The sequence below is a fragment of the Balaenoptera borealis genome, assembly GCF_965194805.1.
Source record: "Balaenoptera borealis genome assembly, chromosome: 21".
Lineage (NCBI taxonomy): Eukaryota > Metazoa > Chordata > Mammalia > Artiodactyla > Balaenopteridae > Balaenoptera > Balaenoptera borealis.
In genome coordinates, this window is record NC_138880.1 from 12,655,402 (window position 1) to 12,799,580 (window position 144,179).

The 144,179-nt window shown below is 38.8% G+C and overlaps 2 long non-coding RNA genes across 12 annotated transcripts; both read right to left on the minus strand.

Annotated features, from left to right (window-relative positions):
* Positions 1 to 25,579: 25,579 nt before the first annotated feature.
* On the minus strand, positions 25,580 to 107,587 carry LOC309619666. Of its 11 annotated transcripts, none has more exons than XR_014239116.1 (4): positions 93,144 to 107,587; positions 88,870 to 93,031; positions 87,175 to 88,540; positions 63,638 to 64,707 (listed from the first exon to the last, which is right to left on the minus strand). It is a non-coding gene; the product is annotated as an uncharacterized lncRNA (long non-coding RNA). The 11 variants fall into 11 exon arrangements; XR_014239119.1 differs by lacking the exons at positions 87,175 to 88,540; positions 88,870 to 93,031; positions 93,144 to 107,587 and adding exons at positions 70,444 to 70,512; positions 73,418 to 73,496; positions 74,176 to 74,541; XR_014239123.1 differs by lacking the exons at positions 87,175 to 88,540; positions 88,870 to 93,031; positions 93,144 to 107,587 and adding exons at positions 70,444 to 70,512; positions 73,192 to 73,304; positions 73,418 to 74,541.
* On the minus strand, positions 82,437 to 84,994 carry LOC309619682. Its single transcript, XR_014239155.1, has 2 exons — positions 84,198 to 84,994; positions 82,437 to 82,499 (listed from the first exon to the last, which is right to left on the minus strand). It is a non-coding gene; the product is annotated as an uncharacterized lncRNA (long non-coding RNA).
* Positions 107,588 to 144,179: the final 36,592 nt, after the last annotated feature.

Sequence of the window (144,179 nt, forward strand, 5' to 3'; positions counted from 1 at the left end):
GAGAAGAGACTTACAGGGGATGCTGTTTGGACAGGAGCAGAGCCAGAGAAATATGCTTTGTTGACAATTATTGTATCCCGAATGCTACCCCCATGCCAATGAGTTTCAAGAAATGTTGCCAATAAACGGAAACATTAAATTGAAAAGAAACGTTCAGGAGATACAGTATATACTTGCCCAAAGGCATTATTTATTAATAATAAGGGAAAACATAGCCAGAGCTCTATCCTATCATGAACAATCAATGTTAAAATATTTCATGATAATTTTACTGATCAGACTCTAATAGCTAATATTTCATGAACACATCCTTTGTGCCAGACACTGTGCTAAATGCTTTCACATAGATTATCTTATTTAGCTCTCCCAACAGATCTAGAAAGTGCGTTTCAGCCCTCCCAATAACTTTATTTCACAGTGGAATGACTGATGCCTGGAGACCTTTCGTGACTGCCAAGGTCACACCTGCCAAGGTCACACGGCCAGTGAAGGGGTCAGGGCTGGAAAGTAGTGGTCTGACCCTCGCTGCCCACTGGAACTGCAGCCTAGCGAGCTTTACCCCACGCAGCTAGAGAGGAAGAAAACCAGTCAGCAAGTAAGGTCTGCAGGATTTCTGTGCTGGGAAGACATCTCCAGCTAGAACTAGTCCACAAATGCAGGACAAGGCCATGTGCAGGCCAGGTAAGTTCCATGCCATATTCACTGGCTCCAGCTACATTTCACAATTTTGTATCTGAACAAAACTCTGTGCAGCTAAAGATGTCATTTGGGGATTAATATCTGAGTGCAAACCCAAACTCTGCTTTTTATCAGAATGTAACCTTTGAGGAGTGACAACCCCTCTGAAACTTGTTTATTAACGTGTAAATGGGAGATGGGGCGTCATGATGATCATTAATTTGAGGGATTAATTATGCGAGTAAAATAAAATAATATGATTGAAGCACTCAAGAAAACCCCTGCAGTGTACAGTCAGTGATAAAAGCGGCAGCACATTCTTTCATCATGTACAAATGTTTCTTATCAGAAAATAAAAAGTTGTGTTAATATCAAGTAACTTAAAGCGTTAATTGAAAAGTAAAAAAGTGTTCTACACTGTTTTAATGTAATACATAGCCTCTGATTCTTATCTTTCAAAAACCGAAAATGCTCATATTTGCTTACGTACAAAATACACAATGTTAACAATTTCAATATACTATGATGACAAATATGCACAAAAGTAATGAAAATATAAATGACAGCATAAAGTATAGGCATGAGGAGCAGCCTCCAGCAGCAGAAAGTGAAGAGAACTTGGAAAAGGAAACATGGGTTCAGATCTTTTTCATTTGCTTCCTCTACTCTTTCCATCAATAAAATAATGGATTTACACCAGGTAACCTCAATGGTCCTGTCCAGTGTGAAAACAATCATACAGTTCTATTAATTTTCAAGTATTTTTGATAATCACAGTAGGTAGACCATGGATAAATAGATTATTGCTACACCCAATTTAATGACACATTTCAATCTCTGATTGCCTGCTTTTCATTTCACTACCTTGCCTGTGACTGTCCTTCTAAACTTGGATAGATAACGTAAAGCAGTACAGTACTCAAGAGGCAAGGTACCAGGAATGACAAGAGAGAAAAGAAAAGAAAAGAAAAGAAAAGGGAAGGGAGGGGAGGGGAGGGGAGGGAAGGGAAAAGAAGAAAGGAAGGAAAGGAAGAAGGAGGTAAGGGAGGGGGGAAAGAGGGAGGGAGGAAGGAAAGAAGGAAGCAAGGAAGGAAGGGAGGGAGGGAAGGAGGAATGAAATAAAGTGAAATAAAATAGTCTGAAAACTTCACAAATTGCGTAATCAGGCTTCAGAACAAGAAGTGATCGCTAAACTGTCCCTAGGAATCCCTACTGGGAGATTACACGAATCCAGCAGCTCCCCAAGTGTCCTCTCTGGACCAGCAACCTCAGTATCACCTGGGAACTTGCTAAGAGGACAATTCTCGGGCCCCGCCCAGACTCTATAACTCAAATTCTAGGGGCAAGGCCCAACAGCTGGTGTTCTAAGAAGTTCTTCAGGTGACCTTCATGCATCCTAACCCCTCAAACTGTATTTTTTGGTAGTTATTTCCAAGAGCAAGCTTTCTAAACATCTGCAATCTTGAGTACTCCATATTTAAGCAACTAATCCTACATTCTATCAAGGTTCAAAAATATCCTATAATCCATTATAGAGGCTGAAATTTCACAGCTGTTATATATGGGGTGTATGTGATACTCTAAACCCCACATGTTCTATTTCTGGCTAGGAGATCATGAAGCAATTTTAGATTACAAAGTAGCAGAAATGACCAGAGCTTAGAGAAAGAGCTTTAGGGGCAGAGAAGTATGAGATCTTGCTAATAACTCACAGGTTGAGGTACTTAATTCACTAAAATAGCAAGAAAAACAACAAATCAGTGGGACTATCTAGCAGTCTAATTAACGTGTGTATCATAGCAATACTAAGAACATTCCTATTTATCTTCTGTTAAGTTGCAAAGGGCTCTTCTCTTGATAAACTTGTCCACCCTCAAACCCATTCTAATGATTTTCATAATATTCTGATGAAGGCATGGTCCACACTTTTTATATCCTATCTAAATTATAAGAGGGAATAGAACAACGCTATAAAATAAAATGTGATTGAGATGGCTCTCTAGCTACATTTAGTAAACCACGAAAACAAAACAGAAGACCAATAATATGCCACAGAGCCAGAAGAGAGAGAATTTAAATGGGGGACTGAACATACACATCTATCTCCCCTCCTATCCTAAATCTCAATGAAATTAGGAAAAAAAAAATATGTTATAATAGGTTCGTGCCAACATTGAGGAAATGTTTTACCCATCAGTAGATAAGAAATTTGGGGAAAAAAAATTCTTAAACATATGGGATTAACTAAAGGAGAAACAGAAGTAGAGGAAAACAAAGTGCAAAGTTAGGTAGGAGAAATCTACTCTAAGTAAGATCAGTTCTCTCTAAAAGAAACTCTAAAGAGACACCCCCCCACTCAGAGTCAACCAATATACAGAGTCAAGAAGTAGTAACCAGGATAATTATGAAAGAGCCATGGTGTGAACAGCTGGGGTGGTTTGCTGCCTTCTCCCACGCCTTTGTTTATTCTGTGACTAGCACCCACAGCATTCATCACTAGAATAAAGTCCTGAAACCTACTTTCTAAATAAAGTTAACCATCTGCCTTGGGAAGGCTCTTAGCCAGACTATAGAGAGAAGCAGTAAAGAGCTTGAGATATTCAGAATCTCCACAAAGACAACAGAGGAGACATCAAGAAAAGTATCATCTGATGCCAGCATTCCCAAGAAAGCAAAATCATCATATAGTCCTTTGATCTACTGCCTCATGCAACAAGTATTTCCTCTGTGCCCACTAAGTAACAGATGTGATTTAACACCCTTGGGGGAGACCCTGGTGAAGAAGTGGTCAAGTCCTTACCCTGGTCATGTTTCCATTCTCGTGAGGAAGAATAAAATAAATGAATAAACCTATATTGATCACACCAGGCCGTTTATGCGCTATGAAAAACAACAACAAAAAAGAGGGCAGGAGAGGGGATAAAGAGTGATGGTGGATGCTAATTACATAAGAAGTGCATTTGGTCTGAGACCCAATTAAAGTGGTATCTAGAGAAAGAGCTGAGGCTGAGGAAACAGAAGGTGCAAAGGCCCTGAGGTAGGAACGTACTTCCCAAAACAACAAGAAGGCCAGTATGACTGGAACACGGTGAGTGATGATAGGGAGGATAGAAATGACAGAAAATAAAGCTGGAAGTGAGCAAGAGCTTGACCACCAAGGGTCACTGCAGTCATGCTAAGGACTTTGGATTTTATTATCAGTGTACTGAAAGCCATGAGAAAGTTTGTTGTTATTATTGGGTTTTTTTGTTTTTTGTTTTTTTTCAGGGACTTGATTAATGTTCTAAAAGATTATCTGAGTAGATATTAAGCAGAGAATGGAAAGAATAAAAGCAGGGAGACCATATAGGAGACGACTGCACTAGAACAGGTGAAAGATGCTGGTGACCTGGATTAGAGATGGGATTGGGGAGCGGCGACAGGTGGTCAGATATGGCGTTTGTCTGAAGGCAGGGGTAGAAGTGGCAGCACTTGCTCCTGCATCGGGTATAGAATGTAGGAGAAATGGAGGAGATAAGGATGATTCTAAGGCTGGCATGAGCAATAGGGTCCGAGGTATCACCACCTCCTGATAGGAGAAGCACACCTGCCCTGTGGTGGGTCAGTGTGGTGTCTGTCACAGTTGAGAGGTCTATCAGACAAACAGAGTTGAAGGTATTGAGTAAGTAGTTGGATTCATGAGGCTGTTGTTAAAGGCAGAGGTGGTGGGTGGAGAGCTCTGACTCCAGGAAATGCTGAACAAAAAAAGAGCACTGGGGTCACAAAAGTGGAGCACTGAAGGCCCCCCAAACCCAGAAGGCATGCTTTTTTGTACGTATTACCCGGCTAAATCTCCTGCCCTTTCCCTTCAGCCACAAGAGGCAGCTGCATAAATAGGAACCTTCAAAGAATAAAAAACAAATTGCAATTTAGACCCTTAACGACAAAAAGAGAAAAGCAAATATCAACAAATACATGAGGAATAAAAAGAGCAAGAAAATGAGGCAAGCGGACATATTCATCAGAATAGGATAATTCTTGCATCATGTACATAAAACTATCAATGGCTCAGGAAAGTGTGTTTTTCACATACATCACAGTCCATTGCGGGGTAATGGGAGGTGAGATGAAAAGGGCGATTCTGTCCACCGTCATTCAGGGATCTAGTATCCTATAACGAGTAGCTCTGCCAACACCTATGACTCAGAGTTTGCCACTGGATTCTTTGTATCCTGCCAGCAATCAAGTGATGAGAACACGGAGAATGCATACTGCCTCTTCTTCACCTCCCTCCTGGGGAGTATTTCAGGATCAAGGCCTGGAAGTGACTTTTCTCCTATTCTGCTGGCCAAAATTCAGTACACGGCCCATTTAACCCCAGCGGAGGCTGACGTGGAAAAAATGAAGTGGGATTTCAGGACACATGACTTGTCTCTGACACCCCAACCCAACAAGCAGAAAAACTAGCTCTCAAGAAAATAATAAAGTAGAAGAAAATTTTGAGATAGGAATGATTAACTATCTTAAGGAATTTGATAAGATCTCATATCCATAGGAAAAAGTGGTTCATTAAAATATATATATATATATATATATATATATATATATATAAAATCACTATAAAAAATAAAATTATATTTATGATAAGTAGGAGCTGGTGGCTGGTGAAGACTTTGTGAGCTACAAATTTGATCCTTGGGATTATTCCAGATTATACAACAAACACATAAAGAGATGAAGAGTATGAAAGCAAACTCAAGACACAGAGGATGGAAACAGTAACTCCAACATTTGTCTAATAAGATATTAAAAAGCACAAAACAGATTGGATGAGATAAAATAAACAAAAGAATAGGTATATTTTAGAGCTGAAGGAAATCATGTATCTTTAGATTACTATTCCCTTTGGGTACACAAGACTAATAAATGTGACCTTCACTTACATATATTCTGATGAAATTCCAGAACTCCAAAAATAATGAGCAAATTTTTAAATATTGCAGAGAGAAAAAAACAGGAATATTACTTGCCAATGAACAGGAATTAGATTGGTATTGATATCCCATCTCTAAGGTTAAAACAAATGTAGCAATGTCTTCCCAGGTCCATAGAAAAACATTTAAAATTTTAAAATTCTAAACTTAGCTAAATCATCATTCAAATGTAAGGGCAAAGATATCTGGGGATACCTAACTGTTCATAAATTTATTATTTATAGGCCTGTCCTGAAAAAATTACTCATTCAACAAAACAAAACAAAAAATCACCCAAGAAAGAGAGAAACATGGGTAACATGAAACAGCAGGACGTGACGCAAACAACTTATCTTCACACCTAAAAAATATCTGTGGCAAAATTTAGAAGCAAAATAATGCCAACCTGGATCTAATATGTGCTTATTTAAAAGAAGATGACGCAGAAAGGGAAGTATCCTAAGGATAAAGTCTTGTCCAAGAGAAGGTATTACTGTTGATTGAGTCTAGACACTGACCTAAAACGTGTTTCTGTATACTTCTCAAAACGTTAAAGGAAACCACTAGAAAAATAAGAAGTGAATACTGAAATCTGTTAGAAGAAAAAAAGATGGAACAAGAACAGCACGAAGAACATCAATTTAAAAAATGGTAGTGTGGAAGACCTGGGGGAAAAGCAGCAGTCAAAAAGCATAAAAAAAAAAAAAACTAAAAGGAAAGGAATATATACAAACATCATGAATTACAACAAATGTGAATGGGCCAAATCTATTAAATTTGTTATGTCTTAAAAGTTAGTCTCTTTAAAATTCTAAGTTTGAGTAGTAGGAATGATGCTATATATACACTGTTTGTAAGAAAACTGAAATCAAAGACAAGATGTGAAATTAAAAACTAGGAATATATTTTCCAAACTTGAGCTTACACAAAGAAATAAATAAGCCATTATTAATATCAGAAAAAAATATATAAACACAAGTATATATTTCAATATATACATCCTGATAACAATGAAATACAACTTGAAGTTAATCTCAAAAGGATGACAAAAATAAATCAGAACATTAGAAATAAAATTTCCTAAATAATGCTTGCATTAAGGAGAAAACAAAGCTGAAATTATAGACTGCTAGAAATAAAAGCGATGTTATTTTTATTAAAATCTGTGGAATTTGTCCAAAGAAGTATTTGGAAAAATATAAGTAGCTTTAACTACATGCATAATAAATTAAGACAAGTGAAAATAAGTCAATTAAGTAATCACCTTAAAATTTTTTTAAAAGAAGAATAATGATAAAAGCAGATATTAAAAATTAGAAAGGAAAACAGACTGAATAAAATTAAAAGTTGGTTCTTTGGAAATACCACTAAAATAAACTTCTGGAAAATCTCAAGAACAAAAAGATGCCAAAAAGTAATAGTAAAAGAATTATTTTTAATAAGAGGTGATCATTGTGGACATGGCTTCAACTTGAATGATTCAGGCTCTAAAGAATCATAAATGCTAATTGTGAGGACCAAATAAGTTAATTAATAAATAACTGAGTAAGCATATAAGTTACTAAGTAAATAAAGTTAAGTAATCATTAAGGGAACAAGTGGATAATAAAATAAATTAATAAATGACTGTTAGGACTAAGTAAATTAATATGCATGAAGGGTTTAATCAGCACCTGGCACATAGCAATGCTCTATGTGTTTGCTGTCATTATTAACTCACGTCACTCAGGCTGCTGGGTGGAGTAAATGTTCGTGAGGGAAGAGTGGAAATGGGGAGATTAGTTAGGATGATATTGCAATATTCCAAGGAGAAATGATGATGGCTTTGACTAGAGACAGGAATGGAGGTGATGAGAAGCGGCTAATGTACACATACAGTCTGAAGATAAAGCCAAGAAGATTCACTTAGAAACTATGTGGGATGTGAGAGGATCAAGGACGAGTATGAGTTTTCAGGCTTAAACAGCTGAATGAATGAAACTACTCTTCACTGAGATCAGGAAAATCTAGTGAAAAGCAGTTTCAGGAGGAAATGTAGAGCTGTATCTTAGATATATTAAATTTGAGAATCCTTTGTATTCAAGTCTATGAAAGCTACCTAATTATTTACAAAAAAACAGCTCAGTATATATTAAGTTCACAAAGCTGTTAAATTGAATAGAGACATCTTTTTATGCACACTAATGGGCTGGTCTTATCAGAGAACAAAATCACATAGTTTTAAATGCCATCTTACCACTTAGTTTACTGAATTAAATGCAAATAAAAGTCCCTTACTAATGTATCTCTGACAATCAAAAAAAGGCTTAGTTATTATGTTTTATAATTGATTAAATGTCAATGTATGTTTTGATTAAAATTAAAGAGATTTCTTTTCTCACAGGAATTAGCAAAGCTGAGAGAGTATTAGGTTAGGTAATTTTTTTTTTAACCAATGCAATAAATGCAGATATCTAAATAAATTACATTATCTTACTAGGAGATAAGTAATCTATATTCTCTGAAGCAGAAGTAATAGTTCTACAATTTTTTTTTTACTTTACATTACAATGGAATGAACTCCATATTGATGGGAATGTGAAAAAACTGTGGAACATTAATATATTTATAGCATAATTAATTTGTAAATGATGCTAGAGGTAAGACTATTAACTTGTAAATGGACACTATGTGCCAATAATTTATTTAGCTTAGTAGCAGTTTTCATTTGTAACTCAATTACTCAACATTCGTGTAAATCATTGCTGTTTGCTGTAGAAATTATATTTATAATTAGGCAACAAGTACATTTAAGACATTTAGCAATTCACAGTTTTCCACCTGATAGCATATATGGCCTACCTCTAGATCATTATCATGCATCTCTCCTTTTTGACTATTATAACCAAGATTTGGCAAATTACTGAATCTAAATTACTTAAAGTTAGTAATAATCATATATGATTTCCTCCAGCTAAACTTTCTAATGTTACCATTTATCCTTAATATTTTTTAAAAATTAACTCTGGTTATATGTATTCTAAGAAGGCAATGTTGGCAATGATTGACAGGCATTAGCATGCAAAGGGAATATGTGTATGTCATTTAAATGTTTCCAGCTAAATTTTTAAGCAATATTGTGCAGAAATGCCAACAGTAGAGCCATAATTGCCTATTTTACACTAGGAATAGAGATGGCGTTCACGTCTTAAAGAAAACAAAATAAGGAAGTTTTCTACTTATGAAATAGACGTAATAGGTTTATCTTAAACAAAATGCAATGAATTATGCTGTCTTATCTGTAAAAATTACCTACAGATATCTCATAAGTAAAAGGTAATATTAAAAAACAAAATCTCCAATGCCATGAATACAGTCCTTATAATTTTTCTATTCTTAAATGACTATTATATAGTATTCTGTGATACTACAGGTAATTTAAAGCACCATTAAGAAAATATTCAATTCAATATTATGTACTTTGGTCAGACCTTATCTTCAGGATAAAGAGAGAGAAACCCAGTTGTATTCAATACCTGAAATGTCACCAACACACAAAAATGCAAGTAAATTGGCAACATTTATTTCAAGGCCTTTTGGTAGGAATAAAACAATTTTACATAAAAACTCAGAATCAGAAGTATGACATTCAATCCTTCCTGACAACTCTGCTACAAAACAAACCAAAAAGTCTCGCCTTCAATATTTCCCAGCAATAGCACTCTCCCTAGTAACAATGGGTCTCAGAAGCCGTGTTTCCTGTTTCCAATCCCACAAATGCATGGTGTGATGGGTAGGTTTCTGTGTCAACTTGGCTAGGCTACAGCATCCAGTTATTTAATCAAACAATAATCAAGTGATTTTGTGAAGGTATTTTGTAGATGTGGTTAACATCTACAAGCAACTGACCTCAAGTAAAAGAGATACTTGATAGTATGAGTGGACCTCATCCAATCAGTTGGAAGGCCTTTGGAGCAAAATCAGGCTTCCCAAAGAAGAAATTCTGCCTCAAGACAGTAGTACCAACTCCTACCTGAGTTTCCAGACTGCAGGCTTGCCCTACAGATTTCTGACTTGCCAGTTCCAGTATCACATGAGCCAATTTCTTAAAACAAAGTTTCTTTTATATAGAGATACATAATAGATTCTAAAATACAGAATAGGTTTTCTGTTCCTGTGGCTCCCTGTTTCCTGCAGGGAGAGGGGTTCTGATCAGAACCAGTGGGCGTGAGATGGGCATTTTGACCCAATCTTAGGAGGGGTTTTGTGAAAGACAGGAGACATGCCTACCCCTTTTGAGTATTAAGGGACATAACAGAGTAACAACTACAAAGAATGCCAATTAACGGACTTCCCTGGTGGCGCAGTGGTTAAGAATCCGCCTGCCAATGCAGGGGACACGGGTTCGAGCCCTGGTCCGGGAAGATCTCACATGCCGTGGAGCAACTAAGGTCGTGCACCACAACTACTGAGACTGCGCTCTAGAGCCCGCGAGCCACAACTACTGAAGCCCGCGCGCCTAGAGCCTGTGCTCCGCAACAAGAGAAGCCACCGCAATGAGAAGCCCGCACACCGCCACTAGAGAAAACCCGCCCACAGCAGTGAAGACCCAACCCAGCCATAAATAAATAAATAAATAAATAAATTTAAAAAGAAAAAAAAGAATGCCAATTAGAAGTGATCTCAGACCGCCAAGAGAGCAAAGGTTAGAGCAGGCAAATGGATACGCTTGGAAGTGTTTTTTGTATCTATTCCAAAACTCTAAGTCCAATATTACTGAGCTTATTACTGAGTTTTAGGGTTTTACTTTTCTTCAATCATTCAACAAATACTCATAGATTGTTTGCTCTGTGCAGACCCTCCACTGGTTTCTGGAGATACTACTGTGAACAGGACATCAAGACCTCTCTGTCCTCATGGAGTTTACTATCTAGTTGGGAGAAGGCAGTTAACAGATAAAGATATAATTAAATAGCAGTGCCATGAAGAAAATAAAAGAGCACAATGGAAGGATTGAGGGAAGGAAGCAAGGCTGGGAAACTCTCTGCAGAAGCGCCATAACGGTGGAAAGATGTAAATACCTGGGAGCTTCAGGCAGAGAGAACGGCAAACACCACAGCCCTCAGATGGGAATGTGCTCTCAGTTTGGGGTAAAAAGGAGGCCAAAGTGGCTGCAGCATAGTGCATACAAAACAGAGGTTGGAGATGAAGGTCCAGAGGTTGGAGATGAAGGTCCAGGGGTTGGAGATGAAGGTCCAGAGGCAGGAGACAAAGCACATAGATCCTTTTGGTCGTGGAAAGAAATTTAGGGTTAACTCTGAGTGCAATGGAAGCCACCCTAGGATTTTAAATAGTATAACAACGAGGATCCAGCTAATACTTTTTTTAAAAGATCATTTTGCCTCTTCTATTGCTTGTGGAGGAAGTTATGGAAGCACAGACACCAGTGAGGGGACTATTTCAATGTTCAAAGCATAAGATTTTGTTGGGTAGCAATGTGGCTGGAGAGACATGAATAGATAATAGGGCTCATGTTGGAAGCAGAGTTGGCAGGACCTGCTAATAGATTTGGCAAATCAAAAAGTTATCCAATGTGATGTCTAAGCTTGCCCGAATTAGGATAAACTTCAAGTAAAATTGAGTAGACTGGTAAATAGAGACTGGGGCTCTATATCCAGTTTGCCATCTATGTGGCTTTGAGCAATTATTCTACATTCTGGCCCTCAGTTTTCTCATCCATGAAATGAAAGAGTTGATCAAGATGAATTCTACAGTCTTGCGCCGCCCTGACATCTCATGAATCTGTGCAAAGGTTGTAACTGCAAGCACACTGAACAAAGACCTTTTAAACATCTCAACATCTGGAAAATAGGTTCACTATTCTGGTTCTTTAGTTTCAGAATATTTCTCTCCCTGGCAGATTAGACTAAGTTAAATAAAAAGAAAAAATTCTGTACACCATCTATCATTCTGAATCATCATTCGTGACACTCGTGAGCACTCCCAATTATCATATAGGTGATGTGTGAGCAATGCCAGAATGTTAAGCTAGGGGGACTCTTCTGCATATGGTTCCCACAAAAAGGAACAACAACAGTCATGGATGACTTCCCACAATTGACTCCAAATATCAGAAAGACCATTTATAGTTTATTTCCTTTTATTTAAAAATCTGAATATGAAAAGCAGAACATCTTTGACATTCTACAAAGTCCAGCATTCACTCAAGCATCACAGATATTATGCCCTGCATTTGAAAGTAATCCCAGAAACAGCCTCTTTTATTCAAGCACTCAGATGCTATTTTTTCCCAGAGCCATATGCTCTTCTTGTTCCTGGGTTTACAGGTTGCTGACTTCTCTTAGGGTCCCAAAGGGCAAAATATAAGCACTGAAAATGTAAACTGCTGTAGTGTTCTACCCAGTAGAATGTGGTTTCATAGTTATGGTGTTTATAGACATATTGAGACATATTGAGTGTCTATAGACATATAGACATATGGTGTTTATGACATATGTCATATTGAGACATATTTTTTTTAAGGAGCAAGAACTAAGAAGCATCGGAAATACCAGCATATGAGTAGCTCCAAGTAGAGACCAACTTTTTCCTGTGCTTTTTTGCACGGGGGCACTCTATTACAATAAAATTTTAATCCCTGGCTCTCAATTTCTTAACTGTAGGAACAAATGTAACTCCCAGAACGTGCTTGTGTGCACAGGGGTTAGAAGACCAAGTGTAAGATGTATTTTTAATGGCATATTTCCTCCACTGAGGGGCATCCATTCTTTGAGTAGACAAATTCTTATTCCTACTTGCAGAGGAATGCAGCACGAAGTCAGAAGAAAAATGGAAAATGGAGGTAACTTGCTTGCATTCTTATCTGTGAAGACATGTCTAGCTTTAAAAATCTTTTCTTAAAAGGATACTGGACACAGTCCATGACTAAAAACAAAAGCATTATACACATTTGGAAAATATTAGTGAAGAAGGATTCTAATATGCTATGAATTTGGAGAATAAATTCCTGTTGGCATTAAAGCTTTCAGCAAGGTAGTAAAAATGATGAAAAATGATTAATACAAGTGATCAATTTTGACGCAGGATGTTTCCTGGAAGTTAGTTTTACAGAGAATGGATCATGGATTATGGAGAGCCCACAGACCATGTCTTTCCAGTGAAAACAGCATCTGCAGATTCTCCCCAGCAAATCAAATCTAGGGTGGAAGTTGAGTCTCAGTGCGGAGGGGGGTTAAACCTTTTAGTGCAATGATGGTAACACTACTAAATATGCAAATAACCACTGAAACAACTGATAAATTTCTTTCACTGAGCTCAAAGAATTTTAGAAAATATTTCATCAATTCTTACAATTTCATGTTAGGTTGGTGATAATGATTTCTATCTCTATAAAAGAATACCAAAGGGGTTAAGTTTAGAGACTTTAAAAAGGAGAAGTGAAAGCTCAAAGCCAGAGCTGATCAAATGATTGTGAAATCCTAACCATTGTTTCTGTGTTCCAGCCATAAAATCATGCAATATTCCCTGATGGTTTCAAAAAGAAAAAAAAGTCCCAACCTCTGCATTTTAAAGTTGAGAATTACATGTTACAATAATAAATGAGAAAAACACCTGATAGTGTAAAGATAAAACCAGAAACGACTGAATAATTTTTATCATGTACTAAAAGATAAAATCAAGTCACAATAGAATAGAGGGCAAATAGCCAATAAACAAGGAAAATGTCAGCCTCACTAGTAACCAGCTACTTAAAAATCAAACAAATTGAAACAAGATATGTTTTATCTATAAAACTGGCTGATGTTTTCTAAAATAATTTTGCCAAGTGTTAACTAAAATAGCAAGTTATAAAACAATATGTATGGTTTGATTCCAATTTTATTAATAATTAAACAAAAATTTAGATAAAAAAGACGTGAAAGGAGCTTAGATCAAAATGTTGACCCTGATTTATCTAAGTAGTGGCAGTTCATTTAAATTTTATGTTTTTCTTTGTAGTTTTTCCCCTTTTTCCAAACATCTTGGAATAAGAAGTTTCACAGTGAAAAGAAAAAGTTGTTGCTAAAAATCAGGTTAACTAAAATGCCTATTGTGCTACTGTGAGTCATTTAAATTCATCAGGACTCTTAGAAAACTTTTAATTACAAGAGATATGTATTCCAGGAGGACAATTACCATTAGAATATTTATCTCATTTGGAGAAGATCATCCAATAGAAATCCCCTCAACCTTACTGAAATAAATGCACTAGAAAAGTTTAGTCACTAAAAGACATGCCTTGAAAACATTAAAGCATTTACAACTTAAACTGCTGCAGTTGAATATAATTCCAAAGATACTCAAATTTTAGAAATGCAAGGCTAGCATGATATCACCTGACCAGAGTAAAAATAATGGTTTCCTCCTTGGCTCTTGCATCAGATGCCAATTCCCACCCTTGCCCCACTTCCACCTGCTCTATTTTTTAATCACACTGGTGGATCTCAAAATATTTCCCTATGAAAATAAAAGGTATAGAAAATTATCGTTGGTTTTTGATATGATAATTTAATAGGGCTAACTGGATTAGGCTGAAGATGATCTTAAAATAAAGAAAAAATATTGCTAGGTAAATTAAAGGAGAAAACTAGGAGATATGATTAAATTACTGAGGGATTATTTTAAATTCTTTAAGATACTGTAGGAAAACAGATGAAGTTTTCCAATTAATTATATCTATTCATTAGCACAGGTTCAGCATTACTTCAAATTTCTGTTGGGAAAGCAGCTCCAGTTGCTATATACAATACAAAAAAAACATTTAAAAAATATCTTAGTCACACTGACCTCTTCTTGATTAGTCCTAATATATCAGACTTTAATATGTGCAAAGTCTTCCCAAGAAAATGGGTAAGTCGTGATGTATTAAAAGGAATACAATGCATCTTTTTCTAAAACAAGGAAACTAATTATACATACGTGTATATATACACACACACATATATATATTAAATTATACACAAACATACACCATACACACAAGCAGAGAACCCCAAATTAGATAGAATTGGCCAATAAAGTAGATTATATCTCCTTGGAAGTCACAGAAATGCAAAATAAGACAATGCTATTAATTAAGTAGAAAACTGGAACACAAAATTACATATAAAATTATATAATTATATGTTAAGTTTTGTGTGCATTTGTGTGTGTCAAAAACCGAATGAAACATACTAACATATTAACTGGTTGGGGTTATGGATGTTTAGAGATTAATGTTTTTTCATTTGAAAATTTCCTCATAGAGAATGGTCGTGTATTATTGTGTATTATTTTTATAAGAAGAATTTACTTCGAATTTCTAAAAAGGAATAACAGATATATGCTTGCATAAAATGTCAACAGAGTCTATTCTAATTCTGAAACAAGTTGAAAAAATATTTTCTCAAGACATTCAGCAAGTATCACCTAAAATTAAATAGACAGGTCATCTAACTTTGTGTTCAGCTTGGCTTTCTTCATCTTCTGTAATAACCACATTTTTGGAACAAATTCCTATCAAAGGTTCAGACCTAAACAAAAACTACTGAGTAAAAACACATCTGTTCTGGCTTTTTCTCCGAATAGTTCCCAGTATTTGTTAAAATTGAGATCTTTATATTAAACTAAAAGCACAAATAAACCCTACCAGGACCAAGTGTTACAAAATACAGCATGAGGCAAAGCAAATTTATTTCACGACAATAAACTAGGTACCTTCAGGAACAACTTCATTTCTTTTAAGCCATCACGATAAAACTGCCAATAAAATCATGTCCAGCTTTTTATTCTACAATGTTTTGAATTTCCCTAAAAACATCAAAATATTTCCTATTTCCTCAGTTAATAACCATTTCTATATTCTGACATGGCACTTTATGTGGGCAGTAAAGAAATATTAAAGCAAGCAGAAGAGTGACTAAAAGCAGTGACTAATGTCGGAGAGAGCTGGGTCTGAATCTTCAGTCCTGACTCCTAATTTTATGGTCATTAGAAATTCCTTAACTCCCCCTGAACATTACCTTTCTCACACATAAAATGACAGTAGTAATATTACACCATAGAATTGGAAGGTTAAGTCAGATCACGTATATATAACTCTTAAATTACTATATTAATTATATTAAGCAAGCAAAACTATGCTAACTAAAAGAAAACAGCCAATGGTATTGATTCCCAAGGAAATGGAGGGAAGTAATGAAGGAATCCTTCAGCCTTTGAACAATAGTCAAGTTTTTCGTTTGTTTAACCTATTACCATCTGAATAAGTCAAAGGCGAAAAAGAAATCAATCATGAAGTCCAGTCTGGAGATAATTCAAGAAATCAAGAGATTATATTACAACTAAGTCATGCAACTCAGGTGGAATCAGTAACTAGATTTTAAAACAAACTGGGTCTGGGTAATAAGTAGGAAAACAATACTGTTGCATAGGTCTCTTGGGTCTTTGCTGAGATCCACAAGTTCTCACAACTTCCAGTGACTAAACAAGTGCCTATCACTTCCCTAAGGAATGGGAAATAAAAGCAATAGGAATAATTAAACTTGGTCCATGACCAAAGGTAGAGTAACAATCTCTAGAAAAGAAGCTTACTGGTCAATACTCTTCAACCTCAAATTTGATTTCTCACTGAGATACCAAGAAAAGTGTTTGAGTGTGGCAATCCCAAGAAACTGACATTTTCCAGTCAATTATGATACAGTTTGGACCTTACCAAGTTTCTAAATCTACATGTTGTAAAAAAAAAAAAAAAAAAAAAAGGCATACCACAGAAATAGATGTGGGTAGTGGCAAATCCCTATGTTAGAACACTGAGCCTGATTCCATTTCAGCCAGATACTTTATATTCTGCTGAAATTCAGTCTGTCTCAGATATTTACTGAGAATAACATTAAATTAACACCAGGCTGGGGGTGAAGGGTTTAGCCTTACTGACCCATACAATAACTGGTCTTGAGAACACTAGGAACACTGTTGATTCTGTACCCCTTATACTCACTGAAAGAAACCAACATTTCCAGGGAAGTCAAGACCAATTTGTCTTGCCCGATGCTTAGAACAAGGAATTACAAAAGGACAGTTTAGAATATACTCCACCTTCCTGGGTCATGTGTTGCTGTCATCAAAGAAAAAATTTTTTTCCTCTTTTGGAGGAGAGGGGGTGAACAGGTGGTGGTTGTTTACCTGAATACAGAAAAGACTAGTATGAATAAAATAGAATGAAAAGACGGTTGAGAAAATACATAAATAGAAAAGTCTGAGCTGGAAGTTTCTGGTCCCTTTCTTTCTGGTCAGCCTGTACTTTGGTCCTAATATATATGGCAGTGTCCCAAAATGCTTAGTCTACATGCATCAGGATTATGTGCATGTTCCATCTAGAGCACTTAGAGCAAAATTTTTCTTCAAAGAATTTTACCTTTAGGTTGAAAAGAAATATGTTCCTTGTAACATGGTATAGAAAAATATTCCACAAATGGGACTTCCCTGGTGGTGCAGTGGTTACAAATCCACCTGCCAATGCAGGGGACATGGGTTCGAGCCCTGGTCCAGGAAGATCCCACATGCCGCGGAGCAACTAAGGTCGTGCACCACAACTACTGAGCCTGCGCTCTAGAGCCCACGAGCCACAACTACTGAGCCCAGGTGCCACAACTACTGAAGCCCATGCGCCTAGAGCCCGTGCTCCACAACAAGAGAAGCCACCGCAGTGAGAAGTCCGCACATCACAAGGAAGAGCAGCCCCCGCTCGCCACAACTAGAGAAAGCCTGCACACAGCAACAAAGACCCAATGCAGCCAAAAATAAATACATAAAATAAATTTATTAAAAAAAAAATTCCACAAAATAAATCTGATCATCAGTGGAATAAAATTTCTGCGCTGCCTATTATATGCCAAGGGCTATTCTAAGTACTGTAAACAAAGGTAAACAAATACAACCTTTGGACCAGAAACCAGGTTCTTCAAACGACACTTGAAAACCTGAGATCCTTTAGATATCCCATAAAATTTGTTTCTTTAACCCAAATTTCACAAAAAAGGCAAAAATAATCATATTTAATCTGAGTAATTTAACCATGAGAAAAGTGCCCAACGCAGAGAAGGTTATACCTAAATATTTGTTGAGTGAATAAAAGACACAGGAGATGAACTGCTACAGCTGGCCAAGACTAGAGCAAGAATAATTATCAGAAATATACAGGTTAAAGAATTTCTCTAGTCAAAAAAAAAAAAAAAAAAAGCTAGATATTTTTAAATGTCTGAATGTTTGTTTCGCGGGGTTAGAAGGCAACATAAGGAGAAGTGGTTCAGTACCCTGGATAGCTCCAGGGAGGCACAGTTTCTCAAGTCCCAGATCTACTTAGTTGCTGGTGTCTTCCAGCTGGAATTTCCTTGTTAAAGGGCTCTGTCATTTTTAAGCCAGATTCATGCCCCATAAAAACAGAATAGACTCCTGAACCCCATCCTCACCCCGAAACACATGTAACAAATACGCACACAGAGAAGTCTAGCCTGTTCGTTAAAAAGAGAGTATCTTCTGTCCTGACCAGGGAATAAACCTGTCACTTTAGAAAACTGATCCAGGAAGTCTTATCTCTTGCTGTGTGACAGCTGATCCTGAGACGGCTCACCCCCCAGATCTAGAGTAAGGGTTTACCCACGGGATCGATAAAGTAGCTATCTTCTAGTTGAAATAAAACGTATTACCAAACCATAAGTCAGTGTTATAAACTCAAATCAATAAATCTCTTTCTGAAGAAGACTCTACCGGAAGCATAGTACCTTTCCATAACATTCACATAAGTGAAGCAACTTACACATGAGCTATGACTGCAAAGTCGTGGTAATGATTATAAAGTAACAAGAACTGTAAAGTAAAATGACACCATTTCATATCTCAAAACTATACAGAGCTGAAGTAAAATACTGACAAACAAAAGAGCCTCATCTTTACTCTTCTACTTATTTTGCTTACCTACTGAGTTCCTAAATCTTTGCTTGTTACTATACTGTAGCAGTCATCTTACGGTTGGACATTTATTTGCACAGTTTCTCCCATACTAGATTGCAAATTTCTTGATAGGAGGGATCACATATCATTCACCATGGCCAATGGTATCCTGGACACAGTAAATGTTCAATAACTGTTTATTGAATTAAACTGAGTTGAAGTAACTCATCTCTGGTTTATGAAACTTCTGTTTTCATAGCGATACGAGTGGGAGCTATCCCAGGACACAATCATGTCACCGTAGAGAAAAAGGAAGAGCTGTTGGTTCTTATAGTAAACGTAACAAAGAGATCTGGGGCATCTGGAAATATTTACCCCATAAAGAATCCTATGAGAGAAAGTAATACAAACCATACCTTCCTTTCTGCTGGGAAATCACAGAAGATTCTATTTATGTTGTATTTTTAAATCCCCAAAGACTGTATTATGAGGGAGAGGAATATAAAAACAATTGAACCCTTGAGGAAAACACAGGTCAAAAGAGATTCCTTTTAAAGAAAGAAAAAGGAAGTAGGGAAGAAAAACAAAGGGGGAGAGGAGGAGGGAGGGAGGGAAGGAGAAAGGACGAAAAGAAAGATGACGCTGTTAAAAGTGATGCTGGAGAGTAATGAAAGTTACATCTTGACAGATGGTGAGAAGGTTAGGAAAAGCAGCACCACCCAAAAACTGTACAAGTAGAAGATAAGCTTATTCTTGTTGGTCCATGGATTATATTACACGGAATAGAGGAATGGTGGGTATGTATGTTTGTTCGTTTGTTTGAAGATTACTTGTTGGGCAAATGCTTCCAGGAAATGCTTTGGGAGAGTTCACTTAGATATCTTGCAACAGACACTCAACTTCAATAATCTCAAAAACTGCCCAAGTTTTCCAAGGTAAATCCACACATTGTATGCTCAGTCTCACCAAATTCATGTACGCGGTCAATTTTTATTCTTACATAAAATTTATCTTACATGAAATTATCAAGTGTTTTAAAATAGTTATTAAGAGTTTGGAGCACTCATGTTAGAAAATTAAGTGTTACCAAGTGAGGCTCCTTTTTTTTTTTTTTTTTTTTTGAGGCCCCTTTTTAAGTCAGGACGTTTTCCATTTTACTGGGAATCAATTCTGTCTGGTGTTTCTAATCCAGCATGTTAAAAAATCATCCTACAAGGCCTCTGATCTTTCACAGTACAGATCCAAATTTCCATAAAAGTGACTCTGCTAGTGAATCCGTTTCATTGTCCCCTCCATCTGCAAAGAATAGATTTTTCTTGTCTACCTCAAGAACACCTAATCCTTACATTTTAAGAAACAGTACTTGAGTGCTTTTACTGCCAAAAGTCTCATTGTAATATAGCTAGAATATTCCCCTGTGAGTACTAGTTAGTGCTATTGCTTGTTCACACATGCTTTTTTAATTTCAAATATGATTAGTTATAAGCAAGTCACTGAATATTTAAATTTGGTACAGATAGGTTTTCAAACTACCTGTGAACAGAAGCCTGTAAATTAGAGGGAGTGTGGGAATATGAAATCTGAGCAGAGCTGTTTAAAATCTGGCTGTTGTACGTTATGCTCCCTTCTTGACCTGTAACACCTGCTTTCTGCGGAACCAGAAGTCTGTGTCTCCTGTGGCTTAGGTTTTAGACCGGGGTGAGCGTTGTAACAGCCTCACCATAATGTTTGGCATGTTCCAGACTCCCCTGTGGTTGAGAATATGCATAAGTTGAGACGGAGCTGGGAACAGCAGAATCTTCAAAGCCGAGAGAGAAGTCCAGAGACCACAGGGAGACCTCAATGCCCATTACAGGCTTAAAGAAAATAAAAATAAAACTCTAGAATAGTATTGACTTGCTAAAACCCAAAATGAACATAAGTATTAAATTTTTACTAAACTGTAAATCAAACCTTAACAAAAACCTAAGTCATCAGTTTAAAAGGAAACCAAACTGTTGTAATTCTAAACCCAGAGGCAGTAGTGCGGTGTGAGATAAAATGCGTGAGACCAAAAATTGGCAAGTTCTGGATTCTTTTCCCTATTCTGTTTCTTCTGAAATGTACCACCGAGCATATCACTTAACCCTCCTAGACCCTGGATTTCCATTTTTTCATCTGTAAAACAAAGAATCTGGACTAGAAAATAACTAAACTTGCTTCCAGAAATAAACAGGCATTTCATTCCATTTGAACTCAAATCTGACTTGCACTTGAACAGTTCTAAAAAGAGAGAACACTTTGTGTCTTTTATAAATGTGTTATAAGTTTCCGAAGTTAAACTCTAGTTCCTTATGAGGGTAATATGCGTTTTTCTTTCAAAACAATTCCAGATGATGGGAATGAGGACAAAGGCCTGAAGAACTGAAAATATATATATATATATGAATCTATGTGTGGGTATATGTATCTCCAGTTCCAGAGTATATTCTCATTTTCTTCCAAAATCCTGCAAAGTTATAGAAAGTAGAGCGTAAGGGCCAACATAGCGGCTCCTGGCTTGAGGTATGTCTCCTTCACCACTCCTCTGAGTAAACCAAGGGGCCAGAACATGTCAGCAGCAAGAGAAAGCTTCCTGCAACATCATACGAGAAAAGGCCCATATCAGAGTCTAAAACCAGGCTGCCAAGAATTGCACTTAAGTTGTCGGAACCACAAAGGACAAGGTATCTGCCGCTCCTCTCCTACTGTATTCCATGGTCTTATAATGAGGGACAAAACTACAGCCAGCCTGTACTCAGAGCTGTGGTCCTGCCCTGGCAGCTTGAAACCCTAGTCAGACAGGCCACATGATGCTAACGGAGAAGTCTAAAACATTTAGCAGTGTCAGAAATGAAAAACAGCTCAAGAAAACCCAATGAGGGTCCAAGCACTGAGAATGACGTATTTCCTAATGACCAAATCCAAGTTTGGTCCACTGAGACACAGTCCGTCTCTTAGAGTGAAATACCTTAGACAACATTAATATTGCGAGTGATGGTTGTTAAAAAGCAAGGCAGAAGAAATATTCAAAGTTTAATCTCAAGGAACATGTGTAAAACATAGCTTTGAGAGGAGGTGGCAAACGTATAGGTGACTTCCCTGTTCTGTTTATATAGCAAACAGTCCTAATCAATAACATTAGTCTTTTCTATAGTACTTGGCTCTCAGTTCCACAGTCTTTCTCAACAGCCAGGCCTTACTAATCAACCTGAATTGGCATGAGAAAGAAAACCTATTTACCCCTTTTCCTATAGGAGAAAAGAGCCCTGTGTGTGGAGAACTGTGAAGCCTTGTTAGTCCTTTGGGCTTCACCATTAACCAGTTAGACAAGTCACTTTGTAATTCAAGGCCTCTCCACCCTTAAGAGTAAAATTTCGAGTAGGGGTGGACTATCTCTAAGTTTCCTTTGTGTGTTCAAGCCTCATATATTTATAATCTTAAGGGACGGGGAGTATCTATGACGACTGAAAAAAGCATGACTATCCCATAACTCAAAGAAATAAAGTTACTCATTGAAGTTATCAATTATCATTATTTTTTTTCCTCCTGAAGAGCTGCAGATACTAATTATAAGATTCTTTGTCCAACAGTGGTTATTTAAGCCAGGAAATATATTCTAAACCAACTCCTTCGCAGATGAGGAATTAGATTTTCAGAAAGGTTAACTGATTTGCATAACGTCATGCCAGTAAATCTGAATGCCCAGATTATGATTATCAACACCAAGGTTATTAGCACAATTATTAGTTTTTGTGGAGTTTACAGAGTGGTTTCCAAACTGCAAACCCAAATCTATTGACAAGCCAGTACCTTTCCTCCATCATGGTCTCGTTTGTGGTGATTTCTTTGTACCTGAATACATTTAAGGTGCCTACATTCTTTCGATTCCTTCTGATTCCTTTTGATTCCTTATTCATTGAGCACATTGTACTCATCCATTCATACCTGCAATTTGCCAGTTTCCCCATTTAGCATCTCTGAAATATTTACTAGTGGGGAGTATACTTCTTTACCGCATCATAACTATGCTAAATAAGACCTTATCTAACACAAGCCCTGGGGACCCAAAGGGCAGCCATTTACTGCTACCTTTTTGTCTATTGTCTTTTACCTGCATGTAATTGCTGTTTATGCTTCCTTGAGAGGAAATTATTTAACTCCCTAAAAAATCATCATGATATGCCATAAAATGATCTTAATACGTCACTGTGTCTGTTGTCTAAGCTTGAATCCAATTTTCAAGTGCTTTATGTTGATTTGATAAGCAAAAGAGGCATTTCAGGTTGTACATGAAATAAATGAACATAAATTCACCAAGTGACCATATTCCTGTGGGAGCAAAAGGAGGCATGCTATTTAGCATAAATGAGTGTAAGTGGTGAGTTAGATAAGTAGTCAGGAGACCCGAATTCCATCCTCAACTTTCACACTAAAGGTACAAACTTGCACAACTTTCCTCACTTCCTTGAGCCCCAACTAAAAGTGAGGGAGTTCAACTCGCTTTTCTAGGATTAGATTCATATCTATCATTTTATGACTACCATGGGCAGCCCCGAACACCCCTCCTCTGCATGTATGGCAGCTCTTCTGGGCAGTTATCTAATACTTCACGTGGCAGCGTACACCAGCCCCTGTGCTGTGCTTCGCCACGATGGCCCACTGCCAGACCGGCAGGCACAGCCTCCGGCCCTATGACTAACCCCAAGCATCCCAGGGCAGCAGTCAGTAGCAGCCTACTTCAACAACACCTAAGAAAACAAAACTTCTCATCTTCACCTTCAGTCTTTACTACACGGGACAAATTTAAGACCTTAATGGCTACTTTTTCCTCCAGTGTAAAGTGCCAGGCCAGCTGGCTCTAGAATACTTCATAAAGCATGCAAAAAGCCCCAATTCCATAGGCATGTATCACTGAACTAAGAAGGGACCTTGGAGATTTTTAATATTAAAAACTGGGACCCAGAGAATGGAAATGTTAGGACTAGAACCAAGCATTCTTGATTCCAAACCAGTGTGCTCCCAAGGGGAATTTATCAAAGTATAGAGAGAATTCACAACTTCTTACTTCAGTGGATTTTACTGGGTGTTTCTGGAACACATCATGCAATCTAGTGTTTTCTTAACATTCATGGTGAAAATTTTAGAAGTCTCCACATCTTGATTGTTATAGTGAAGCAGTACAGTAATGAGACAAAGGATTTGTTCTAGAGCTAAAATCACGTCTCCTTCACTTATATTTGGCCAAGTTAACTTCTTTGCACTTCTTTTTGTCGTATGAAAAATGGCATTTAAAATGCTTTCAAATTATTTTTGGAAGTTAAAGACAGATAGCTAATGTAGCATTAGTAGTGCTGTGCCTTCACACATTCCTTAATGGATTCAAAAGACATATGTTGCCTGAGAGTCACAACAAATCTTACAAATTAAAGTTATCTCTTCAATGTGGCCTGATACCCCAGTTGGTCCTTGGGCTAACATCCTAAGATGCACTAGTGATCTTGAGGACATTTCCTGCAATGGTCCTGACTGATACTGTTCTTTGTTTCCAGGACTCTTAGAACCACACTGCATGGAAATATGACTGGGGATTTGAGAAGATATTTTGTTTTTTAAAAACAAGTTTAAATAAACCTAAGTAATGGAAATAAAAGAAAGTTCTTATTATTTTTTTTTTTTAATCTCAAGATGGTACAGGAGAGGCTTCAAATGTACCACTTCCTGGTAATGTAGAAATAATTTCTGAGAACATTAATCTCAACACAGCAGTTTAAACCGACACATGTGTGCATTCATTATAAAAACAAATATCAGCTGCAAGAAGTATTATTCAATGTAGGATCAGACTATTTTTCAAATGTGTCTTAAAGCCCCGCCTCTACAGGAAGCTTCTCCCAGTTTAAACGTACTTGACTGTCCCCAGCTTTTAGTCCACAACGGGGAGCAAGCCGCATCTATCACATTTGCAGAGGTATTTTCATTTGCAAGTTGCAACATTATGGAGCTAAAAGGAACCTTTAAGACCACCCATTGCAAACTTTTCATTTTAGAGAGGAGAAACTGGAGCCTGCGAGGTTATATAGTTTTTTTTTTTTGCTAAAAATAGAAAAGCAAAAAAGAAGCTGAGACTAGGCTAGAACAGAATGCACATCACTAGGTAGGTAATCCGGCCCAGTGCTCTTCCCAGGAGTCATGGGATCCATGAGATCCGACTTTACACTATATAGCAGGCAGAGTTAGTTAGCAAGACTCAGGCTCGGAACAAATCACTCTACCTTTGCCTATACCTATTCTAAATGAATTCCTCATATCTGTCAAGGATTTGTCTTACTTTCGTAAAATTAGAGTAGCTTTTTAAATGTTTCTTTCTTTCACGACTTTTTAAAAAACATTGTTCAACTGCACTCTGTCCCAAGGGTTAGTAAGTGCTAAAAAACAATCGTTTCAGACAGATTATACATTGTTCTTCTCTTCTCCATTGCTAAAGATATTCGTAAAGCATGCTTTTCCCAATAGCTTGGGCTCTAATTTCTATAAGTAGTCTACCTAACCAAGATCCACAGAAGGAAAAATGTGTGATAGCTCTATGTCACCCTGATAAGATGTTGACAGTTTTGTTTCCACCTACAGATCCCTGAAAATATTCTCCTAGGAACTAGCCCAACTATTAAAAGGGTACCACGGAAAAATCAGTTTAGGGATATTGGGGTCAAGCCAGGGAAGAGGACCAGTATTTTTGTTGCTGTGTCAAACCAGAGAAGTAAAATTCTCATTTCAGATCAGTGTGGAATAACCCTGGAATTAGGTCATGATGCTGGCATTGGAGAAACAGTTTCCTCAGTGGAATCTCTTAAAAGATCCATAGAAATATGCTTTTGATGCACTTTGAGCTTATAATTATTGTCAAAACAAAGTTAAGTAACTGCTGATGGTAGGTTCTACATGCATTAATCACACATAAACAATGTAAAGTCTTCTTTACAAACTCTAGGCAAGCTAAATAGTTGTAAAATAAACATTTAAAGTACTTCAAGGAACCTTACAGGAATTCCATTATCTTGTTGTCATTGTTGTTTTTAAAGCTATAACTCATGATTTATCATTCTTTAATACTGCATATAGTAAGTTTCAACCCCTAGTCAATGAATCCTGTATTTTGGTCAATAAGCAACTATTCTGAGAGCACTGCTTAGATTCTGCACATAAAAACTAGTATTCCATATATACTAGAGTGAAATACACTCAATAATGATAATGATGATGATAATACAAACTAATGTTTACAGAAGGCTTACTAGAAATCCGATGTATATATGACTTATTTCATGTAACAACCCCATTTTACAGGTAAGAAACTGAGGTTAAAAAGAGGTTACATAACTCGCTCAAGATTACACAACAAGAAAGTAGCAGATCCAAGCTGTCCTTTCAAGTCCACGTGATTCCAAAATGCCTGTTCTTAAACTACTACTCCATATTTCCCACAATTTAATCTTCTACCAATGAGTTCTATGAAAATATTACTGTAATTCATCATCAAGGACAATCATCATCATTGTGGAGATCTTCAGAATCACTGGATGTAGGGGAGTAGGAATGGTGGACTGATAAATAAACCAAGGGTTGTGGTATCATGTTTTCACAAAGATAACATATCTGTAATAAAAATATGGGAGAAAATTCTGCTCAAGAATAGCATCTCATAGTGAAAACACTGTAGATTCAAAATCTTAATACAACACAAAATAGCATGCCTGGCATCTTCCTAGACGACTAGATATATATTAAATGAAGAGGGCTTTCAGCATCAGCTGAGCCATCTGAGCCATTTTTCAAAGTAGAATCATCCATTGAATCTGACTCAAAATAATGAATACAGTCTCACACTGATTCTCTCTTGTTACCTTCCCGAATCTAAATTATAGTTGTGAGGAGCATGTGAGAAGATATGGCAAAAGTGAAACAAACAAGTCTAAGAGAAAAATCACAAATTAATCAACTGCAGTTGGAGTTACATATATTTTCAATTAAGTGTACATTTATTGTACAGTTTGATGCTATTGCCTATTAATGTTAGGTTTCTATTGAAAACCTTGCTTTCTAAAAGCAAGAGGTAAAAAATAATCTAAATACTCAACAGTGGGGGTCGGTAAAAAAAATACGGAACATCCATATCTTAATGTAGCCATTAAAAATCATACTAAAATAATACGATGGAAAATTTTCAAATAATACAAACAACAAAACTGTTAAAAATTATATGATCCAAATTCTGCATGTGTGCCAAAAGGCACCAAAAATATGTCTTAATGTGTATAGCTCAAAATGTTAATGGAGGTCTCATCTACTGGTAGGAGGATGTTTCCCTGTCTCTCTCTCCCCCCACCCCCTTTGCTTTCTTCATTTCTTCCTTTTACCAATTTTCATAGTCTACAAATATGCTCTAAGTATATTTTACTTGGTTAGTAAACTATATTAATGCAGGATAGAAGAGTACGAGTTTTGCAGTCTATCTGGATCTAAAAACTGACTATCACTAACTTGGTAAGTTACTTAAAATCTCTAAGTTTCACTTAGGAGGATGATATGTTTCCACATAGCAGATCCATTGTGAGAATTACATGAATTAACATATGTAAAGTGATTAAAAGAATGCCTGGCACATGATCGGGACTCAGAACATGCTAGCTATTGCAGTTGCTACTGCTGCTGCTTATTTTATTACTGGAGAATATTCAGCCAACCAATGGCTCCGCTGTAAGAACACAAGACATTCATATTTTAATCAAGATACAATGTTATTAAAAACATACGACTTCCCAGATGAGAGCAGTACATATGTAACACTAGTATATCTGCCAAACATTGAGTTTAAATGGACTATTCTGTGGTTACGAAAATAAATTTGACAATTCTTAGCAATATTAGAATTTTTAAAATGAGTATTGTTACTTATCTGTTTTTCCTCTTCCATCATATATCTATAGATGACCCTTTGTGGACTTCTCTAGGTCTACTTTTCACTCATTCTTTTCTTAGACACAACAAGATGATTTGGGGATTAGGTAAGCAGTTACAGGACAACAGAAATCTGACACCAGGCATGTGGTACATGCAAAGTCCATACAACCCAATAATGTCTACAAGCAAAGGGATAAGAACTTTACCAGGACCAAGATAATCAACATTTGAAGGTCTACCATCATCTCAACAGGAAGTCTAAGCCTAGGTCACTTATTTGGCATCAGTAAGGGTGATCAAACCCATCTTCGAAAATGCAATGGACTTCTTTCCTGGTGTGATAAGAAAACAGTCACATCATAATTTTTTTTTCCTTACTACTAGAATAGAAGCCTCTGTGATACTAAACTTCCCTTCATCAAGCCAGGGCCTAACCCAAACATATGTAGTTACAGCATATACTTTTCCTTGATTATGTCTCTTAAGCAAAAATAAAACAATTCCTTTCAGAAAGTAAGGAGCAAGGCTTACTCATTTGTCTCCCTCCTCCTACCTCAACCCCAAACTCCCAATCATCATGGATGTTCCCTGGCATACAGCAGGCTCTTTTAGGTTAATATTTTCTGAATGAATGAAGCCTTCTGATTTCTCAAAATATGCAGAAATATAAGAACATGCAAACATGTGCTTCATAGTGATAAACCTTGAAGTGGTATTTCTTCCCATCTGAAATATTAGCTCCTGACCTAGTCCTAAAAGAATGACTGGAGGGAGAGGTGAGGTGGCCTTGAGGCAGGAGACAGATGGCCCCCAGGCTGAACAGCTGGAGTCTGTCCCCTCTGGACAGATACTCCAAGATAAAGAAGAGGAGGAGCTGAACCCTGCCCAGATAAGAAACCACCCATTTCTCATTCTCAAGGTCAAGGACACCTTCCTGACTACACATAGAAAGGCTCCTTGGAGGTCAAAAAGGAAGTGATGTCAACCTAGCCATAGGCCTCTTCACTGGAATCCATCTTGGCTAAGAGATGCATGTGCGCACATTAGAGGACCCTGGGACAAACCAAATAATGGACTCAGAACCAGGCAAAGCAAGATGACTGGCCAAAGGAAACCCAGAAGAAACACCCCATGTAAGTGATTTAAACTACTATGAGCACGTGACTCTGAGTCTGCCCATGTGTCTATCCACAAGTACTCCTTTTCCTCCTAATAAACACTTTACTTGTTTCACTACTTTCCATGTCTTTGTAGGAATTCATTTCTACAAAGCCAACGAGCCAAGGGCCTTGTCACCGCCACTGATCCCTGGTGGTCTAGTGTCTGGGATTCAGCACTCTCACTGCCGCGGCATGACTTCAATCTCTGGCCAGGGAACCGAAATCCTGCTTCAAGCCGCTACAGGCCGAGGCCACCCGAGATCAGTCTGACCAGGTCTCACAGTTTGTGGCCAAGCAGGAAACTACCCAGAGGTGTCCAGGTCTGCACTCTGTGTACCTTGCAATTCTATTTCCCAAAATAGAATTCTTAAGGTCATTTCTCCAAATATGTGATTAACTGCATGCAAAGTGGATTTTTTTATATTTAAGTTAGATTAAAATACGTAACTCAAGATTGTTTTAACCACACACAGAAAGTAATTTTCAATTTAATGATGTCAATGAACTTAAACCAAATGAAATGATAGGGATTTGAAAACAAATTTGAAAAGAATAAGGCACATCTCAAATATTGCTGATCTCTTTCAAACTCAGTTTTACATTTGAGAAACTGTATCTTAATGAACCGTCAGTAGAGGCAATCAGTTCTAATATACAGTTGACCCTCGAGCAACTCGGCAGTTAGTCCATGTATAATTCACAGCCGGCCCTGTATATCCAGGGGTCCTCCACATCCAGGGATTCCATCAACCACAGACTCTGTAGTACTATAGTATTTACTACTGGAAGATATCCTTGTATAAGTGAACCCACATACTTCAAACCCATGTTGTTCAAGGATCAACTGTAGTACCTCCTTTAATCTCCATGACACTAAAACAACACAGCTGTCTTCTGAATTCTCTATCTGCTCCTTCTCCATCTCCTTCACAAGTTGGCCTTTCTTTTCTGAACCTGGACTTGGGCATGGCACAGGGGGGTCTTCACGGTTCCATGTTCAGTCTTCTGTCCTGTATGTTGACATCTCTTGCTCAGCAAACATCCATCCTCTGGCCAATACTTCAACTGTCAATCCTTGGAAGGCAACTCCCATATCCAGACCTGGAGCCCTGTGTGGACTCCTGAGCTACAATCCCTCATCTCCATTTGCCCACCGTACGTTCACTTGAATGTCCTACCATCACTCTCAAGTTAAAAATGCTCAACACCAAATGCACCGCATTTGCTCCATCACCTTTTTAATACAGCTTTCACCATTTTCATTAGGCTCAAAAAGTCCCTGATAAGCCTTCTTGTGAACTTAACACAGTGCCATTTTGGAACCTGAATGAACGGAATCCCTGTTTTCAATAAGGAATGAGCAGTCAAGGGAGATACGAGTGAGGGGAAAATGCAATAAAGACAAAGATAGCTTACATTTATCTGACTTTCGCAATCTTGGGGGCTTCCTTGTGGAAGGAAGATGATGACTGCCCAACCACTTTGAACATCTGCCTACGTTTCGGAATTTTCACACATTGTGAATTTCACACAGCAGTTGAAGCCAGAAACTTCAGAGACTACCTTACTCCCGGGCACCAAACCAGGGAGAACCAGTTTTTTGGCTGGAGCATTTAGGGAAGCATTTGGTTATTCAGTTTCGGGAGGCAGATCCCTGGCATGACAGGTGCTGGGAAGCCATATGATCAGAGACAAGTCCTGGGTGTGGCTGTGTAGCCCCAGAAACAGTTTCTCCGGCAACTATCCCGGAGACTCTGGAGGCTAATACCTGTTGATACACTCTTTTGCTTGTTAAACTAGCCTGTGCATATTCTGTCATTTGCAACTAAAAGCCCTGTACAAGACACACATTAAAGTATTGAAATTCCACTAATTCTCAGAAGCACAAATTGAATATTAGGGAAAAGTGGTCCTTTTCTAAAACAACTGCATTTATACTCATCCTAATCCATTTTTGCACACCATAGTATTTTTGCCGTGCTACAAAGCCAGACAAAATCCTCACTTCCATAAAATGGTCATGCTTCAGGGCTGAAGCTCATGTAAGTAAAACTTTTACCATAATTTCTTTAACAAAGAATATTTAATGTTTCTTCTGAAAATAATTTAGAATAGGTAATTGGCTGACAGTAAGTTTATAAAAATCTGTATTTTCTTTACTCATGAGAGTAAATTAAACCAAGAAGCCTTAAAATGTAGTCTGCCAAATAGATATCCCAAAGTCATCAGTCATCAGTGTGTTATGGTTCTGAGTACAGCTTAACAGTTAACAGCAAGAGTTCTGGAATCAGAATATTCAAATCTGAATCCCAATTCTACCATTCAGTAATTTTGTCACCTTGAACAAGATAAATCACATATCTACACATCAGTTTCTTTATCTGCAAAACAAAAATAATTATAACACTTATTTCAAATAAGTTTTGTCAGTATTTCTCATACAGAAAATACATGGAAAGTGCTTAACACACTGGCTAGCATATATTAAGCACTCTCGGTTATTCACTATGATTATTAGTAGCATTATTAGCCACTATGATGGCAACGATGTCATCACAATGCAAGGGTGTCTAGAATTGAACACATTTGACTAAGCACTGCTCTAGATGTTTATTTTGTAGAGCTATTTAATATCTCAGTTCTTCCAAATGACTTCTCTTGTTCTTTCAGGGGATTATTACTTCTGAAACTAAATTGCCCACACTCCTTGGTTGAAAAGAGTACACCTGGGGGTAAGTTGCTTGACTGAAAAGCTATGTAGCTCTTGATGGGCTATTGTTTGCTTTCTATCAGAAAACAGCTTTTCTACACCAGTGCCCCTTCGAGGGTCTTCTGGCCTCAGATTAGGACAGGGAGCTACTGCAATGGCATTTGTAGAGGGCCTCCGAGTTTCCAAACACTCACTTCTAGCCAATGTTTCCAGCTGGGGTCCATTTCCAGTGGCTAGGGAAAAACAAATATTTACCTTGGGATTGTTGGGTTCCAAGCGTTTTGCAAATGATTTCACCTAATACTTCCCTGGGAAAATTATCATCTCTGGTAAATGTTAACTTAAAAAGTTGTTTGTTCAGTTAAAAAAAAAGGGGGGGGGGCAGTAAAAACACAATCTTGCAAAGTATTTGCAAACCTTCGTGTTGATTTTGTCACCATCACAGCAACGTGGTCATAACGTGTTTGGGATTGATATGTAAAGTTCAACATCAGCCAGAAATGATGGTTGTTCCCCTTGTTTGGAGTTGTCATCCCTTTGAGGAACTGATGAATGTTCTCTACTGTTTCCGCAGGAAAAGAAATCCCCATGTACCTATATGTACGTCTGCATACAGATCAACTATGTGTGGTTAACATCTTAAAGCTCTATAAATGAATGCCCAATAAATTATCTGTTTATTGGCAGCCTATTAGTCAGAAATCTCTAAAAACAAGCACTTAGGTTTTTGCTAGAACAATACTGGCTCATAATAATGACCTTGGCTTTATGAACCCCTTGAAGCCCACGTACAGATGCTTCAGAGCCTTGTTACTCAAAGCACAATCCTTGCACCAGCAACAACAGCATCACATGGGAGCAAGCCTGTTAGATACGCAGAACCCCAGACCGTCCAACCCAGACCTGCTGAGTCAGGATTTGCATTTTAATAAGATACCCGGTTGATTCATACGCACACCAAATTTTGTGATGCACTTCTCTGAGTTCATGAACAATTGCTTAAGAACCTCTGATCTCCAAGATGCTTCCAATGCTTGAGTCACAAGGTAAGGGGAGTTCTAATGCTGTCTTCTAGAAGGCCCCAATGCAACATATATGAACAAATACAAATGAAGTGCTAATCATTTATTCATTTTTCAACAAATATTGATTGGGTATCCATTGTGGGCCAGGCATTGCTCTAGTCACGAAGCTCTATCCTCATTCTACAGGGAAAATACAGATAATGAACAAACATGGACGTAAATAGGTAATTTGTCAGATGGTAATTAGTGCAACGAGGTAAAATAGGGGAGGCTGAAGGCTATAGGAAATGCTGGTGGGATGCCGTTTCTTAAAAATAGGGTGGCCAGGGAAGCCTCGTGGATAAGATGGCATCTGAGCAAAGACCTAAAAGAAGTGAGGGAGTGAGATCTATACTGTTGGAAGGAAGAGCTTCCCAGCAGGAAGCTATTTGGTGCATCCAAAGATCAAGAAGGAACCCAGCTTCCCCAGAGTAAAAAGGTTAGAGGAAGAAGGTGAGATCAGGGAGGTAGGATGAGGGTGGTCATGAAAGTTCTAATAATCACTGAGCACAAGTACTAGTTGCTGTAAAAACATTAGGAAAGAGACCACAGTGCTACAAATCTGGTTGGGTTCAGTGGAGGAGAGGACCGAGGACCGCCCTCTCTCTTCCACTCAGTTGGGCAAAGTCTCTCCTAGAGAAGGTGGGGTTTCAAAGGCTGTTTGAAATACGACTTACTCCCATCAGAAAGCAATTTATTCTTCTTTCCCTTTTTTTGGAATTTAGGCTTAAAATATAGTTGCTAAGTACGTCTGGCAAAAACCAGATTTTGTTTCAGAGGGTCTGGCACATACTTGGCAGGGAACACACTCAACTGGAATTAAATAATAATCTCATGACTGGCTATAATTCAGAACCGTATCTTGGCTACCTTTTTAGGCTTATGTTCATAATTATTCTTGACCACATTTCAACAGTACTCTAGCCATCTTGTCTGAACATCTGTTTCAGGAACTCTTCTGCCTTTGGCCAATGTGTACTCTCATTGCAGACAGCATGCCAGATGACCAGTGCCATCTCCTTAATACTGTACATCCACATCCTGTGTTTCTGAGTCTGTGCCAAGTTCCCGCTGGGAGACACAAGGTTTTGGTAACAAGGGACATGCGCTCCTCTCATTGCCACGTGTAAACCGTATGAAAGAAATAATGACTCTATTGCAAAAGAAGTCACGCCAGCAACTGTAAAGATCAGCCCAGCCTACAAATAATGGCTATCAATTTGTACAACCTTTGTACATGGGATAATCTAATCCATGTTAATCTCTCTCCATTATGGCAATGAAGATGCTACAATCACTCCACACACAGAAAAGATTCACTCAAATTAATGTTCCTTGTCAGCTCTATCTTAAAATATTTCCTCTTCTTCATCCAGAATGGAGAATGAATAAATCTGTCTATACTGAATAAGCCTCCCAAGGATTCTCCATCTAATCCAGCCAAAATGAAACAAGTCAAAAAAAGGCTAAATAAAAACAAGGATAATAAATGGATGCCATTATTCACTTACAGATATGTATAATCCACTTTAAGAAAATTAATTTGTAAGAAGAAAAACTGTAGGATTATTATTCACAGAAAGTTCCCTTTTCCCACTCAATTATTCGTACAATAGTGAAGCCAGATAGGAGCAACAGAGGTCATCATTTACACATGAGAAAATGGTGGGTAGAGGAGGCAAAAAGGCCTTGCTCAAAGCTGCACTACTCTGTGGTGGCAGAGAAAATACCAGAATCAAGGTCCTTCATCTCCCAGACAGCCCACCACACCCCACTCCCCCGACCACACACACACCAGGACTGTCTACAGGGTTACAGTACAGAGATGCCCCTAACTTACTCTAATATTTGTTTACATATCATTAACTACTTGGGAGGGCAGGGTAAGGAACTATGAAATTCAGAGTTAAAATGGCAGGAACCATTGCTAATTGAAAATCAATCAGAAATGAAGTTTAAAACATCTCTGAAATTCTAATGCAAGTCAATGGGAAAATTGGATTCAATTTTTAAAAATTTAACCCTCATAACTCTCAGGAACATGTCCACTGTACCCACAAAAGGCACCCTTAGAATGTCAGTGAATAATTCCAAGAATCCACCCACTCCAACCGTTCCATACTTGACCAAGCTTAATTTTGCAGGTGGTTGCTGATACAGAGAATGGAAAATGTTACCACTCAAAATCCAACTTCGTAAAACCTTAAAACTTTTACAAAGACAACTGGCACAAAAACTGGCTTCACAACCACAACTGAAATAGTATGAAGGAACCGAGAGTGCCAAGAAGAAATAAACAAGCTAGCTAACCCAAATTCGTTTTGCTATGTGCAAACTTGGGTTCAACGAGTTTTGTCAACCAATAAATTATTTCTCAAGATGTGTCTGCACAAAGTACACGACAGGACCTCCATAACAAGATAACCATTTAAAAATCCCATCGATGGATCCCAGTAAATCCTCTGTTTATAATGACCCATTATCAGAACACTTTTTTAACTAGCATGACTATGCTTTCCCAGGACATAGCAATGACCCTAGGATATTACAAGATTCCCAGGTGTCTACTTTTGTCTTTATCACTCTGGTGCTGGTGCATTTTCTTGGGTTCTGGTTGTTCATATCGGTATCCTCGCCAAAAAAAGATATATATGTATAGAGAGAGAGAGAGAGCGCGCACTAGCAAGAACACTTTGTTCCCTGATGACCACACACAACACATTCCCTTTTCAGTGATCTGCTTGGTAGAATCTTACGTATGTTGAAAGATCTGTTCACAAACACAGCCCTCTCATTTTACAGACTAGAAAACTGAGATGTTTAATGACTTGCCCAAAGGCTATTACAGCTTATTCATGCAAATCCAGGCCAGAAACGCAGGTCTCCTGGCTCCTTATCAGCTGCTGTTTCCACTATGTCAAGCTACCTGTTCTGTGAGTCATCCCCCACTGCAGGGTAGAATCTTACTTTATCCTCCAAATCCAATTCAAATGGCCTACATTTTAACTCACCCGTAATTGCTAAATTGTACCAGAAGTTTAAAAGCAACTGCTTTTTCGATTACAGTGGAAATTTTGGCTCAATAACTATAAATGTCTTACAAGGTTGTACAAAATGCCAGCCTTTCCAGAATGATGTGTTTTGGGTTTGTTTTTTGTTTGTTTGTTTGTTTTACCGTTCTGGGCTATCTCTGAACAAGCATTTCCACTGTTGTTTGATACAGGGGAAAGCCTGCAATCTAGCAGGAGAATGCTTCACCAGTTCAAGACTTTTGACTCTCATCTCAAACCTACGGCTTATTTAGGATTTTCAGGTAATGCCAGCACCCAGTAACAACCAATGTTTACTGAGTGGGGACCCCAAGCCATCCTCACAGGATGTCCAAGGATGGTTTGGGGTCCATAAAGGATGGACCCCAAGCCATCCTTTGCACACAGAGCATCTCATTTAATCTTCATCACAACCCTGAGAGGTGGCTACAATGAACCCCACTCAACAGATGAGCAATCTGCAAAGATCAGAGGGTAGATAGAAAAGTCAACACTGGATTTTCTCTGCTCTGCTAAAATGTTCCTGAAGAGTATCAACAAGAAATAGCCCCCATTTTTCAGCAGAGCATGCATTATTCAGGCCCTGTCCTTTTCCAGGATCTAAAGCAAAAACAGTAAGTGGAAGATAATGATAAAGCTAAGAAGCAGAATACTTCAGTTACCTATGTCTGCTACATCAACCTCCAACCCAAAGAGCTAGAATCCTGTTTCCTCAGCCCCAGCCATTCCAAAGCACAGCAAAGCAACTTCTGCACATTCTGTTTTTAGGGTAGTGAAACTAGGCCTTCTGCATATTCCCCAGAAAGCAATCGTTTCCCCATGGAAAAATGAAGTTCGTAATAGTAGTGCTCAGGGCTGTTGAGAGGATTAAATCGGTTACTGCAAGTAAAGCCCTTGAACGATGCCACATAGTAAATTCTCTGCAAATATCAGCTACTACTCTCATTACTATCCCTATCTTTAGAAAACTGACCAGTCAGGCAGCAACGCATTTCTTTATCTTGGGATGATCATTCAGCTTAATAGCAATTATTTAGCCGTGACGAGGTGTAGAGATCTACAACAGGAAGTGAGGAAGCAGTAGTAAAGGGGAAAACAGATCCACTCCTAGTCCTGCAGGGCAACTCACTTGAGGGAAAGAAGACAGAAGCACATGAGAGCGAGAACAACAAGTTAACACACATTTCCATGCACGGTATGTCTAATGAACAGTGTGCTGGTGGTGACCAGAGAGAGACCAACCGACTTCACAGAGACAGCAGGATCCCCCTGGACCAGAGGAGGGCTGTGCCCTCAGAGAGAGCAAGGGCGACAGCACTGCAGACGAACAGAGGGGCAGTGCAAAGACTCAGCGGTGGTGCTGGACGATGCAAGGAGAGCACGTGCATTTCTGGGAACATGAATAAGTACTTTGTGAACCACAAAAGTGCTGAAGTTTTAGATGTTATGACTTCCACCATGCATGGCTCTGATAAAGTTTTAACCAATCCAGCATTCACAACCCTTCATAGGACCAAGGCCTGCATGAATCTCTCTCCTGGAGTTTCACCCCTTGGAGCAACAGGGCCTGGATGTTTGGGGATACAGGCTGGTGGGGCCTCACCTCCATCACAAGGCACCTGGGATCCAGACTACCTGAGCTGGGGCTCTGCTCTACCATCGACGGACTCTGTGACCTTGGGCGTTTACCCTCTGGGTCTCAGGGTTTCCTCATCTGTAAGAGGGAGTTAATAATATCTATTTTCCTAATAGGGTTGTTGTGAAGACTCAATAAATTAACAGATGAACAGTTCTTGGAAGGGTACCTGGCACCTCATAAGTATTATATTAGTGTTTACATCATCTTAATGACTATTATATGTATGCTGTTCTGTTTTGCTCTAGCTCTGATTATTTTGTCTGAGACCAGACATCCAGTAGGCAAACCTTTAATACTGCATCCACCTGGCAGGACTCCAGGGATTTAGAAGTGGTTTCATAACAGAAATGAAACTAAAGTGGGGTATTGGGCTTTGACCTCAAAAAATGGGCCTGACCAGAACAAGGGGAGGAGGGAGACAGCTTCTTCGTTTCTTCCCATGCTCTAATGTTCACTCAAGCAGGGAAGCTAGTATTTGTTTTTCCCCATCCTTCCCAGCACAGAGGCCTCGGCATCCAAATGCAAGTAGTGCACACTTGGTGGCCTCCCACAGAACCCACAGGACTCTTCTCGGATTGCAGACAAGATCACCCAGCTGGGAATTAGGAGGCATAAGGACATCTGTTGTTCCATTTATCCATTTTTCATTTTGCATGGACACAGCCCAGTGGTTCTCAAACTCACGGCCTACAACCCTCCAAGGGCTTCAGCCAGCCCCTGGAGCTCCACATCACCCTGTCACAAAAAGATAAAACCAATAAGAAAAAAAAAAAGAACCCCTGAGTTTCTAGTCCATTTTACAGGCAGTGCCCACAAACAGCTGTGTGGAGTCAGACCGAGGGAATGTTTGTGGGTCACCCACTCTGTGGCAGGCTTTATCTACGGCTTCTTTTAGTTCTAATAACCTAGGGAAAAGCTGGCATCAGACACATTTTAAAACATGCAGACTAAAGCTTAGCAAGTTGAAGAGAGATGCTTCGTATTCCAATAAATGGCAACTTGATAAGGTTTAGACTTGACATCAGGCATATCTGACCCTCAGTGTAACTCCTTTCTCGGTTCGCTCATTTAAACAAATACTCATCACAAACCTACTCTGGGTCAGATGTCATTATAGGCATGGGGATACAGCAAGAAAAGGACCATGTCTCTGATCTCAAGGAGTTTATGTTCTAGAAAGGAAGAAAGGAAATAAACCAAGAAATATAACATGATCCCAGGTGACTACGAGTCAGGAAGAAAAATAAAGCACGATTGGGGATAGAGAGTGAGTAGAGTGAGGGACCAGGGAAGGCCTCTCTGGGGAGTAGCATTTGAGAAGATGCTTAAAGGAAGTGAGAGAGTCAGTCAGGTAAAGATCTGTGGGAAAGGGGTGTGGCCAGCAGAGGTACCAGCAAGTGCAAAGGCCCTGAGACATGTCCAAAGAAAAGTAAGAAAGCCAGTATGATTAGAATGAATCAAGAAAAGGAGACAGTAGTAGGTAGGACATGACTTCGAAGAGGCTGATGCAGGCCCGATCACACTGAGCTCTGCTAGGCCATGGGAAGGCTGCATTTGCATTGCATCTGATTGTAAGAGAAAAACCAATGGAGGGTTTTGCAATGAGAATTATATTTTTGAAGAAATTATATTTTTAGAAGATCATTCTGGCTGCTTTGCGGAGAGCTGACTATAGAGGGACAAGAGTCAATGCAGGGTGCTAGTCAGGAAGCCAATTCAGTAGTTTCGATGAGAGATTCTGACGGAAAGCACTAGGCTTGTAGTTGGACTCCTGCTGTATTTTGAAGGTGTCCTTCCTGCTATGGCATCAGGGTAGTCCTTAAGGAATTCTTTCGGGAGAATTCTTTTGAAACACAGTTTGAGGAATGTTGACACCAAGACTCCTGAGACACTTTCAGTCTGTCACAGCCGTGACTTAAACACAATGTCATCACCCATGTGACAGTGTATCAAGCATGTAATCTACCAGCAGGACAGCAGTGAACATTAAGCCACAATGACAATGTCACTTTAACCTTTTCAAAGGGTGAAAGGGCTCACTTTCCTTTTAGTCATCCATCAGCCAATTCCAGTTTACCTTGCTACACAAATAGGTTCTGAAATTCTCAACTTTTAAAAGAATCATAGGCTTCCCACATTTCTGCATCATAGCAATCAGCTCAGCCTGAACAAGGACACTGAGAGATGGACATATCACCTACGCAATCTGTGCCTTCTCTCAGACAAAACACTTTTTGAAGTACCCAAGTGCTGTCGTTACTACCTTTTTGCATATGAGAAGATTAAATTTTAGAGAGATTAAAAATATGTGGTTGAACAGCATCATCAGACTTACAATTTTGTGCTGCAAACCACAGGTGGCTTCTCGGTGCACCTGGAATGGACAGTGATATGACCCCCACATCTTGTCTAGAATCTCCCTTTGTCATCACAAAACTCCAGTTGGCTACATAGGCTTTTGTATTCACCTGATTTTGGTGATGAGAAAGCAGAAAGCATCCTCATGATCGTGTAGGGAGTTAGAGGCAAATAAAGTACCAAATTCCAGATCTTCTGGTAAGAAGGGCTCGTTTGCTCAGACCAACCTAATTTCCAACCTGACACCTAGTTTCCCAGAGGATCAGAAAAACCCAAAGCAATTTTATTCCTTAAAAAAAAGTTACTATAAGAAAATAGAGGGACTTCCCTGGTGGCGCAGTGGTTAAGAATCTGCCTGCCAATGCAGGGGACACGGGTTCAAGCCCTGGTCCGGGAAGATCCCACATGCCGCGGAGCAACTAAGCCTGCAAGCCACAACTACTGAGGCCGTGTGCCACAACTACTGAAGCCCATGCACCTAGAGCCCATGCTCCGCAACAACAGAAGCCACCGCAATGAGAAGCCCCCTCTCGCTGCAACTAGAGAAAACCCACGCACAGCAACGAAGACCCAACACAGCCAAAAATAAAAATAAATAAATAAAAGAAAATAGATACTATTAGCAGATGCAACAATGGTTGAGAAAAACTCGAGAAACAATCCTGGGTTAACTCCTCAAACCCATGTTAAACTTGTCCCCAGAGGTAGACATATGTCCCCTTCCATGAGTCAAATGCAATACAGGTCAAGCCCTTACTATGTAGAGTCCTGATGATGAAGAAATGGAGGAGGTGACTTTCCATGAGAGGCTGGATGAACAAACATAAACACATATCAGGAGCTCAAATGTGGAGGTGTAGAAACATGAACAGAAATACCTGAATCTTTACAGAAAACTTCTTAGGGAAGATAAAAGTTCAGCAGTTTTGAAAGAGGAAGGAGAAGATGGAAAATAGCTTTTCCCCATGTGAAGAGAAAGTAACCCAAGAAGAGTGAATTGTGGGTACCAAGACTCACAAACGGGGTTAACAACTCTATGTGCTCAAGAAATTACATCAAATAATGAGTCTGGAATTCATTACTTGATTGGAACATGATCTGGAAACCATGTGCTACAATCAAGAATAATTGCTTTGGGTTAACTATTTTGGACAGACTTGAGATGGGTACCATCCAATGTTAATACCCTTAAATAAGCAGAGGAACTACTGAAACACACTAGCACCTGAATCAACGGAAATGTTCACACCCATTTTTGCACCAAGCTTGCATTTTTTCTGTCCAATACAGTGAGAAAGGAACCTTGGTGGAGGAAGGTCAAGTATAGGAGAAAGTCTAAGTGAGAAGCAAGAGGTTTGAGATCCACCCTCTGATACAAAGGGCTCTGGCAGCACCTAATAAAAGAAGTCAAAAACTGTAGCCATGGACCATTCTTCTAAGAACTTTGTGAGTTTTTTTTAGAATTTGGACATTCCTCCTATATTATAATGATAATTGCCTGTCTACTTCCCTAGAATTATTAGCATATTCTTGACATATACAAAAATGTGGGACCTTCCCTGGTGGTCCAGTGGTTAAGACTCTGCGTTCCCAATGCAGGGGGCCCGGGTTTGATCCCTGGGGTCAGGGCACTAGTTCCCACATGCTGCAACTAAAGATCCCGCGTGCCACGACAAAGACCCGGCACAGCCAAACAAATAAATAAATAAAAATATTTTTAAAAAATGAATTGATATACATATTTTATTCAGCTAAAAACGAATCATCCTAGTGCTTATCCCACATGGAGTTAAGTCCTAAAAGATATACTGTCAGAATTCATATAATTGGGGAAAACAGTAAAAATGTAAGCTCAGTAATTACAATTGGACAAAAAAAAAACAAACCCCAATGTCCTTCAAGGAGTAAATGGATAAACTGTGTTATATGCATACAATACTTCAACAACTGAAACACACAACTTAGCATAATACCCTGAGATCCATCTAAGTGGAAAAAAGCCAATCTCAAATGGTTGCAAAGGTGTTATTCTATTTACGTAATATTCTTGAAATGACACAGTTTTAGTGACGGAGCTTCGTGGTTGATACGATTATAAAGCAGTAGCAGGAGGGAGTTTCTTTGGCATAACGGAAGAGTTCTGTATCCTGAACGTGGTGATGGTTAACGTGATAAAGTGCCACAGAACTATACACCCCTCCAAAGAAAAGAGTACCTGTAAAATCTAAAACTCTCTAGTTTAATTAACAGTATTTTATCAATGTCAGTTTCCTGGTTTTGACCACGGTGGTACATTTCTGTAATTTGTTTTCACTGAGGGAAGCGGGGTAAAGGGTACATGGGAATGTTCTGGCATTTTTACAACACCTGAGTCAAAAATTATTTCAAAAAAACTTTTTTAAGTTTTCAAAAAATATAACCTCATTGATCGCCTTTCCTCAGGTCATTCCAGTATCACCTCCAAAAGCTGCAGAAATTTGACTTTTATCCAGATAAGTAACAGAACAGGAAGAATATTTTTGCTACAGATATTTTGAATTCCGGGTTTTTTTTTTTTTTACTAGACTTTTAACTATAAATAATTTCCTACTGAGAGCTGTTTTAGCTAACAAATCTTTTTTGTGTGGACCTTTCTAACTTAAGGCACAGAGAGGCATCATGTAAAAGAGGCAACAAAATGTCCCCTGGAGTGCCAGGGCCCTTACATGCACAACCCCGACTTCCCTGCGAAGCCTCAAGGGCGGTTCTCTGTTCCCAAGATGATTTCTCATGTTCCACTTTATTTTTAACCTTAAGGCTCTAGAATACAGCCTGCCTTCCTCTCCTTTAAACAGATGCCAACAGCTATTTCTTGGGGATTCTCTCTCCCCATCGCTCCTTAATGTGTCTGAATAAGGCACATCTCTGGAGCTTTGATGCCCTGGAAAGGAACATACCAGAGATCTTCCCTAAGGGTTCGCTGCCTCTCACTAAAGATAAGTTATAAGGATACCAAGTACTCATAAATTTTTCAGTATGGTTGTCCTTGGCCTATTTTCTTATTTCCCTTTCTAAATAGCCATAAAACATTGATGCCTCTGAACTTTTTAGTGGTGATCCCCATCCTTAGCTTTCTGTCATAGGAAAATCCGGTTATAAATCAGTTCACCACTGGTGCCCTTAGTAAGTAGTTTACAAATGAGGAGACCCCCACCTCTGTACACCCCTACTTTGAGGGGCACTTGTCCTCAACATTGGTGCCTCCTTTCCCTTAGCCTTCAATATGAGCTTTTGGCATATTCGATGACTTCTATTTCCTTAGCGCCTACTCTTGACTCTTTGCCTGATGCTACCTTCCTTTTTTCCGACCCCAATGAAAAATCCTATCTCAGTGTGGGCAGCTATGGTGCTAACAGTTGACAAGCCGAAGAAAGTGGACAAGCTGTGGCAGAGACCTGGAAGCCATGCCCTCTTAAAGTGGCCTTCTGTATATTCAGAACACGTGGCCGCATGGTTGATAAAAAACAGGTGATCATGCTACTCACTACCAAACGTAAAATACATAGCTAGTGGGAAGCAGCCGCATAGCACAGGGAGATCAGCTCGGTGCTTTGTGACCACCTAGAGGGGTGGGATAGGGAGGGTGGGAGGGAGGGAGACGCAAGAGGGAAGAGATATGGGAACATATGTATATGTATAACTGATTCACTTTGTTATAAAGCAGAAACTAACACACCATTGTAAAGCAATTATACTCCAATAAAGATGTTAAAAACAAAAACAAAAAAAACAGGTGATCAGCTTTAGCTAGAGCTGTCTGACAATGGGATAGGTGTCCTTGCAAGACCTTGAACTCTTTGCTTACGGAAAAGTTCAAGTTCAAGAAGTTAGACAGTATAGCTTTCTCCAGTGTCATTATCAACTGAACTCTCAGCCATGGATGGAGGCTTGACTGGACTTCCTCTAGGAATCCTTCTACTCAGTTATAGGTGTAAGTTTATCTCTAAATCTAAATTTTTGATATTTCTTCCATATTACTTTCCAATTTGAGTTTGTTTTCCTTCTTTTGAAATTGAAGACCAGATCCTAACTACTAGACTGAATGCCTACTATCACACGGCCACCAAAAAACAGCGATTCAATCAAATGATTATCAACTCAAAACCATTCTAATGCTTTGCACATAACAGACACTCCATAAACATCTTGTGAAAAAATGTTGCGTGACTACACATTTCATACATCAAAAACTATTCCTGTAAGAAGAGCACGGCAACCATGGTAGAAAGGAAAAATTTCTGTAAATGAGTTTTAAGTACAATGACAGGTTTTTTCTGAACCAAAAACTGAGGCATGTACTATAATAATGGAATGAAACATTTAAAATTGAGATCACGCAAAAACTCAGGAATTATGGTTGCTGTTATTATAATATATTGTGTGTACTGCACACTGTGCTGTGTATTATAATAGTATAACAAGAGCCATAAATATATATATACACACATACACATACATAAGCTTAATTATATTCATTTAATTATATTAATATAATGAAATAAAATTTAATTAGTAATATTAATTATATAAACGTATATATTATGCATATATACAGTTATATTTATACATATACACATATACATAACAATTATAGTAATATAATTACATAAACTTAATTGTATTTCAATATAACTACTACTGATTTATATATATAATCTCTGATGTAACTGATTTATATATAAATACATGCAACTCTGACTTACATATATACATATATACATAAAACATATAAAATCTCAAGGTTCACATTACCAAGAACTTGCTTGTGAGTACACAATTCAGTTTCACAAGATCTGCTGATCTTTATAATCTCAGAAAACAAACTGGAAACATTTCTGAACATTATGGCCTTATCAGAAAAACCTTTTTGTCCTAGATCTCAACACTTTCACTGAAGAAATGGTTACCATTGGTTCCCAACCTTGATTGCATAATAGAATTATCTGGGGAGCTTAAACAAACTGATGCCTGGGTTCCACTCCCCAGAAATTCTCATTTCATTGGCCTGTGGTTTATTCTTTTTGTTTTTGGCCATATTTTGAAAACCCACAGAATATGACTTCATCGCACAGCTTCAGAGATTATCAAATTTTGACAGTCTTGTTTCATCAAAGCCCCTGCTTTTGTTTTTTGCCTGGAGTATTTTTTTTTAACATTTTTATTAGAGTATAATTGCTTTACAATGGTGTGTTAGTTTCTGCTTTATAACAAAGTGAATCAGTTATACATATACATATGTTCCCGTATCTCTTCCCTCTTGCGTCTGTCTCCCTCCCTCCCTTCTAGCTGGTCACAAAGCACCGAGCTGATCTCCCTGTGCTATGCAGCTGCTTCCCACTAGCTATCTATTTTACATTTGGTAGTGTATATATGTCCATGCCACTCTCTCACTTTGTCTCAGCTTACCCTTCCCCCTCCCTCTGTCCTCAAGTCCATTCTCTAGCAGGTCTGTGTCTTTATTCCCGTCTTGCCCCTATTGCCTGGAGTATTTTAAAGACAATCCCACACATCATGTTAATTCATCCCCAAGTACTTCTGTTTGCAATTCTGATTTTTTTTTTATATAACCACCAGGCTTAACAAAACTTTAAAGGCTTAAAAATTTTAAAAGCTCCTTAATATGATGTAATATCCATTCCCTATTCAAACTTCCCCAAATTGTTTCTAAGATATATTTTTAAATTTAGTCTGCTTGAATTATCATCAAAAAAGATTTACATGTTGCTTTTGGTTATCACTTGATTTTCTTTATTCTACAATAGCCCCTTCCTTTCCACCCCCATACCATAATTTACTGAATAATCCAGGGCATATTTCCTGTCTAGTTATATCCTGTGGTGTCATTTAACATACACCTCTAGCCTCAGTTTTCCTTGAAAACCACCAGAAGCTCAATGAGATTCAGGTGCGATTTTTCGGGCACGCATGTTTCATTGAGCAGGTTACTTCCTGTTGTGACAGCGTGAGACTCACAATGTCTGATAGGTCCACCAGGTGGTGCTATTAAGACCAACCCCTTGGTTTAGGGTTTCCAGCCTGAACCTTTTGTTACAAAGTCCTCCATCAACAGTTCACCTAATGGTTTTAGCCAGTGATGATCACTGCCTAGGTTGAGGTGTTGTTTTAAAAGTATCAGTCCTCAATACCAGCAGCATTAGAAGCTCTCCAGGTGATCCTACTGTGTAGCCAGGGTTGAAAACCACTGGTTTTCACCTGAAAATGGCACCCTTGGAGAAATAATTTAGCTATCAGAAATGGGAAAAGCCACTTTAGGTACATGGAGCTGTGCACACCAGAATGAATATAGTCATTTAATTGTTTTTGCATTGGGAAAAAAAGGGTCACTCCTGCAGAAGAACTAATGTGTGTCCGAAACTCAATGGTACGGAATACACACAATCTGATGTGTAGGCGTCTGCCGGGTCGGCCCTGCCCTTCTACAGCTGATCCACACGTAACATTCCTGCTGCCGCCCAAGCCTGATCCTTGATCAGGTCTACCCCAGTGGGAGAATTTAACAAAATGAAAAACTGTCCCTGTCTCTTACCCCTCATACCTTCCAGTGATTAGAACGGCACAGAAAGTCACTCCACAGGAATATACTTGCTCAACTCCCAGAGAAGTATTTCATCTTACTATGGAGCTTGCTTAGAAGATCCCTCTGAGACCAGATCAACTTAAATAAAATGTAGTTTGCTCCCTACTGCCATCTTGCCCCTCCCCTCTTCCCTCTCCCCACTGGTAACCACTAGTTTGTTCTCCTTATCTGTGGGATTATATGATATCATGTGTGTCAAACTGTTGAAAGTTGCAAGGCACCATAGAATTTTTTTTAATGAAAATTAAAAGAGAAAAAATGTACTTTGAAAACCAACAATGTTGGTCACAAAAAAAAGTGACAGGCTTAAGAATGTGTCTTCCACATCCTCTCTCTTTCTGGAACCCAAAATCACTTAATCACTGCTCCTCCTCGCTCATCCCCAACGCCAATCTCCCGGGACCCATCCTACTCCTTTCTCTAATGAAATTCATATTCTCTATACCTCATTCTTTATCATCTCTACAGTGTTCATCTGTTTGCCTGATCAAACGTATCAACTTACTAAACCGATCTGCTAATCCATGCACATGGGAAAGCTGTAAAGGGCCACTTCAGGGCAGGGTAACAATGTGCATTTTAAGACAACCTTCCACAAACTAGAGCACTGTATTTGCTGACAAACGCCTTAGTGTTTTAGTTAGACAGCACAGTACAAGGGAAAATATTCTGAGATCATGATCTCTGAATTTAATTCATTGTCTCTACCAGTTATTTTATTTGTGAAAGACATGCTACTTCTCTGAGCCTCAATTTTCTCTTATTAAATAGCACATTTGGTTGAGACACAATTTAACTCTAAACTGTTATAATTTGATGAATGGTCAGTCCAAACCAGAGAGATGATTGCTATTACAGAAGGTCATGTAAGATGTATTTTCTTTAATAAGAATATGAGACACAGTACTCATAATGAGCTGAGCTGCCACATCAGGTATTAAAGACACTTAAAAAAAAAAAAAACCTCAAGGGGCTTCCCTGGTGGCATAGTGGTTGAGAATCTGCCTGCTAATGCAGGGGACACGGGTTCGAGCCCTGGTCTGGGAAGATCCCACATGCCGCGGAGCAACTGGGCCCGTGAGCCACAACTACTGAGCCTGCGCGTCTCGAGCCTGTGCTCCGCAACAAGAGAGGCCACGACAGTGAGAGGCCTGCGCACCGCGATGAAGAGTGGCCCCCGCTCGCCGCAACTAGAGAAAGCCCTCGCACAGAAACGAAGACCCAACACAGCCAAAAATAAATTAATTTTTTTTTAAAAACCCTCAAAAGAAACGACTAGTAATTAAAAACTTATATAAATTATTTAAATATTCATAGGTGAAATGACATGATGTCTGGGAATACTTTAAAATTTTTCAACAAAAAATATTATGAATGAGAGAGTAGATGAAACAAAATTAGCAAAGTACCAAAAACTGTTAAAGAGGATGGTGAATACTAATTTTTTCTAATTTTTGCATATTTGAAATATTTTATAATATGAAGTTTAAAAATCTCATACAATTGTAGCGATCTCCATCAGTCTAACTGTGGAACACATCCCATGGTTAGACACTGAAGCACAGTCCTCGATCTGGAGTTACTGAAGGCAGCTGGAGTCCAGAGGAAGTAAAACAGAAAGTCTATAGATAACTATGTGGATTCCAGGATATTCCATAAATGTTGAGTCTTCTCATGCCAGCGTCTTTCTCTTCACTGAGATACTATCTGTGCTCAGGAAAGGAGCTAATTCTACTGAAGAACACAAGTTCACTATCATTACCAGACAAGATCATCAAGGCTCTAAGTAAGAAGGAGAAATTGCACTTCAGTTTCCCAAAATGCAATATCTTGAAGAGTATTCTAACCCTCAAGGACTCCCATGAGAAAGCATAACAGGAAAAAAAAAAAAAAAAAGAAAAAGAAAGCATAATATGAGAATCTATGGTTAATATGTGTTGGGTCAGATTTTCCAGAAGTTTAAACTGCTCCCTAAGGACTGAGCACCAGTGGATCATTTATTCACTCTTTTGTCCCATGAACAATGTTCAGCAAGTCACCACTGCAGTGGGCTAACACTCCAGTGTTAATGCTAATGGATAATGCTCCAATCACTATCCAGAGTGCTTAAATGGTAAAGTAATTCAGCTGGTCACCACAGCAACTCAAGATAAGGTGGATATTTTTCTATTCACCTGAAGAGCTTGGTAAACAAAATTATTCTAAACCGTGTGTTAACTGCAGGTCTGCTTCACTATAAGCACAGATATGCTCTTTTCAAGACTATAAATAAGCTAAATTAATACCTTATGCATGAGGAAAGTCAGCTACCTAAAGTGGTTATTAAAGTGAGTAATTTTGCAAGGTGCATTCATTTCAAGCACGGAAATTCCCACCAGCTTATTGAGATGAAGACATCAGATGGGGTAAAGAAGTAACTGTTTTCGCCTCCTCAGTTGCTTTCAATTTCTGATGCAGTGGGTTATCTGATGTGATAGAAATGTATTCCAGGAAGATACACTCCAGCCCTGCCATATCTTAAATATGATAGGGAAGATAAGGGTGGACCTCTGTTTTGTTTCAGTTGTTGTTATTGTTGTATTATTTTTGAATAAGAATTGGGGAATTTGGCCCACGTTGGACAAATAGAGAAAATTTCTAAGTACAATAATTTGTATTTCAGCTTACACCACTTACTTATGAAGATTCCTTAAAGGCTTTCTTTTATTGCCACTTACCTTCATGAAATTGCACAAACATGAAGAATATAGGATATATCCAAAGTGGGGGAATGTTCAATGTTTTTTGTTAAACCAAGAGCATAAATGAACAGAAATACAACACTGGGGCATTAAAAAAAAAGCACAGAAAATCTGAAATTCCCATGGTACAAAAGCACGGGATTCTCGTTTCCTCAAAATGGGTGCTTGGTACCTAAACAATCCGCCACAAATTTTAACAAACTAATCAACAAAAAGTATTCACTGTTTGTTCTAGTAAAAGAAATCAACTAACTTTGATCAAACATTCTGTTCCTGGACTCTCTAAACCAAGCCAAAGCCTGCTATGAAGGCTACTGAAAATTTTTCTTTTCTCCATCTTAAGTCCAACTTAGAGCAAGCCCCTGAAATAAAAAGAAAGACCTGCTACTTTCTCCCTTTAGGATACAAATCTAATAAGTGTTTGAAAACATTTATGGAACAGTCCTTCTTGGTCCATGGAAACGAGAAATAAAACTTCCTGGTAGGATGTAAGTGCTCCATTGGGTATCAGATGACTGTTTAGAGCAAAGTATGATGCTTTCGCCAAAGGGAAGTAAGCACATATGAGATGTTATGTTCTACTCCAAGGTACAAAATGATAACAAGTGGTAATTTAATAACCAGTAATCCTCCCTTCAAATAAGAATTTATCTGAATTATTTAGTTAACTGAAAAAAAAACTCAACTTGAGAAAGTCTAGAGTATTGCTCAAGGTAGAAAAATCATTAAAGGTAAACACAGAATTACTTGGGTTAATATGAAAAGCCTTTAGCAGGTTTCCATACTACTATTCCTTTCCCTCTATTTTGCTTCTAGAATAAAGTTTCTCAACATGGAGTGGGGGCAGCTACAAAGGGCTGCTGTGCCTCAGAGTGTGCTCCCAATTTAGTGTGGATCCAGCTTGTGGATGCAACAGGTAAACCGTCACAAAAACATAAGCCGCATTGCCAAAATGTTGGGTTTCGGGAAAGTGATTTTTCCTAACTAAAATGAGGTCATAATATAATAATGGCTTCCAGGATGCTCGCAAAATGTTCTTTTATTAATAGCATATACAAGTAAGAGCAATACCTGATCTTATAAAGGAAAATATTTTACTATTTCATCACTAAGTATGATGTTAGCCATAGATTTTCTTTTATAGATTCTCTTTATCAAATGAGGAACTTCCTTTACATTTCAAGTTTGCTGAGAGATTTAATCATGAACCTATATTACAGTTTTTTCAAATGTTTTTCAGCATCTCCTGAGGTGATAATATGATCTTTCTCCTCTGTTCTGTCAAATATGATAGACTGCACTGACTGATTTTCAGATATTAAACCAACCTTTCATTCCTTGGTCAAGACATGTTATTCTTTATACATATTGTTGGGTTCAATTTTCTAAAGTTTTATTAAGAATTGTTGTACCCATGCTCATAAGGTTATTGGTTTCTAATTTTATTTTCTTATATTGTCCTTTTCACGTCTTGGTATCAGGTAATACTAGCTTCAAAAATAAGTTGGGAAGTGTTCCCTTCTGTTATTTCCTTAAAGAAATTAAGATTGGTATCATTTTCTTTCTTAAAATTTTAGAGAATTAACTAGTGAAGTTATCTGGCCCAAGAATTTTCTCTGGGACAAAGTTTTGATAATAACTACAATATGTGATAGCATCACTTCTATCCAATATTGTAATTAGAAGTTCTAGCCAGAGCAATTAGCCAAGGTAAAAAGTAAAGGCATTAAAAATTGTCAAAGAAGAAACAAAACTGTCTTTATTCACAAAGGATATAATTGTATACAAAGAAATTCCTAGGAAATGTACAAGGACCAACTAGCTCTAAATAAAATGAGAGATATATTTATGGGTTGGAAAACTCAGTATAGTAAAGATATTAATTTTGCCTATATTTATCTAAAGAATCAAAGTGATTCCATCAAAACGTCAGCAGGCTTTGTGAAAACCTAATAAACTGTTAAAATTTATATGGGGGGCTTCCCTGGTGGCGCAGTGGTTGAGAATCTGCCTGCCAATGCAGGAGACACGGGTTCGAGCCCTGGTCTGGGAAGATCCCACATGCCGCGGAGCAAATGGGCCCGTGAGCCACAACTACTGAGCCTGCGTGTTTGGAGCTTGTGCTCCGCAACAAGAGAGGCCGCGATAGTGAGAGGCCCGCGCACCGCGATGAAGAGTGGCCCCCGCTTGCCACAACCAGAGAAAGCCCTCGCACAGGAACGAAGATCCAACACAGCCATAAATAAACAAATAAATAAATAAATTAAAAAAAAAAAAATTTAATATGGGGATTTAAAGGACCTGAAATTGCTAAAACATCTTGAAAAAGAACAACAAGGTTGGAGAACTTAAACTATTTGATTTCTTGATTTAATTAAGAGTGTAGTATTGGCATAAGCATAGACAAATAGACCACAAAATAGAGATCCAGAAATAGACTCCTGCTTACATGGACATTTGAATTTTTACAAAGACACAAATGCAATTCATTGGGTAGAGAATCAGGGACTTCCCTGGTGGCACAGTGGTTAAGAATCTGCCTGCCAATGCAGGGGACACAGGTTCGAGCCCTGGTCCAGGAAGATCCCACACGCTGCGGAGCAGCTAAGCTGGTGAGCCACAACTACTGAGCCCGCGTGCCACAACTACTGAAGCCTGCGCACCTAGAGCCCGTGCTCCACAACAAGAGAAGCCACTGCAATGAGAAGCCCACGCACCGCAACAAAGAGCAGCCCCCGCTTGCCGCAACTAGAGAACGTCTGCATACAGCAATGAAGACCCAACACAGCCAAAATTAAATAAATAAATATTTTTAAAAAATGGGTAGAGAGGGCTTCCCTCGTGGCGCAGTGGTTGAGAATCTGCCTGCCAATGCAGGGGACACGGGTTCGAGCCCTGGTCTGGGAAGATCCCACATGCTGCGGAGCAACTGGGCCCGTGAGCCACAGCTACTGAGCCTGCGCGTCTGGAGCCTGTGCTCCGCAACAGGAGAGGCCGCGATAGTGAAGGGGCCCCGCGCACCGCGATGATGAGTGGCCCCCGCTTGCCGCAACTGCAGAAAGCCCTCGCACAGAAACGAAGACCCGACACAGCCAAAAATAAATATAAAAATAAATAAATAAATAAGACCCGGTGCAACCAAATTAATAAAAATATTTTTTAAAAAAATGGGTAGAGAAACATTTTCACTAAACTAAATGTGCTTAGTGGACATCTGCATGGAGAAAAATTAATCTTGACCCATACCTCATAATATACATGAAAATTAACTAAAGACGTATTGCAAACCTAAATGTATGTTAAAACTTTAAAGATCCAAGAAGAAAACGTAGGAGATTATGTTCATGACCTCGGGGTAGGCAAAGACTTCTTAGACAGCATTCAAAAAGCACTACCCATAAAAGAAAATATTGATAAAATGGCATCATCAGTATTTAAGACTTCTGCTCTTCAATCAACAACCTTTAAGGAACTGAAAGGGCAAGCTACATTCTGGGAGAATATATTTGCAACACATATATTAGACTCATAGCCATAGCACGTAAAGAACTATGAATTAATAACAAGGAGACACACTAACAGAAAGTGCATGAAAGACTTGAACAGACACTTCATAAAAGAAGATATGAGTGGCCAATAAGCAGAGACAACGATGCTCAACATCATTAGGCATCAGAGAAATGCAAATTAAAACCACTGTGAGTTACTACTACATCCCCTCTACTAAAAAGACTAATCATATCAAACCATTGGCTAGGATACAGAACAGCTGGAACTCTCATTCACGGGGAAAGGGATGTTGCAAAATGGTACAACCAGTGTAGAAAACTGGACACTTCTGAAAAAGTTAAATATGCACATGGCTTATGATCCAGCAATCCCATTCCTAAGTACTGTCCCATGAGAAATTACAACAGAGGTTGACCAAAAAAATTGAATATGAATGTTCATAGCATCTTCATTCATAATATTCCCAAACTGGAAACAACCCAATATCCATTGTGTGACACATCCATACTGTAGAACACAAAGAGAAATGAACTACTCATACACGCAACAATTTAGACTAATCTCAAGAGCATTATGTTGAGCTCAAGAATCTAGGCACAAAACAGTACCTACTCTACGATTCCATTTATGTGAAATTCAAGACTAGGCAACACTAAGTGACAGTGACACGGATCAGTGGTTGCATCTAAGTGGGATACGAGGAAGAAGTGTGAGGGGCCGGAGGAATTTTCTGGAGTGATGGAATTGGTCTGTATCTTAATGGAGGGTGTGTTCACAAGTGTATACATCTGTCAAAACTTACTGAATAACTGTATTTTATTGTTTGTAAATTATACCTGTAAATTATAGTGTCAAAAGATCATGTGTTGGTAATATCTGATACTATCTCTTTCCTCCCCTAATTGACCCCCTCTTTCTCCCATACAGAGTCCTCCTACAGGACACAAACTGAGGGAAGGATGACTTAAAGTTTCTTCAATCCCTCTCTTCATGCAGAATTCCAAATTTGCTTTCTTGAGTCTTGCTATGGTATTTTTCTAGGCTGCTCATAGGAAATCCAGCGAAATTGTATATTATTCTCTTTTTTAAAATCATCCTCAGCATAAATGATCATTTTCGTTGTGAATATAGCACAGTGGAATATAAGACAAATGTCCTGATTTAGCGGAGTTGTTTTTCTAGCCAATGTGACAAAACCTAAATTATTTGAAACAATAAGAGAATTGGGACTAAGATTTGTGAAAACCAAGAGTAACTCTAAACTGAATGATGAAAATACATTTCAACCCTCCTCCTATACCAGGCTTAAAAGAGAGCTGCCAAAGAGAAGCTTAAGCAGCAATTTTTTTTTTCACTCTCCTTATCTTTAACTACCTTTTGGTAAAAAGTACTAGCAAAACAGGCAGAAAGCACATGAAAAAAGCAAGAACAAATTTCCATTACTGAGACAGCCTGAAAATGATACCAAATCTAAAACATCTCAAGATATGTATGTCTCAGAGACATAGCTTTGTTCATTCCTTTTCTCTAAAAGAAGCACTACAAAAATCCAAATGATGCTTTATAACTTTGAAAATGCATGAGAGCGGTGATATTTAATGATGATCACACCTTTAGAATATGCCTGGCCCCCCTTCAAAGGTTCAGCAAATGCATTACTGAGATCCTGGCCCTACTGCAACCTCAGTGTTTGCTTAAAGAAGATTGCTAAGATGATGAAACGGAACTATATTTACAAGCAAAGTCAAAAGAAAGCAGGGAGGCTGAGTGGGCTCCTCAAATCTATTAAGCATGACAGTTCTTCCCTCAGAAACTCTTAAGTATATGGGCATAAGCCAAATAGGTAACACATTTTTTTTTAACATCTTTATTGGAGTATAATTGCTTTACAATGGTTAGTTTCTGCTTTATAACAAAGTGAATCAGTCATACATATACATATGTTCCCATATCTCTTCCCTCTTGCATCTCCCTCCCTCCCACTCTCCCTATCCCACCCCTCTAGGTGATCACAAAGCACAGAGCTGATCTCCCTGTGCCATGCGGCTGCTTCCCACTAGCTATCTATTTTACCTTTGGTAGTGTATATATGTCCATGCCACTCTCTCACTTTGTCACATCTTACCCTTCCCCCTCCCCATATCCTCAAGTCCATTCTCTAGTAGGTCTTTGTCTTTATTCCCGTCTTGCCACTAGGTTCTTCATGACCTTTTTTCCCCCAGATTCCATATATATGTGTTAGCATACTGTATTTGTTTTTCTCTTTCTGACTTACTTCACTCTGTATGACAGATGTGGCACATATATACAATGGAATATTACTCAGCCATAAAAAGAAACGAAATTGAGTTATTTGTAGTGAGGTAGATGGAGTTAGAGTCTGTCATTTTGTTATTTTTGAAGCCGTAAGATTTTTGATTAATCCTCTGTTTCTAATAGATGCAAAGGGGAAATAAAATAGACCCTAAGGTAATGCAGAAGGGCCCAGATGTAGAGATGCTATAAGGACAATGGACACTGATATTCTTTCATCTCAGTCTGGAAGGAGGCATGGTTGTCCTCAGGGAGTTTATTACCGCTCCCCGCACACGTATAGCTCGAAGCCCTCCACGCGGGCGGCCAGTGTCCATCAGTAACACGACTGGCACTCCTGGGTCAATAAGATCAGCTTGGGGAAAACAGGTGTGCCCAGGAGCTTGCTCGCTTCAATGGCCTCTTCCCTCTTTTTTCAGCACATTTCTGCCTTCCCTGCTTCCTCCTTCTCCTTTCCTGTTAAGAGACCTGTTTTCTACTCATCACCTGGGAAGACTCTCAATCAATTTCACCAAGATACTGGGGATACGGTCTTATGTGTGTGTCTTCAAAGATACTTGTATTTCTCGAGGACAATCAATAGTACGTTTGTAATGAATAAATGATATTAAAGACTGACACTCTTCGTATGAAACGTGAGACATGAACTGAGGCTTCAATTGCCTCATCAACATTGTAAACCTGGGCAAAGGCAGGGAGATGAAAATATTATGCCAGCAAGGATCTTGAAGACTGTGCTATATAAATGATCATTTGCATGGATTTAGATTCTTAGCTCTCCAAACAGAGGGCTATTTACAAATAAAGTGGTGATGTAAATAATTTAAGCTTTCCTCTTGAGTTGGCTTTGTCCTAACAGGTCTTTTTTTTTCTCCTCTTGGCCTTCCAAACCACCATGCATAGCCTTGATCCTAGAGGAAAATGCTCTCGTAGCATCAAATAAACAACTGAGATGACTCTTTTGGAACAAATGCATCAGGAATTGAGGAGCTAATGGTGATTATCTCTTCACATTTCAGGACTAGAGTTGGTAAGGTCGGGCAGGAGTAAGGTAGGAATTCCCTCTCTCTCTGAACAGCAGACTCCCCTGGGAGAAAGTGAATTCTCACCTCTGCAATGCAATGGAACCCCATGCCCCACATTTGGTATTTGGCCAGCTTTTCAAATGGACAGCCAGGTATATTGGCTGATTATACATAAACCCGTAGGAAGCAGAGCAAACATTCATTAAGTCCCAGGCAAGGTTAAATAAAGTACTTCCTGAAAACAGTGAGGTTCAAGAAACATTATTCACCTGCTCGAAGAGTTTAACATGTACGCGCAATCTGAACACTTGCCAGTCATTCATACAAGTAAGAGCAGCTACAATTCAGAATGAGTGACGTATAAGTGGATGGATACAGCACAGCGAAGAGACTGTGGATCTGAATTCACGCTCAAACACCAGCTAGATGACCTTTAGCAAGTACGCTTCTCAGTGTCCAGTTTCTCAGCTATAATATATCTTCTTAGAGGGTGATGTGAGGTGATTAGCAGGAAGCTATATGGTGGGATGTCAAGACTGGGATTGCAGGTATAGACATCTTTATAAAAATCGGGGCTGCAGCTCAGGGCAGTTAAGAAAATCTATGGTTTAGATAAGGCCACGCAGGTCAGTCCTCCCTGCTGAGACTTTGGAGGAAGTGAGCTAATAACTAGCCTTTAGTTGGCAGAATTCCCAGAGCAGCCCAAATCTGTCCAGGGCAGGAGCCGGCGAAGTAGTTACAGGGAGTGAGGATGACCAGGCAGAGCGTAAGGGCAGGAAGGACAGAACCAACCGGCAGCGCCTGCTGGCGTCACAGTGAGAGCTGACGCTCTAGGAAGGAGCCTCACCTTCTACCTAAACACCTTGTAGGTGGACGGGGGGAAACCAAGTCAGTCAGCCCCGTATCGGCACAACAGCAGGTGTTCAACAAAGATAGTTAGAACCATTTTTAGGCAACTTTGCACTAAAAGGGCTACTTTTTAAAAAAATTTATTAATTAATTTATTTTTGGCTGGGTTGGGTCTTCGTTGCTGCGCGCAGGCTTCTCATTACAGTGGCTTCTCTTTGCTGAGGAGCATGGGCTCTAGGCGCGCAGGTTTCAGTAGTTGTGGCTCGCGAGCTCTAGAGCACAGGCTCAGTAGTTGTGGCTCATAGGCTTAGTTGCTCCGTGGCATGTGGGATCTTCCCGGGTCAGGGCTGGAACCCGTGTCCCCTGCATTGGCAGGCGGATTCTTAACCACGGCGCCACCAGGGAAGTCCCTAAAAGGGCTACTTTTATAACGACATTGTGCCTTCATTTTCCCAATCGAATAGATAAGAGCAACTTGTCCCTACAATTTTAGTACTTGTTACAGAGGGCCCTGAGAGCCTGTATGTGGAGTGGCTTTAGCCACTTGGAAGGAATGGATCAGAACATGGGCATACCTCAGAGATACCGCCACTTGGGTTCCAGACCATCGAAATAAAGTGAACACCACAATAAAATGAGACACACATTTTTTGGTTTCCCAGTGCGTATAAAAGTTATGCTTACACTATGCTGTAGTCTCTTAAGTATGCAAGACCATTGTCTTAAAAAAAAAATGGATGTACCGTAATTAAAAAATACTTCATTGCTAAAAAATGGTAACCATCATCCGAGCCTTCAGCAAGTAATGATCTTTTTGCTGGCGGGAGGGTCCTGCCTCAATGTCGATGGCTCCTGACTGATCAGGGAGGTGACTGATGAAGGCTGTGACAATTTCTTAAATAGACAGCGATGAAGTTTGTCCCACTGATTGACTCTTCCTTCCACAAACAACTTCTCCAGAGCAGGCAGTGCTGTTTTACAGCATTTTACCCACAGTAGAACTTCTATCAAAATTGGAGTCAGTCCTCTCAAACCCTGCCACTAATTTTAATTAAGTTTATTAAATATTCTAGATCCTTTGTTGTCATTTCCACAATCTTCATACAATCTTCACCAGGAGTTGATTCCATCTGAAGAAACTACTTTCCTTGCTCATCCATACGAAGCAACTCTTCATCCATTCAAGTGTTATTGAGAGATTGCAGCAATTCAGTCACATCTTCAGGCTCCACTTCCAATTATAGTTCTCTTGCTATTTCCACCACATCTGTAGTTACTTCCTCCTCTGAAGCCTTGAACCCCTCAAACTCATCCATGAGGGTTAGAATCAACTTTTTCCAGACTCAGTTTAACGCTGGTATTTGACCTCTTCCCATGAATCATGAATGTTCTTAAGGGCATCTAGAATGGTTAATCTTTTCCAGGTTTTCAACTGACTTTGCCGAGATCCATCAGAAGAATCACTATCTATGGTGGCTATAACCTTACAAAATGTATTTCTTAAATAATTAATGACTTTAAAGTCAAAATCACTCTTTGATCCACAGGCTACAGAGTAGATGTTATGTTACCAGGCATAAAAACAACATTAATGTCACTGTACATCTCCAGAGCTCATGGGTGACCAAGTGTACTGTCAATGAGCAATAATATTTTGAAAGGAGTCTTTTTTTCTGAGCAGTAGGTCTCAACAGTGGGCTTAAAATATTCAATAAACCATGTTGTAGAGATGTGATCCAGGCTTTGTTGTTCCATTTACATAGCACAAGCCAAGTAGACTTAGCATCATTCTTAAGGGCCCTAGGATTTTCAGAATAGTAAATGAGCACTGGCTTCAACTTCAAGTCACCAGCTGCATTAGCTCCTAACAAGAGAGTCAGCCTGTCCTTTGAAGCCAGACACTGACTTCTCCTCTCTAGCTATGAAAGTCCTATTTGGCATCTCCTTCCCATATAAGACTGTTTCATCTACATTGCAAATCTGATGTTTAGTGTAGCCACCTTCATTAATTAGCTTAGCTAGATGTTCTAGATGACTTGCTGCAGCGTCTACATCAGCACTTGCTGCTTCACTTTGCACTTTTTATGTTGTGAAGATGGCTTCTTTCCTTAAACCTCAAGAACCAATCTCTGCCAGCTTCAGACTTCTCTTCTGCAGTCTCCTCACCTCTCTCAACCTTCACAGAATTGAAGAGCATTAGGATCTTGCTCTGGATTAGGTTTTGGCTTAAAGAAGTGTTGTGGCTGGTTTGATCTTCTATCCAGACTACTCGAACTTTCTCCACATCAACAATAAGGCTGTTTTGCTTTCTTGTCATTTGTGTGTTCACCAGAGTATCACTTTTAATTTCCTTCAAGAATTTTTTTCTTTGTATTCACAACTTGGCTAACTATTTGGCACAAGAGGCCAGGCTTTTGGCCTGTCTCAGCTTTCTATCTCAGCTTTCTACATGCCTTCCTCATTAAGCTTAATTATATCTAGCTTTTGATTTACAGTGAGATGGGACTCTTCCTTTGCCTTCAACACTTAGAGGCCATTTTAAGATTTTCTACTGGCTTAATTTCAGTATTGTTGTGTCTCAGGGAATAGGGAGGGCCTAAGAGAGGGAGAGAAATGGGGGAACGGCCAGCTGGTGGAAGTCAGAACACACGTAATATTTGTCGATTAAAGTTTGCTATCTTATATGTGCGTGGTTCATGCCTCAAAACAACTACAATAGTAACATCAAAGATCACTGATCACAGATCACCATAACAAATATAATAATAATGAAAAGGTTTGAAATAGTGCAAGAATCACAAAAATGTGACAGAGACACAAAGTGAGCCAACACTGTTGGAAAAATGGTGCAGACAGACTTGCCTGATGCAGGATTGTCACAGACCTTCAGAATGTAAAAAAATAAACAGTATCTTTAAGCAGCACCATAAAGCAAAGCGCGATACAACAAGGTCTGCCTGTATAAGGGTTATCTTTCCAGGGATTAGGAGTGAGAACGTATCATCCATCAACAGCATCCACAGTGATACCACAAGACTTCATCCTCAGAACCTTCCAGCACAAGGTAAAAGTATGTCATTAGCAGCAGTAGCAGGTTAACGTCACTCAAAGAAACTTTAAGCCCTCTCAACTGCCTACTTTCACATTAGGAATGTTGCCTCTGCTACTTACAATAAGGCAGATGTTAATAGCATACTATAAATTTAACATCATTAAGTTGGTAGACACAAAATAAAATAGGTACCGGAGGGATGTGTTTCATTTTAACCTCTCTTTGGAACAAGTATTCTCCAACCTTTGACATCACCAGAACCATGTGATGTATTAATAATTTAGATCCTAAGAATAACTAATAGGTGCTGATACTGCTACAAAATCCTAAGGATAAAACCTTGAGACAGGGAGGTCAGAAGAGCAAACACAATTTTTTTTTAAATCCTGATGTACTAGAAAAAGTAGAGATAGAATAGTTTTTGAGTCTTTCTTTGCCGCTATTATATTTATGATAGTGATTGGCTCGATTTGGCAGTATAAATAATTAAAATGGCAGGGCCTGTCCAAGTGAGTACTGCAGTCTCCGCTGATATTTTATTGCGTGATTCAGTTAATTTAATAACAGAAGACAAATCATGGCTCCTTAACTGACTCAAGTTTACTTTTTTAAAAGAAGTAATTAAATCTCAAAATTCCCCAGGCTCTCCTCTCGACAGTCCTGCAAGTTTCCCTCTAACTTTCTATAACCTTACAATCGAGACCAAAGATTTAACTTCAAAATAGCTGAGTACATATCAGGGGGGATAAGTGATATATTTCCTCACCTCTAGGGAGGTGATGGGCCTTCCAACAGCCCATGAAAATTCACAAAGTTTGTAAAAAAAAAAAAAAAAAAAAAAAAAAAATACTAAATCTACTTTTGAAAGTGGCTTGTTTATAAAAGAAAAATATCTGCATCAAGGAAGTAAAAAGAGCACTGAGATATAACATTTCCAATCCTAGGCTGTCACCACTGCCTGGGATCTTACAGATCTTCCTGTCAATTTCTCATCAGATACTCACCTTGGAAAATTTCGGAGATGAAGAGGATGAGATTGAATAAATAAATTGGTCAGAGTCACAGAGCAAGTTAGTGACAAAGCCAATAAAATACAGTTCATGTGCCCACCAAATCAGCAGAGTGGCTTTCAATATTGTCCATTCTAATAATAATAACTATAATCATTTGATAAGGTGTTTACTGTTCTTTGCAAAGCCCTTAACATGTATTACGTCTTTACCCTCATAAGAATCTGTAAATAAAAATTATCGTGTCCTTAAAAACTCTAGAACTGAACTCCTGCTGCTCCAACTCTTCTAATCTGCTCCCTCGGCTTCTCCCAACCGCAGTCCCACCAGCATTCACTCGATGGCTCAAGCCAAAAACCCTGAAATCACCCTCGACTGACCTCTTCCTCTCATAGCCATGCTCAATCCACCAGCAAATCCCACCAGCTCTACCTTCAAAATAGACAAGGGAAAAGTGGTCAGATTTGAGATCTAAGTCCAAGGGACCAAATTCTCTAGCCTACACTACACACATCTGGCATAGAGTAGATGTTGAATACACATCGGCCTCATGTTGACTGCACAGTCTCCTTGTTGGTCCCATCCTCCAGCCCTTCCATTCCTGCCTGCTTTCCAGTCTACCCTCTGCAGGGCCAACTGATCTGGAGTCCAGTGAAAGTGTGACAAAGAAGTCATGTCACCTCTTCACTCTAAAGTTCCCAATGCATCCTCATCACATGTAGAATAAAATGTAAAACCTAATAACCTCACTCAACTCAGCGCCAGTCACTGGCCTTGCTCTTCTTCAAGCATCCGCAAGCATTCTCTTGCCTTCACTGTCTCTTCTCTCTGCCCAGAACATTCCTCCCTTCCTTCCTTCATCTTTCCTCCAGCCCTGACCTCCTGACCTACACTAACTGTCTCTCTCTCCTTCCATTCAAAGCTGAAAAGTTGTCTGCTCTTCTCTATATTCTTCACCTATCCTTATTCTTCAATCCCTTCCCATCTAGCTTCCACGCCTGAACTGACTCTTGCCAGGATGACACGTAACTTCCGGTTACTAAAAACCAATACGAATGTTTTCTTCCCCATCTCAGTTAATCTGTCACAGCATTTGACACCACTTAGCCCTCGCTGTATTTTGAAACATCAATCTCCTTGCCTTCTACAAAGCACTCATCTTCTCGTTTCCCTCCTATCTGGTCCTTCGGTTCCTCCTTGTAGGCTCACTCTCCTAAATGTAGTTATTCATGTCACAGCTCTTCACCCTAGGTGTTCCCATCATGCCCATCCCCAAATGTGCACACCTAGATTTCTCTTCTGGAGTCCAGAGTCATACATATCCAACTGCCTTTGCACATTTCTAAGTTCCGCAGGTGGTAAATACATGTCAAAAATCAAGTACATGATCCATACCCCTAATGCAGCACTAATAAAAAACAAACGAACCAATTTTTAAGAGTCAGGTCTTCTTGGATGTTCCCCATCTCTATAAATGGCACCACTATCCATCTTATTATGCCAGGCAGAGCTCCGTGTCACCTTAAAACCCTCCTCTTCCTCACCTCCTCCTATCCTTCTATCAATGAATTCTATTAATTCTACCCTCATCCCCAAGCTATCTATGGATCTCCATCTTTACCTGAACCACCCCATCTAAACTACCACTGCATTTCACCCAGATGACTGAACTAAGTCTAATCTGTTTCAACTGGTTCTCCACACTGCAACTATAGTCTTGTATTGAAAAAGCACATCTGTTCACATTAAAGCCCTTGATGAAAGCTTCTCAGTAGCTTTCCATTACTTTTAGGTTGAAGCAAAATTCCTTCAAAGGGTCAGAAGAGCACTACCTGGTCTGGGTAGGGACTCACCATCCTCAGCCTCAGCTTATGTGGCACTGACTGCTGTGCTCCCGCTGTCATTCAGCCATTCTTCTCCTAGTTTTCAGTTCCCTCCTACTGCGGACTCTTGGCAAATGCTGCTCCCTCCCCATCTTTACTGAAGTAACTCACACCATCTTTTAGTTAATATCCCAGTGACCAATTCATTAAAGAATTGGTTACTGGGAGCTTCCCTGGTGGCGCAGTGGTTAAGAATCCTCCTGCCAATACAGGACACATGGGTTCAATCCCTGGTCCGGGAAGATCCCACATGTCATGGAGCAACTAAGCCCATGCGCCACAGCTACTGAGCCTGAGAGCCACAACTACTGAGCCCACCTGCCACAACTACTGAAGCCCACACGCGTACAGCCTGTGCTCCGCAACAAGAGAAGCCACCGCAATGAGAAGCCCACGTACTGCACCGCAATGAAGACCTGACACAGCCAAAAATAAATAAATAAAATAAATTTATTAAAAAAAAAAGAATTGGTCACTGGGATAGTCTTCCTTCGCTCTTCCAACCCCCCACCTGGGATTTGTGGCTAATTACTTAATTTAAAATTTTACACACTTTTTTTTTCAAGTGTAACATTTGTAGAGAACCAACTGGCTCAGGGTTGTAAAGAGGATTAAATTAAACTGTTTCTAAAATGTCTTGTCTATAGTTAGCATTGGACAAATACTATTTCCTTCTCTCTTGCAATTCTCCCTACCCCCATGATTGTATACGACCTGTAATACTGCTGCTGTAAACTATTCTTTGGGAATTGAAATAAAAAGAGAATGACCCTTTCTTTCCACCTCTATAAGAAAATAATTTGATTAGTAATTGGGAGGCCATAATTCTTCCATGAATTCCACTTCTGAATTATTATGCCAGTTTCTAGTAGAACTCATAAATTCCAGTGACCTGAGGTTCATATATTCAAATTGCTCCAAGAGGTATTGTCAAGTTACGTAAGCACTCAGGGAACAAGAGAAGGAGAGAACAGAAATACCACTAAACTAGAAGAAAGCTAGGAGAGGTCAAATCCCCACCTGCAAATATCACTGCATGATCAAGAAAAAACACACACTATTAGGCAATGCTCATTAAGTAGAGTAGCATTCATTTCGGCATAAAAATTTAGAGAGTCACTTGTGGTTTGTTGTGACAAGACCTGATCTATACAGCAGTTCATTCTTAATAAAACACCATTCTGAGTTTACTTACAGGTGAGGCCACCATCAGCATTCTAAGGATCTTAGGTCTCTCTACTGATCACTTCTACTTTTAAATGTACTTGAGGTTTATAATTTATTTTCTCATCATTTAGTTCTTATATTTCACCTCTCTTTTACACATCAGCATCCTAGACAGAAAAGTAAAGAGTGTGGGTGTACGTAACAGCGCTTGACATAAGATTTAGACGTTCAGTCCTGCATTTGCGTATTTGTACGGCAAAAACATTCACACGCATGTGTGCTATCCTCTGATATAAAAATAATAATTGTTAAATTGAGAGCATGGTCTTCTTGCTTTCCCACAGAGCTCACTCTGCTAGCACAGCCCGGTGTGGAAAAAATTCACACGAGGTTAATCCATGGGACACTGAGGATTGGATTAGGAAAATGGCTCCCCACTCCTACTAATTACCTGCTTTCTCCTTTTCCTGTAATCAGTTGATGTTCATGAGATGGAATGTCATGCTCTGGGGAGCTCTATTTGAAATCAAAGTAACCAGGGTCCTCTTCTACTCTCTGGATGTAAATTGTCTTTCAGGAAAGAAAACAGCTTCTCCTGGTGGAAGGTGGTAGTGAGAGAATGCAATCATCCATCCCATTTTCCAGAAAGAGACGATCAGAAGTGAAGTGAAGTGGAGAGGCTAAATGTCCCTAAGAGTAACCCCACTGAAAGCTCATTTATGTAGTGTTCATGTATTATGCAGAGGCATGAAAGTCAGGTCACTGCTGACTTGGCCTCCAAAAATGAACAGATTAAGAAATGTTGCTTGCAAAAGAATATAAGCAACCCCTAATTTGCAAGCACTAAATTATATCGGATATCTATTTATAATCCTCACCATGCATGCAGATGTATATTGCCTACACTTATCTTTGCCCTAAATCTTTTCTCCTTTTTCCAGCACCAGAGTCCTTGCTTTCACTGTGAAAAACAAAATAGAAAAACAAAACATGAACTTGTAAATAGAAAGTTCAAATTTTTTAAAAAAATTTTAAAGGATAAAAGTTGTGCAAAGCAAGAAAAGCTTAGTGGGCTCTCTCTAAGAACTCAATTGCAGGTGTTCTGTTTCAAATCACCACCCTCTACACTTCCTTAATCTTTTGCTTCATTTTCTTGTACTGCCTGGCATCCTACTAATTAAAGATACACTGGGAATGGCAAGTATCATTTTTGAAAATGGCAACACACCTAAGAGGATTAAGAATAAATCAGGTAATTTATTATGAATCAAGCTTGTTTTTAATTGAAAATCACCTATTTTCTGGGTTATAAAACCAATCCATTAGAAAACAGAGAAAACTATAATCACTTTAGAATCCCACCATCCCAATCTATATACATTTAATATTTGAGGTGTTTATTTCCTATTTTATATGCATTAGTTTCTACGGTTGATATCAATGCTTTTATCTTGAATTTCCTCCTTAACCTTTAAACTTATGCATTTTCCCCTATCATTAAGAGTCTTCATAAACATAGCTTTAATGATTACATAACGCCCCACTGCATGTGTTTAGCATAGTTTACTTAACCATTCATCCAGTGTTGCACATTTAGGCTGTTTCCAATTTTTTATTATTGAAAAGAAAGCTGTGATTAACATCTTTATGCAAAAATCTTTGCATTTCAGAATATTGTTTTAGGATGGATTCTAGGAGGAATTACAGGGTCAGGAGGAGGGTAGATGGTTTTCATTTTAACATGTACTTGAGGTAGGCTCACTGAAAGCTTGGGACTCTCTTAGGGACTGGACAGGCTAGAAGTACTGAAAATGGGGCAAAAAATAGCATGAAAGTGAAAAAGAGGAGTGCCCAAATGTGAGAGAGAAAGGTGAAAAGATGCCAAAGATATACTTCACCTATTACACAAGTTTGCCTTGGGCTGGTCCTGCATAAGATAAAAGGGCCTTTATTCTGTTTTCTCTTCATACAATCTCCTGCTTCCAGGATCTAGGTCTTGGGCTAAAAATGTGACTGCTCAAGGTCAGCTACAATATTACAAGTTAAAAAATAAAAATTTGTGTTGGCTTGTGTGGTTATACGCATTCCAAATTCAGAAGAAGGAACTAGAAACTAACTTAAGGAGACAATATGTGAAATGGTTAAAGGCACAGATTGCAGAGAGGGAGTGCACGAATAGGTTCAAACACTGGCTCCGTGACCTTAAACAAGATAGTAAGCTTCCCTATCCCTCAATTTCCTCACCTATGAAATGGGTACAATTAACAGTACTCAAGAGTTGTTGTGAGGATTAAATGAGTTAATGATATCAAGTGTTTAGAATAGTGCCTGGCACATACTAGTGTGTGTAACAGCATTATAAAAATAGTTGTTATTATTATTAAGTTTGGAAAACAAGAAAAGCTGAGAGCAACCTTTTTAGAATGCAAAGAATGTTAAAAGAGAATGAACCAGAATAGTAGGAAAGCAATTTCATTTCTTACAATAGTGTTAAATATGGTGGAAGGGTAGACTATTTTATGTGAGGTTTTGCAAAGAACAATAAAAATAGGGTGAAAGTTGACCTTGCCAAGTACTGCAGGGACATGACATTAAAGTCAGGACAATAAATTCAACAAAAAAAGACTAGGTGATCTTTGTCTTGATTACGCACCAAAGTCAGTCATCTTTAAGCCTAAGAATATACCTGTAGTCAACATAGTAACTATACATCAGCAGCTGATAAGCCTGGGATATATCTGAACCCTAAATATCCAGACAACCTCGTGTCAAGAGTCCACATGTATTTGAAACAAGTTTATATTTCTGGGTTCCTCTTAAACAAAATAACCAGATATTCCAATGAGGCCAGTAATAATCCAGTTTACAGCTTGTGAAATGGAACCTGTAATTAAAGGTAATCAACATGGCCAAGATCACCCCCCAGAAATGCAGGCAAGGCGAAAAATATCTCTATGACTACCGAGGCATCTCTATCTGGCAGAGGTATCTAAACTTCAGAGAAAAAAAAGAGTGGAAAAGATAGGAGAGAAGATTGTGTTTACACAGAACAGGTATCCTCAGGAAATGCTGGTTGATGGGTGGGAGGCACTCTTGCTTGAACTAATTAAGGAACTGGAGAAGAATTTTCATCTCCAAACGTGGCACGCCCCCCGAGACTGTGTGGTCCCTTACTCATGTGATGAGAGTGGTATAGTGCGCAGAGCAAGGACACAGACCCACGTAGTGCTTGTCTGAAATCCATGGTGACAGCACTTTCCTCATTTCAGCAGTCCTACTCGTGCAAGAGAATCATCTTAACCTAGTTCTTCTGATAAAACACCTGGAGGGGTAACGTCTCTACTTTGCATCACTATCAACATTGAGCAGTGACTTGCATATGGCAGACACTCAATAAGAACTAACTGAACACTGCCTCTAATTCTGAACTCTTTGGTCTGCTTGACTAATTCCATCCCATTCATTCATTTTAATACATTTAATGAAGAAAATCAGGTTGCTCACCTATTCTCAGTGAAAAGCAAAAGCACAGCAGGTATGCCCAGGCTTTAGCCATTTCGGTGTTTTTCCCATGAAAGTGTGTACTGATTGCTCCTGGTTGGTGGACATGCATTTAAACATTATCCTAGGGCTGTTTTTGTTCTCCCCAAACCAAAAAAAAAATCTCCTGCAGGATCTAACCAAGTTTACGCTGATTTGTCAAAGCACATAGAACACAGAATTTCAAATAAAATGATTACTGTCCAGAGAGGCAGCACACGGTACTCTTCTGTGATCACATTTCCAGACTAGCTATCTGTTGTAACTCCTGATGCTACATCAGTTGATGGAAATTTACCCTTCAAATAGTCTCCAGGTCCCAGGATGGTTTACTATCCCTCTCTCTCTTCTTTTGACTTCTTTTCCTTTATCTGGTAGTAGTAGTAGCAGTAATAATAACAAAGATACCATTTACTAAGTACCTACCATACGCTAAGTAAATATATGAGATCATTCCTGTGCACAGGCGGCATGAGATAAAGGTATTACCACAGAGTCTCAAATGATACATGAAGAAATGGAGGCTCAGTAAGATCGATACTCCAAAGGATCTCAACTAGTAAACAACAGAGCCAAGACTCCAGCCTGGACTCAAATTCAAGACTATGATGTTTCCATCATGTTAAAGAGTGTCACATTTTTGGTAAATCAGTCTGTTCTACTATCAGCTCAGGCTGAGCTTAGGAAATAGAAGAATGTCTCCTCTAAGTCCAACTATTACCTAAACGTGTCCAATATAATGGTTTATATAGGTTTGTAATTATATTTGCAAATCACATCACCCACATCTGAACTACGGAGTTTCATACCCTGCCACCGCCCCTCCTACATCCTGCCCTTCAGCATGCTAAGTATTTAAAGAACTTTGATTTCATCAGGTTTCCCCAAATCAAAGATGCTGGCTCAGGCTCTTCCCTGTATTGGGGGTAAAAACATGTCCATTGGTCTATTCATCCAGCTTTGCTCAATCACCAGCTGCTCAGAAACTTCCAAACATCTCTAACAGTCATCACATAAAATCATGATTGTATATTTAGCTTCTTCTTTCTCTTAAAAATAAACTACTCGGAGGTAGAGTTTTCTTATCTTCATCATTTCCTCCCTAATTTCTGGAAAAGTCTGATAAGTAATAACTGCAGATAACATTTATTCAATTCATCAAAAAATCAAGTTAGTTATGCTATAATCTGTTCCTCTTCTAACTGTAAAACCTCAAATTTATCTTTCAAACAATATGTTGTTTCAGGTTTCTTATTTTTAGAACTTAAAAAATTCCAGAGTATTTGCTAAGCCATGACATCACAGAGCCAGAAAGGGAGCCTGATTTACAACACTACTCAATAAATAAAAGCACCTCAGTTCAGAAGTTTTTGCTCTTATCTTTTGTTTTACAAAGGAAAGACCACATAAAATACCAAAAAGACTGCTTAGATATTCACAGTGTGGAATAATAAAGTTGTGCAAAGCAAGGACCCAGTTTTGATATGTGTGAGTTTAGGTTAACACAGGACAACTGTGCGGACCACTTTACGCAATATTCAAAATGCACGGGCTTGGAAGGGGTCCATGTAAGTGCGAGGGGCCCTGAAGCTTAAATTTTATTAACTTCATGGCATGCTCACCTCTGGGGACAAGAGGAACAAAGATAAGTCCCCAGGAAATGGAGCTGACAGGAGCAAGCTGAAAGTAAACCTCTCTGCTATGCGGTTGGCTGCAGGATAGGGCTGTGCCACTGTGATCCACTACACTAGTGAAGAGAGAAAAACCAGGAGAAGCCAAGAGATTAAGAACAGGCGGTCAGGATATTTTAGAGGAAGAAATAAATTCCACAAAATGTCTACGAAAGTGACTGGCCCAGTGTCTTACAAAGAAAAGACATCCAATTGTTTCTTGCCCCTACCCGCAGACATTGGACTGGAGATGGAGGGTCTCCTCATTAGTTCTGGAACAGGTCAGGACAAGGAACACAGAGCTGGCTGCACATTCTTCACGTCTGGGATGGAGCTCTGGGCAGACTCAATACCAACGGCATTAAACAGCATCTGACGATACCTGCACAGGTGTATTATTCCACACTTGAATATCTGGCCTTTCTAGCCAGAGTCAGACCCATCAACACAAACCTGGGGTTAGCTACCACGAAATACCCACAGCTTAAAGGAATCTTGGCAAAATCTTTTAACAATTTCTAAAACGTAGCCTGTCTCCTCTATTTAGTTCACATGTTCACATTGTAAAGACCTAAGGGTTTAAGGCTATGTATGTAGCAGTCTTCTTTCCTATGCCTGCACTCCAAAACAAAGCCTTTTCCCAAGGCGATTTTACAAAGCTTACATTGTTCCTATGAAAGCTTAAAGTTTAGAAATCATGTCAAGAATAATTCTCAGTGCTTTTGATAACAATTTTATTATTCTGGGAAGATGAAAATCTACATAGTTTTTGTGTTGTACGTACAGAAAGTGCCTGCTGGGGGTTTAAATCAAGATTTCTCAACATGTTCAAGATGCAGACCCCTTAAATTCCTCCCATATTTACCCTATAAATTGTTATTTACAATAAAATGTATTTATTAAGCGATAAGTTTTCCTAGATGCACACATACACATGTAGCAAACAATAAATAGATAGGAAAAAACTACCACTTACAGCTTATATCACAATAATGACTAGTCTCCACACGCTAAGTTCCTATAATTTCAGCCGAACCCAAAGAAACTTGGCACCTAAGTTTGCTGTGATATTATTATTATTAACAACAACGGCAGCAGCAACTATTATGTAGCTCTTACTATGTGCAGGACTTAATGCATCATTAATTTAACTCTAGGACAGACGGCAGTCACACAATAGGCACAATTTGGGGCACTAGGAATACACAGCATGGAACCCAGGAGAACAATCATACAGGAGACCCCACCCTCCAGCACGATATTATTATTATTATATAGTATTCCTGCCATGCACCAGTGAATGCCGTATGTCTCCCACTCTTCCCTTTTCCAAATGGGCATTTTTATTGAAGTCACCCCATCCCTCTTTCCCCATTGCATATTGACGATGGGAGAAGATGTGGGAGGGAAACAGCTTCTTTGTAATTCAGAAGTTGCAAGATTATAAGGAGCCACATCCAATACTAATGGGGAGGACTGCCCATTACCTGGAGACACCTCTCCTATAGCTCAATGTCCTGATGGGATTTCAGATGGTCTCCCTTGGTGAATGGGTTCTATGTATAAGAGGAAGGAGTATACTGATATCTAAATAGATGATTTAACTAGATGGATAAAAGGCAGCAGGGACTGACGGGCTAGCTATTCATAAATGCTATCTCTTTCTCTTTTGCACACACAGCTAGGTGATCCTTGCCAGCCTCATTACCACTTAGGAGGGGCCATAGTACTGAGTTCTGGCCAATGGCACTAGGCTAAAGTATAAGCCTTGCCCACGGAAATCTCCCACATAAGCAATGCCCCACGTTCTTTCTCCTCTCAGAGACCTGAAGCCACTTGAAGATGGCAGACCCACCAGATGCAAGGCTCCAGGACACCTGAAATACCGCTTGATGATGAATGAGATGCTGCCCATAGATATTCTCATCTTTCCCCTTCCTTGAGCATCTTACATATACTGTGTTACTCTACTAACACCAGGGAAAGGGCAGTACCTGTTACTGTAGCTAGCACTCACTTAACTAATACAAGGTATGACAGGGGAAGCTTCATCACACTGTAGAAAGAGAAGGAGAACCTAACCCAACATTAATAGGGAAGAAAGCATTTTCCATAGGAGGTGATACCTTTTACAGTGAAATTCCTCAAAAGAGCGGTCTACACTTGCTGGCTCCACATCATTCCCACTTTCCTCTTTTTATGTATTCTTTTTTTTTTTTTTTTTGCTTTATTTATTCAGCTTTCTGTCACCATGCTTACAAAATAATATATTGAAATTTATGTATAACTTAAAGAACAATCATGTTTCTACCATCATCAAATACGTTTCTACCATCACTCGGACTAAGAAATGGAAGCATCCAAGTATATGGGAAGATACCTAGCATGGGTGTCCCCAGTCGTATCCCCTTCCCTCCCTCCATAGTGACCATGATTCTGAATCTGTTTTAATCGCTCTCCTGATATTCTCTGAAGTTTCACCACATGACTGCGTGCACGCACATTTGTTTTTTCCAGTTTTGTTTTTGTTTTTTGCATTACAATCATTCTAGGAACATTCTTGTACATGTTTCCTGGTGTACATATGCAGGAATTTCTCTACATACATATATATATATATATATAATTGCAAATCTGTAAACAGGTATATCTTCAAATTGTATAGCTTATGCCGAATTATCTCCAAAATGGATATATACTCCCAAAGCAGTGTTGCTTCTCACCCTGTCAAAATTATCATAATTTTATACTTCGGCTAATACTGAGTGAAGTAATATCTCAGGAAGGTTTTTTTTTTCATCTTCCTGATTACTAACATTGAATTTTCCATGTTTATTGGCCAGTAGAATACATTTCCTGAACAATGTCGTAATCATTTTTGCATTTTGCTACTATGTTACACTTTGTTATTGATTTTTAGAAGTTCCTTTTTCATTCTGGATAGTAATCCTTGGGAGGTTAAATGTACTCCACATTTCTCCTTTTTCTTGTGGCTGTCTTCTCAGTTGCTTTGAGTCTTTTCATTAAAAAAAGTTAATAAACTTTATGTATTCAAAGGACTCCCTCTTCTTCTTTATGATTTACACTTTCGATACCTCGTTTCTCATTTCTGACCACACACACAAAAAAAGTGTCCATTCAGTGCTAAGCAGTCTTTCAGGTGTTTAAGAGAGAGCAACAAATAAAATAGACAAATTCTGACAGTCTAGTAGGGGAATCTAGAAACTACTAAGAAGAATCAATGACTTGTATACCTAGAGAACAAGGCTGCAGACTCGTTTAGGGGCAAGGAGAGCAGACAGTGAGGACCAGGAGACGGCGGTAGCAGAAAGTGGAGGCTTTCAAGCATGGTAGGGGATGTCTTTTCTTAAGAAAGTGACATCCAAACAGAGTTCTGATGGAATTGAGAAAGGGACCAAGTGGAAATCTGAGTCAACAACTTTCCAGGCCTACGGAGGAGAAAATGCAAAGCCCCTAAAGTGGGAGCATGCCTAGTGTGTTCTAGCAAAAGTAAATAGTACAGCTGGAGAAAAGTAGGCAAGGAAAGAGTAGGAAATTCCCCCAAACCTGACCCTCCTCCAGGCTTCCCCTGTCTATAGAGGGAAAGTCTCCTCCTCCAGGTGTACAAGCCAAAATCCTTGAAGCCTTTCTCTCACATCCTCCATCAACTGAAATCTGACCATTTTTCAATCCCTCCACTGCCATCACTGTAGCCCAAGTCAACATCAGGCAACTGAACTTGTGCAACAGCTTTCTCACTGGTCTCCCTATTTCCATGTTTGTCCCCCTAGTGTCTATTCCTCCCATAACAGCCTCAGTGTTGTTTAATTATACACTCAAAACACTTCACATCTCACTCAGAGTAACGTCCAGATTCTTACCTTGACCTTCAAGACCTTCTACCAGACCTGGTGCTCATCAGTCCCCTGACCTCACCTACCATTCTCCCCATTACACTCACTAACCGCAGGGCCTTTGCTCAGCCTTTCCTTCCCTCCCTTCCTTCCCTCCCCGCTCCCTCTCTCACACACTCAAATACACACACATTCCAAGTTACCCTCATGGAGAAAGAACAGTTATTTGCAAATTGACAACCATAGGAATTTTTTTTGTCAGCAATTTTTTTTGTCAGCAATGAAAAAGGCCCCTGGCAATTTAAGCATTGTCTTTTCTTTCTCGTCTTTTTTTTTCTATTTAAAAATAGTAAGAATTATAGCAAACATCACTGAACCCACCTTTTAGCTCTGGTCTGAGTATCAACCAAGCAATTTTCCAATTATTGTAACACAAGACCACAGAAGTCTTACTTGATAAATCCCTGTAGAAAGTCAAACCAGGATACTGTCCGCTACAGATGGAATTAAAATTGGGACTCCAAAATAAAATAAAATATGTAAAACCAAAAATAACCTTAAGGCATATACTTTTCATAAAACTAAAGCATCTCAAGTACTTCCTTACTTCTCTCTTCAGTCCTGTGTGTGGGTTTGGTCTGCTCATCTAAACACCTTGATGGCTCAGTTAAGTTGGTTTGCATTGCCTAATACATAAAAGAATCAAGAGAACAGAAAACAAAACACTTAACAGGAAAGAGTCTCATTCTTTTCCCCCACATGGCAAATGATTTCAGCTGCAACAGCCTTAAACATTTATAGCTAGCTAAATATTTTATGAGATGCTACTAAAAAGGTTCAATCCATTTCTTAAGAATGATAGCCTGGTCACAGAGAGTCTCTTAGAAAGCCAGTGTCCAAGTCTTTGCATTCTGAATTGGAATTTTCATAGAAATGTTAAGGAAAGCTGAGTAACGACTCTGCCCTACCCAATACCAAGTCTTTTATTCAAAATACTAGTTAGTTTCTCTTCTATCTTATAAAAGAACAAAATAGCTATAAAAAATAAAGTGCAAATTGAAAAACACTCTCATGCAAGTGGCAATATTAGCATCGAAGAAGAGAAATTCTTATTCTTAGTAAACAGTGTACAATATTAACATTTATATATTATGCTCCCCCAAATGTCATTGCCCCATTTTCCTACTATTCTAGGTCTGCATGAAATTATAAAATGGCTTTCTTGTACAATCTCCACAATGTTTTAGCACACAGCAGCATAGTAACATTATTAATATTTATGAACCCCAGAGAAATCAGTACAGCTTGGTTTTCAGAAAGGCCACCCTGCCTAGCCTTCCACCATCAAAAAAGTAATAAAATTACCTCTGAACAGCTTAGTGAAAGAACCTGAAAGAAAATGTATGTAGATCAGAACAAGGGGAGGGAAACTGAAGCATAAAATATAAAGAAACGCCAGACCAAGAAGAACACATTAATCAGAATCACCTTTTAAAATTAGTGTTGCATTACAAACTCCAATGTGAGACAACGTGTTATGAATGAAAACACCTGGGTGGCCAAATAATTGGTTTGTAGGATGAAGAGTGACCGTGACAAATTCTACTGCCTTAGCAGATCTGGCTTTGTCCATTATTTGTAGAGAAAGGCTAAACGTAATTTCATGGAAGCAGAAAACTACTAGTAAAATTGGGAAGACTAACTTCTTTGCATATATGTTGAAAGGTATTAAACACAACACACACACACACACACACACACACACACACACACACACACACACACAAACAGTTACGGGTTAAGATGTGTCCCCAAAAGAGAAGTTGAGGTCCTAACCCCTAGGACCTCAGAATGTGACCTGACCTTATATGGAAATGGGGTCATTGCAGATGTAACCAGTTAAGATGAGGTCATACTGAAGGACAATGGATCCTTAATCCAATATGACTAAAGTTCTTATAAAAAGAGCGGAATTTAAACACAGAGACAGAGACACACAGGGAGAACACCATGTGAGGATGAAGGCAGAGACTGGAGGGATGCATCTACAAGCCAAGGAATGCCAAGACTTGATGGCCACGACCAGAAGCTCGGGAGAGGGGAGCAAGGACTCCATCCAGAGTCTCAGAGGGAGCACAGCCCTGATGACACCTTGATTTCAGATTCTAGCCTCCGGAACTGTGAAAGAATAAATTTTGGTTGTTTTAAGCCACCCAGTTTCTGGTTGTTTGTTACAGCAGCCTGAGAAGATGAATATAGTTGACCCTTGAGCAACGTGGGTTTGAACTGCGACGGTACACTTACATGCAGATTTTTTTTTTTTCCCAATAAATACATGCTACGGTCCTACAGGGACCACAGTTGTTGAACTCCTGGATTTGGAACCGCATATACAGAGGGCCAACTGTCAAGTAACACACAGATTTTTGACTGCACGTTGCAGCGGTGGGGAGTGGGCCTCACCTCTAGTCCCCCTATTGTTCAAGCATCAACTGTACGTGTGCGCGCGCGCGCACGCACACACACACACACACACACACACACACACACACCAGGGAAAGACCTGGAAGGAGAGGCCTAGTAATAGGCATTTGTACATTATCATAGTTCAAAAATAAACCTAGCTATCTATGTCTGTGAGTCTGTTTCTGTTTTGTGAACAAGTTCATCTGTATCATTTTTTAGATTCCACATATAAGAGATATTACATGATATTTGTCTTTGTCTGACTTACTTCACTTAGTAGGATCATCTCTAGGTCCATCCATGTTACTGCAAATGGCATTATTTCAGTCTTTTTATGGCTGAGTGATATTCCATTGCATATAGGTACCACATCTTCTTTATCCATTCATCTGTCGATGGACATTTGGGTTGCTTCCATGTCTTGGCTGTTGTGAATAGTGCTGCTATGAACATTGGGGTGCATGTATCTTTTACTCACAGACATAGAAAACAAACTCATGGTTATCAAAGGGAAAAGGTGGGGGGGATGGATAAATCAGGAATGTGGGAGTAACATGTACACGCTACTATATATAAAATAAACAACAAGGACCTACTGTATAGCACAGGGAACTATACTCAATATTTTGTAATAAACTATATGGGAAAAGAATCTGAAAAAGAATATATATATAATATATACATATAACTGAATCACTTTGCTGTATACCTGAAACTAACACAACATTGTAAATCAACTATACTTCAATAAAAAAATTTTTTTTAATTTAAAAATTTAAGAAATATAGAAACAAAAAACCTAGTTAAAAAAAAAATCAATGCATACTTTGGAGTAGTAAGTTATGGCTGGCTGAAATACCTTGAGTTTTAACATGAATATAAGTACAGCGAGGTATCATACACACATTGAATAGTGATAGACGCTTGGCTATTTAAGGAACCATGCTGGCTTGAAAATGAAGTCCAGCTCTTCCCCTTAAACTGCACAAGGAATAAAAGCACCACAAAGACCTGATTCCCTCACCACCTCAGTTACTCTCATAAGAGGCCATTCAGTAATGAGATCAATTTCCTACACAAATATTTTCATCCCTCATTGCCATTATGAGATCTTTGGTTATAGACCTCATCCTCTTCCATCCCGATTCTGCAACAGCCTCTCTACTCATTTCCCCCCTTTCATATCCATCCTGCTCCCCACCACAGGGCAGTTACTCTCTAATTTAAAGCTAGTCAAGGCCCATATTTGCACACAGCTGTATTTCCTAAACTGTGTCCCATGGAACACTAGTTCAGTGGGATGTTTATACATAGGGAGTTGAATAATATTCTTAAGTCAAAAAGGATTGAGAAATTCTAGCTTAAAAAAAATAAAGTTCTTTACTGAAAGACTCAGTGTCTCTAATATACTAACATCTGTGGCAAATTTCCCAGGGCAAAGGATAATGAACAGTGTTTTCCAAACAATGAACCATGGAACCCTTTTAAATCAACTCTCAGGGGACTAGATTTCATAGAACAGACTTGAAGGGAGTATTTCCCCAAGGCATTAGAAGGTAATCTACAAATTGACTTAAATCACACAATCCTAATACCCAAGTTATTTACATTATTCTAAAAGAGTGACTTAACATCAAAATTCTGATTGTTGCCCTATTATGTGATCTAGCCAAGAGAAAGAGACATTTTTATCATATATGGAAGATAATCTATCCCAAGAGAGACATGCTAGATAAGCCAGTACTGCCAAGGATTCTGTCCCGGAAGTCGTTTATTCATTCACTTATCATTCATTAGGCAAATATTTATTGTGTCCCTAGTAAATGTCAGGCCCCGTTCTCAGCTCTAGAAGTGCAATGGAGAGCAGGGGAGACATAGTTCAACCTCTAGAGAGCATAGTCAGGTGGGTAATGCAGGCAAGTTAAAATAAAAAAAATTACAACATAAGTACAATAATTGAGGAAAACAGGGTCCTATGTAATCACATAAGAGGAGGCACCTAACAGTCTTGTGTTAAGAGAAAATTCCTAGGAGAAGTGGCATCTACACTGAGCTTGGAAGGATGAATGGGAAGGAACCAAGAAAAAAGTTGGGGAAAGTATCAAATCCCCTTTGCCCCATCCCACTTCCAAGCTCATAGAGACCCTAAAACTGGGATAAAAGCAAATTATACCTCCAGTTTCAAGTCTAATCAATTTATTATTTTTTCTAGAAGACTGCGAGGATTCTTTGGAACAGACCTAGCTTAGAGGGAAAGTGTTTTATAATCAATCAGTAATATGTGCCACAGAAGAAGGCAGAACCAAAACCATGTATTTATCCAACCTAAGTGTTTTCCATGTTATTCACAATGAGTCTAAGAGGTAAGGCTCTAACCTAACCAAAACTAGGATTAGGGATTGTGTAACAGGGTGATATTGTGGGACAGGAATTAGTGTACGTATGACAAAGGGTGACCGCTGCCCATCTACCTGAGTCGTATTAATGAGAAATGGCCTGGTATTAAAAAATATACAACAAATATGTAAAGGGGATTACAAGTGTTTACTTCACATAGCGTATTGTTTTAAAACAAGAGGAGCCTTTGAAATTATCTAATTCAATCTACTATACTCAAGGAATCTGAGACTAGGCAAGTTAAGCACCCGCAAAGGGAAACATATCTAGGTAGCAGCAGATCTACACGGGAACTAAGCTTTCTTGGCTGCCTCTTCAAGGTTTGGTCTACTACCCCATGACAGAAAATTAAAGATTAATTCTTTCAAAATATCATGAAGCAGCTACTACGTGGCAGTCACATAGTAGGTACTGGGGATATATTTAGGTATCGGGGATCAAAATCTCTCTACTAAGAAGGAGCTTAACAGGAGAGCGCAAGACGGGAAGTTGGGACTGCCGAGTGTGCCGCACCGGATTCTAGTTCATGAAGGGTAGTCAAGCCTTGCTGAGAAGGTGGCATTTGAACAGCAACCTAAAGAAAGCAAGGGACTAAGCCACGCAGCTACGCAAAGGAAGCTCACTGCTGGCACAGGAAGCAACTAGCACAAGAGCCTTGAGGTACCTCAGGAAAGGCAAGGAGGTCCCGGTGTCTGGAGCAGAGTGAGCTGGGAAGAGTGGAAGGAAACGAGGCCAGAGGGTAACAAGAGACCAGATGATAAAGGGCATTATCGGTCACGCTAAGAACCTTGGGAATTGACACTGAGTGAGGTCGGCAGTCATTAGAAGGTTCAAGTAGGAGTTACATGATTTGACTGTGGTTTGAAAAGGTCAGTCTGGCTAATGAGTGTAGTGTGTAAAGGTGCATAATGATCAGATATGAGGTTATTGTAGTAATTCGGGCAAAAGTTGGCGGGTGGTAGCAATTAAGGTGGTAAGAAGTAGTAAGAAATTCTGGAACTATCCAGCTAATTGGTTGTGAATTGGATGTGAGGTGTGAGAGAAGGAGACAAGTAGAAATGACCCCAAAGTTCTGATTCTGACCTATTGGGGAACTGGAGGTGCCATTTTGGGGGTTGAGGGATACTGGGTGGGAGACCAGTTCCTGCATAATGCTAAGAAGTTACAGAAGTTAAAAAGATGATCATCTATACATGTTTGCAAATGGACAGATTTACATCATTTAATTGTTAACTACAGGTTGTACTGCAAAGAACAAAAAGCAATCAACAGAAACAAAGCACAGGACACGGGCAGGGGGAAGGGTGAGCTGGGACAAAGTGAGAGAGTGGCATGGACATATATACACTACCAAATGTAAAATGGATAGCTAGTGGGAAGCAGCCGCATAGCACAGGGAGATCAGCTCCGTGCTTTGTGACCACCTAGAGGGGTGGGATAGGGAGGGTGGGAGGGAGACGCAAGAGGGAGGAGATATGGGGATGTATGTATATGCATAGCTGATTCACTTTGTTACAAAGCAGAAGCTAACACACCATTAAAAAAAAAAAAAAAAAAAGCACAAAGCATGATTATCTTGTTTCAACGGCTACAAAATACTGCACTGAGGTCCCATTTAGAGATGAAAGTATAACTTTCTTTGTTAACTGTTCACATGTGTAATCATATTGTCCAGATATAAAAATAGGAATGTATATTACTTCAAATTCTGACCATTTAATATCAAGAGAAGCCAGTGGGTTTTGTTGTTCTTGTTGTTATAAAGGTAAAGCGCTAATTTAAGTTCCAGTTGGCATAGTAAGTATAGCTTTCACCACCACTACATATGCCTCTCAAATAAATCTCTCTTTAGACTCCAAACCTGCAGACATACAATTTGTCATAAACCACTTTGGAGTCGAAAAACGTGTTTTAGGAGCAAGCAGTGGGTGTGTGGAGCATAGGGGTGGACAGAGCACACTGAATACTGTGAGTTTAAAGTCTGTCTAAACCCTGTTGTCCTTCTACACCATTCTCAGTCCCTAGAAGTTGACTTGAAAAATTCCCCCACTAGAGTTTAGTAATAGGTTGGTTCAGTGCACTGTCTACAGAAGGCCATTACCAACTTGCTCAAGAAGCATTTAGCCTGTGTCCAAGTGTCCAGCACTGCATACATATGTGGTGGAGCTCTCCAGACCTCTGCCAACATCACACATCAGCTAACATTCATTGGATCCTTAGGGCGATAATAAGGTTGGGCAGAAGCAGGAAAAAGGGAGCGTAATACAAAGAAATGGAAACCAGTGGATCAGGGAGGCTTACAATGAAAGAACAGAAGGGGAGGGTGTGTGTATCTAAGGCAGGATTCTTTCCTACATTGCAAGGTCAGTTCTGGTGCAGCACCTGTCAACGGACAATTTATCAGCCTCTATGATCCCAATGAAAGTGAGTAAATTTGCAGTAATAATCAGAGAAAACTGGACTGAATAGCATTTTGAATATGTGATCACTTTTTTAGCAGGTAAAGTTTTAGACTGAAGAAGACTCTATTAATTCCTAAGATTTATAATGCAGTTTAAAAACAGCGCTTCCATTTTTTAAAGAAATAACATCTATTATCTATTCTATAATCAAATCCTTTAAAATATAATATCAAAATGATTTCCTATAGGTCAGTCCTATGATTAAAAAAAACTTAAAGAGTTAAAATAATGGCAAAGATATTCACTATATCTCAAATGACCAAGGGAGGATAGGATCCTGACTCACTACTGCCAGCAATTAATTCATCCTGTGACAGAATATAAACTATGCTTCAGTATTTTAATTTTAAAATCTCTTGCTCCAGGAGCCAATCATCACATGTATGCTGAAATCCCTTTTCTCTTTCCTGCTGTCACTGAACACCTTTTCCTTTTGACATCTAGCCTCTGGGGAGTAACAGAATTTTCTTGTTTGAATTCTTCAAAAATGCTTAAGTCCAAATAAGCCTACTCAGTTTGGTCCGACAAGTCAGTCAACTGTTCATGAGCTCCAGCACAAAATGGTAACCCCCAAGAGAAATTTCCATCTTTTTTCCATTTTATCTAAAATGATGGTTAAACATGGGACACAGGTAGGGTTGGGGAAAGGTTAGAGAAACAGGAAATGACAGGTTCTCATTGTGTAAGAGGATCTTGAAGGTCACCTACCCCACATCGAATGACGCAAACAAGTGATTCTGTAGCCTCTGCAGGAATGTATGTCTGAACGAGAAATTCATATCTGCCAAAGGCAGCTGTTCTCTCTCAGGGGAGCTCTTATTATTTACAGGAGGGCTGACAGTGGGGTCAGGTGGGTTCACTCCTAGAAGCGGGACACAGGGACGAGTATGACAGGGTGGCAACTGGATTTGCCATGTACCAGACAAAGGCTTCACATCCATCTGTTGGCCATTAACTCTGCCCAAGAGAATAACCGCGCTTATCTAGAGATGGGAGGGGGAAGGAAGTGAGCAAGCGCTGCAACTCTTCAAAATCTTCCCAAGTGTCAGGAATCAAATGGTAAAGTTAAGTCCAGTTTTCAGAGGCACATCGAGTTCACACCCAAAACCACAGTCTCGGGGCAAGAGCGTGGCCAGATTTCAAAAGTACACATTCTCAGGATGCATCAGTCTTGTTCAAGGTTAGATGGGGCAGTGTTTTTACCTGCAGTCACTGGAATTCATAAAGATTCTTAGAGGACTTAAAGAAGTAGATTAAATAGAGGCAACTGATATACTTATTCTCCATTTGTGTAGATTTCCAGAATCTGGGATGGCTGTTAGAACACAGGGTAACTAGGATAACTGGCCCAAGATTTGAGGTGCTGAAGCTGTATTATACCTACTGATTTGCCTCTGCCAATCTGATTAAATTTCAAGGAGTGAAGTATCTAAACCAGACTTAGAAGCAGGGGTTATATTAAAAACTGGCATGGCAAGGGTATCGGCCAATCACAGCAGGGTCAGCTGTGAGCAACCAATGACCTGAAGCGAACACACTGGACTTCGTCCTGGAGAGGAGTGAGGAAGGGCTCATGTGTGATTTTCTCTCCAACTGCCTCACCCTGCCCTCATCAGCAAGGACAGTGCACTGGTTTTATGTAGGAAAACTTCCGATAACTTAAAAGTACTAGGAAGAAAACAACTGTTTTTACATGTGGTCTCTGTGTTTAGAGAAAAAGGCATGAGGAGCTAAATTACTGAGCAGCCACCGTGTGCCAGATGTCTGACTAAATCACACTGACTTCACAACAGTCCTACAATGGAGATGCCATGTCATAAATGCAATGAAATTCCAGTTCAGACCTTCATTTTATTTAAGGTTGCAACTGCATTTCAATTAAGAGTCTGAAAAGTTTCAAACTGCATTTTAGGTCAGAATTTCCATAAACATGTTTATGCTTTTCTCTCACTGGAAAATATGATGTTTATTTACTCTATGTAAATTAACTGCATTATGTTTTGCTGAAATATTTTTCCAACTATACTCTTGAAAAATACTTATTGTTGAAATTTTAAAATTATTTTAATATATTTACAAAGTAGAGATCCTGTATGATTCAAATATTAATTTGTGTTTATGATTTGTATATTTACATCTCCCTGGGCGTATGCTGTGCGTATAAAATATATATATCACACTTTTGGTTTTGGAAAATATATGTATTATGTAATTTTGTATCCTTTTTCATTTTACTTTATGGCATGGATTTTCCTATGTCATCAGTCTTTGAAAACACAATTTTAATAGCTTCACAGTATCTTCATGAGTTATTAAATCATCATTGTTTAACCACTGCTCTTCAGTTGGACTGGTGGATTTTTCCTGGAAGTTTGGTATAAGGATAATGGTAAAACAAACAAACAAAAAAGAATAATGTTTCAGTAAACATCCTTTGAATATACGTCTTTGCTTTTTATCTCTGGTATATTTTTAGGTATGATTTCTATATGAAATTTAGATTTCATTTTCTAGATCACAATGTATGTAACATTAAAGTTTCATCATACATAGTCAGTTTACAGATATTTCTTTTGTCTGTTACATATTTAAAATATATTTTCCAGGTTTGTCACTTCACTTTTAAATTTATAATGACTTTTAAATATTACTACAAATTAAAACGTGTTACTAAATGTGCCTTAGCGAAGATTGTTTCATTATTTCTTCATGTTTTTGTACAAATATTTCAAATTTTTCTTTTTTTTGGTATCTGGATTTCATGCTTGCTTTAAGAATCTTTCCTCTTTGCAAGTTTATAAAAAAAGTCTATATTTTCTTCTGAACTTTTATAGTTTTATTATGTGAATTTTTAATCCACCCACATTTTGTTTATCTTGGAAGACAGGAATCTAACTTTATTTCTAGCCAAATTTATAGCAAATTGCCTCAAGCCCATCTATTGACCGATCATTCCCCACTGATTTGAGATACCAGATTTATCAAATTCTAAATATACATATATGTGTATATAAATGCATATAAGTACAATCATCTATTACTACCTCATCTATAATTATCATATAATTATCTAATGAGTCTCTCACAGTCTCAGAGACACAGTGAGTGGCCCTCATTAGACTTTCCAACTGTCATTACTGTCCCCAGTTTATCAAATGACAAAGACACATGGGTCCAAACTCTGATGTACTCCAGGCATTTGTCTGGAAGTACAGGGAGCATAAACTTCATTTCACTACCCCTCGACAATTATCAGAATCTTAAAGAAATGATAATTACTGGTATTTGCCTAAAGTCCATGGAGATCTCCATTCCTGGATAATCTGAAATCCAGTTTTGGATTAATCAGACCACAGGAATGTTGTTCCTGGACTGATTGCTTTCTCCTTCCAGTTAAATTGTTTCGACTATACTTGCTCTCTGGCCTGAAATCATCTGACTACTCAAGAGATACTAAAAGATATGGCTTTTAAAGACTTCCCATTGCACCTTATACTCTACAGGGTCTCTTTCTGATAAAGGGAAAATACTCTGGCCTCACTTAGAGAAAGAATTAGGCTCCGCCAGGGTTAACTGGCTCGATTTTGCTTTAATACTGTGAACACTGAAATAACTATATTTTTCTCTTAGAGTTGGATATCAGAATATTTAGATACATTTGTGGCCCTTCAACAAATGAACAGAAACGCGAACACTTCTTGTACTAACTTCACTCCAAGCTCTTTCTTCATTTTCAAAACCTTACTTCCTTTTTATGGAATTTATTAGCATAAAGTTATTAGCATAAATTTCCTATTTATGCTAATCTTCTTACATGGTATGTATCAATATTATGGTAAAGTGCCTTAAATATACTTTAGAAAATGATGGGGCATAAATAAATATAAAAAAAATCTCTAAGAAAAAACCTTTTTTTTCTGGACCTCAATGATTAGAAGTGAGGACTGGAAAAGACCAAATTTTCCAATCCTGTCTAAACTAGAGACCAGCAAAAAAAGCCTCCTTACATTCAGTGGTATATTTAGAGAAAAAAATCTGGCTCTAGGCACTTTTAAAAATTACCGGTTATTTTCTAAAGGTAAATTTTTGTGATGCTATTTTGTCTGATATCATCATGTTCTTCTCTTTCCAAATTACACTCTCGTCTGTAAGTATTTGCCAAAGCAAATAAGACCTATATGTGAATGTGTATAATACATGTTACTTTCCAAAGGTAAATAACATAATATACTTATTTTTAACATGACCTTCTTACAAAGCAGCAAAAAAATGGAAAAAGAACTTTGTTTCAAAATGTTAAATTCCTGCTTTCTATCCTAGTATTTACTTATGTCAGTGCTGTTATTCCCAACATTTACCTAAAATAGATGCTCAGAGCCAACTGCTTCAACACCATTCAGCATATGTATTTAAGTGTATAAATAAGTATATACACACAATTAAACCTTTACCACTTTACCAATGTTCCTTTTTTAAATGAAAACTTTATTACCTCAAAATAAAAGCCCCAGAAACAGATGAACCCTAAAGCCTCCTCCAATTCTGAGTCTCCATGGAATTTAGAGGTAAAACAAAATATTACCATCTCTCCTAGTTCTCTCTTGCTCACCAACAAATCCCAGTACGTTTTCTGAGACCTTGGAATATGCTAACAGGTTTTTAAGTAACTCATTTCTTTGTGACCCTAGGGTTCTACGAATTAAGGATCATAAATAAAATTCACTCACTGGAACTTCTGAAAAATTAGTCTAAAACAGTACACTGAGGTACTGGTGGTCCAGCAGCTAAGACTCCACGCTCCCAATGCAGGCGGCCCAGGTTCCATCCCTGGTCAGGCAACTAGATTCCACATGCCGCAACTTAAAAGATCCCACGTGCCGCAACTAAAAGATCCCGCCTGCCGCAACTAAGACCTGGCTCAGCCAAACAAATAAATTAAACAAATAAACATTTACCAAAAAAAGTACATTGACATTTACCTTTTAACTTTTTGATAACTTGGTGGGCAAGCCTAAAGACTGTGACTCATAATAGTAATTTTTATGAGGCATAAATGTAAATTGCCTAAGTTATAAACTTAGCTAGCATGAAGCAGTGAATCCCTTAACTAATTACAATAACGAACCTCCCAGTTTTCTCACATTGATGCACTTTTTTTTTTTTTTGCTTGTCATCATATTCGTATAATACTGCAGAAGTTCCCTGAAAATTACTAAAACTTGGGACAAAAGTGAAAAGCAAATATGATGTGGTCAAAGAAATTAATATTTGGGGGTAGAAAGTAGGAATACTAATGAGTTATAGGCTCCTCCAGGGTGTCAAGAATAATAGATGTTTGGGTTATACTTTGATGCATTTCATAGAGGAAAATATATGCTGTAATTGTAGTCATTCATTTGGAAGACTTGAGAGGGGAGCAGTACCTATGCATTGTCTATTCTATTTGGCACTTCATACTTAGGGTTTAATTATCAGTAACTGGTTTGACTGTAGGAGAGCAGAGTATGATTTTTAAAGACTCTGGTTGCCTCATCACAGTATGATAAGAAATTAGAGGAAACATCTGTGAAGGGAAAGAAATCTAAATTGACTCAGATTTGGAAGCTGTCATCTACCAAATAAAAATAAGCAGCATGAATAGAACTTTTTTTGTGAACTAATGCTTTTTTAAAAATCTTTCAACTGGCACATACATAATTGCTATTTGAGCAATTATGCCTTAATTGTTTCTTTACATCTGCTTGCAACTAGGCGGTAAACTTGAAGGTAGGGAATATGTATTGGGTTGAACAAAATGTTCATCCAGTTAGTGAATACATTGTTCAATAAATTCTTGGAGAAAATGAAAAAGGTTTTATTTTTACCTAAAACTGAACAAACTTTTTGGCCAAGCCAATATCTCTGTTTTTATCTCGAGTACCTGACACTCAGTACATCTTTTAGAAATAGATAAATGCTTGTTGCCTGCCCTGCAGTCCAAACACTTGTTCCCAGTAAGCCCTTAGACAAACGTTTTCCAATCATAAGTACCATCTGTTGTAGTGGATGCTGTCGTGTGCTGTCCGGAAACACCTTTGGGACTAAAATGCTCAGACTTTTGGCTACTGGGAGTGTTGAGCATCGATGATGCATAACTAGACCCTCTCTGGGAACTACTCTCAGTTGAGGACAGCTGCCTCACTCACGTTCCCACCCCCCATCCCTGGGGCAGCCTGCATCCAATGTTTGGTCGATGCAAAGGTACAAAGTCCTACTTGCCTCATTTCAGGACAATTCGCACAGGTCACCTCAGCTCCAGGGCTCCTTAGGATCTATTGCAACTGCTCTGAAGTTCAGCTTTTCCTCCTCTCCAAGCACGCTTCTCCCTCCCACTGGTGTTATTCCCTGGAGAACTGCCCAATAAGCCTCCTGCATAATACTATCTGCCTCAAATTCTGTGTCCTGGAACTTAAAAGACACCAGGGAAGGTTTATAAAAAATACAGATTTCCGAACCTCATTCTAGATCTACTAAAATCAAAAAGTTTTAAAACACGTAAATTTTTTAGTTTCGTAAGTTATATGTCAAAAGTTGTCCTTAAAATTTTTCTATTCCCAACAAAATAGCAGCCAGTACTTCTGCTTCTGATGAACTTCTAGGTCTCAAGACTAGTTGCTGTCTGGTTGTTGACCTTTTTAAAAAATCCATGTCTTCTGACACTTCTCAGCTAATGGCTTCTTTTAGTATCTCTCATCTAAACTGGGTACTTAAAAGTTTGTTATTTCTTGTATTTACTTAGGCAGACATCTATTAATAGGTGATTACAAAGCTGTGCCCTCCAATTTGTATGAACCAGACCTTTTTTTAAAGCAAATAATTCATCAGAAGCATTAGAAATGGAATTCAGGCTAGACAAACAGTGTTCTGTGACCTACCATGAAGGAGGATGCAGATCGCATTAAAGATTTAAATATTTAGTAATTCCTAAACCCTGTTTCAGACTTTGCCACTATTATCTTTCATATAAAGGCAATAAAATAGGTGTGATCATCAACGTTGCCATTTAGTGATTCTCCGTAGTAGTTGGTTCCTCTCTTTAAAAAAAAAGTTAGGGTGACCACGCTTTTCATCTGTCTGATAAGACATTTTATAAAACCATTCTGTGATGGAAATCTCTTCATTTCAAGTGTAATAACTGTATAAAGCACAAAGTCCAAGGGCACACTTTTGAAAATTGCAAAAATTCTTTAAAAGTAAACTTACTGGGCGAACAGTTGCAAACAAAAATATTATAATGAGCACACTTTTTTCCTTTAGCTGTTTTGATTTCAATAAGCTTTCCCTCCTTAGTCCCTTTCTATCATTTAAAGATTGGCTCTAGCATAGAACTAGCCAAAGATGAGCCTTTTCTCTTGAGGCTGGGAGTTTGTATGCCAAGTTCAGTCTGCTGTTCTTGGAAGAGTGTTGAGATGTTAGAACTTTGAAAAATGTGTTTCTGAACAGAAATGCCGACACCAGGTATCTGTACCAATTCAACTCTGTGTGTTGTGTAGGTGCAGTGTGCTACTTTCCCTGCATTACACATTCTGCCCAACTCTGAGGCAGGCAAATAACACAGAAAATCACTTCTCCTATGTGAGTATTCTCCTATTTACCTGGGAATGTATGAAAAAACAAAACAAAACAAAAAACATGTTCCCATGTCTTCCATCTAAATGTCAATCATCCAAATGGCTTAATAAAGGTGGTCCCCCAAAACCACCACCATACCCTGATCCTTCCAAATTTGGAGCTGTTTTAGAGCTGGGCAATCACCTGGAGAAAGACTGGCAAATGGCAAACCCTGGGCCAAATCAACATGTTTTTATACAGCCTGCAGGTTAAGAGTGGTTTTTTTATTTTAAATGTAAATATAAATGGTTGGGAATCAAAAGAAGAATATTTCATGTCATATAAGTATTACATAAAATTCCATTTGTGTGTCCATAAAGTTGTATTAGAATACAGTCACGCTAATTTGTTTGTGTGCTGTCTAGGGCTGCTTTCACACTGCAATGGCAGAGTTGAGTAATGGCGGCAGAGAACTCTGTCTTACAAAGCATGAAATATTTACTATCTGGCTCTTTACAGAAAACGTTTTCCAACCAGCGACCTAGAGCATCGCAACTTACAAGGCATATGCATCAAATTTAATCCTGTGAAGTGGAGGGTATTGTGTCTATTCTACAGGAAAAAAAAAAAAAAAGACTTTTCCAAGGTCATATAACCAGTATGAAGTAGAGTTACTCACATTCTTTCACTCTGTCAAAAAGTTTTTCTACAAATAAGTGTTGTAAGTGTTTAGTAACACTAATTAGTATTTGGTTTGTAAAAACGCTGTCATCCATTCACTTCAATACTGCAATCAAAAGTGGTTTGCTTAGGGGCTTCCCTGGTGGCGCAGTGGTTGAGAATCTGCCTGCCAATGCAGGGGACACGGGTTCGAGCCCTGGTCTGGGAAGATCCCACATGCCACGGAGCAACTGGGCCCGTGAGCCACAACTACTGAGCCTGCGCGTCTGGAGCCTGTGCTCCGCAATGGGAGAGGCCACGACAGTGAGAGGCCCGCGCACCGCGATGAAGAGTGGCCCCCGCTTGCCGCAACTAGAGAAAGCCCTCGCACAGAAACGAAGACCCAACACAGCCAAAAATAATAAATAAATAAATAAATAAAAATTAAAAAAAAAAAAAAAAAAAAAAGTGGTTTGCTTAAAACCTAGCACTTAAGAGTATTTTGGATGGTGAAGGGCCAAGATCAAACTCTTGGAAAGCACGTTTTGCCTAACAATATTAACCAACAGACTTGTCACTCAAAGGACAAATGGAAGTTTCTCCCTTCAGCTCCTCAGATACTATAAGGTTGTGGAGAATCCTGAACACGTCACCTTTCTCCCGGACGCCTTAATATTTCTCATGCAGATACAGCCCATCTTTCTGACAAGGTCAAACTCTTCTGAAATTGAGTTACTAAAGCAATTTTATACGTTTGCTCTCAACATGCCATTGGCCTTGGCCTGAAGATAATACTCAAGCAGAAAAAACAAAGTTTCATCTTTTCCACTAAGTTTTCTCTCAACATTTTACACTTGAGTAGCTACAGAATTTATGTTTAACCTTTATACCATTCCTCTATTTATATATATCAAGAGAGGATATATAATGATTATCAATTCATTTATTAAATGTGCTATAAATACAAGGAGTAGGTAAAGTTCTACTAAATATAATGACCCAGCAAATACTCGACTACAACCCAGGAAAAATGAGATTTAGCCCCTGCTTGACCAATAACTATGTGACTTTGGGAAAGTCCCTGAATCTTCCTAGGTTTGTTTCCTCAACTATATGGGCTATTCTTGTTTAAAATTATCTCTACTTCTTAATATTTGATGAATGTTCATTGTATCCAAGTCTGTTTCGTCATCTCTAATTTAGAGATGAGACCTATGATACAGGTGGTTAATTAAAGTGAGAAAATGCACTTAAAGGACATGCACAGTGCTCCAATGAGGATGGTAATAGGGTTGTGTATGTAGATTGTTTCACCTGTGATAAGCAGTTGAAGAAGAGGCTAGAGAAAGGAACCACACACAGAGTGAAAATGATGGTTCTTCTTTTTAAAGTTACACAAATCCATGGCAAACATTCTCTTGGTACCCAAGATTATTCTCACCCTGCTTCCATGAGGCAAGTAAGACCCAAGTCCTTGCCAGGGGTACTCTCTCTTCTTCACTTCTCCTTGGCTAACACAGACCAAGAGGGTGAACTGTGGTCCTTTCAGGCTCAAAGTAATGAGAAAGGCACTCAGATCCACAACCGCTTTTCACAGTGAAAGATCCCAGCAGCTTGAAAGCTTAAAATATAAAATACACTCTCTTTCTATTACATCTTATTTTATAAACAAGGTGTTTCTAAGCAGTTTCACTAAAACAAGCTCTGCCTTGAGACTGAAATTTATAATCTCAAAGATCATCAACATAAAGGTAATTTTATAATCTCAAAGGTAATCAATATAAGATTTCTCAATCATTGTGAATATTTTCATATTTCCATAGTTTTTTTAAAAAGAGCTTAACTACTGTTGAAATTTTTTCAACACTATGACTTTATATATCACAGTCATCAAATGAGTTTACATTTAAATTGATCAATCACCCCTCCCCCCCCCACCCCATAGAGGGCTTAGAGCCATCACATTAACCTTTAAAAAGTTAACATTTCTTAACCAACAATAAAAAAAATAGGGATATACAGCAGAACCACCTGATATTTGAGCCAAGAGCTCCCTGGATCTTTTCTAATCTCTTTCCGTGAGGTCATGTAGTGATGGGTTACATCTTTCACTCTGTGTGTCTGGTTATGTTTCTGAGTAATAGGAGCAACAAAATCCTATGTTCTTGGTAATATTCTAAGAATCAACATTTAAGGTTACAATTGCTTAAATTTGATACTCTCATCAAGATTTAAATGTAATTCAATGAGGCCAAGGCTTGAAAATACAGAAACTACTTAAGAACAATTAGAATATTTTTTCGGCTCATTTATCCATAATAGACATTTGCAAGCAATACCACCATAGATTCTAGAGATGCTATGCCCACTATCAAGGGATAGTGAACTATTTCTAGAGGATGCTGAGTGCTGGGAAGGAGATGTGCCCATGTCTATGGGGTACAGATGAGAGGCATTCAAATTCAGCATTAGGGAGGTGACAATAGCAGCCAGGGTCGAAGAGCCCGTTGGAAATTAGTTATGTGAAGAGGCAGGGAGTAAAGAGAAACTTCAGGAGAGAGTAAGCGCACGTGGAGAAGCACAGTGCTACACCCAGTCTAGGGCACTAAAACTAGTTAGTTGTGGTCTGATTATGCAGTATTTTGGGAAAGTGGCCAAAGTTGAAAATGCCAGGTCATGAAGAGCCATGGATGTCATACTAATGAGCTTGAACTTCAGCCCCGAAAGCTCTGGGAACCCAGTGGAGGGTTTTAAGCAGGAGAATGACTAATCAGCTTCGACATTAAGGAAGATGTAAAGAAAAGTGTGAAAAGATAGAGGTGTGAGTGGTGAAGGGGCAGAAATTTGAGGAAGGTGGACAACTTAGGAGTCTATTGCAGTAATGCAGATAATACTGTGAGTTCATGCAGGAGGAACTGTGGTGAGAAGTAAAGGGATGCAACAAGGAACACTTAGTAAGATTTGGAGCTTTATCAGAAACAGAGGGTGAGTGAGTGAAAATTTACAACAACTCCTGGATTTATGCCTTGGACAACTATGTGAATTGTGGCACTCATCATTATAAAGGGAAGCATAGAAGATACATCATTGATGACATTATTTTTTTTAATTAATTAATTTTTAAAAATTTTTGGTTGCATTGGGTCTTTGTTGCTGTGCACGGGCTTTCTCTGGTTGCAGTGAGCGGGGGCTACTATTTGTTGTGGTACCCGGACTTCTCATTGCAGTGGCTTCTCTTGTTGTGGAGCACGGGCTCTAGGTGCATGGGCTTCAGGACTTGTGGCACGCGGGCTTCAGGAGGTGTGGCTCATGGGCTCTAGAGCGCAGGCTCAGTAGTTGTGGCGCACAGGCTTAGTTGCTCCGCGGCATGTGGGATCTTCCCAGACCAGGGCTCGAACCCGTGTCCCCTGCATTGGCAGGCAGATTCTCAACCACTGCGCCACCAGGGAAGTCCAATGACATTATTTTTGACATTTATGACATATAAAGAATTTCACTTATAGGAAAGATTTGTTGAAATTAACTTTCAAAAGAAGTTCTGCAGAGCAAGAATATTAGGCAATAAACACAGAAAGGACAGGGAGAGATGGAATTAAGACAAATTTTCACACATGCCCAAACAGAACAAACAGCATCAGGGGTTGTGGTAAAAGTGAGAAAAAAAGTAAGAAGGGAAATTCAATGCTTGAATTTCAATGTTCCAACCAAAATAAAGAGGAGTGAAGCAAGGTCTAATACAGCTCCTGGAAAGAAAGACGTGAAATCTGCCAGAAGGAGAGGGTCAAGGGAACAGCATGACTTCATAAGAGGTGGTACTCTCACACAAGAGAATATTTCAAAGGATAAAAGAAAAAGATGATAATTTTTAAAAATTACTTAATAGAAACTACCAGGATTTGACTACTTAAATGCATGTCTAAGGAGGAGGGCAGATAATTTAGGAATTACGCCTATATTTAGATCTGAAAGCTAGCAAAATGAAAAATGTTAACATGACTTTGTCAAAAGCAGCAGCCACTGTTCACACACGCATCACAGTATCCCATGGAAAGAAGACCTTAGAGCTAATGCTTTTGGAATAATAATCAAATTTGCAATTAGAAGACATTTTTATTCTCATACAAGTATGCAGAAACAAAGCCAGAAACCATTTTTTCAAGAAAAAAAAAAACTGGCAAAGTTTCCTGAACAGAAGCCCTACTTACACCAAATCTGCTACCGTTGGGTGCCAGACACCCACAGCAGGCACAGACGGCGGGGCTCCGATTGCCTGCTTCACAGATTGCTGTCTGGTTGCCACTTCTCATCATATGTGATTTGGTGGAGCAGAGAAAAGCCCCTGGCTTTCCCCTATCGGTCCTGCAGCCAGAGCTCCAGCCATCAAAATAAACCTAACTACCCACAAAGATTATCCCCAAGTATTGTCTCTGTTTACCCAGAAAGCATTCCTTTACTCCTATGCAAAGTTCAAGGAATAATTTAATTTACAAACTGTCAAGAAGCACAGACTAAGAGTGATGAGAAAACAAGCATCCTTAGCTGTCATCCCTGCATCTAACTTCCCTAAGCTCTGCATCTCTCCTTCCTTCCTTGATACCCACCCTCCTTTCATTTCTTGAATTGAGGTAGAAGCCATTTTCATAGCACTGCCTTTATTTAAAAAAAAAGAAAAGAAAAGAAAAAGGAGGAGGGGTTGGTAAAGGAGGTCATCAATTAATCACCCACACACCCACTCAAACATTTATACCAGGTACCAACCATGTGTCAGGCATCCACCATCACTAGCAATTGAAGAATGAGGCATGTTTGAAAGCTAGTAGGAGCATCTAATATGGAAAAACAGTTATAGCTTTAAAATACAGTTTTATAGATGCTATAATAGAAACAAAAACAAGTGTTAAAGAAAAATCCAGAAGGAAAAAAGTAGAAATGTTGGTCTTTTGTTAAACATGTATTTTTTAAAAGCCCTTTCTTCCGTCACACTCACACAGAAACAAAGACATCTCAGATGGCCTTTTCATAATGCAATGTCTACCATCCCCACAACTTTTAATTTTGCACAAGATTTGAGAAAAGCGAAGCCAATACTGAGACCCTTTTTCTCCCACTAAATCATGCTAAAAATCAGAACCTAAAAAATACTGCATTCACTTAAAAATCATAACCCCAGAGACTGGACATTCATATACACACCATATGGCAGTCTCTGCAGATAAACTTCCATTTGTTCTCATCTTGACAAATGTCATGCAGGACTACGGTTCATCTTCAAGTGTTCATGCCCAAGAAGAAGGTGTGCCTTCTTTTATATCAATACTTACTTAAAATAAACCTCAATTTACCTTAAAATAGGAAAACGTAGTGAAAGCACTATAAAATGGACTGTTCTAAAAAGAAATTGTGGCAATTTTATACGTTCAAAAATCAGTATTTGGGAGTTCTAAGATATTAGAATTGACCAACAAAACATCACTCTTTCTCACCCCTAACTTCAAGACTTCATTATTTCTTTTCCATATCTCAATCCTGAGAACTTCTTTGGCAGTTACGAACATCTAAATGATAAAACAGATGGAAACACAGTTGTAGACCAAAAAAAGTAGAACTAGCAGTTACCTTCTATACCTAGTTTAATTTTCTGAGTACAGTTGGCCCTTGAACAACATGGGTTTGAACTGCATGGGACCACTTATATGCAGATTTTTTTTTTTCAATAAATACATGCTACAGTCTTACATGACTCTCAGGTTGATTGAATCCGTGGCTGCAGAACCACAGATACAGAGGAACCATATACAAGGAGGGCAAACTGTAAAGTTACAGGCAGATTTTCAACTGAGCATGTGTTGGGGACAGGGGTGGCCCTAACCCCAGCACCGTTCAAGGGTTAACTATTTCTCTCCTCACTTAAAATGATCCTTCAAAGTAAATGACAGTAAGATTAAAGAAGGTAAACAATCTGGTTTTAAGACACTAGAGACATTTTTATCTCTCCGATAGGAAAAGATCTAACATGTCAAACAAATAAGAATATTTAAAGAATGAATGTCTGAAACACAGTCGCAGTAGACAGATACCTTTGACCAACTTTCAGATTTAGAGGGGAACATGGACCAGTAAAAATGAAATAGCCACCTACCAGATACTCAGAGGAAACAAACCAAACCAGGTTATCGACTGGTATGATAGATGTTTTAGCCAGATCACATTCACATACATATTTTTAAGACAACCATGTGGGCATTAACCAAGGGCATTAGGTACCACTGATAGGAATATCCAAATGATACTCACACATACACACACACACACACACACACACACAAACGTGGCATTTTTTCCCCTAACAACTAGTGCTTTCTAAACTTAGTGCAGGACGTAACAAGAATCTACAACGAAAACAAGTACTTTCAGTCCTCATATGCAAGTGTGTATGTGTGTATATATAAACGAATATATACATATAAAACACTAAAAAACTACGTATATCTAAGAAAATCTCACTGTAGAAATACGTTTCCTTGTTAGAGATAGTTTTGCTTTGGCTATTTCTCACTGACTCTCTTTTTCTTAATCTAACCATTCCAGAATATTCTGAATGTACATCACTTCAATAGGAAAAGTTTCAATTCTTGAAATTTAATGGCTCTCTATAAAAAGGGTTCCAGTTGGATATTTCTTAAGTTTGTATCTTCACTGGCTTGATCTGTGAATGTCAAGATATAAAAACAATCAAACCACTGTGTACAAAGACTTTATCACAGAAAAAGGAGAGTTGGGGACAGAGCACAAATCCTGCTGCAAATATTCTGGGTTGACCTGGGAGAGCACAGTATATGTGGAGGGGAGTTTTCTGCTGTAAAGCATGAAGCAGCTTGGGCCTCTTACGGCTCTGGGTGACTGTGGGTGTATTAAAGGATTAGCGTAAGAAGCATGCCTGACGCGGATGAAACCACATTTCCCGCACCAGACACTCCAGCTGCGCACACTATTTGAAGCAGGTACTGAGGAAAAGACAGGCTGGAGAATTCTCATTCCTAAAACATACATTGTTTTTCCATACCAAATGACAAAAGAAAGTAAATGCAAACACGATTTCAGATAAGAAACGCAGAACTAGAACTTCCCTTCTCTAACAAGTTTAATTTTCTGAGTATTTCACTGTTTACAAAAAATTGATTCTGTGCAAATATCCATTAGATTAAAGAATGTAAACGATGTTGTTTTTAAGACACTGGAGAAATTTTTGCTTCTCTGATAGAAAAAGATTTAACATGTTAACAAACTGGAACGTAGAAAGATGTCTAAGCGCACACACATATACACACACACACACACACACACACACACCACACACACACAAGCAACTCAAAGAAGCATTCATCAGAGCACTGAGCACAGTAACCATGGAAATCTGTTTCCAAAGTTGTAATTCCCAGATAGCTAGTGGGAAGCAGCTGCATAGCACAGGGAGATCAGCTTGGTGCTTTGTGACCACCTAGAGGGGTGGGATAGGGAGGGTGGGAGGGAGATGAAGGAAAGAGGAGATATGGGGATATATGTATATGTATAGCTGATTCACTTTGTTATAAAGCAGAAACTAACACACCATTGTAAAGCAATTATACTCCAATAAAGATGTTAAAAAAAACAACAACAAAGTAGTAATTCCCAACCATGATAATTTAGGGTATTCCCGGGTATCTCAAGGATTACTATAAAAATGTCATCACCACCACCAACAACAAAAATGTCATTTAATTTTCATTATGCTGTGCTACAGCACTTTGTGGAGGGGGAGGGACAGCATTAAAATGATGAAAAAAGGCATCACAAAAAAATTAATTGTTCTAAACTTTCAAAGATTATAAACCACATATTTTAGGGGAATAAAGATAAAGCTATGGATTCTTTTCAAAGAGCATTGGATGGAGTGGCTTGTTCTCATGGAGGTGAATGTGTCCAAGGAACACAAAGGATGTTGCTACTTTGTAAGATTAGAGCAGGGATATTCAAAGCGGAAGGCGCTGAGCATGGGTGCCCTTCATACGTGACCTCCTGTAAGGTTTTTCTTTCCTCCCAGGCCCCCATGTTAACCCACTCCCATATCTACCCTAGAAAGTAAACAAAATACAAAGGCAAACGATCGACCACCACCCAAGGGGATTAGTGAGCGGTTCTCAAAGTAGCTATCTAGCACTGACACGTGCCCTAAGGAGAATCTCTCCTGGAAATCCAGGCTTGGCACACACTCCTGTCACTGGGGTTTGAGTATTTCTGAAATCATCCATCAGGTGATGAAGATATAACTGAAAGTATTCATGCAGATTTCATCCGTGCTGACTACATCAGGTCACAGGGAAGCTTCCACTAGCTTTGGGAAAAATAAATGGCACATATTTTCTGAGAAAATTACAACTATCTACTTGTCAATTATCCCCCAAAGTTTTAAGAAAAAGTACAATCCTAAATATCTATGACTTTGAAACTATATTTATATAAAATATCTCAGATGTCAGCTAGAACCTACCTATCATTTAAGATCTAGAAAAGATCTCAAGGATTACCTTGAACCTCTCAGTGCATGCCTTATACTAGTTAACAATAAACACTTCCCATCCTGTCATACTGAACAACTTAATCTTTTGCAGGGATTACTATTTTCAGGTCTCTCACATTTCATCCCAAATGGTTTACCAAGCTTTTTTCCCAAAAACATGGTTCCTTCCCCAAAAGTAATTATGGTGCCAGTTGGTTACAATAATGGTTTTTTAAATCTTGACAAAAATAATTAAATTTATAGCAAAAAAGTTAAGAAATTACACTTATGAATTTAAATACAAGGCTATTATATGCCTTAATTATTTCCTTGATTCAATTATATTAAAATTGTTTCAGAGGTTTATATTAGTTTATTGTTACTTACACTTCTGTTAGGAAGCTGCTGTGTACTTTTACAAAGAACTTGACAAGAGTCCAAGTGACCAAGTGAACTCTGAATAGTTAGACTTTCTCTTAACCTAATCACAGATCATTTATCTCAATTAGACTGATTCACCTTTTTTTTTTTTTTTTTTAGCACTTGTCAATCTCTGGCCTAGATCTGTGTACATGCACTTTTGTCCGTGAAGTCTCACCTTGTTTCTGTAGCTAACATTACATATTTTATAGGCCTTTACTCTGTAATTTTATCATACTTAATAAATTCAGCAAATATCTGTGATTCAAGATTTTATCATGGTCTTAATATTAAGCTTTATATTAAATGAGTCTCCTGAATTAATTCTTATATATTTATCCTTACATAAACATAGCAGGGGGGCTTCCCTGGTGGCACAGTGGTTGGGAATCTGCCTGCCAATGCAGGGGACACGGGTTCGAGCCCTGGTCTGGGAAGATCCCACATGCCGCGGAGCAACTGGGCCCGTGAGCCACAATTGCTGAGCCTGCGCGTCTGGAGCCTGTGCTCCGCAACAAGAGAGGCCGCGATAGTGAGAGGCCCGCGCACCGCGATGAAGAGTGGTCCCCACTTGCCGCAACTAGAGAAAGCCCTCGCACAGAAACGAAGACCCAACACAGCCAAAAATTAAAAAATTAATAAATTGAAAAAAAAAAAAAAAGTGACCACTTTAAAAAAAAAAAAATAGCAGGAACACTTTGTTTTTGTTTCTGTTGTAAGGGAGATGTCACCTGTAAAAGGAAAATGCAGAGACAAAAACATTCCAAAAAAATATATTTTTACTTATAAAACTTAAAAGTTTTTAAGGATCCTTAACAAAAGGACGTAGCAGGTATTTTTAAAAAAACAAAACCCTACAAGGCTACCAAGGTTATAAATATTCTGTTCATGGTGGAACCAGTGGTTTCCTCTTTGGTTCATCATATCTGCAAGGAACACCACGTATCTGCGACTGTAGTTTTGCAAAATTCATCAAATGAGTTGTTTCCATTAGAAAGTTAGCGACATAAGAAAGAGCTCAACATTTTCTTGATTTGGGGAACAAAGTGGTTTGGTAGATATAGATAAAATTTATGTATGTCTAATCTATCTCAGGATGCAAAGTGATTCTTATTTCCTAACTGTGGTACATGAAAAGCTTAGTCACAATGACAACACACCAAAAGACCATTAACTCACACAGAAGTCTACGTGAAGCATTATATGGTCACACAGTAACTGAACAATCCTTAAATATAGAAAACAACAAAAATGATAAACAGATAACAATCAGCAAAATTCAAAGGGAAAAAGGGGAAAAGGTATGAATATGCTCCCCCACACACACCATTCTAAACCCTGGCTAATTTTACACCCTACAAGGATGCACATCTCATTTTGAATTTACATATGTGGCCATCAACTTTAAAAAGCTAAAATGAACAATATCAACAAATAAAACGTCAGTTTTCATCTTTTGGCATGAAGATGGCAGCAGAAGAGAGAATATTCCACTTCCTGGATATTACATAAAAGTAACAGGATAAAAAAATTAAAACAAACTATTTTCAGCAAACTTGGAAGGATATAACCTGTACATTTCACAAACTCATATAAGCTGCCAAAGCAACTAAGATTGGATGGAAATATTAGAGAAATAATTGTAAAGAAACTCAGAAGAGTAAAATGGCCCTTCAATGACAGATTTCCAAAGATAGCAGCAGAAATATTCTTTCAACTTGTGTGGTGCCCTGAAGTGCTAAAACTATACTTTTCATAGCTGAACAATACTGTCAATAGAATAGAGGTCTCAGAAATGGTAATAAAAGAGAAAATCACCTTAGGGTAAACAAATCTATGGAAAACAAGGGACATAAGAGCTAAGAAATTAAGAAGTAGAATAAAATTAAGTGGAAATAAAGACTTGAAAAGAATTAGAGAGCAGAAGACAGATAAAGTATATAGATACAATGAACATATTTGGAGTGCTTAAAAAGAAAAAGCAGTGGAACAGAAAGCTAATTTAAAGATACAAGTTTTTTAAATTTCCTTGAAATAAAAGAAAACCTTATGAATATGGAAAGGTACACTGTGGGCCAGGAAAAACCCAGGATAGACAACCCAGAGAGACTGCCTCACCATGCTATTGAACTTTAAATGATAAACAAAGAATCATTAAGACAGCCCAGCAAAAAAAACACATTATTTTTTAGCGGAAAATTCAGATTTGCCAGTTCCATTCAATGCCATAAAATAGTATAGCAACATCTACAAGATGCTAAAAAAAATATTTCAGCTTGTCCTTCAAGAATAAAAGCAGCAATGTACAGCATGGTAACTATAGTTATTAATACTGTATCACAGACCTGAAATTTGTGGAGAGTAAATCACACACACAAAATGGTAACTATGTAAGGTGATGGATGTGTTAGTAACTTGACTATGATAATCATTTCATATCTTTCTTAAAAACAGTGACTAGACGGACTTCAGCCAATAAAATGACTTGGGAAAACCATGGAAAAAAAAGATTTGAGGATTGAGATGAACTAAAAAAGAAAGTTAATATACTATCTGCTCTGACAAGTAGAAATGGTACAATTAATAAAAATGAAAGGGGAAAAGAAATTTAAAAGTTGAAAAAGTTTACTGATTGCCTTACAGTCATACCTGGAAATCAAGTAATATCATTAAAGCAAACCAAAAAAATAAAATAAATGGAAGTATAAATATATTTTACATAAGGTAAGCACAAAGTAAACACAAAGACAATATTGGAGAGAAAGGAGAGAAAACGATGAAGATACTCATGCTTATCACTGAACTTAGTAGAAAACTGATACACTTTAAAGAAAAGGAAATCTAAGGGAATAACATAAAAGCACAATGTTAAAGATAAACACTGGAATAAATATGGAATTTTCCTGAATCAGAAAAAGTGGATACTTAAAACAAAAGATACAAGCAACATTATGAAAGACTAAGTACAAAAGCAACCTAAGTGTCCATCAACAAATGAGTGGATAAGGAAGATGTGGTGTGTGTGTGTGTGTGTGTATATATATATATATACACACACACACACACACAATGGAATACTACTCAGCCACAAAAAAGAATGAAATTTTGCCATTTGCAGCAACATGGATGGACTTGGAGGGCATTATGCTAAGTGAAATAAATCAGAGAAAGACAAATACTGTATTACATCACTTATACATGGAATCTAAAAAATACAACAAACCAGTGACTATAACAAAAAAGAAGCAGACTCACAGATATAGAGAACAAATTAGTGGTTACCAGTGGGGAGCGGGGGTAGGGGCAATATGGGGGGGGGGAGTGGGAGGTACAAACTGTTGGGTGTAAGACAGGCTCAAGGATGTATTGTACAACATGCGGAATAAAGCCAATACTTTGTAATAACTGTAAGTGGAAAATAATCTTTAAAAATTGTATAAAATTAAAAAAAATAAAATCAAAATTAAAGAAATAGCATTCACCAAAAGGCTATTAAAGAACAAAATAAAGCAAATATGAAAACATAATATTTAACATGACAGCACTTAGAACAAATATATCTACTATATCAATATCAATAGGTTTAACTTGTTAAAAGAGATTTTAAGATTGAATCAGAAAGTGAAACCTAGTTCAATGTTTAAAAGAACACCTAACACAAAGTGATTCACAAAAGTTACAATTAAAATGTAGGCAAAGATATACCAGCCAAATGGAAACCAAAAAAATGTAGATGGTGTTGATCGGCCTATCAACCAAGGTATAATTCAAGTCCAAAATGATGTCAAGAAATTGTGTAACTCTACACAATGCAATTCACAATTTTAACTATACACAGCAAAACATTCATAAAACTGAAATTACAGGAAAAGACAGAAATACACTAGTTATAGGAGACTAGTTCTCTTCTCTCAAGTGAGAAAACAGTATCAGATCTGTACTGCAAAATGATCACCAAATAGGCCTAGCTAACATCCATCACCACACAGTTATATTTTTTTCTTGCGATGAGAAGTTTTAACATCTACTCTTAGAAACTTTCAAACAAACAACACAGCGTTATTAACTACAGTCACCATGCTGTACGTTACATCCCCAGGAGGACTTATTTATCTTGTAACTGAAAGTCTGTACCTTTTAACCCCCTTCACCCATTTCACCTACTCCCCACCCCCGCAAACACCAATCTGTTCTCTGTATCTATGAGTTTGGGTTTATTGTAGGGTTTTTTTTGGGGGGGGGGATTCATGGTTTTTATAGATTCTACATATAAATGAGATCATTGACTTTCTGTCTTTGCGGGGATGGAGATTGTTAAGGGAACTGGGGATACAGGATTTAGTATATATTCATTTACTCTTTCAGATTTTTGAAACGTGTCAAAGTATTACCTATGCAAAACACTCAAGCTTAAAGGTAAAAATTTAATTTTAATTTACTGCTCTTGTTCTAAGGAACTGGAAATAATGTAAGAAATTATAAATTGAATTTAGCCTCTAAGATGTTCCTGAACCCAGTCATCACACATGCAACGAGCAATTGCCTTTCTTTTGGACACTGTTCTTTGGCACTCATAAAAATGTTTTAAGTTTGTTTTTATTTGGGCATTTGACTACCCCCTCATTAAGTAGGGATCACAGAAGTATGGGGTTTTCTTCCTGAAAGCACAGAAGATTAGTACACATAGAATTAGCAAATGGAAACATGGGTGGTAAGTATTTTTATTGTTCACAAGGTAGGTCAAAAATCCTATCTCCCTAATTATCACTCCTTGGTAAAGACTAATTGGGGAGAAAGCCAAGAATACAAATGGAGAATAAAGAGAAAGTAATTCTCTCTGCAGAGGAACAGTGGAGCTTGATAGCTTTTCAATGATTTTATTCATCAAAATAGAATCATCTTGTCACATTAATTTTCTACAATTTACTTTCATAAAGCATGGAACACAGGCTCTCTCCACAAAATTACTGTTTTCCAACTTTCATCACATCTCCTGTCCTTCAGTGGCAAGATGGGGTAAGGAGTGTGGCGGGGCAAGAGAAGAGAGAGCAAAAGAGACATTTTCAGAGTTGAGACACCCTTTGGAAAACTACTCTCCTCTTGTAGCTATGTGCTCTATGAAATGTGTGGAATTTTATCTTAACACACTTAAGGCTTTATCTTAAAACAATGAATCAGAAATATGTATCTACTTATGGTTTGTTAGGGATAAGTAACTAGAGTCATATTTAAGATATGGAATCATATTAATTTTTCTAACCAATCAAAAAGAGTCGTGAATGTTAACAGTAAGCTTTCAAGTCTGATCCTAACTTTGGTTACAAGGCCGATACATCAACATTTGAATAGGTTTCGCTTGGTAGTAGCAATTCACTCTTGCCACACCCTTACCATTCAAATAACAGTAACGTTCCACTTATTTGGAGAGTATTCAATAATATTCTGTACTATCCAGATCATAGATAAGAATTCATAAGTAAGCAAATAATAAAGGTATCCAACACAAAAAAACAGTACCACCAACTCATGCATTTAATTCATAAGCTGTTTCTTTAAATGTTATTCAAAGTCTGTTTTTTCTTAAATTAAAATTTGGGGGAAGTTTTACCAACCTACAACAAATTTAAAAATTATGGGCTTCCCTGGTGGCGCAGTGGTTAAGAATCCACCTGCCAAATGCAGGGGACACAGGTTCGAGCCCAGGTCTGGGAAGATCCTACATGCCACGGAGCAACTAAGCCCATGCGCCACAACTACTGAGCCTGTGCTCTAGAGTCCGTGAGCCACAACTACTGAGCCCGCATGCCACAGCTACTGAAGCCCGTGCTCCTAGAGCCCGTGATTGGCAACAAGAGAAGCCACCACAATGAGAAGCCCCACTCGCTGCAACTAGAGAAAGCCCACGCACAGCAACGAAGACCCAACACAGCCAAAAATAAATAAATAAAATAAATTTAAAAAAATTATATCAGAAACGAAAGTACTTCTATTTAGAGACAGATTCAGCAGTAAGGACAGATACTGAGAGCAACAGAGAAAAAACAAAACAAAAAAAACATTAAAAATTAGAGAGTACGAAACAATGAGAAAGACACAGCCTAGGTTCATTTAATACAGGGACAACTAGTCCTTAATACCTTACCTGTCTAGTAGAAATCACTACAATGCAACTTATTTTTACTGTGTATAATGTCACTCTAATTTATCTGGAAAGGATTAAATTGTGTTCAGCATTTTCTTTTTAAGAAGCATGAACTCGTTAAATTTAAAAGTTTTTTAGTTAAAATGTTTATAACATAGAATCCTAAAATAGTTTTCTCCTGATAGTCTGCCTTCCTCTATATGTACAAGCAGTCATATGTGATGATCTGACTGGACCTGTTTAGAAAGAAAAAGCAACTTAGCCCAAGAAGCTACTTTGCATGAACCTGAGATGTGGTGGAAGAAGGAAAATCACTGGACTGACTGAAGCAGAGGAGTGATGATTAGGGATCAATGAAAATAGAACAGTAAACTGAGGGCCATGAATCCTGGCACAGCAAACAGGAGTAAATGAAAGTTTTCGGGAAAATAGTTATGTGGGATGCATATACAGTCAACTAACCTTTGGCAATGGTGCCCAGAACACAAAATGGGGAAAGGATAGTCTATTCAATAACTGGTGTTAGGAAAATTGATAACCACATGCGAAAGAATACCATAGACAAAAATTATCTTGAAATGGATTAAGGACTTAAATGTAAGACCTGAAACCATAAAACTTCTACAAGAAAACATAGGTGGTAAGCTATTTGACATAGGTCTTGGCCATATCTTTCTGGATTTGACACCAAAAGCACAGGCAATAAAAGCAAAAATAAACAAGTAGAACTATAGCAAACTAAACAGTTTCTGCACAGCAAAGGAAACAAGCAACAAAATGAAAAGGCAACCTATAGAATGTGAGAAAACATTTGCAAACTACCTATCAGATAAGGGATTAATATCCAAAGCATGCAAATAACTCATACGCCTCAATAGCAAAATTTTTAATAAAATCCAATTAAAAAGTGGGCAGAGGACCTGAATAGACAGTTCCCCAAAGAAGACATACAAATGACCAACAGATATATGAAAAGGTGCTCAACATCACTAATCATCAGGGAAATGCAAATCAAAACCACAATGAGATATGACATCACTACCTATTATAATGTTTATTATGAAAAAAGACAAGAGATAACAAATCTTGGTGAGGATATGAATAAAGGGAACCCTTGTACACTGTTGGTGAGAATGTGAATTTGTGCAGTCACTATGGAAAACAGTATGGTGGTTACTCAAAAAGTTAAACATAGAACTACCGAATGATCCAGCAATCCCACTTCTGGATACATATCCAAAGGAAATGAAATCAGTATCCCAAAAAGATATCTGCATTCCCATGTTCACTGCAGCATTATTGACAATAGCCAAGATAAGGAAACCTGTGTCCATCAATGAATGAAGAAAGAATATGTGGTATATATATTCAATGGAATATTATTTAGCTATAAAAAAGAAGGAAATCCTGTCATTTGTGACAACATGAATGAACTTGGAGGGCATTACGTTAAATGTAAAAAGTCACACTGAGAAAGACAAAAGCTATATGGTATCACTTATATGTGCAATCTTAAAAAAAAAAAAAGTTGAACTAATAGAAACAGAATAGAAGGGACCTTGCCAGGGTCTGGGAGATGAGGGAAACAGGAAAACGTTGGTCAAACGTACAAACTTTCAGTTTTAAGAAGAATATGAATAAGTTCTGAGGATCCAATGGACAACATAGTTACAGTAGTTAATAATACTGTCTTGTATACTTGAAATTTGCTGAGATAGACTTTAGGCATTCTCACCACCAAAAAAAACAAAAAACAAAAAAACAAGGGTATGGGGGTAGAGGGGAACTATGTGAGGTGATAAAAATGTTAATTAACTTGATCAGGACCAGTATTTCCCAACGTCTAGGTGTATCAAATCAGTTTGTACACTTTAAATATATATACAATTTTATTTGTCAATTATACCTCAAGAAAGCTGGGAAAATAAGAACTAAATAAATACTTAGTAAATGAAAAAAAGTTGTGAGGTAGGTGTTTAGGAAATATTAATTAGGAAACACTGTACAGACAGGACTAGAGCAGACAGGTACTGCAAACAAGGAAGTAATCTCTCTCTTCTTCTATGGCAATAAACTAAGAGTACCCATGCCTGACAGCAATTCATCAGCAATGTCCCAAAATTCAGATTCCCAAGAGAAAGAACAAACGAATAGAAGAGAAGAGATGCTACGTATATCCTCGGCCCATAGCTTTATCTATTTTCAGTCTACAAACCAGTTTCTTACAGTCCCCTGGGAATAGGAACATGAAACTGCAGGAGGATAATGGTTGCTTTAACATCTCTCTCTAAGCTCATCAACAATGTGCTAATAGTTCATACATTTAAGCCAGACACTCGTAACTCATTTTCAGTGGTGCAATTGTCTAATAAATTGTTTGAAACTTTAAAAAATCTTCAGTGTTCCATAAAAATGGAAGCCTTTTCAGAATAATTGAAACCAGTAATGCAAAACAAATGTATTTCCTTGATAAATTTAGTTTTAAGTAAGCTTTAATTTATATGCTAAATTTTTTAATTTAGTTCAAGTTTTGGCAGAGACATGTTTATTTTAATTGTTGGCCTTCAAAACTCTAGCTTAGGAATAAGCATCTGCTTCTTTTCAATTTTCCGCATAAACTGGGTAAATTTCTTCAAGTTGCAAATGAGGGGTGAACATACAATGTATTGCTTCTGGAAAGGTTACAAAATTGCAGCACTTTTTGTGAATCCTTTATGAGAGATCTTACAGCATTACCCTTAAATCTTAACTAGGGTTCTTATATGTACTTATATTTAAGCTGTTTTCAAAGAACATAATACATTAGCATCTAGACGTTGTGCCCAAATACCCCTCTTTGGAGCGCTTGTCGAATACTCTAATAAATTTTGAACTCCTCTCATTGCTTTATAGAGATTCACAAAACACATGGATCCATTCTCTAAGATGAAAAACCTCCCAGAGGAAAAGCACAAACACAGCCTCAGCCCACCTATATTGGAGACCCTGTAAACAATCTGACAAATAATAACATACAGTGTGTATTTCTCCAGCTATAGCCTTTGGAGGAAATCAATAAAACTTTCAGAAAATTAAAGTTAGAGCTCTTGAAACATTGTAGGAGGTAACATTCATCCTTTGCAAATACCTTAAGAAAACTGACTTCTGAGACAATCCAATCCCTATTATAAAATATTCTTCCTTCACCAGTAATGGCAACACTGGTAAAGGCACTGCTAAGCATGTTTGCGCCCATCTGAACCAAGCAGGCATAGAATCTAGGTAACAAGGCCCACTGGCTATTAATATGATTGAAACTATCTGTGAATTGGGACTCAGTTGATATTAAGACGTAAAACCCCTGAAAATCTACAAGAGCATTTTCTTCTGGGGTGTTTTATTTCGTCGGTTTCTTTTTCAGTCTACCTTTTAAGGTATTACCCAATCGCCATGTTATGTATGGTGTCTAGCCATGGTACTGATGTTCATGATTCCATGAAGTGGCATCTTTGCTTTACAAAGTATCAGGGTTATAACAGAGAGAGTGGTGAAGGACTAAGAAACATACTTTAATAGAGCCAGTTAACTTGCTGGACACTAACAGCCAATCAGGAGCCTCAAGTAAAATCTCTGCCCAAAAGTTTCAATTGCTAAATACCAAGGGAATAATACCAAGGCCCAATCACAGAGTAGCAAATACCAGAGGCCTGGGAAAATCCCAAGAGAATAGCTTCACTGGCAGTGATTCTCAAATGTTCAAGGTACACAAGAATCACCTGGTGAATGTGTAAAAACAGTTTCTGAGGCCGATCCTCTGAGATTTTAATTCAGCAGGTCAGGCGAGGTCCATGAATTTATAGTTCTAACACGGCTGGCGGAACCAGAGCTGCTGCTCTGAGGAACACACTTTGAGAACCACTGCCCCACCACTATTAAATCAGAGTCGGCAGTCTTGTAAAATGCAAGGTGATTTGCACGTTCAATAAAGTTTGAGAATCACTGCTTTAGGGAATGAGGCAACAGGTTTGTTTGGTTTTTTCCTTCCTCCTGTGATATCAGGATAGGGAGATGGTGAAAAGAGATGTTTTCAAAAGAAAGTAAGTGCTTAAATCACACTCTTTGTCATGACCTTCCTCAATGAAGCATCACTCACTCCTTCCTTTATCCACCTCTCCATCCTCACTGTACCTTACCTAGGGCTCACGAGGAGACAGAGGTCCCATGTGAACTTCAGATCTGCATGTTATGGATTTCCCGGGAAAATCTAGAATTCATATAATTTTGTTTCTAGTCAATAAAAATTACACTGGCATTAAACAAAGAATCAAGTTTGAATTACATAGGTTTATAAAACTTTTCATGTAAATAACTTCACAAGAAATTCACAGAAAAATATTTTTTCAAACTGATTGGCAACAGGGCCATGACAAGAGCAAGAAATAAACAGAGTGGCCTCCTATGGTCACCCATGTCTCAGAGATGAAGGAAGGAAATATTGCCTCTTGACTGATTTGCACCGTATGTAATTTTACATTACATGTAATTACATGGACTAAACCAAGTGTAACACAGAAGACTAAACATGCTATCATTCCATGTGATGAGCCTCTACAAAGAGGAAAAAATAGAAGATGTGAAAAAAAACCACTTTTTTTCTACTTTAATATTGTACCTATATGAGATGATGAATGGTCACTAAACTTACTGTGATAATCATTTCATGATGTATGTAAGTCAAAGCACTACGCTATATACCTTAAACTTTTACAGTGCTGTATGTCAATTATATCTCAGTAAAACCGGAAGGAAAAAAGAAAGTGGAAGATGTGAATATATCAAGCCTTGGCAATGGGAAAGGCCTAAGTCCACGTGACTAATTACACCTCCTTCTTGCTGATTCATGCTATTGTAGATTCAGCAGCTCCAGCAGCGAAACAGCTTATCTGTTAATAAGCTACAGAAAGAAGAGCCCCAAGTCCCATCACGCACTGCAGAAATGTGATTGGAACTGGCAAACATCTCCCAATCCACCACAATAACCCCTTGCCTCGCTTACCTGAAACTTTCACACATACCACATCTCCCCAGTTATTTCCATAATCAGTGAGCCTATTGCTGATCTAAAACCTGACACATACATGAGTAGATTCCAGGTCTGTTAAGTAACAGGAGCAAAGGAGGACACAGAAAAACACCGCATTTAGTCTCATTTTCTCTGAGAAATTCAGTGCACTGCAAGACAGCACTGGACTGAGAACACGGAACCAAGCTTCTAACACCAGTTTTTCTACCAGATACCTTGAAGCAAGTCACTTGGCCTCTTTCATTTCATTTCTTTCGAAATTAGACTATATTATCACTCAGATACTTCCATATCTAGGAGTCTGTGATTATGCTGAGTAACCATGCTATTAGAAAGCCAAAGAAACAGCTACTCAGAAGCACATGGAAAATAACCATCTTGGATGAGACTTAAGAGCTGCAGTGGCACTAGCTCCGCACAAGGCATCCTAATCCCAGGTCAGAACTCGGTACTGCAGGCTGCCCAGAAACTGGGGCATATAATAAGGTTTATTCATATGGGCATCCTTCCTAACTTATTCAACCAGAAGTCTTTCATGAATACCACCCAGATGCTGAAATGAGGATCGCCATCCTTAGGTATCAGGGATTAAAGTATGATCCAGAGCGTTCAAGTTGCCTCCAAAATGTCTGCAACTGCATGGAAGTTGAAGGCCTCACTCAGCTCATTCCCACCACATCCTGCAAATCCTTTTCTTAGAAGGAAATCAGAAACCCCCTTTTTTGAAGACAGACGGGTAATTCATGTACAACCATCTATGAGACTGCCTGCATGGGGCCTCCTTGTTTGAAGACTACAGAGATTTTAAATTAAAAGAACCATCTATGTCAACTCTGTCTAGATGATGTGTTCAAAGGGAAGACTCAAGGCAGCAAACTGGAGGGAAATTTTCGTTTACTTATTTCTAAAAAGCCAAATAAACCCTCTAGGAATGGTTAGCTGTCATTTGCTTTCTCAGCACCCACTTTTCCTTCTTCTGGCTGCAGTCACAATTTTTATTTGCAAACCATGACTACCGCTCTCAGTGGACCCATGTCTTCAGTCCCAGGGTCCCTTTTCCTCTAAGAATTTTATGATCTGCATGAATCACTTTACATAGATAACTAAAATTGATCATTAAAATCTGAAATTAAAAAAAAAAAAAAAAAGCATGAAACACCCTGTTCTTATTTTGCTTCAAGGATACTCCTACTGAGCTCATCGAGTTGCAAGCTGCAAAAACTTGAAGGATCCTCCTCTCAGGTTGAAAGACTAGGACATGAAGTACCCAAGTATGCCACACAGAGTTCAAGAAAAGGAATACAGCCAGATCTTCCATCTAAGTATCAGGAAGAAATCGGAGGTAGGGAAAAGAATTGGGGTAGCTCAGCAGTAGCCTTTTTCTTAATGTCAGAACCCTGATTTTTATTCCGAAATAAGACTATAAAACAACATTTCCCAGACATTCTCGCATGGAGGTGTAATCATGTGACTGTGTCTGGGCCAATGACCTGCAAGAACAAGTGTTATGCTGGCTTCCAAAAGGCTCTGGAAAAAGTCCAACTTAATGAAATGAAAATGTCTGATTAGACCTTGACTTGTCCTGACAACTCTGGTCACAGGGAAAGAAGTCTTATTAACTCATCATGTCATTTCGGTCAACTATTAATGCAAGGAGTATCATGAGGAAGAAAGAACTGCTTGCAAATGTACAAAATAAGCAACAAATACCCCTGTCAACAGTATTAAATTATTTATCAATCACACACTACAGGTTATATCACAGTAGTTACAATGATGGAGGCCACTGGGTCCTCACCAACAAAAAGACTGGTTCTTCCACTTTTAGGACAGCTATTTAGAGCAGGGGTCCCCAACCCCCCAGGAACCTGGCCGCACAGCAAGAGGTGAGTGGTGGGGAGCGAGCGAAGCTTCATCTGCTGCTTCCCATCACTCACATTACCACCTGAACCATACCCCCAACCCCCCGTCCGTGGAAAAATTGTCTTCCACGAAACTGGTCCCTGGTGCCAAAAAGGTTAGGGACCGCTGATCTAGAGGACTACAGGGCACTCAGCGTTTATCTCCTGTGCTTTCATAGAATCTACTCTTCAGTAAGTCTACAAATCTTTTATCCTTGGCCCTAAAAGCCAAAATCAGGGTTGTACTTTATTATAATCAAGGTGTTTAGGAATTTCTGGTGAAAATAAAAGTTTACACTCATATTAAAAGTGAATAAATGTTTCTCAATCTACCTTTCATCTTTGGTTAATACGTTTCTTGCTAAACAAGCCAAATTCATAAAGGAAAAGACAGGTTACCTCATAACACTTTCTTTTCAACTAAAGCAGTAAAGACCCACACTAACACTGCATTTTTTTACTTCCCAATTCTATACATCAGGCTTCTCACAGAAACTTTCACTTCAGCCAGTGTAATACCTTACAGGAGGCAGGCACTCAAGAAATATTTGTTAAGGTGACTTGAACATAGTAACACATTAGGTGAACATTATAGGAAGTTAGCCTAAGGGCTCGTCACTGAGAAGAAAACAGCTTTTTACCATGTTCTTTATTGCCAAGTGAAAGGATATACATATATAGCCTTGTACCCTCTCCACATCACTGACATCCTGTAAATGGCCATAAATCACAACTGGTCCTTGTCATGAGAAAAACTGTGTGTCAACTTGAGTTTGTCTGCCTTAAAAGACAGGTGCAAGGGTAAAATCAAACATATTTAAGTGCTTGGGAAAGAAACACTGCTCTACAGAAGCAAGGTAATATTAGGGGCAGGAATTATAAACATATACACCTTTTATAGCAGTAGACTCCAGACAGGAAATCAGGATGAGACTGGTCTATCCTGGCATTCATTTCATAGAGTTTAGTTTTGTCTGATGAATATTTAAACCCAAAGCACTGCAGTGGTAGTGCCAATATCTGTCATATTTTCAGTTGCATCTCCTTTCTGGACTAGGAGCGCCCCTAACTATTCATAAGCCTTAAAATCCTAATTATTGGGTAGACCAGCGGCAGACTGGAGTGACACGAAATTAAGGTTGACTTTTAAGAAAACAGGCACATGTCTTGTACTGCTCTATTAGATACACTTTGGCATTTTGCAGAGCCCAAATGAATTACAGAAGAGACACAGGTACTGTTAATACATCACATGCCTTCTAAAAATTCTGGAAGATGTGGGGAGTCCCACATCATTTCTTTGGGACTAGAGACGTTGCCAAGGACTAAAATTGATGACGCATAGAAGGAGAACCCTCCAAAACTAACTCCTCTGCTTTGCTGACCCAAAGGAAGCCAAAGGAAAGAGACTCTCTCACTCCAAGTAACTCCCTAAACTAACAATGTTTAGAAAAAACAAGTATTTTCAAGATGGTTCAGAGTTGGAGGATAGAAGGCAGAGAGTAGAAAGTGACTTGGATTTGATTATGGGGTCACGAGAAAGGATCAGAAATGTTCATTTTTAGTTATTACTGAAGTTTTTATAAAATCCCAAGACATTCATTAGAACTTTACTAATTAAGACACGTAACCCACACACAACTAGACTACAAATACTTATAATACATGTTTTTGTTTTTTGTTTTTTGAGAAAGAAATCTCAACTACCAAAGGTTCACCAGCTGCAGGATTTCAAAGGCAGTAATAGGAGCAATGGTCTCCAATGACTCAATTTGGAAAGAAAAATCTCTCACACAACCCACCCATTAGACAAGATGACATATACATCTACTTCAGGACACCTTACGTTTTGGATGAATAGCCTTGAATTTACTTCACAGCCAATAGCTTGCCAGAGAAAACTTAGAGCTGGATCCTATTACTTAATACACTAAATCCACAGCTCAAAGTCCATCTCACTGGATAACTGAATATAACTAGCGATGGGAATTAAAACTGAGGATGCCAGCAGCCCTGATTTCACTGTTATTATTTGTACTGTGAGAAATGATTTTCATATTGGCAAGTATGGGATCTCTGAAACTGTGCACTCTTCCTATCTACCATGGTACATACGATTATTTGCCCATGCACTCTCTGAGGGGCAATGTGGGACAATGAAAGGAGCCCTGAGCGTGAGTCAAAACCAGTTCTAGTGCCAGCTCTGCCACTATCCGGCTGAAGACCTTGGGCCACACTTTAGGTCTAAGTTTACTCATTAATTGATTTAATAACCATGATTTGATCACAGACCTAAAAGAACACAACATTGCTCAGCTGTAAAAGGGGGGAAACTAGACCTAGTTTATAGAACTGGTGTTAGATTTAAATGAGATAATGGGTGTACTTTGCCTCCAAGACACACTGGTGCTAGTCTTCTTCTACCGCAACTATCAGGCACTGTGTTCAGTCTAAAACACCATTGCAGGGAGCACACTGGAAGCCCTCATCACGTTTGTCATCACTGGGTAAAGCCTCTTGCCTCTTAGTCAGTAAAATCCATGAAGGCCAGGATTTTTTTCTTTCTAATACACAGACACATCCTCTGAACCTGCATGTGCCTCAGCACCTAGTAAGCACTTAATAATTGTTGAATGAATAAATTCTCTTTTATTCCTTAAAATAACTCTGGATCAACTAATATTTTTACCATTTTACAGTGAGGAGGTTGAATTATGAGATAAACTGTCTATAAAATCAGGTGATAAGTCCCTTCCAATTCCACAATGCTATCTATAGTTTTTATATTTTCCAATAGTTCATCATTGTATCATTTTTCCTAAATAATTGCTACTTACTCACATTTATTGGTTATTGCTTAAATAATAGCAAGAGTCTCAGACTATAAAATCTACCCCTATCTTTAAGGAAAATAAAATATTTGAACTCTAAAAAAAATCAAATCATTTGTTTATAAGAAAACTTTATTCTCACATCTACACACAAACTATCTAATGAGGTTATTATTCTTAAGAAACTCTTCCAAGTAATTTTCCCAACCTAAACTTCCATATAGTTTTCCCCAAATAAGAAGCGAAATAAACAGTCAAGAGTGATATTAAAACCATGGGGGCAATCCTGTCCCTAAAACATTTCTTCACCAAAATTTGGATTCTTTCACTTTAAGAGCAGCAAGATCATCTTTTTTACTATCTTTCAGAAGATAAGTGTAGCTTCCCTAGTCTGGGGCCCTAAATGAGAAAGACCTGGGTTAGATGCAGCCAATGTCACAGGGTCTCGTGACTCTGAATCAGTATTTTCACACACTCCCAATCATAAATGCCCCAGAGACCTCCTATCCCCAAAACTGACACTGCTGTATCTCAAGTTCAGGTTTACAGAATGATGGCCTCCTCCAAGGCCTTCCTTAGAAAACGTATTCCCAAATTTGCCATCTCACCTCACGCTTCCTTCTCCAAAAGCAGCCTATTCTTTACCACTTGTAAGTCTTCTCCTCTAAAGGGCTGAATGTATATTGGGGCACTCAGCAGATATTACACTCTACTCCATCAAAAGGATCTCAGAAATTTGTTTTAATTTAGTAATTAACATTCCTCTAGACTCGCAGAAGTGTTGAGGGCAAAGTCATAACGCTTTTAATGGCAAAATCAAAATGTAAGCCCAGGTCAGACTTCACATCTAATGCTGTTGCTGGTAGACCCAGTGATTTTGAGACCGAGCAAGATGATTTTATCATTAAGGCATCACCACTGCTGTGCAGGGAATTTCTCTTTCATTACACCTCAGCTCCCTCCCACCTCAAAACGCTGCGTAGAGTTCTAACGTACTCTGAAACCACAGTAACTTATGACAGAGCAGCCATCATGATGACCTGTAAGTCATCAAGATACATATCAACCATTGGCTATGTTATTAATACTTGAAGTATCAAATTTGCTAAGGAAGCAAAAAGGAGCTTCATTCTTCCTCAAGGGGAATCAGAAACCAGTATGTTCAAGAGAGGATTTCCATAGGAAAACCGCCCCTGCCCCAGACAGCACCTACCATCAACATGTTTATGGGCACACACAGCATCAGAAAAACATGCTGTGAGTCTTGGAAACAGCATATGCCTCATTTCATAGGGGCTGCCATGGTGCCAGGCATTGTTTTTTGTTTTTTGGGTTTTTTACTGCATTTCAGAGAAATAACCGTAAAATGAAGGTCTATAACCAGCATATAACACAATAAACAACAGCATCAACTTCTGCACCCTTTTTGTGAATGGTTTCCCTATGCTTTAATTGAAAATGTAAATTTTAATATGCTTTGTGTTTTCTCTCAAAATAGTTTGGGACCAATTCTATTCTAAGACTTCTGTATTTACCATCTCCATCCAAGGTCCAAAGATTACAGAATTTACAAATGAAGGACACCCCCTACACACACACACACACACACACACACACACACACACACACACACACACACACAAGTCAGTAATAGAGGAGCTATGACAACAAAATTCCTGAATGACAGAAAGAAACACAGAGGAAAGTGGCTTGAAACAGCAATGGTGGTCACCGCAAGCTTTGTCCTAGAGTTCAGCTCAAGTCTTTCTGAAAGCCTGGACCTAAAATTCACAAAAACAAGCAGCAGTAACACAGTTCACATAACTTTCCTGAGCTTAAATATGTAACAGATCTGGGTAACTGTCCAACCTAGGTTGTATCTTCAGGGAATCTCAAACTCTCATAAAAAACCAAGGTTTCTGGCTCAAGAAAAGGCTTAAAGTTAGAGATGAGCATTGTTAAATCACTGGTTCCTATTCACATTTCAACCCTTGAAATAACGTTTCACTACTTGTCTCAGTCACCAGCGACTCTAGTCTGTCTTGAGAAAGCTCACACGCCTCCCTGGACTCAGCCATCTCCTTCTCATTGACAGGTCAGGTCCAATACAACCAAAGCTTAATTCACTTTAAAAGATATGCGAACTATTATTCAAGGACAGCAGCTGTCTGTTCACAGAAGCTTCATCCACATCAAGGCAGCTGAGTTTGTGAGCTTGATTTTTGTATTCTTCTTTCATTCTGTCAAAGTTCAAGTTTACAGATATTTCTACTTTCAGTCTGTTCTTTAATAAATGTCCCGCTCAGTGTAAGACAGGACTCAGAGTTTCAATGACATAACTGTATATTTTCCCAACAAAATTGTTTATGTACCTTTCCATAAATGTTTTAACTTTTTCACCTAGAATATAAAATCCTTGAAGAAAATGCCTGTCTTCTATAGTTTAGCAAGATACATGCTCAACACAATTTCCAAATCACCTTTAGTACCAATTTTAACCATGAAGAACACTGAAAATTCTACTGTAAATTATCAAATATATGGAAGCAAATATATAAATGAAATTCTTCTGTAATTTAGTACAAAGACTAGAGATACAAATATAGGATAATTTCTCAAATGAGTTTCAACTACTTAATTTGCTACTTTAAAGCATATTCACAAACAATAGAAATAATCAATCTGAAGAACTGGATTCATCTCTATACACAAGGGACATTTTTATACAGTTTCTCGAAGAATTAGCCACACAAGCACAATAGGTACCATAAAGATTAAAAGAAAGTAACTGCATTACAAATACTTCAGTTTATTAAAAGGAACAGTTCTTCTTTTATATGTATACACATATATTTTTATAGAAAAGAACACATCTATTTTTATTCTAATTTCCATGACTCACTCCCCACCCATTCACCGATGAGATAGATAACAGTTGATCCTATTTTTCACCTTTTAATTTATTCTACCTGGAGAAATAAATTCATCATTGTCCTATGTTATTTTCCCTCCCCTTCAGACATTTATCCACTAAATAAACATCTACTACCCACTGCTGTTAAGCAGTGTGCTGGGTCCTGGGGCTCCATCCCAGTCTCCTCCGCTGGTTTTCCCTATTTGCCCCAATTTCTAAGCGCTGAAGTGTCCCAGGACTCAGCCCTGTCTCATTCTCAAGTCAGTCTACACCTGCTCACTTGGTGGTCTCAGCTAGTCTCCTGGTCTAATTAGCATCTATCCTATGCTGACCACCCCCATATTTATATATACTGCAGACCTCTTTCCTGGGCTCCAGTTTCACATATGGAATCACCAACTCATCCTCTGCCATTAGATGTTTTACAGATCTCGAACGTTTAACAGGCCCAACTAACTCCAGATCTTCTCCACCAAACCTCCTTTCAAAGGATGAAGTTGATGACAACTTCGTCCTTCTAGTTAGTTAGGCTGAAATCCTTGAAATCATCCTGACACCTCTTTCTGTCATACCCCACATCCAAGCTATCAACAAACCTCTCTTGGAAGGCTGGCCAAGGAGACACTTTGACGTAAGCTTCTGCCCAATCCTGACGCCTCTGCCTCCCTCCCACTATGTTGTTCCCAAGGGCACATGCTTACAAGTATTCTACACACTAAACCCTGTCTGAGTCTACTTCCCAAATGATCCAAATGCTTCAAGTCTTCACTACAAACATCCATTACAATATTGTGCATAGAAAAGTTTATCCCTACTAGAAATAAAACAAAGGATGATTTTAGCTGATCTATGTGTAGAATCATATAGTTATATATTCAGAGATTAAGGATATTTCTTGTCTTCTTTACAAGGACACTGAATGCCTCATGCTGCCTTACTACTCTTTTTGTTTATCCTTAATGCAGCAATGAAAGGCTTTAAATAAATCTTATCCATTCAAGTCCAACTGGTATTTTTTTCTTTCTCTTCCCTGAGGAGCATCTTTTTTCTATACTATCACTTCTCTATTACTTCAGTTATTCATTGCATTTAGTTGTTTATCTTATTTTTTTCAGAAATATTCCTTTATAACAAGAAAGTGCTAAAAACCTCATTTCACAAGTAGGTATGAAAAAGAAATATCTTGAACACCTTTCCTAAAAAGAAATCTAAAGGTAGGTAATTTAGTACATAAGCCTTTAGGAAAGCATTAGAAGAAAGTAAGACAAAGTCAAATATTAACAATTTACTGAACATAAATTCTCACTACACAAAAAAGTATCTCTTCTTCTAACTTCAAAATATTAATAGGGCAGCACAGCAAAATATAAAGTGTCAGATGCAGCTAGACTCCAAAATGTTATGTTTTTATTTTAGAAGAATGTTTTTTATTATTGCTGAAACGAGAACTTCAGAAAAAAAACTACCATCAGTTTCTTAACATATAATTTATTTGTAAAAGTCAACCAAAACAATCTGAATTCAATCATCAGCTCAGGAAGCAGATTCCATGACATTTTTTTCCCCTAAATGCTAAATGACACAGGCAGCGATAAAATATGCAGAGAAAGAACCATGTCACAGAAGATGTGACAATTTTGATAAATGATGATAAATTGTGATGTAGAATAGCAGTTTGTAAGCTGCTGTTTTCAAAAACATGTATTTTAATGATGATTTTTGCCAAACATCATTTTAGAGAGATATTTTGTAATAAAACCATTGACACACAAAATTGGTACCTTATTATAAATTAGAACAGAAATGTATTTAAGTTTTCAGCAAACTTGTAATTTTGCTTTGAATGAGAATGCATTTTAGATCCAGTCAGTTCCTTACAATGTTAAACAGTTATCATCTGACCCAGAAATCCCACTCCTAGGTATAAAACAGAAATTAAAACATACTTTCACACAAAAACTTGTACATGAATGTTCATACATGCAACATTATTCATAAAAGACAAGAAGTGCAAACAACCCAAATGTCCATCAAGTGACATATAATATCAATAGAACAGAATATTATTCAGCAATAAGAAGGAATAAAGTACTGATACATGCTACAATATGGATGAACCTTGAAGATATTATATTAAGGAAGCCAGTCACAAGAGGCTACATATCATTATGTTTATATGAAATATAAATTCTATTTATATGAAATGCCCAGAATAGGCAAATCCATAAAAATAAGATGTAGATAAGTGGTTGCCTAGGGTTGAGAGTGTAGAGGGAATGGAGAATAATTGCTAATGGATATAGGGTTGCTTTTTGGGGTAATGAAATGTTCTAGAATTGTGCACAGTGATGGCTGCACAACTCTCTGGCTATACATAACCTCTGAATTGTACACTTCAAGTGGGTGAACTGTATGTGAACTACATCTCCAAAAAGCTATTTAAAATGCCAGTTAAAAAGGCCAGTCATGGGCTTTCCTGGTGGCGCAGTGGTATAGAATCCACTTGCCAATGCAGGGGACACGGGTTCGAGCCCTGGTCCAGGAAGATCTCACATGCTGTGGAGCAACTAAGCCCACGAGCCACAACTACTGAGCCCACGTGCCACAACTACTGAAGCCCGCGCGCCTAGAGCCCACGCACCGCAATGAAGAGTAGTCCCCGCTCGCCGCAACTAGAGAAAGCCCACACACAGCAACAAAGACCCAACGCAGCCAAAAATGAATAAATAAATAAATTTACTTTTTAACAAAAGGGCCAGTCATGTTGTAGCTGTTTATAACTTGTATAGACTTTTCGAAGTCTAAATCCCTAATTATCAAAATATGTTTCTTACTGTCCACAAATCTCATTTCATTTCCTTACATAAAACCATCTGCCTATTCCACTATAAATACTACAAGTAGTGAAAGGAAGAAAGTGCTTCTAAAATTAAATCATGTTTTCAAAACAGATTTCTCCTTAATATATTTAATTTTAATGATTTGCATGTGAATTATCCACACTTTCCATTAGCTATGGTTAAATTTTCAATCTCAGATAAGTATCCCCCAATACAAAAGCACATTAACAGGCCATTCCTCTCCCAACACAAGCTGTGTGGACTAAATTTTTAACGTATTAGCTTGAATTTTAAAAAGCAAAATTAAGGAGGCAGATCTGTAAGAAAAGCAAGCATATGAAGTCTCAGACTTTTAGAATGGAAAATATTTTCAAGATTGATCGTCTTCAGGACTACTGAAACTTTAATATCTAAGAACTAACCCCAGGAATTTTGTGATCCTCTCACACCACCTTACTTTTTAAATTTTTATTGGAGTATAATCGATTTACAATGTTGTGTTACTTTCTGCTATACATACCTTACTATTTTGCCTTATTATTTATATTTACATTAAGTTGATTCCTTTCCTTTCCTTTCTTTTTTTTTTTTAAACTTAGCAATGTATGACACAACATCAGTGAACTTATGGGTTTGGTAAGCTATCTGTACTAGTCTAACAAACATTACAATAAATAAAATTTTAAATGGTGATGTGTCTATCACTTAAAAACATCTTGCACATGACCAGTACTACATATACCACACTTTGGGAAACACTGATCTAGTTTTATCTTCTAATTTTATGGGTGAGAAAGTTGAACTTCCTGGTGACTCTCAAAAGTCTGTGCACATCAGAATCTCCTGGAGGGTTTGTGTTAAAATAGACAGTGCTGGGCTCTTCCCCAAGAGCGCAGGTCTGGGGTAAGGTCTGAGAATTTACTTTTCTAACAAATATCCAAGTGGTACTAATGCTGCTGGCCCAGGGACCACCCTTCAAAAACCACTGACCAAAATCTACTAACCCCAAATTAGAGTCAGACCAGAATTTAAACTAGAACCCAATCTTCTCTTAGATGCTCTTATAATTATATGCTCTATCAAACATGTTTAATGTTGCTGAATTTTATTCACGTTTCACTTAATTTTATTCTTTTCAATAAAGGTGATTATTAAATGCTAAAGATCAGGTTTATACATTTTTAAGACTTAAGAGTTGTTATAAAATAGTGATTAATGAAAATTTAAGGAAAAGAACATTACAATCACCTTTGAGGACCCTGAATCCCTTTTCTTGGTCACATACCCTCTGTTAGTCCTTTGAGATAAACATTATCTTCAAGTTTGTGTCTTATCATTCACTTGCTTTTCTTGTTAATTTTCTCATAGCTGTGCCTCTAAATAATATATTGTTTAGGTTGTATGTTCTGAGCTTTATACTATATCTTTCTATACTAATTGCTATTGTACTCAATATGATGTTTTTGAGATGTAGCCCTCAGTTTTTATCAGTAATTCATTGCTTTCATGGTGGGATAGTATTTCATCTGCAAGAAAATAGCTCTAAAACTGTTGACTTTTTTTTTTAATTTTGAAAAAAATCAGAGGTAAAAAAGAAGTTGCAAAAATAGTACAGAGAAGTCCTATGTATGCTTCATCCAGTTTCCTCCAATGGTTACATCTTACCTAACTATACTACAGCATCAAAACCAGCAAACTGGTTTTGGGACAATGCTTGTGTACAGTTTTATGCCATTTTATTATATATGCAACTCTCAATTTTTAAGATCATTCTATTGATATTAATGAATATCTGAGTTACTTCCTTTGTTCCCCCCCACCAATTAAAGACAATGCTCCTACCTATTAGAAAAATGAAAATCCAAACACTGACAGCCCCAAATACTTGCAAGAATGTGAAGTAACAGGAACGCTCATTCATTGCTGGTGGGAATGCAAAATAGTACAGCCATTCTGGAAGAGAGTTTGGCAGTGTCTTACAAAACTAAACACACTCTTACTATACGATCCAGCAATCGGACTCCTTGGTATTTACACAAAGGAGTTGAAAAATTATGTCCACGTAAAAAACCTGGACACAGATGTTTCACAGCAGCTTTATTCATAACTGCCAAAACTTGGAAGCCACCAAGATGCCTTTCGGTAGATGAATGGATAAACAAACTGGTGCATCCAGATAATGGAATATTATTCAGCACTAAAAAGAAATAAGCCATCAACCCATGAAAAGATATGCAAGAACTTTAAATGCTTATTACTAAGTGAAAGAAGCCAATCTGAAAGGCTACATACTCTTTGATTCCAACTAAGTGATACCATAATGGTGGATAATGTCATTAGTCAAAACCCATAGAACATACAACACCAAGCGTGAATCCTAATGTAAACTATGGACTTTGGGTGCTAATGAAGTGTAAATGTAGATTCATCAACTGTAACAAATATACTTCTCTGGTGAGTAGTTGATAATGGTGGAGGCTATACATATGTGGGAACAGGGAAATCTCTGTACCTTTCACTCAATTTTGTTGTGAACATAAAACTGCTCTAAAAAAATAAAGTCTACAAACTTTAAGCTATAAGATGAATAAGTTCTGAGGCTCTAATGTATAGCATGGTGACTAGTTGATAACACTGCAATGTATAACTAAAATTTGCTAAGAGAATAGAACTTAAAGGTTGACCCCAAAACATATACATATATATTTATATATTCCTCTTTACCATAAATGTACGGCTGTGCTCCTGGCTTCTCTAATCTCTTCCAATCAACTATTTTTATTTCTGCTCAGTACCATGCTATCTTAATTGGTAGAGTTTTATAATAGCGAGTCTTAATATCTAGTAGGTCAAAAATCCCCATTCACTCTTCCATTTGCTGTTAAGAATCAGCTTGCATGTTCTATGTGGGGGAGGGAGGTGAAGGAAATTCATTTTAGTTTCATAAAATCTCTAAAACAATTTGGGGAGAATCACATCTTCTGTAGATTGAAATTTTCTATTGAAATAAGATTTATTTCTCCATTCCTTTAGTTTTTCTTAAGTGTCTTTGTTTTATAATTTTCTCCATATAGTTGTTGCCTATTTTTGCTAGAGTCATTCCTAGGTACTTTATAATTGTGATAATATTATAAATGGTATCTCATTGCCTTTTCTAAATAGTTGTAGCAGAGTACAGAAATGCAATTGATTTTGTATATTGATTTTGTTTGCAGTATACTTGCTAACCACTTTTATTCATTCGAATACTTCATCTGTAGATTCTTTTGGTTTTTCTACAGGGACAAGATATCCCCAATGACTAGTGATAGCAGTTTCTTCTTCTCCAATGCTAAGAATTCTTCTTTTTCTTCCTGTATAAGACTTCCTATATAATGCTGCAAAGAAGGATTATCTTATCCTGTTGGTGAAAGGTGTCTTATCTTGTTTCCAATATTAAAAAAGAATGTTTTCAATGTTTCACCATTAAATATCACATCTGCTGAATATTTATACCTTCTAATCATAGTCTGTTGATTCTGTATCATGAATAGATACTGAATGTTATGGAATGCATTTTCTACATCTCCTGAGATTAAATTTTTTTTTAATCAAGAATTCATTGGGGGACGGATGGATTGAGAGTTTGGGGTTACCAGACGCAAACTATTATATATAGGATGGATAAACAACAAGGTCCTACTATACAGCACAGGGAACTAAATTCAATATCCTGTGATAAACCATAATGGAAAAGTATGAGAAAGAATGCATATATATGTAACTGAGTCACTTTGCTGTACAGCAGAAATTAACATTGTAAATCCACTGTACTTCAATAAAAAACTTACTCTGCACCCATAATGTGTCACACTGTTCTAGACAGTAGAGGTAAAGCAGTGACCAAACAGATAAAAACACTTGCCCTCAGGGAGTTTACCTTGTATTAAAGGAGAACAAACACAATGAATAAATAAAATGCATAGTTTGTTACATATTGATCAATACAAAAGACAAAAATGAAGTAGAGAGGGGAACAGGTAGTGTGGGGAAGGAGGTCTGCAACTTCAAATGCAGTGGTAGGAATGGGTGTCATTGAGAAAATGACGTTTGGCAAGAGCCTGCAAGCAGAAACAAGAGCATAGCTTGTATGCAGTAAGCACTGCAAGGCAATATGAAGTTCTGTTACAAATTCTGCGAAGGGAAAGTGAATTTCTGAGTAGGTTCACTGGAAAATATAAATGTTAACATACTATTTTAGTTGCTTATTCCCTATCACAAGCAATGAAGCTTAAAAATCTTATATCAACTATTAAGTAAATTAAAAAAACAGCTGAAACCATTATAACCACCAGTAGTACCAAAATAGCATTCTTGTTAAAAGTATGAAAATAGGGCTTCCCTGGTGGCGCGGTGGCTGAGAATCTGCCTGCCAATGCAGGGGACACGGGTTCCAGCCCTGGTCTGGGAAGACCCCACATGCCGCGGAGCAACTAGGCCCGTGAGCCACAATTACTGAGCCTGCGTGTCTGGAGCCTGTGCTCCGCAACAAGAGAGGCCGCGATAGTGAGAGGCCCGCGCACCGCGATGAAGAGTGGCCCCCGCTCGCCGCAACTAGAGAAAGCCCTCGCACAGAAACGAAGACCCAACACAGCCATAAATAAATAAATAAATAAATTTAAAAATGGTCCACATCAAGAATGCAATTAAAAAAAAAAAAAGTATGAAAATAACCATTTAATATAGAATATAGAAAGATAACAAAAATTATTCTGTTGTTCAAAGTAAATTATTATAAAATTTCAACTTGGGTCACAGAAGGCTATCAAAAAAATAAGTATGGGAAAAGCATAAATGGGAAAAACAAATATTCACAAGTACAAGACCTAAAACTCATTTTAAGTACTCCCCATAAGTCATCTGACCCAATCCAGGGCTAACACTCTAAAGAAACATGAAAACAAAAAGACAATCACTCAGAGACCAGATGACAGAAAGAGGAAAGGAATCGTTTCAAAGATGTGTTACAGAAAGTTCAAGTACAAAATTTTCAAATTAATATTGAGAATGCAAAAGGAAAAAAGACCCAGCAAGTCTAACTAGCAATGAAATAAATAAGCAAAGACAAAAAGAGAAGTACATCTAAAAACACAAAGATTGACCAAAAGAGAATAAGGAAACTCCTAGATCAAAAGGTCACAGAGGTGTCCTACCCAACATTAGCTCATGGGATAATGATAGGTGTTTATGGGGGTGGGGGAATGAATAGGTCAAAGTTAATCTATTAGATTCTTTATGCAGTACATCTCAGAATCTTTCAAAATGCCACTGTGAATTATGAATCACTAACCTACTTCAGGGGTAGGGTATGGGGGGCACAGAGTAAGTACGCATAAGAATGTAGTCTTTCCCATGCCAGCTCACCACAGAACCCTTTATTTTGTCCAAAAACAAAAGCCTGTGAGAAAAATGCTGTCCTAAAGGATGGTAAGACCGATGAAATTCATAAATCACTTTGAAGAGTTAAAGGAATGCTAAAAAAAAAAAAATTTAAGGACTTTCTGGTTGTTGGGTTTTTTTCTTTTATTATTGGTAGAAAGCCAGCCAAGAATCAGTTGGACTTACAAACATGAGTACATGGATGAATAAAAGATAGAAAAGAGAATAAATCAAAATTCTGATATATTTTACTGAAGAGGATATTTGGATACAAATGTTGTTATGAAGCAGTCCAACTATGCTAAAGTAAAGAAAGAAAAATGCAAGGGTTGTACTCGTCCTAACTGACAAAAGTGAAATAAATCACCAGGATGGAATGGTATCCAACCAGAGTTCTGGATGCTCTTGAGGACGACTATGAATTTGTAGGCAAAGTTAGATAGAATCATCCAAATAGCCCAAAATTCGGCTCCTACAAAGGCTCTGGAGAAGACCCAATAAAATAAGATTCATTGTGGATTTGTTGGAAGTATAGGGTAGGTTGATGGAATTTTTAATTAAGAATAGACTCAGACACTGAAACAAAAATAACCTAATAGAAGAAACACCGTAAAGTTATAAATCTATAGGTATCTGTATTAATTCTATATCTATAGGTAGATTCTGTATCTATTAAGAGAGATAGATATAAAACACCTGAAATTTTTTGAAGTGGTAAATAAACTGAGGCAGGAAATAATGTTTATTTAGACTTTCGACACATCTTAGACAACATTCTTCAACAAAGGCTTAAAATATTAAATCACTATCAAAAGAAATATTCTGCCCCAGATAGGAAAGTGGCTTGGTGGCAGAAAACAAAAGGAAGTAATAAGCAAAATTTTAAATATAGTTTATCTCGGGATTTTAGTGAAAACTAGTCTCATTTGTATAATACTGAAAAATGGAGCACACGGCAAATGTTCAGGTTTAGAAATGAGCAGTGAAATGCCAAGCGCCAGAGATAACCGATGGAGAGTTATTTATTTATTTAGTACAGTCCTGGCAATGACAAGGGTCATAGCCAGCATGAGCCATGACCTTCAAGGAAGCTCTCCACGTGCCAAACACCACCTGAGTCACTGTATGTGCATTACTTTGTTTAGTCTTCACAACTTCCTACAGAAGTAATTGCCATTTTATTCCATGAGTTTACAAGCTAGACAGTAAAGGCTCAGAGAGGAAAGTAACTTCCCCAAAGATCACTAAGGTAAGTAGGTGGCAGTAATAGTAGCTACTAAATGATAGAGCTAAAATTTGAAACCTGGCAACTGACCCCAGAATCCTTACCTACTTTGGGGGTAGGGTATGGGGGGCACAGAGTAAGTATGCATAAGAATGTAGTCTTTCCCATGCCAGCTGACCACGGAACCCTTTATTTTGGCCAAAAACAAAGCACTGCGAGAAAAATGCTGTCCTAAAGGGTGGTAAGTCAGATGAAATTCATAAATCACTTTGAAAGGTTAAAGGAATGCTAAAAAAAAAAAAAAAAAATTAACTACTGCACCAATGGTTCTCAAACTTGAGCATGCATCAGAATCACCTGGAAGGTGTGTCAAAGACAGACTGCTGGGCCCCATCCCCTCGAGTTTCTGACTAAGCAGATTTTGTGGGTTCCGAATTTCTATTTCTAACTAACTGATGTTTCTGCTCAAGGGCCCACACTTGGAGAACTATGGTCCTAAGCCACAGGTGGTGAAACAAAGAAAGCAAGAGACCACGATAAGAATGGTCTCGGGAAAAGGAGAAAACCTAGGTGAAGAAAGTTGGAATGGAATTAAGGAAAGGAGGGATGAATCATCCAGTAAATGGGGTCAAGCTAAAATCACATGGAAATTTTCTTGGGGCTTTTGCTCCCTGGGTGGGCAAAGAGTCTTCCTGGGACCTCAAACAGCCTAAAACTATTCAAACCAGCTTCGGGTACAGTATAAATTTAATGGCAAAAGGATGTCCCCACGTTCAGGATCTCTGTACTCTGGCTACCACCACAAACCTTCCCCACTGACAATGCCTAGAACTCCTTTAACAGGAAACAAAACGTTTTACTTTGTAGCAAGAAATAGAAGCTTGAGAAGGAAACAAGTCCTAAAAAGTGAATATATCGCTGTCTACAGATTTCTTTCAAAATGTAAATGACTGCTTATAGATTAACCGTAGGTCTAATATAACATGGCATGTCTAATATTCTTAAAATTACAAAAATTCAGTTTTATTACTTTGGAGAGGAAGCATGATGCTACATGAAAGGCATCAAATTTGGTGTTAGAAATCCTATATCTGGGGATAAATGACTTCTGACGAGTCTTTTTTTGTTTGTTTCTTTGTTTATATTTTATTTTTGGCTGCGTTGGGTCTTCGTTGCTGCGCGCGGGCTTTCTCTAGTTGCGGCGGGCGGGGGCTACTCTTCGTTGCGGTGCGCGGGCTTCTCATTGCAGTGGCTTCTCTTGTTGCGGAGCACAGGCTCTAGGCGCGCAGGCTCAGTAGTTGTGGCTCGCGGGCTCTAGAGCGCAGGCTCAGTAGTTGTGGTGCATGGGCTCAGTTGCTCCGTGGCACGTGGGATCTTCCCGGACCAGGGCTCAAACCCGTCTCCTGCATTGGCAGGTGATTCCTAACCACTATACCACCAGGGAAGTCCAGACATTTTCTTCATCCATAAAAAAGGAGCAGTAGGGACTTCCCTGGTGGCGCAGTGGTTAGGAATCGCCTGCCAATGCAGGAGACACGGGTTTGAGCCCTGGTCCGGGAAGACCCCACGTGCCGCGGAGCAACTGAGCCCGTGCACCACAACTACTGAGCCTGCGTGCCACAACTATGGAAGCCCGCGCACCTAGAGCCCATGCTCCACAACAAGAGAAGCCAGCGCAATGAGAAGCCCGCGCACCACAAGAAGAGTAGCCCCCACCCGCCACAACTAGAGAAAGCCCACGCACAGCAACGACCCAATGCAGCCAAAAATAAATAAATATAAAATTAATTTATTAAAAAAAAAAGGAGCAGTAATTCCCCACAGAGATGTGAGGATCAAAAGGGATCATATTTGTGAAAGCATTTGGTCAATTATAACTCACTTTTTCAATTATAAGGTGTGAGGACTACTTTGGGGGAGTAACACATTTTATACAAGCTGTTACTAGATGTGCACTGTATTCAAGTTTATGGTGCATATCAATGTCCAGTGTCATTTATACACAAGAGATGCCTTCTAGGCTCAAGAGACAAAAGTTCCAAGTGATAATCAGGCATTCATGAAGCTGGGTTTTGATAACGTTTCTCCCAGTCTAAACTCAGTGGGAAAAATCTAGAACTGAAAGTGGACACAAACTACTTAGTATTTTAGGAAAGCAGGAGAGACACAACAGGACTGGGGAGAAGTATCAAGTCTATCAGAAGCTCTCAGGGACGCCTGGTGTCTGCCTACAGAGGCTGCAACCAGCATATTCTTAGGACAAAACCCTAAGGTAGTGGGTGGTTTTTTGTTTGGTTTTTTGTTGCCTGAGAGTGAGCTACTGTCCCGATATCTCACTCTAAAACCTACAAAAAGCGAAGGGCTGTGTTCCTCCAGCTGTGGCACCTCAGGGTAGGGTCCTCTACCTAAGGCTCTGAAAAAGTAAGGAGGGCACAGTGCTACATCATAGTACAAAAAGGTAAAGTAAAGACCTATGTTCTCCTTCCTCTGCTGCTGGCAGGCGCTAAGATGAGGAAGAGATGCTAAGAAGGCCATGGCATGGGGACGGATGAGTCCAGTCTGGCGGCGGCGCCTTCACGACCTTAGGAAAACTGCTGGCAAGCTTTCATTAGAGTAGGTTCAGGCCACAACGTGAATATTCATCTTTAATCTGTTTAAACAAGGCACGAAATAGCAGGTGTCACTGGTCACTTCCTATTGAACAAAGCCTACACGATTATAGGTAAGCCTCAAGACACTGATGTTGGGTCAGGCGAAGATTTCTTAGCTATGACACCAAAAAGTATATTGATAAAAGAAAAAAATAAGCTGGGCTTCATTCAGATAAAAAATAATGCATTTCAAAAGACACCATTAAAAAAGTAAAGACATGCCATGAACTAGGAAAAAATACTTGAAAATCATATATGCAATAAAGGACTTGTATCCAATAATAACAAGCGTTGGCAAGGATGTGGAGAAACTGGAACCCTCATGCATTGCTGGTGGAATTGTCAAATTTGAAACTGCTACTTTGAAACAATGATTCATCCTATGACCCAGGTAATTACCCCTAGGTAACCACCCAAGTGAAATTAAAACTACATGCACACATCAGCCAGAGCGGCGAAAATGTGGAAACAAACCAAATGTCCATTAATTGGTGGATGGATAAATAAAATGTAGTACATCCATACTATAGAATATTCTGTGGCAATATGATACATGCTACTGCATAACCTCAAAAACATTACGCTAAGTAAAAGAAGCTAGACACAAAAGACCACATACTGTATGATCCCATTTATATGAAATGTCTAGAAAAGGCAAATCTATAGAGGTAAGAAGTAAATTATCGGTTGAATGGGTCTGGGGGTGGGAATGAGAGTGATTCCAAATAGGCACAAGGTTTCTTTTGGAGGGTAATGGAAATGTTCAAAAATTAGATTACATGATAGGTGCATACAACTCTATAAATTCACAGATTTTACTAAAAACCACTGAATTGTATATACTTCAAAAGAGTCTATTGTATGGCATGTGAATTATACACCAATAAAACTGTTTAAAAAATAAAGAAATTTAAAAGAGAAGTCAGGGACAGCCCTGACCCCAAATCTCACTATATGAATGTTAACATATTTACACAGAAATCTGCCACTTACCCTGATGTCGTCCTTCCAGAAACTTGACTCTTAGGATGACAAAGAACACGAACAAAGAGTAAGAGACCTCCAAACAGGGTCTAAGATAGCCGTGGCTCATTTATGCACTTTACACTACAGGAGAAAATGGAAGTCCTCCCCTCGCCCCTACCCAGCCTGAGATGAAAACTTAATGACTCATAGGTACAAATGCAGGGCACCTAATTTTCAGCTCAATTATCTGGTTTTCCTCAGCAGCTACATTAACTAAGTGACAGTTAATACTGAGGATGGGATCAGAAGCAAACTATCAAAGCACAGGCCTCTGGGTCTGGTCAGCCCCTTACAACTTCACACCACTGAGGGCAGGGCAGCAACGGTACCCTGGTGGCCAAAAATGGTTATGACATCTGTTATCTGAGGCTGGAAAGAGAATCCGTTTCTCAAAATGAGGTCATCAAAATGGCCATGGGTGCATATTTATGATATAGGTTCTCTTGCCTCACTCAAACCAACTGAATCAGAACCTCCAACAATGATACCTAAGAATCTGCATTTTTAACAAGCCCCCTCGATGATTCTTATGTTTTAAATTTTACTGTGCACAAGAGCCCTTTACTTAGAGAATATTAGAGATGGAAGGAACCTTGATGATCATCTAACCCAAACCTCATATACTGTAGATGAAAACACTGGGGACCAATGATGTAACATGATTTTCAAAGATCAAATATTTCTTTAAATTCTTTAAAAAAAATAAAATAAAACTATGTCTCTAGTCCTAAAAATTGTCAAGACTACTACTGACAAAAGAGAATAGTACCTTGGAAATATTTTCTTCAAAGATTGATGAAGATAACATGCTTAATCATTTAAAGGGATATGTTTCTGCTCTCAGGAAAATTAATCCAGAGCACCTCATTACCTGAAGCTGCCAACTAAATGAGTCATCGTAACAGTTAAATTATTTTTTCCTTGTTGGTATGTTCAGTTTAATTATTGCCTTTTTTCCCCAAACCTACCTCCCTTGAGAAAATGCATAGGTTATTTGACCCAAAACACCAACATTCTTACAGATCACAAGCATTAAGTCATCATTTCCTCTGAAGCCACATCTCCAGTGCTGCAAGTCATATTTTTATATTAATGCAGCCTGAATTCTCCTGTGCGTGGGTCCTAAATCATGAGCTAGCAGCTCTTGCACAGAACCTTGGAAATCCAAGTGCTTAAACCAGTCCAGATTGTTACCTGACAGATGTCTTTTATCCATAGCCTTTATCACAACCACAGCTTCAGTGAAACTCTCTGGCGTTCCATGTCTGTTGAATAATTTTGTCACTTTTTAAAATGGGATGAATAATGCAAATCAATAGCAGAACACTCTAGATCTTGGAATATTGATCTAATGGTTTGTCTACTACTAGGCTGGCGTCTGATGCTTTCTCACGGTAGAAATAGGAAGAGAAAATCTGCCAGCATCAATGATCTATGGTTCTTGCTGAGGTAGAAAACATTCCCAGTACTACCCTACCCAGTTTTGGTGAATGATGCTGTGCTGAAACTTAACAGGAAGGAAAAAAACACCTCGACAGGAGACATTTCCCAAACTGACAACTGAGAAGAATTTAAGACAAGAAAATCCAAATAGATCGGAAATGTAATTACAATAAGACCTCTTATAATAGTGACATTCAATGCATTCTTGCGTGTAACATTTTGACAGTCAATCTTTTTTCTCTCTCCTCTTTCATCTCCATACTGCTATCATTTTTTTTTTTTTTATTTCTGATAGATTGTGAGAGACCTAACATATGTCTGAGAACACTTCTATTTTCTGCTATTGAGAACTGTTCCTCAAGTCAGGAAGCCATAGCCTGGTACATATCTCTCTGCTAGTGACACTGGTTTTATCCTCTGGTAAAATGAATGGTAGGCTGTTAACACCTCCATCTCATGAAATTCTTACTTCTCTTCCACAAGAAAGTCAGCAGCTTTTTGTTTCCTTTGCTCCTTTCATGATGCCATCACTGCATTCTAAGAATTTTTCACAAAACTTCTAAATTAAGTTACCGAAGTCATTCGTTTTAAGTCTACTAGCTAGAAAAAAAGCTTGACTTGTGTTTGCTTCTACTCTGCCTTTAGTGGAGAAAGACTTAAGCTAAGAACGAAACTAAGAGTGAAACGCAAAATACATACACATACATCCTTCAGAAACTAATCTAGCAAATTGCTGCTAAAATAATCGTGCTTATAATGATTCTCTTCTCCCCGGTAAGAGTGCCAGGTATGTAAAAGTCCAATTTCCCTACCTGACTTTTTGGACAATTGCATGCATGAAGAAGCAGGTGCTTAAAAAACAAACAAAGAAAAATTAAGAAGTCTTTGATCTCTTATTTTTCCCTGGTAACCTGTCACCTCTTCTCACTGCAGGAAAGATCAGTGAGCTTCCACAACACTGTCTATCCCCAGGAAATCACATAAAAAGTTCAAAGGCAAGGGTTGTAGTAGAAAATACACTTCAAAACTCAAGTTAAAATGAAAGAAAGTTAAGACCCTGGTGCCCATGTTTGTTGTTTGTTTTTTTTTGAATTTTAGAATTTTATTTATTATTTTATACAGCAGGTTCTTATTAGTCATCAATTTTATACACATCAGTGTATACATGTCAATCCCAATCTCCCAATTCATCACACCACCACCCCTCCCCCTCCACTTCCCCCCTTGGTGTCCATACGTTTGTTCTCTACATCTGTGTCTCTATTTCTGCCCTGCAAACCAGTTCATCTGTACCATTTTCCTAGGTTCCACATATATGCGTTAATATACAATATTTGTTTTTCTCTTTCTGACTTCTTCACTCTGTATGACAGTCTCTAGATCCACCCACGTCTCTACAAATGACCCAATTTCATTCCTTTTTATGGTTGAGTAATATTCCATTGTATATATGTTTTTTCTGGCACTGTCCTCACTGTCCCCTCATCCCATGCCACGCCCAATACCACCACCTACCAGGACCAGGGAGATTCTAACTCAACACCAAGTAACAAAAAGTAACTTGGGTTAAGCCTGGTAAACATTCATAGGAAACCACACCTGGGGAGCTCTTGATCTGCCCATCTCGACAAAAAGGTACATTTTCTATCTTATAAATAAATAGAATGATAGTTCTAAGCTTGTTCAATAGAACATTTCTGCCAATAATCACATTTCCTGTTAGTCACCTTTTGATATCTTCCTGATTTCAGGCACATGTATGTTGTAACTGGATGAAATGCCTATTTTAAAACGAGGTAATGGCAATGCAAGATTCACTAATGATTTTTGACGGAAGGGATAAAGCCTGGTTCGGGCAGGGTAAGAAGAATGAAAAGGCCTGCAGCCTAAGAGCTCAGGAGGACTGGACAGGGATTTGATGGAATCGGCCAGTGAACAAAAACAATGCCTGAGAAAGGAATCAGAACAGAGCAATACTGACTTCAGTAAGTAAGGACTCAATGCTGGATGGATTGCTTTTAGTCAATTTTTTGTCCTAAAAAAACATGAAAAAAATTGTTCAATGACTTGTAGAGCTTTAAGGCAAAATGCTGAAGGCTGGCTGAGGGAGGGTGGTAGGAAGAAATAAAGGTGAACTAGATGCACAGAAATGTCTTTGTCCTGAATTTCTCTAATAGATACCTAAAATGTTCCTTTCTATAATGCATGTGTTATGCCAAGACTCCTCATTCCTAGAGTAGCTTTGTTATACACAGTACAGCCAAACTGTTATATAAGCTGATGACATCATTCATTCATTCACAATTACTGAACTCCTACTGTATGCCACACACTACATCAGGGTCTGTGTACATAAAGTTGCATGAAACAAATACTTTTCACAGTAGCTCAGTGTTCACACACCTACTCTGGAGGTGAAGCATTGAGACAAAAGATAAAAGGGCTTTAGGGGTGCATGCCAGGAGGCCTGGTGAAAGCCAGGCCTCCACACCTACCCACCTCTTTCTCTAGCACTTCATTCCAAATATCCAGGCTACAATTTCCTAATCATCTATTTTGGGCTGAGGACACAATACTTTCAGATCCCTGAATTACACAATCAACTGAAATTAGACTCATGCTTCTAACTAGCACTCTTGGTCCACTGTCCATTCGGACACAGGAAGAAGGCAGTCTGAGACAAAGAAGTGCCTCTCTCCCTGACTACTTATCCTGAAAACATGTCTGGGGAGCTATAAGGAAGGCCTGGGAGCTTCAGGGATTTCTGTGACTAGGGCATTCCTCCCCAAAAAGCAAAACCACATCAATTAACCTTCATTTCAGCCACTGAGCAGACATAAAATTGAAATAACTTTTAGTTACTGCCAATTTGGGATCTAAAGAAACCAATGATCCAAGAATAAGAGATTCCACAACCCATTATCCAATTCTACTCCATTCCTTTTAATTCTGGAAAGTATAAACTCTGGTAGCTTTGTAACGTTCTCACGACTTGGTTATAGAGAAATGTCAAAATCCACCCATCCATTATCTAAGTCTCAGCTCCATATTACAACTTTGAAATGTGATCATTCTCTCAATGGAAGAATCAGAAATTAATTTGATGTGTATTGATTTTTTAAAAATTTTCAACCCCCTCCTTTTTCCTTTCCAAAAACATCTTTATTGCTGAACCAATATCCCAGAAATAGACACAGGATCCAGACTCCCTCACAGTCTGTCTCTGGTAAGGAAATAGCTATAAACTATAAATAAGAGCAGTGATTTCCAATCTTCTGAAATGTGCTGTATCTTATCGCTGCTTAATTTCAGGTTACACTCCGGTTCTGCTTTTCTACTTTTCCATTAGAGTGACCTGAGATCTTAGTGCCAGGCACAAAGCACTGTTCTCATTGTTCTGATGGAGTCTAGGGTCCCTAAGAGAGCAGACAAAGCTGTGAACTCCCAGCCCTTCCCAGGACCTCTCCAGCCTCACCTCTCACCTCTTCCGCATTTACACTCTGCTCTCCAGGCAGACCAAATCACAGTGCAGTTCCTCTCCTGGATCTGTGCCTTGTACGGTTACAAATGCTGGACCCCTCCTGACTTGGCATCATAGTAATGAACTCACCAAGCTGTCTACCTGTCCGTCTCCCCTAACTAGACTGGAACTACCAAGGATGGGGAGAATCGCCAACTTGTCAACCGTGCTGGCATCTACTAGCTCAGTGCCTTGTTAAAATAATGAAGTGATGAGTGAGCCCTCTCAAGCGTGGGTCAGAAGTTCCATCCTCGAGTACCTTATTGGCTTCCATACAAGATTGGGAGCTCCTCAAATGTAGGGATGGGGTCTTTCCTCACATCATAAGTCCTGATCTTGTTTCCAGAACACTGTTGAATAAATATTTGTTAGATAGGTAGGTAGGTAGGTAAGTAGGTAGGTAGTTAGCTAGCCACATGGGTGGGTGGGTGGATGGATGGATAGAGTGTGTGCGTCTCTCGGGGAGAGAAGAACAACCCTAAGCACCTGTCCATGAATACTGAAGGCGATGTTAAATGGGATGAATGTCTTCTCGAGCACTAGGTTACAATAAGTTGACCCTAGAGCCAAACAGCCTCATCTTTCCACTTGGACTCTCTAAGCCTCAGTTTTTTCATTTGCCAGTGGGGTTAATGATAGTCCCAAACCCCACAGGGCCGTTGTGAGGATCAAAGGAGCTTTAGAGAAGTGCTTGACGCACCTTAAGTGCGAAAATCTTGTAAACCAGGAAAACGTGTGTGACTGCCACTTATGGTTTCGAATCTGAAACCTCTTCCTAGTCCTGCCAGAAATGACACATGTGGTAATTTCCTCTCAAAAGCCTGTTAGAAGACACCATTCTCAATGAATCACTGAGGCATGGAATTCAATTCCATCTAGTCACCTCGGTATTTAATCAGTTATTTTCCCAGGGAAAGAGACCAAGGTAAATGTCATAAAAACCAACTTACAGAATCTTCTAGCAGTTCCCAAACCCATACTCACATCGTGGTAATTTGCCCATAAGGCAAGCACCAAAGAAACTGAACGTGAAGGAAACATTCTAGTGAGTGTTCTGCCAGAGAAGGAAATTACTGGCCTTTTTTCTTTTCCTTTTTTTTTCTTCAGAATAAAAAATGAGCATTTCAAGGATTACCACATTAAAAGGACCACACCAGGAGAATTTCTTTTTTTCCCCAGCCACCTATTATTCAGAGACGTTCTATTCTACAACATTTAGACCACCTCCCCCCACTGTCCTCCAATCCAAGTCAAGGTAGGAACTGCTGAGGCCTCGGAGCAGTGAGCCATCCGACACTTTCCTGGAAATGCAAATTAGAGAGGGAAAGAGATTTTTTTTTAATGCAAAGCTCCTAGCCTGAAGAAAGACAGTACCTCCCACGTGTATCCACCTCCTCCTTCTCTCAATCCTGGCCTCTCACATCCAAAAGGCTTTTAACATTTTCTTTAAAGCAGCCCAGGAATCTGCCCAATAGCTTGTTACTACTGGGCCCAATTTGTCCCGAAGTTTGCAATTAATGCAATAATTAAAGCCCTTCTGAAGGGCTCCAGAGCCTCCAGAAGAGGCTCTCTTTCTATAGAGACACAATAGGAGGCACATTTAAAAACTATATTTCCATCGCCAACAACGTGGCAGCGTTCCCAAATAGCAACAAGACGGTAAGAAAATTACCTGGGGGATGGGGGTCCCTAAGGGGGCACTAACGGTGGAACAGAAACTCCTCTCAGCACCATCCACGCTCTGATGATGCTCCTGCAGCACAGAGAACTCATGTGAAGATGGAGCAAATCAGCAGAATTAAACAGCTGGGGGCCCTGGGTCACATCACACCTCTTCATTAATGCATCCAGGATGACGGCAGTGTAACACAACAAAACCACAAGAATTAAAGTTTACAAAAGAAAGAAAACCCATGCTTTTCTATATTGACTGAGAACTTAAAAGATTTAATAAAGATCGACCACAGTAATCACTGATTTTCAAACACAGGCTGGGACTAAGAGTCCTGGGTGCAAAGCGTTAGCTTTCCGGCTCCAGACCATGTCACCCTACAGAATGGCATAAAGGCAAGCTGGTGTTGGAAGAGGCCCTGGGTTTAAAATCCAGCTCTGACTTTGACTATATTCACGGATGAGGACGTTTGGGTCACATATTTATACTTTCTGAGCCTGTGTTTCCTTCTTATACAATGGGGGTAACAGAGATTTCTTGCAGAACTGTTGGAAGGCTCAGGACCACTGCAGATACAGAAAGTGCCCAACCATTCACATCTGTTCCTCTCTGTGTGCTACCAAGCTTCTTTGCTTAACCAAACTTTCGTCAGGCTCCTGAACCTTCTCCTAGGTCCATCTGTGCAGTTCTCTGTAAAACCTAGTTTTAGCATGAACCCTTCTAAGTCAGTTTAACAAGAACTCTCCTCCCCTTGGTATCTGATTGGTACTCACCCCCAGCTGATGTCTGATCACCCCAGCCTGTCTTCAGCAAGAATCCTCTTTGGTCATTTTAGCCAGAATCCCTATTACCCCATGATTCCTCTTAGTAATTTCCCATCCACTGCCTCCACCCTGCTACTTGCTTGGCCATAAATCCGCACTCACCACTTGCCCATGCTGTATTCAGAACTGAGTCCAGTTCAATACTGAGGTCTCTTTTCCCTGCTGCAAATGTCCTGAATAAAATCTGTTTTTACCGCTTTAACTACTGCCCAGCTCTGGTTTCTCTTTGACTGCCGCCCCCTGCCATGTATGGTCCACCACCAACCTAACCACCCTCAAGAAAGCTTATTCTGACCCCTCCAGGTAAAAATGAGCTCCAGCTCCTCTGAATACTTCTATCATTTATCCATGACTTGATCATTTGACGTTTTGCCAAAAATAATCTTGTAGTTATTTTCCAATGCCCAGATACTTCCCAATGAGACTATAAACACACTGGTCATCAACCATACTTTCTTTATCCACCCCAGTCCCAAGCAGAGTCTCTGACCTTGATTAATTCCTAATCTAGTAAGTTTTGCCAGTTGATTGTGGTGTGTTCTTTTTCCCTCTCCTGAAGAAGTTAGCAACTGCCATGCCTGAATTTGCAATTCAACCACCATTTCTCTCTCCCTGTGCTTGCGTCCTCCTTTGGGGTCTCTCGACTTGGCACAAAGAATCTACTGAGAGAGTTAATTTTTTCCTCGCTATAATATTAACTTGAATTAAAATATAATGTATACTAACTGCTGTTTTAGAGGTTAAAGATGAAAGTTCCAGAAGACTATTCCAGGAAGAAATCTTAATGAACTGGTAAAACAATCCCTCCACCTGGCTCTGGAAAGCTTCCCAGCCAACTTCTTAACAAGCTTTCACTATCCATTATACCTTCTCTCTCTCACATTTTCCACCTTTCCCCACCCTGGACGCGTGTTCCCAGGGATGGCTGGAGGACGTCCCTACACACAGTTAATTCCTTCACCACTCATTTAAATCATCTCTTTTTCAAAGGAACCCAACAAATCTTAGAGTGGAAAAGTATCGTGAGTTAACTGATTGCTTCTTCCCCGTAAGGGAATTCCCAGGAGTGGGAGGCCTCGACCGCAGGGGGATTACTGCTGCTTCTCTCTGCGGGAGAAGGAAGGAAGGGGGCTCTGAGCAACGAGGGTGGGCAGGGAGAAGTTAGGTCAAAAACGACAAATGTCTACCACACTGCAAAAGAGTAGAGCATTTTCTCCCTGCTTCTCTTTTCTTTCAGCCGATAATCCTGATAATTATTTTACAGGGAAAGGTCACATTCTCCTAATCAGACTTTGAGTTGTGAATGAAATAAAGTTGAAAACATCTACCTGTTCTCTTTGCTTTCTGGTTTTCTTCCCATCGTCTCAATCTGCAGCTCACTCCTCTGATTTCCATCTCCAAAAACAGAAAAGAAGGGGAAGATTGGGAGGAGAAAGCCACCCACCAGAGGAAGCAGAGCTGTACTTCGGAGAGTCCCTCACCTACTCAAAGTGTGGCACAACCTCCACACCTGCCCGAAAATTACACACATCTGTGCCCTCTGCCCCATGAAAGCCCTGCTAACTAGACAAGGTGCCACATGAAAGTATTTCACATTTGGAGAAGAAAAAAAAAAGTGCAATAAGTCATGCTTTAAAACACTCTACTAGGTGCTGCTGGAGACCCACAGATGTGTAACCTTCAATCTCCCACCTGCAGCCTAACCAGGAAAATAAGCACATAGACACCATCATCCAGAGCTAAATGCATAATGGGTACCAAACAAATAGTAATGGTAATAATACTGGATCCTCTTTGGACTGTGCTAGCGGCTTGAAGGTGGGGGGAGGGGTATTGATTCCGGGTCCTGCCCTTCACACCTCCCTTCCTCTCTGGTGTTCCCTGCTGAGGGGCATGAACACAATAATTGGCATCATTTTCATAGATAGGTGGACAAGTTTCATTTTTTTGCTGACTTCCAAATCCAGAACTCCTTTGGTAAACAGTGTCTGCGTACAAAGCTTAGCCACAGAGTCTCCCCAAAGTTTCCTACTTTCTCCAGTCTAATCTATCCTGGGACTGTGGAGCACGCCCACAGCCCTGCAGCAAACCAACCTCACTGAGCGCTGACACAGACCCCCGAGCATCGCGCTGGGGTTCTGGGAGGGTCCCACCCACGCTGTGCGCACGGAAGGCCGGGGGGCCTGCCACGCATAACAGGCAAGGAGTCCTCCAGCCGTCCATGGGAACACAAGCCCTTTCACACTTGGCCACAGACAGGGAAACACGGCCCAAAAGGACACAGGGCCCCATGAAGGACAGCCTGAATCAATCATCCGACCAACTCCTCCTAACATGGGAGGAACTTGTCAGGAGGATGGTGGGAAGAGGAACCCAAAGGATTCCTTTATTTTCTCTTCCCCCTTCCCAGCGACGAATTCTGGATATGTTTCATTCCTCTGACCTACAAGTGTTTCTATCATTCTCGAATTCATTCCATCCCAGTAATGATAACGAAGTCTAACTAAGGAAGACTCACAGTTATCTCATGCCATTAGACATGTAGGAAATAGACACGCAGAGATGCTCCACCAGCCCCTACTACAAAGTTAGCTGGACGAGGCCCTAAAGGATGGAGAACCTGACTTTTTTTCATTTATTTACTCATTCATTTATTCATCACTGCATCTACATCACATCACCCGGACCCAGCACATTAAAGCAATCTGCAGACCAAATGAGACCTAGAAATGGATAAACAGGAACCCAGGAATACAGGGCAGCAGGTGGAACCGATAGGCATTGAAAATGCAAAGGTTGCAACATTTGTTTTGTCTTTTTGCAACAAGGCTGGAAACCACAAGGCCTAAGCCCGTGACAGCCTTCTCATGACATTGTCAGGAGCCCTTCATTCATGGAGACGAATGCACTGTTTTGAAGGACAGCTCATTTTCAGTTAGCTGTGCAATATCAACCTATACAGGTTTTTTAAATTATCATTATTTTAAAATTAAGGTGAAAAGTGTTCAAATGCCACAGAGCTCCTGAGCTTGTGAAAATCTGGAAACCTCTCCCATGACCACAAATGACCTGCCCCCATCCACCAACTGCCCAACTTAATTTGATGGCTTCATTTACCCTGGAAGTGCCAGCCCACGTCCTGTGTTGGAAAAGTCATTTGCTCTCGGAAGGTATTCTCTGGTCATTCCCTCTTCTCCTTAAAGCCCATCGTGTGGTCAGAAAAAGACAAGAACTCAGGTTAAACCCCAAGATGAACTTTTTTCCTTCTGATTCACAAACTACTTTGGGAAAAGATGGCCTTTCTGAGACCGCTGAGCTGACAGATTGTAAAATACGAATCTGCACCATAAGGGTAAGGTCCTTATTCAGCAATGTATCCGAGTGTTTGGCTCATAATAAGTGCTCAAAGCATATTTACTGGGGGAAAAAAATGACAATGAATATGGAGATTGTAAGCAGTGCTCTGAATACTCTGTGGGCTTTTAACACTTTGTTGAGGATTTAAAACAGTGGACATCCTTAGGACACTGCTTAGTAAAGGTCAGAACATAGCATTTAATTAATGACTGTGTAAAGTCATACGCTATAAACTATCAATAGTTATCAATGATTCAGGGGTGAACATGCTGCTTGGTTGGTTGATTAGTTGGAGAAGCATTTGTTTCATCCCTACATATCTACAAAGTGTTACAGATGCATTTGAAACGAATGGCATGAAAGACCCATACTTCCTTAAAATATTGCCAACTACAGGCTCTGCAGATGTAAATTTGCCCTCACACTACAGCAACTACCTTAGGTAGCACCTGCTGAGTTATGAGGTTAAAAATGTAGAAATTAATGCAATGTTGCTTATATTCCATTTCCAAGATTCTGGTTCACTGATTCACTTAAGGCCAAGACCAGACCCAGGTAAGCTGAAGAACCTTCATTAAGATAAATTAAAGTCGGACAGACCTCTGGGAGTGGACAGGAAATTCCTTCGATCTGCTAAGAAATGTCTGGGAGCTAAACAGATTAACAAGGCATTGTAAAAGGATTTCTCAAATCAACAGCTCTGAGAGTTTATTCCTTTTAAGTGTAAGTAGGCAAATATCCTGTCCAGCAAATAAACATACAAATGAAGAAAAGAACCAAATCACATAAACTGGGGAAATAGTAAATCATCATCATAATAGCATTACAACAAGAAGAAGAATTGTAATTATTTTCCATCTTCTAATCCAGAAGCAATAACACGTCAGATAAATTTACAATATACTTAGGTACTGCAATAGTTTTAATGGGTGGTCGCTATTAAACGTTAGTAATAAAAAATGTAAAAGCAATTAAGAATGAGACCAGAGGCATGAACTTCAAAGAATGATGGCCAAACAATATCATCGCAAATAACTATGTTACTACAGACTCCCAACAGGATATGAAAAAAACCTTACCTCAAGATAAAAACAAAGGCATGTTTTCTGATAATAGCATTGAAGCCAGAGTATTATTCTATTTTCTCCTACTAAAAAAGAAATCACATTTCTTCCAAGGAAGAGTGTTGATATACATTTTTTTCATTCCCCCCCCCCAAAAAAAGCATAGTAATAACTTCTCCCCCATTTGGTGAGGTTCTTTTGTGAGAGTTTTATTATCTCTAGTGGCAGGTGGGCCTGTGTTTGTTGTACACAAGTTATCCAAGGAAGGGGCAAATGTCTAGTATTAATTGATACACTCCCTGTTCTAATTATTTTTCCAACTCAAGATACACATATGCAACATGCTTCTACAAACAGTTTTTAACACACTCTGAAAACATAAAATGAAACAATCCCATTTACCCGAAGAGTGTTATCTTAATGAATATGCTCTCTAAAGGTTGCTTGTTTGTTTTGTTTTTTTGGTTTGCCCCAACAGAGGTGCTTTCTCCTTCCTGGGAGAAGTTCATAGATCTAAACACTTGTGACACATTTGTGACACGTTACGCCTGTATTCTGGTTAAGTGTACACCTATCTTTTCTCCTCTGCTGGATTATAAATTCCTCACATTTCTCCATATCCCACTTAACAACTGTACCACGCCAGGAGCAGTGAGTGATCAATAAATAAGTATTTGTGGAATTGGGGAGGGCAGGGAATACATACTATTGCTTTCATTATTTACATTATAATGGTCCTCACATACAGTGCCTTTCATTTTTTCCTAAGAGCCAAGTAGAGAAAACCTGCATTTAGTACACAAGGAAACGTTCTAACAAGACTGATTTGGTTCTGCATCCCAGCTTCACCACTCAATTTAGCTGTGTGTCTTGGGCAAATACTATAACTGCACTGGGAGAGTTTCATTTGTAAAATGGGTATAATGATGGCAACCTCTGGATTATTACCAGGATGTAGTGAGATAACAAACAGGAAGGGCTTAGCACAGAACGAGCACACCAAATAAGCTCAAATCATTCATAGTGAGAAGATAGAAAGCAGCATTATGTCCACTTTTTGCAGTTACCAAGGTTGGTTTTCGTCTTGCTCAATTCCCTAAGATATTCTAAATGCAAAACAATCCACTCTCGGCCCGGTTGCACAGAGCCCACCGCAAGGTGGGAGCTCTTCCCCAAGCCCAGAGCCTACAACGGCTGAGCAGCCATCGTGCACTCCAGTTGGGCAAGTGGAGTCTGGCAGGTTGATCTTCCTCTACGTGTTGGAAGCTTCCCTCAAAGTCATTCTTGGATTAAGGCCATTGCAATTCCCCTCCCCAAGGGCACCTGCCCCAATCAGGGTTCAGTGTGAGGGGGTCTCCACTCTCCTCCCCGGGGAGTCTCGGACACACTCTCTCAACCCCCTTTCCACCATCTCGTCTGCCCGCATGGTACCCGCTGCTCTTCTGAGAGCATCCTTACTTAGTGTCCCATTATTACTCATTCTTGGTGCCAGTCCCGGAGTTCATTTGGGTAGGGCATGTTATCATTTAACTTTTCTAGGAAAGATTTTCTTTTTTCCCCTTCACGCTCAGTGTCTTTCACCTGCCACCATCTACAGCATCCTGCAGAAAGAACCCTCGCTGCAGAGCCAGCACGGCTGAGCCTGGACACCCGCTCCTCTGTGACCAGGCAACTTCCCAAACATGGTTCACACGGAGGGAGGCCGCCTCGGGAAGCAGTGCAGCTCAGCCCTCAGACAGCATCAAACACCCGGAGAGCGGTAGGTCTGGGGCGGACTCCGCAATCTGCGGTGTTAATGAGCGCCAGGCTGGTCCAGGCTGCTGACCCACACGTCACCCTTGGAGGAACACTCTGTTAAAGAACCTTTGGTGTCACAGATTAAAAAACAGGAACTCGTGAAGCGAATGGAGAGCACAGCACTCAAGCAGGTGATGCTCACCTTTACTTCTGCCTCTCCTGCTGCTTCCTGCCGTGTCCGCAGATACGCTGCATCCTCCCTGCCGCCATTCAGGCTCCACGGTGACCACCCCTTACTCTCCCAATGAGCATAAACAGGGCACTTACTATGACCTCGGTGCTCGAACTACACTATCACAGCCCACACTCCCTCGTCTCTAAGAGAGACACATTATTTGCATCGTGCATCAAGTTTAGAACCATCAAGGAATGTTCCCAAGGTCACAAGTGACGGAGGTAGGTCCAGGGAGCAAGGCCTGACCCTTAAGCTGGGTGCTAAGTCCACTCCCGCCTCCAGATCGTCCCTTCTGGACCCCATCAGGTCTCATTTCCTTCCCAGATAAATATTAATGTCCATGTGTGGTGTCTGCCCATTCAGACACGCACTTGTTAGCACAGACCTTTTAGAGAAACGATATCAACTCGTAACAGGATAACCTGGCTTGTTCGTTGCAATCTGTTGAAGACACGGTTTTGTCCAAATGGATCTGACTTCAACACCCTCAAAATGCCTCCAGGTCTCCCCACCCAATCACCCATCTGGACACTCTCTGAAGATAAATAGGAAAGTGTCCACTAGCAAACGTGGGTGCTCCCCACGACAAGAGGGCAAGATGGCCTCGCTCAAAGGATGGTGTCACTAGAATTCTCCCCGGCTGCACTGCTCCGATCCCTGTCATGGTTCTAACAGAGGAAATCAAATGAACCGAATGCAAAAAGATGTTCTGCCTCCCAGCAGCTGCCTGACCTTTAAAGTTCTGTAAACCTCTTTGAATCTTGGATTAAAATTGGAATAGAGTGATATACCTCGCAAGATGGTGTTCAGGAATAAAGGAGGTAAAATATGTAAAGAATGTTCGGCACATATGAGAAACTCAGTAAATTCTAATTCTCTCTTTTCTTACCCAGCTTCTGATTTTCCAGAAAATCCTCAACTTTACGCATTGAAAACACATTAGGGACCCAGAGTCCAAGGACTCCCAGATCAC